At 38.4% G+C, this 141,671-nt stretch overlaps 9 protein-coding genes and 1 long non-coding RNA gene across 61 annotated transcripts in view; 5 read left to right on the top strand and 5 right to left on the bottom strand.

Annotated features, from left to right (window-relative positions):
* LOC103705901 (putative galacturonosyltransferase 7) overlaps positions 1-8,026 on the top strand; it is a 13,247-nt gene extending 5,221 nt beyond the window's left edge. For 2 of the 4 annotated variants that reach the window (XM_008789800.5, XM_008789801.5), the window contains exons 5-10: positions 1,962-2,079; positions 2,183-2,238; positions 2,730-3,025; positions 5,573-5,930; positions 6,018-6,563; positions 7,174-8,026. In XM_008789800.5, the coding sequence (XP_008788022.2) occupies positions 1,962-2,079; positions 2,183-2,238; positions 2,730-3,025; positions 5,573-5,930; positions 6,018-6,563; positions 7,174-7,455 (1,656 nt within the window). In that variant the 3' untranslated portion in view covers positions 7,456-8,026. Of the gene's footprint in view, positions 1-1,946; positions 2,080-2,182; positions 2,239-2,729; positions 3,026-5,572; positions 5,931-6,017; positions 6,564-7,173 lie in introns of all 4 variants that reach the window. The other 2 variants (XM_088710398.1, XM_088710399.1) reach the window with 1 other exon arrangement.
* Positions 8,027-9,354: 1,328 nt separating this feature from the next.
* Positions 9,355-12,169, top strand: LOC103705900 (protein SKU5 SIMILAR 14-like). Its single transcript, XM_088710400.1, has 3 exons — positions 9,355-9,672; positions 10,546-11,658; positions 11,753-12,169. The coding sequence occupies exons 1-3, from the start codon at positions 9,428-9,430 to the stop codon at positions 12,048-12,050; spliced, it is 1,656 nt and encodes a 551-aa protein (XP_088566526.1). The 5' UTR covers positions 9,355-9,427; the 3' UTR covers positions 12,051-12,169.
* A 1,771-nt stretch (positions 12,170-13,940) lies between these two features.
* Positions 13,941-22,857, top strand: LOC103705899 (methylenetetrahydrofolate reductase (NADH) 1-like). The gene is made up of 12 exons (XM_008789797.4): positions 13,941-14,436; positions 15,222-15,404; positions 15,744-15,804; positions 15,897-15,979; positions 17,178-17,351; positions 17,904-18,077; positions 18,150-18,250; positions 18,352-18,463; positions 19,766-19,846; positions 19,963-20,140; positions 21,973-22,307; positions 22,543-22,857. Exons 1-12 carry the CDS (start codon positions 14,215-14,217, stop codon positions 22,624-22,626), a joined length of 1,788 nt encoding a protein of 595 aa, XP_008788019.2. The 5' UTR covers positions 13,941-14,214; the 3' UTR covers positions 22,627-22,857.
* Positions 22,858-24,868: 2,011 nt separating this feature from the next.
* Positions 24,869-31,560, bottom strand: LOC103705898 (keratinocyte-associated-like protein). The gene is made up of 5 exons (XM_008789796.5): positions 31,423-31,560; positions 30,488-30,653; positions 27,850-27,901; positions 27,701-27,767; positions 24,869-25,240 (listed from the first exon to the last, which is right to left on the bottom strand). Exons 2-5 carry the CDS (start codon positions 30,641-30,643, stop codon positions 25,150-25,152), a joined length of 366 nt encoding a protein of 121 aa, XP_008788018.1. The 5' UTR covers positions 30,644-30,653; positions 31,423-31,560; the 3' UTR covers positions 24,869-25,149.
* A 1,963-nt stretch (positions 31,561-33,523) lies between these two features.
* Positions 33,524-41,652, bottom strand: LOC103705897 (uncharacterized). 9 transcript variants are annotated; one of them, XM_088710993.2, is made up of 12 exons: positions 41,371-41,615; positions 41,020-41,114; positions 38,690-38,815; positions 38,518-38,600; positions 37,651-37,784; positions 36,670-36,767; positions 36,427-36,476; positions 36,203-36,295; positions 36,007-36,101; positions 35,727-35,833; positions 35,505-35,636; positions 33,524-33,812 (listed from the first exon to the last, which is right to left on the bottom strand). In XM_088710993.2, the coding sequence occupies exons 1-8, from the start codon at positions 41,548-41,550 to the stop codon at positions 36,222-36,224; spliced, it is 840 nt and encodes a 279-aa protein (XP_088567119.1). In that variant the 5' UTR covers positions 41,551-41,615; the 3' UTR covers positions 33,524-33,812; positions 35,505-35,636; positions 35,727-35,833; positions 36,007-36,101; positions 36,203-36,221. The 9 variants fall into 9 exon arrangements, with proteins under 9 accessions (XP_088567119.1, XP_038988285.2, XP_088567120.1 ...); XM_039132357.3 differs by having other exon boundaries at positions 36,007-36,098; XM_088710994.1 differs by lacking the exon at positions 36,670-36,767 and having other exon boundaries at positions 38,690-38,801; positions 41,371-41,652.
* A 2,761-nt stretch (positions 41,653-44,413) lies between these two features.
* LOC103705896 (protein MOR1-like) lies at positions 44,414-83,371 on the top strand. 2 transcript variants are annotated; one of them, XM_008789785.5, is made up of 54 exons: positions 44,414-44,855; positions 45,081-45,186; positions 45,316-45,439; positions 48,920-48,999; positions 49,102-49,279; positions 49,358-49,422; positions 51,386-51,474; positions 51,584-51,669; positions 51,814-51,927; positions 52,316-52,435; positions 52,735-52,837; positions 54,977-55,113; positions 55,241-55,306; positions 55,413-55,530; positions 55,626-55,666; positions 56,672-56,743; positions 56,847-56,951; positions 57,154-57,259; positions 62,089-62,201; positions 62,414-62,501; positions 64,280-64,380; positions 64,575-64,682; positions 64,799-64,904; positions 64,982-65,061; positions 65,291-65,440; positions 65,546-65,621; positions 65,723-65,847; positions 65,941-66,051; positions 66,136-66,285; positions 66,379-66,453; positions 67,108-67,189; positions 67,297-67,418; positions 67,493-67,594; positions 67,670-67,744; positions 72,024-72,119; positions 72,215-72,316; positions 72,552-72,653; positions 72,924-73,106; positions 73,185-73,296; positions 73,556-73,632; positions 73,858-73,937; positions 74,480-74,545; positions 74,647-74,773; positions 80,308-80,430; positions 80,505-80,582; positions 80,674-80,832; positions 80,931-81,089; positions 81,165-81,262; positions 81,340-81,496; positions 81,589-81,705; positions 81,873-81,968; positions 82,097-82,168; positions 82,259-82,535; positions 82,662-83,371. In XM_008789785.5, the coding sequence occupies exons 1-54, from the start codon at positions 44,693-44,695 to the stop codon at positions 82,919-82,921; spliced, it is 6,078 nt and encodes a 2,025-aa protein (XP_008788007.2). In that variant the 5' UTR covers positions 44,414-44,692; the 3' UTR covers positions 82,922-83,371. The 2 variants fall into 2 exon arrangements, with proteins under 2 accessions (XP_008788007.2, XP_008788006.2); XM_008789784.5 differs by having other exon boundaries at positions 74,644-74,773.
* Positions 83,372-84,703: 1,332 nt separating this feature from the next.
* Positions 84,704-108,264, bottom strand: LTA3 (Dihydrolipoamide acetyltransferase, long form protein). 8 transcript variants are annotated; one of them, XM_008789782.5, is made up of 20 exons: positions 108,108-108,264; positions 107,574-107,734; positions 102,407-102,463; positions 100,937-100,991; positions 100,832-100,865; positions 96,378-96,427; positions 96,241-96,285; positions 96,028-96,101; positions 93,340-93,409; positions 92,715-93,125; positions 90,928-90,988; positions 90,809-90,853; positions 90,558-90,641; positions 88,424-88,500; positions 88,280-88,342; positions 87,708-87,778; positions 87,545-87,605; positions 85,440-85,500; positions 85,284-85,364; positions 84,704-85,196 (listed from the first exon to the last, which is right to left on the bottom strand). In XM_008789782.5, exons 2-20 carry the CDS (start codon positions 107,600-107,602, stop codon positions 85,138-85,140), a joined length of 1,488 nt encoding a protein of 495 aa, XP_008788004.1. In that variant the 5' UTR covers positions 107,603-107,734; positions 108,108-108,264; the 3' UTR covers positions 84,704-85,137. The 8 variants fall into 8 exon arrangements, with proteins under 8 accessions (XP_008788004.1, XP_008788001.1, XP_088567160.1 ...); XM_008789779.5 differs by having other exon boundaries at positions 85,284-85,373; positions 108,108-108,252; XM_088711034.1 differs by having other exon boundaries at positions 107,938-108,154.
* A 3,245-nt stretch (positions 108,265-111,509) lies between these two features.
* LOC103705894 (zinc finger CCCH domain-containing protein 53-like) lies at positions 111,510-116,391 on the bottom strand. 22 transcript variants are annotated; one of them, XM_088710570.1, is made up of 10 exons: positions 115,983-116,391; positions 114,274-115,428; positions 113,946-114,122; positions 113,666-113,845; positions 113,460-113,551; positions 113,097-113,372; positions 112,783-112,951; positions 112,376-112,594; positions 112,212-112,289; positions 111,510-112,106 (listed from the first exon to the last, which is right to left on the bottom strand). In XM_088710570.1, exons 2-9 carry the CDS (start codon positions 115,320-115,322, stop codon positions 112,256-112,258), a joined length of 2,196 nt encoding a protein of 731 aa, XP_088566696.1. In that variant the 5' UTR covers positions 115,323-115,428; positions 115,983-116,391; the 3' UTR covers positions 111,510-112,106; positions 112,212-112,255. The 22 variants fall into 22 exon arrangements, 18 of the variants coding, with proteins under 18 accessions (XP_088566696.1, XP_038988280.2, XP_088566690.1 ...); XM_039132352.2 differs by having other exon boundaries at positions 112,376-112,597; positions 113,660-113,845; positions 115,983-116,160; XM_088710564.1 differs by having other exon boundaries at positions 113,660-113,845; positions 115,983-116,160.
* Positions 116,392-120,377: 3,986 nt separating this feature from the next.
* On the top strand, positions 120,378-131,894 carry LOC103705891 (uncharacterized). 12 transcript variants are annotated; one of them, XR_015972977.2, is made up of 5 exons: positions 120,378-120,952; positions 121,823-122,802; positions 123,065-124,062; positions 124,177-124,394; positions 125,916-126,456. It is a non-coding gene; the product is annotated as an uncharacterized LOC103705891 (long non-coding RNA). The 12 variants fall into 12 exon arrangements; XR_003385434.4 differs by having other exon boundaries at positions 121,823-123,152; positions 123,955-124,062; XR_015972974.2 differs by lacking the exon at positions 121,823-122,802 and adding an exon at positions 130,990-131,885 and having other exon boundaries at positions 120,605-121,352; positions 125,916-126,733.
* LOC103705893 (NAC domain-containing protein 68-like) lies at positions 126,986-128,453 on the bottom strand. Its single transcript, XM_008789777.4, has 3 exons — positions 128,145-128,453; positions 127,758-128,038; positions 126,986-127,663 (listed from the first exon to the last, which is right to left on the bottom strand). The coding sequence occupies exons 1-3, from the start codon at positions 128,320-128,322 to the stop codon at positions 127,214-127,216; spliced, it is 909 nt and encodes a 302-aa protein (XP_008787999.1). The 5' UTR covers positions 128,323-128,453; the 3' UTR covers positions 126,986-127,213.
* Positions 131,895-141,671: the final 9,777 nt, after the last annotated feature.

The raw sequence follows: 141,671 nt of genomic DNA, 5'->3' as shown, positions 1-141,671 counted from the left end.
ATGCCCACCTCTAGTAATTTTATAAGGGGCTCAAACTTTTACGACTGAAAATATTTGGAAGTAGTTAAGTTGCTACAGTTGTGGTCAATTTCAACTAAAGTCGATGGTCCAATTTTGGCTGGTTTTGGCTGAAATTGATTAAATCTGACTTTGGGTGAGGGGTTTAAGTAACACCCACTTACATGCGTATGTGTATGCAATGTAGATTTGTATGTATTTTAATTAGCATCCGTGTATGTTAATTTGTCATTTTGGACAATGACCATAATTTTTTACATTACATTTGGGTAAATAGTGTCTCTTAGGGCCATTTCTGTTTTTCCTTAATTTAAGGGAGCGAAATCTTACTCCTTGGTGATAAAGCAAGACTTCAAGAAGCATTTTTGTCAAGATTGAAATGGAATTTTGCAAGTTTTGATAATATTGGAACCATGCAGGTGCTTGGTTCCAAAAAAAATGCACCGCCCCCCCCCTCTTCAAAACAAAAGGAAAGAAATTTTTTAGGGTCTGTGGGGGCTTTTTAGTGGATTTTTAAGGAAAGAAGTAATAGTTTATTGAGTAGATCATATCACATGGAGAGTGGATTTGAAATATTCGAGCTTGGCTTGTGAGATTTGAGCTCAAATTTCCTGTATAGGCTGTTGTGTTCAAAAACATAATCCTTTTCTATAGATTTTGTAGATATATAATCTCTGTTTCCAACTTCTGCAAATCTTGTAAATCTATCATTTTTTTTTGAATTTTAAGTAAATGTCTTCTTATTATTTCTTGAAAAAATGACGATATCTTGACTTTGTTCTTTTTATTAAAAAGGACTACAAAATTATTAAAAGCTCATAGGTTCGCATACATCTAGATTGTCGTCAAACTTAAAATAATATAGTTCTGTCAATTAAAACCATTTATGGATCAACTTTTCATCAATTAAAACTTAAAGCTTCCCATTAATTGCTGTTACAAGAAAATAGTTGAAAGTCTCAGGAGAACAGTTGCTACACACAAAAACTTAGCACTGCCCCAAGTTTGTCTTATCCATTAATTTTTTACTCGAGAAAATCTTCGTTAATATAGTTGTTGCCAAAATTTGTATAACCACATCAATGAGCACCTAAACTTACATGGTTCATCATTGTGGGGCTGAAGATAAGTACTCCAAAATCTCTGGATACCCCTTTTCAAGAGAGGTGTCATGTATTGCGACTTCTGGAAAATGTCACATCAAGGCCCATGAGAGAACCGAAAGTCTTCTTTTCTTCATGTGGAATAAAAAGGAAGCCTGATTTCAAGTTGGTAACCTTTTTCAAATATCTATGCACCCTATAAAGTTCAATTTATGGTCCCAACATCTGATAGAATTGCGGTGTACTCAATTAAGTTATAGGATTAAGCTTTTATGTTTCACAGATGTTTGAAAGCGCTTCTTATCTTTATATCTCATAGGTTCATGTACTATAGTCGATGTTCTCTATAAGCTGTTGGTTGGTAGCGCAACCTTTCCACTATTATCCACTATTACCGTATACTGAAAGTTGCTTTATGTGATGGCATTGTAATCTCATTTTGCTTGCATGATTTTCTCTGATAATTTTCTTTCATTTTCAGTATATTCTTTTAGTTTATTGAAATAGTATTGTCTCTGAAAATTTTCTGCCATCCTTCAATTGTTGGTCATTCCTCACCTGAATCAGTTTTTGTTCTTGTTTTCTTCTAGCAATTTAAATTTAATATCTAGCTCTATTGATTCTTCTGTTATTCTATTATGTGTTCTACACAATCTTTAGGCCATTGTGATTACCTATATTACTTTGTGAGATCAACTCTCCTTATCTTTGTAACATACCTATAGCTGGAAGCATCTTTAATATCATGTTGTTTTTGGAAGTGCGGCCGTTATGTTTGTTAGCTATGTTGGATCGGCAAGTTAGAATTTCTGAGAACATTTGCAGTTGTTTATATATCAGGATGTTACTGTAAACTTCATGAACAAGCCTACGACTGAATCTGTTGCTGGTGCGCAGTCCACTTCACGGCCAAAGGGTGTTATCTCCTACTCTAAACCAAAGAATATTACCTCTAGAGGTAAACAACGCAAGTTCAGCTATATGTTTATTGTCTTGATTTCTTCCCCCAGTTTGTACATCCAGAAGTTGATGCCAAACCCCACCCTTGATCATGTGTACAGGTCCGTCGACAGAGCAAGTAGTTGCACCAAAAGCACCATCATCTCTGACTACAAGAGTAAGACCTATTCCCATGTTTTAGGAAATATTCATCACTGGCATTTATATTAAACACATATAAAGTTGTTGAACTGATTCAGCCAACTGACTCCTTTGACCCTGTGGCAGTTATAGCTGAATTCTTTGAGAAGTAATTCCTTTTTTGTAACAAATATTTTTTTCTCTCCTTTTTATTCTTGAAAATAGTCAGATTTTATGTGTGCTGAATTTCATATTTGGTCTTGCTTTAGACCTTGTTGTGTATGATATCATAGTGAGTTTGGGTGTTTGATCTCCTTGGGTTCAACTTTTAGGGCTCCTGAAATTGACTTTTTTGTCATTTTGTCTTGAAAATAGACAGAATGTCAGATTTTTTATATACATTGGATTTCATATTTGACCCTGTTTTAGGCCTTGATGTGTATGATATTGTAGTGAGTTTGGGTGTTTGATCCCCTTGGGTTCAACTTTTAGGGCTTCCTAAATGACTTATTCTGTTAATTATCTCAGAATGATGGAAGAGATGGAAAGAAGAATCATTCCAATGATTCAGCTGGTGATGAGACAGAGAAATCCTGCCAGCATGAATTTGGAAGCTACTGCATTTGGTCCATGGAACACAAAGAAGTGATGAAAGATGCTCTAGTGAAAAGACTCAAAGATCAGTTATTTGTGGCTAGAGCTTACTACCCAAGCATTGCGAAGCTTCAGAGACAGGAGAAGCTGTCACTTGAACTGAAGCAGAATATTCAAGAACACGAGCGCATGCTTAGTGAAGCCATTTCAGATGCTGATCTTCCACCATTGTAAGTAATGTGTTTACATGTATTAACCTTCCTTTCTTCATGTATCAATTGATTTAAAGCCTTGCATTTTGCTAGTAAAAGGGGCTCATGCATGATGGAAGTGATATTAGGGAGAAGAATCATTGTAGACCACAAAGATGACATTATCTCAAACTTGTTTGGCCCAATGTCAAATATAATGAATATTACTGCTTTAGTAGTTGAATTAAAATAGTCGTGATATATATGTAATCATACGTCTCATCATGTGATTACTTCGTGGTTAGGTCTATAGGTCTAGGTTAGGCATTGGTCGTGGGTCTCTGTGTTGACCCCAATTTCAATTCATGCATAGCTTTGGATGGTCAATTCTTTATGTATAGATCCTATATAAGCAATATTATATTGAGTTCTCTACTAATTAATTCAACTTTTCCTACCCATGGTTCTGTATTTTGCACATTTTGGCCATGTTTAGGTTGGTCGGAAGATAGCTCTACCAAACAAAACTTGAACTTGATGTGGGATGTTGGCTCTGCCCTAAGTTTGATGTAAAGTATTTTAGGGGTTAGAATGACCTCAAAGATCTTGTACCTGCCTCATAGGTTTGGACTCTGAACAGCTACTAGGTCCAAATCAGTCCAGATATGGTTGTCTGTGTGTTTATTTGACCAACTTGTAACCTTTTTTTGGAACTTTTGTGCTATTAATTTAGATGTAAAACATTTAGAACTATGATTCACTGGCAAACTTCTTGGCTTCTTGCCAATGACGTTTACAACATCTCCATCTGGAAAAGAAGCTTCTGTGCTTGCTGGTCCCACTTGCAAAGGTCTATATATAAACTCACCAACATGGATCATTTAATCATATTGAATGACAGCCAATTTTGAACTTGTCTGGCACTTCCGAAAAAAAGAAAAGAAAGGAAATCTCGAAGAACTTTTCACTTCAATGATCATCTAATCATTTAGTGGACAAGGTGTCTTTGTGGATATGTAATTTATCTTTTCATAACAGTTCTGAACTTAGTGCCTGATCTATTTATAATCATTTCTAATGTTTCTTACTTTATGTAAACTGAGTAAAAAATGATGTGTTGGCATTTTGTTTTGCCAAATAGGCTTCTCATCATGTAATTTTTTTCCATATCCTCCACATTTCCATCTTCACAAATTCTTTGGGAGTGACATATATAAGCTAATTTAGTTTAAAATCCCATCCATGTTAGTTACATGCTTTGGAGCTTGTCACTGCCTACTTCCATAAAATCTCAAAAGAGTAGGATGGCGAGGGAATAGAGGGGATAGTACTTCTATTTTTGACTTAAGGTTGGATTTTTTCGGATGAAATAGTTCTGGATAAGATTTTATGGTGTTGGGAGCGAATATTGGTTTTCATCTTTTCATGGAGGCTTGGAATTTTGAATGATCCTTTCCACTATGGTGTCGTTTTGCCTTTTCGGTTCAAATGGGTGTGACCTGGGATAATTCAATACAAATGATATGGTATCTTAGGCACTTGTTGTCCAAGCTGCCTAATTGATTGAATAGGATTGAGCGTAATGCCAAATGAACTACTGTAGGGTGCAGAAAGAAAGGAGCACGAGGATCGTCCAAGGGCCTGGCCAAGTGTTTGATGCAGGGTGGTGCAATATGGTGTTTATTTGCTAATGTGGGGAGAGGAAGTATGACCTGTATATTTTGTGTGATCGAAGAATACTTCTTGAGATTTTCTGTAGCCTTTTTATAATTTAATTTTCTTGCCTTTGAAAAAAAGAACTTCTCGAAGCTATTTTTGCCAGCGATTGTCATCTTGATAATTGTTTACTTGTTTAACCACTAGATTTTGTACCTTCTCTTCATCGTGGCTTATTTTGATTGGGCCATTTTTCAAAGAACGTTTTAAGTACTATCTGTAGTAGTTTCATATAACAATTGTAGCTTAAATTTTTGGTGGAAACATTTCCTTTGGACTGAAATGATCTAGATTTTTGAGGAGTCAAAACAAAACTGACCCTGAACATTGGGTTATTTGAGGTTGTTTTTAGGCATTTCAAGTGAAGCATGTAATGAAACACCTAAACAAGTGCTTATTTGCCCAAGACTATTGTTCCATGTGACTTAAAATGATTGCTATGACTTTTACCAGTTGTGTTCTGTTTTATCTCTGACCAGAGCTGCCTGGAACATGGTGGTTGTGAGAAAAAATCATTTTAGTACACAGCTAGCTTAACCCAAAATTTGAACCAGCAAAAATCATTTTAGTACACAGCTAGCTTAACCCAAAATTTGAACCATACTTACCATAATTAATTAATTATGGAAGACCCTCAATTGAGGACTTGTAATTATGCCTGACTATTATATGACATGAAACTAATTGTTGTATTTTTCTCTTCTTAGTCTTGAAAGTCTGAGGTTACAGAGGCTGGCAGACACTTTTGTTTCACTGGATTTAACTTCAGCAATCTATTAAAATCATTTGAAGCCTTTCTTTTCTTTTCCTTTTTTTTTTATATATATGATGAATTGGTTCTGAAAGATCAACTCCACTTTTATCTTTCAGTGTTGGAAAGAAGATACAAAATATGGATCACACAATTGCTAAAGCCAGATCATGTACCATAGACTGCAATAATGTGGACAAGAAACTTAGACAGATACTTGATCTGACTGAGGATGAAGCCTATTTCCATATGAAGCAGAGTGCATTCCTATATCATCTTGTTGTTCAGACCATGCCCAAAAGTTTTAATTGCTTGTCAATGAGATTGACAGTAGAATATTTCAAGAATTCATTGGAGGATATAGAGCAGTTACATGCTTACAAGCTCAACAACCCAATCTTTCAGCACTATGTACTCATCTCGAGAAACATACTTGCAGCATCTGTTACTATCAATTCTACTGTGATGAATGCTGAGGTAAACTGTTTCACTTTGAATGATTGGGTATCGAAAAGAATGTCTTGTCTGACCAGTGTCATTGACTTTTGTCTTGTAATTTTACAGGAAACTGGACATATGGTTTTCCATTTGGTCACTGATGGGCAAAACTTTTATGCCATGAAACACTGGTTTGCGAGAAATTCTTACAAGGAGGCAACTGTTCATGTCTTGAATTTTGATGATCTTAACCTGTTCGACTCTTACAATTTGGGCCTGCGACAGCTAGCACCATCTGAGGAATTCCGTGTTTCCATCAGTGACATTGCTCAATCATCAACTCTGCAGATGAGAACTGAATATCTATCTGTTTTTGGCCACTCCCACTATCTTCTACCTGAAATATTCAAAAATCTAAAAAAGGTAGTGGTTTTGGATGATGATGTTGTGGTTCAACAGGACTTGTCATCCTTATGGAACCTTGACTTGGAAGGGAAAGTGAATGGTGCTGTCCGGTTCTGTGGAGTTAGATTGGGTCAGTTGAAAACTTATATGGGAGGATATAACTATAATGGTGATTCTTGTGCCTGGATGTCCGGAATGAACATTGTAGATTTGGAAAGTTGGAGGGAGCACAACATTACTGGAAATTACCTAGGCCTGCTACAAAAGGTAAGTGGCGTTAATCATCTCTAGTCTTGTCATCTTTATTGTTGTGGTATACACATATGGGGAAAAAAGAATATTTTTACTTATAATTGAGTCATTTTCAGAAAATAGCCCTTAAGTGTAAATTACAAACTTGATTTACAAACTCAAGGTGGTTCCATTACCAATTTAGTTATTAACGAAAAGACAAGCACATTCTCCTCCCACTGCTTGGGATTTAACTTAATAATTATAATTCAGCTCTAATTTGATTAGTTATCAGATTTGAGTAGTTCTAAACTTTCTTTGACCTGTGTTCGCTGTTTGGTAACTTGCCAAATACAATACCCGTTCCTGAAGTATCAGCTTGTTTGGATATAAGTTTTGGTTGGTGGCTTGTGCTTCCATAATTGAATACCTATAAATGACTTTGTATCACTTATCTATTATTGCTATACATTTTTAAATTGCTAGAGGCGTATGATATTTTTGAGGCTCAGGTCTCTGTTTTTTTTTAATGGATGAAATGTAAAGAGAAACTCTGTGATCTTCCAATTTGGCAGATAACCAATGATGAATTGCCTTGTTAGTTTTCGGACTTTCTGAATATTTTGTCATGCTTTGGCAATGACAGTTTCAAAACGGGACTGAGGAATCATGGAGAGCTTCAGCACTGCCCATAAGCTTACTCTTATTTCAAGATCTGATCTACGCTCTAGATGATACCTGGGTTCAGTCAAGGCTGGGCCATGATTATGGAGTTAGTGCAGATGCCTTACAGAATGCTGCAGCATTGCATTACAATGGCAACATGAAACCATGGCTAGAGCTTGGTATACCAAAATACAAGAGCTATTGGAAGAAATTTCTCACCCAAGATGAGCGGTTTATGGATGAGTGCAACGTAAATCCATAGCAGCACTTGTATGAGGTGTAGGGCTTCTGAATATGGAAATTCGAGACAAGGGGATGAATGGAAACTTATTTGCTTCAGAGCTGATGTGTTCCCCCTATTAGGTTTGAAGCAGATTCCTCTACAGGAAGAGCAGATTTTCAGGTACTGAGATGGTTTGAGATGTCAAAGCAATAAATGGGTGAAGCAGCATTATGGGTTGATCATGTCTGATAAGAGCCAAAGGCCCTTCAGCATAAAGATTTCGGATGTTACTTTTGTGACTCTTAACGGCAGCAGGAGAGATGTAAAACAAACGGGCTAGGATAGTTGAATATGTAAAATGGTGTTGCAGGTAAGTTCGGTTACTAGTTGATTGCGTCATTCATTTGTGATATAGTTGGACAATTATTGACAAGGCACATCAAATTGGATTGCTGCCATCGTACCTAGGATGTAGATTGATTTTTTTCCCTCTATTTTTTTGACCCTTGTTGTTCAGTTTTCTTTCACAATAAGGGTATAGCTGGGATCTCTTTATTGATGATTCTTTATTGTCAAGTACTGCATATGCAATGCAATATGTTTTTCACAAGATTTTCTGCTTAGTAGTTGAGAGACTGTCTGCATTATGTTAATATTGATTACAAATCTCACTTCTCTCTCTCTCCTTATAGTGCAGTAATTGTAATGTGTTGCTCTACACCCAAATATTAAAGTTTCATGGTAAAAGTGTTCTATTCAGGTGTCATGATTTTGGAAGCGGATGAATCATAAATTTGCCTGTTAAGTCCTAATATGCAGGAAGATGTTTAGGTAGTTGGTTACTGTGTAGCCAAGTTCAGGAATATCGGTTTCAACTTTCAAGTCGGAATTCGTGGCTGGAATTATGTTTTGATTGGATGGTAGATATTGTAATATAGCATCCTCACTTAGGATGGTGATTGTGCAAAGACCTGCAGTTAAATTGTTCTTGTTGGCTAGGTAGGAAGCGTCATACATCTCAACTTTCAAAACACTTAATAGCTGCAGTGGCTCTACCTGGAAGCCTCTATTGTTTTACCAGGAGGGTCTTTTCTGGGTAATGCATAATCATCAAGAATATGAGCTTTGGCTCCTCATTTGTATCTAAAAGTTTGGAAATGCTAGAACTCCCTAAAATGACTAAAATCTCTCTGTTAGTAAGGGTTAGCTCCTAATCTTCTTTTTTTTGGGTAAATTTCCGCACCATCCGGCTGATTCCGATCTGAAGGGTCATTGTGGATCATGGTACTTTTAGGAGCCACAGAGGGTGAATTTAGCATTTGAGCACCAAATTAATTCTAGACCCCCGTGTCGCACCAAAACACAATGTCCATCCCGATTCCGGAGGTCTTTGGGGAAACGTAGCAGCACAAGATTAGTAATTTTCAAACAAACATTTGGACCGTTGGTGCCTGAAAGCCGGTTGGGGAGCGGTCAAAATTCAAGCACCACAATCACAAAACCGAGATCCAAACCGTTCCTCCCGCACGGCATTGCAGTTATTCTTTCCTCTCCCGTTCGTTCATCCACGCCCACAGGGGAAAACAGGAGAACGAGCTTTAGCAAAAAAAAAAAAAAAAAAAAAAAAACAGAACGAGTGAAGGAGAGGCTTCGAACGGCCATCGACTTCCAAATCCGTCCATCCTCTCTGGAAGCAAAACATATCCTGGTTATAAAATGGGACTTGGGCCTCCTTGCCCAGGTCGAAGTCCCCCGGCCAACCCCCCGAAAAAAGGAAAAACTTCAGCCGGGATCTTCCCTTGGCCGCTCGTTAAATTTCATTACTGTAAGCTCCGCATCCTATCAATCCTCCATTCCTTCTAAGAACTCAAGCATTATACTGATTCCATTAGCAGGGATAGGTGCTAACTTTTCTTTCTTTCTTTCTTTCTTTTTTAAGTAGTTAGAATAGATAGAGAGCGCGTTAACCAGAGAAACAAAAGACAAGCAAGAGGAAGAAAGGGGAAGAGAGATGTCGCAGGTCACCGCCGTGTTCGTCCTCGTCTCGCTCTTGGGCCTCTCGGTCGTCCGGGCAGAGGACCCATACCTCTGGTTCCCATGGAACGTGACGTACGGCACCATCGCCCCTCTTGGCATTCCCCAGCAAGTCATCCTCATCAACAACCAGTTCCCGGGCCCCGAAATCAACTGCACTTCCAACAACAACATTATCATCAATGTCTTCAACAACCTCGATGAGCCCTTCCTCCTCACATGGTTCGTCACTCTACTCTCGCGCAGCATTTCATGCATGATTTGAACTTTCTTTACTTTTTTGCCACAAAGTGAAGCATGGAGGCAATTAAATCTCTTATCAGCTTGGAGATTCATAGAGAGAACCAGAATGGATTCTGTTTTCATCTATGAAAATCTTTTCAAGTTGGATGGAGGAGTTTCTTGCAACTTGGGTTTTAGAGGATCTGCTGACTCCAAAGAAACCCAGCAACTCAAGCAGCTAGTGTAGGTGAATATAATAATTCATTTGGCAGCACATAAATATTTGTTGCATTTCTATCCTGGACACATTGTTTAGGTCGAGAAAACTACCTAGCCAGCATTGTTATTTTTCCAAGCAATATATGAAATTATGCTTTTCTTAAACATTTACAACTTCACACATATATTTCATCTCTGCAATTATAATGCAAGTTATTTTAAGCTTTCATCCTTATCCTGGACCTCCCGCTCGCTGAAGCAATGCATTTTTTATCCTTGGGGCACCGCTCAAATGACACCTCAAATATTTTAGCTGTTGTGTGGTAAAGAAAAAATATTAGCTAAAAACAAAAGCATATTTATTACTCACAGATTTTAGTTCACATTGTTGAAAGAAGAAAAATTTTATAAACTAAAATAGCTTCGAACTTATGCTAAAAGTGCTTCTTCAAGGAAGCTCTATTTTAGAGCTTCTCTCAAGCTAAAACAGCTTATCTTTATTCCATCAAAAAAATAATAATATAAAGGGCAATGAATACTTTCTGACCTACCAAATACTCCGGCAAACCGAGCCTGAGTATTATTTGCATGAAGATAATTTATAATTATTGGCTTGAAGTTGTTTGCAAAACTCTCAAATTTACCACTCGGCAGGAACGGCGTTCAGCACAGGAAGAACTCATGGATGGACGGGACGCCGGGGACCAACTGCCCCATCCTGCCGGGCCAGAACTTCACCTTCCACTTCCAGCCCAAGGACCAGATCGGCAGCTTCTTCTACTTCCCCTCCCTCGGCATGCAGAAGGCGGCCGGCGGCGTCGGCATGCTCCGCGTCCACAGCCGCCTCCTCATCCCCGTCCCCTTCGCTCCCCCGGCCGAAGAATTCAACGTCCTCGCCGGCGACTGGTTCACCAAGAGCCACAAGGTCCTCGCCCGCCAGCTCGACGCCGGCCGCGGCCTCGGCCTCCCCGCCGGCGTCCTCATCAACGGTCGCCGCGGTAAGGACGCCGCCGGCCGCGACGAGCCCCCCATGTTCACCATGCAAGCCGGCAACGTCTACCGCTTCCGCTTCTGCAATGTTGGCCTCAAAACCTCCCTCAACTTCCGCATCCAAAAGCATTCGCTGAAGTTGGTTGAGATGGAGGGCTCCCACACCGTCCAGAATCTCTACGACTCCCTCGATGTCCACGTCGGCCAGTGCCTGTCGGTGCTCGTCACCGCCGACCAGGCCTCCGGCGACTACTACCTCGTCGCCTCCACCCGCTTCACCAAGAAGGTCCTCGCTGCTACCGCCGTCCTCCGCTACGCCGGCTCCAACGCCCCTCCGTCGCCGGTCATCCCCGACGGACCCTCCGGCTGGGCCTGGTCCTTCAACCAGTGGCGGACTTTCCGGTGGAACCTCACCGCCAGCGCCGCCCGCCCCAACCCCCAGGGCTCCTACCACTACGGCCAGATCAACATCACCCGCACCATTAAGCTCGTCAACGGCCACAGCGTCGTCGACGGCAAGCGCCGCCACTTCATCAACGGCATCTCCCACGTCGACCCCGACACGCCGCTCAAGCTCGCCGAGTACTTCAACCTCAGCAAGCCGGCGTTCGAGTACAATCTCATGGGCGACGTGCCACCTGCCCCTGATGCCCCGGTGACCCTTGCACCCAATGTCATCACTGCCGAGTTCAGAACTTTCATCGAGATCATCTTCGAGAACACGGAGAGAAGCATCCAGTCCTACCACTTGGATGGCTACGCCTTCTTCCCTGCAGGGTAATCAAGCATGCAGAATCCCACCATCTCTGATGTTCTCTCAACTTTGAAATTTATACTTGGTGACTGATACTTATACCGATATTGATGTCAGGATGGGGCCAGGGAAGTGGTCGCCGGAGAGCCGAAAACGCTACAATCATTTGGACACGGTGAGCCGGCACAGTATCCAAGTATTCCCGAGGTCATGGACGGCGATCATGCTGACCTTCGACAATGCTGGGATGTGGAATTTGAGATCCATGAATTGGGAGAATAAATACCTGGGGCAGCAGCTGTACGTGAGTGTGACCTCGCCGGCACGATCGTTGAGAGATGAGTACAATATGCCCGCTAACGCACTCCGCTGCGGGGCGGTGGTCGGGCTTCCCTTGCCACCGTCCTACACCTAAGCATGCGGCGGCTTGTGCCGCAGCCCACCGGCGAGCCTCGATCTTCTCCTGAGAGGAGGAGGGATCGAAGGAAGGGGTAATCATGATGGTTCTTCTCTTCCTTTTGTGGTTCTTTGTTCTTTGGGCTTCCTGGTCAATGGTCATGTACCATGGAAGCAACGCTCCCACACTCATAATCGATATTAATCTATGGTTAGTATGAATAATATGTACATTTCTCCAAAAAAAGGGTGATATATACTGGTGACTTCAATCCGTGTTCCCTTTCATGGTTTAGATCCATTTAAGCTGAATTGATGTATATATGTATGTATGTACATGCTTGTGCGGGGTTTAGTCTGCATTATTAGATGCCACTGGCAGGGACTTTGATATGATCAGAGTTCGCATGGTAATTGGGAGTTGGACTTGCATGGCAGCAATTAAAAATGGTGTGTACAAAGAAGCAAGCATAGAATACTGGGGCTAAAACCAAAATGGCAACCGAAGGGACTTATTTTCCAAAGTAAGTAACAATATTCCATGCAGTCTAGCTGCACAATATTTGTAAAATTTAGACTGATGGTAGGACTTGAACTGTTGGAAAACGCCCAAGAGGAAACCAAACTATAGCGATGAAAGACCAAACCCATCCTAATTTCATCCTGCTTCAGTTGTTGTTGCATCATTGTATTTCTACATCCATGAAGCAATCAAGATGCAATTTTTCTATCAAATGCTTTAGTTGCCAAGAATAACGCATTTTATAGTATAAAATGCTATTTCAAAGTGGAATTCTAGTATGATGTGGCTCTTACTTTTGAAAGGCTCAAATTCACTACTTCTACGTACAGTGACACCACCTAATGTGGGCTTGTTTGTTTGTGAGGTACGACGGTTCTAATGTTGGAGGCTAGTGCTGCCGATCTATCGGTCAAGCAAGTATTGTGAGCCAAAAAAAGATTTCCAGCTTGAAGTTTCTATCTTAGAATAAATAGCTGAATTACTCCATTTCTTCACTCATTTGGGAGCAAAAGAATGAAAGAGTGGTCCTCAATAACGTTCGCATCACTTACCAACGAAAATCAAAAAAAAAAAAAAGAGTGACGTTCGCATGACGGCTAAATCACAGCATTTTTCAGCCAAACGCATGACAAAGTCGCCCTGCGGTTGGTGAGCGAGAGGGGAGGACTACTGGTTTGGTAGCCCAAGAATTTTGGTAACAACATAATAATAAACCGTGCTGAGCTGACGGAACCTATCCCACTGCTCTTTTCCATCAGGACTGTCCATTGGAAGATAAAAAATTTATCTTAAAATCTGTATTTTTTATAAATATTTTGCCCACAGCATTTAGATAGAAAAATAATTTAGCTATATTTTTTTATGCATCCAAAAATGCCTCAACTATTTGTTTTCTTTTTATTGCTATTTTTTCAAATAAATTACTAAGATATATCTGTATTCCTCATAATATCTTTTATTATATAAAAATTATTAAATATAATAATCTTATATTATAATATTTTATATGATATTATATATTATACTATATTGTATTGCATTGTATTATTATTATAAGATTAAAGATATTTTAAGAATAAAATAAAAAAATTATTTTTATCGAATGATGGGAAAATAATTTAGGTTTTGTTTGGAATTGCTATTGGGATAGCATTTTTAAAAGTAGAATTTTTACTAAAAATTATTTTTTTAATAATAACTATATATATAATATATTATGAAACTTTAACGTGTGTTTGGTGGCAGGTACTTTTAATATAATTTAATACTATATTATAATACAATATATTATAGTATAGTATAATTATATTATATTATTAAATATTATTATATAAAATTATATTATTATAATATTACATATCAATGTATGGAATGGTACCTGCCCCCGGACCCGCCCCATTTCGTATATCCGGACTCCGGAGGGATGGTAAGTGGGTCGGTGTGTGATCGCGACGCGCGAAAGAGAGAGACCTTCCACCGCAGTAGTTGGGGGCGGATCCAAATTTCTCTTTTTTCTGTTTTATTTCTCGTCTCTCTTGCCTTGTAAATTTCGACTTTATAAACCCACTCGCTGGGCGGCGTTCGCGTGCGCGCCTCCTCGCTTCTCGGACGACGCCATCAACAGAGGTAGAGAGCGCTACGAAGAAGAGAGGAAGAAGAGATGAAGGTGATAGAGAAGATCCGGGCGGCGGGGGAGGGGGAGGGGCGGACGGTGTTCTCGTTCGAATACTTCCCCCCGAAGACGGAGGAAGGGGTGGAGAACCTCTTCGAGCGCATGGACCGCATGGTCGCCCACAACCCCACCTTCTGCGACATCACCTGGGGCGCCGGCGGCTCCACTGCCGACCTCACCCTCGACATCGCCAACCGCATGCAGAACATGGTATCAGATCCGTCCCTGCCATTGTTCGCCGTCTTTCTGTAGCTCTTGCTGCTCTTCCAGATATTCTGTTTGGATGCCTTGTTTTTCTAGCTTAAAGTTGATTCCTTTTATAGTTTGCTGTGTTTTTCTTCAAGATATGGTGGATAAGATATTCAGATCTGGACTTTTTTTTGTTACTCGGTGGTTTCTTGGATCTGAGTCTTTGGTTGTTCAAATCTTGCTACCACCTTTGCTTAAAAATTCATCTTTTGTTCTATTTTATTATTTGAATTGCAGATCTGACTTCTGAGCAGCATGAACTCCTAATTGGAGATATCTTGCTGCTTTCTTCTTTTTCTCCTGCTTTGTCCAATTGTGTTGATGCTTAGCATGGGTTGCTTGTATTAGCTGCATTGATTCAAAAGTTTGGCCTTTGGACTACTAAGCCATGTTACATATTCAAGAGCGTAAGGTAAAACTTAATATGACAAGGGGGGATTTGGTTACTTGCTGGGGATTGGCGCCGCTAAATATCTACTTAGAGGGTTACCATTATCCCTACTTTGCTGAGACAGTTAAGTAGAATACTTTCTGAATTAAGATCTGAACCCTATTTGTGGGGGGGGGGGGGGGGGGGGGGGGGTTAGAGAAAAACACCAAAAATCTACATAACCGGTTAAAATATTCAGTCAGCTTTTAACAATTGTTACAAGGATGGAGGAAATCCAATGTATATTACCAAACATAAGTTTTACAGCTGAGGATTAATGTTGTATCATTTACGAGTCTCCGATTCCTTTTTCCAGATCTGCGTGGAAACAATGATGCACTTGACTTGCACCAACATGCCAGTGGAGAAGATCAACCATGCCCTGGACACTATCAAGACCAATGGGATTCAAAATGTTCTGGCTCTTAGAGGGGATCCTCCTCATGGTCAGGACAAGTTTGTTCAGGTTGCTGGCGGTTTTGCCTGTGCCCTTGATCTGGTAACACTCCTCTATACTCTTCAGTGACTGTTTATAAAAGCTGCTCCATCTTGTTGAAGTGAGAGTTCAATTTTGAAAATTGTTGTATGCATTGAGTTGTATGTGGCTGCTGGACCGGACCTTAGCAGAGAAAAAAAGTTTTCCATGTTAACCATTAATCACTTTTTGCCTATCCTCTGAGACTCATAAAGTATTCTATTTGTTGTATATACTTTGTGGACTAAGGCTGAGCCTTGATACTTTTGCCTTAAGAATTTGTACTAGCTGTCTAGTTCTTCTAGATGCTTTGAAGAAAGAAAAATCTGGTACTAAAGCATGGTCACTGCAATTGACTTGCAGGTGCAGCACATTCGAGCTAAGTATGGTGACTACTTCGGCATAACTGTTGCTGGCTATCCAGGTCAATGTTTACGGATTCAATCGGTACAATCAGTACATGATGTTGCATTGCTAACTCAGAGCTGTTCTGAAAAAAAAATTCTTCCATCTCAGAGGCTCACCCTGACGTGATACAAGGTGAAGGAGGTGCTACATTAGAAGCCTACAGCAATGATCTTGCTTATTTGAAGAGAAAGGTATGTTATCTCCCTTTCTGGTTTGCTATTTGGTTCATGTTCTATCTTGTTTTGAACTGACCATTTAATGGTTTTGCTATTTTGAGGTGCACAACTATGTACAATCTGACAATTTGACATGATAACAAGATACTGTTGAGAAACTTAGTTATGATGTGGCACAATGATAGAGTTACAATGGAATATGAAAACAGATCAGCTATGGTTTTCCACATTGTAAAATATTATGTGGGTCTTACTTAAATTTGGCCATAGATTCATACTTGGGAAGTCATTGTTCTAGTTCTCGGTGCACAAGGTTAGAAAGTAGCCTCAGTATGTAGGCAACTGGAATACTGCATAGTGCCTAGGCAATATGTTGGTAACCAGGCAGGTTCTTAGGTGAAAGGCTTTATTTTTTATGGTGGTGGTGCTAGGTGGCTTCTGTGGTCCTGTAAATACTATTGTGGTAATTAGTGGTACTGTGACAAAGATTGGTAATGTTGGAGGCAAGTGAATTCTAGTGATCGTGCTGATAGTTTGGTTCAATTTTGGTGTGAATGGGGCTGTAAGAATAATGAGTGGCTCATTAAAATATTAAAGCAACGCCATTTATTTGTGGCAAAGGTGACTAGCAGTCTATTTTTTTGTGGTAACAATGGTGGGCCAATTTTTAATGCCTATGATTATCTCAGAGCTTGTAACTATCCATGGTTTGGTGGGAAGGAATCTATATATTGTTTACTGCAATGCCATTACGATGTTGGTTGGGTGTTGCAATGGCTAGTATGCCTGTGCAAGTCCACCATTGTAGTCATTTGTTGTACCACTGTAATTGCATAAAAGATCATGTTGATCCTGGTTCTAGCATTGCCTCCAACATAATCATGTCTGTGTTGTTTCTGTTATTCTATGAACATTCTTATTGCAAAAGAGTTTATAATTTGTCTAAATTTGTATGCACTTTTTAGATGGTTAAATCTTGTATGGAACTGAGAGGCTAAATAATCCTCGTGGAATCACAACCCTTTTATATCATGGTGCATCAAGAAATTTAACACACTCATATAATATATAGTCAGCGTCCAAATTTTTCAAGATAGTTATTAATCATGTCTCAAGTTTTGAGGAGTTAATTTATTTTTGTTCTGCTTCCTTTTTTATTCTTTCGTTGCACTGATTTGTTGCTCTTTCCTATCTCGTTTGCTCTCTCTGACAGGTGGATGCTGGTGCAGATCTTATTATCACTCAGCTGTTTTATGATACTGACATATTTCTGAAGTTTGTGAATGATTGCCGTCAAATTGGGATAACTTGTCCCATTGTTCCTGGTATAATGCCTATTAACAACTATAAGGGCTTCTTGCGTATGACTGGATTCTGTAAAACTAGGGTAAGTTCCCTTATTGCAGAATTTATTTTTTTCCTGTCTGAATTTAAGTTATTCTTGGACATACCAATTTCAAGTGACATGATATTAGTTGTCGAATCAGGTATATTGGTGTAATTTATGCTCGTCAATGTGATCTTATAGGTGTTGCTTTCATTTTAATAGGTGAACTTCTCCATTATTTGTTGCTTTCAGTTAAGTCCTTTTGCGAAGTATGACAAAAACGACATTTGCAAGGGCTTGCTGAGCTATTGACATGACTTCTTTACGCATGCACAGATAATCATAACCAAACCAACATTTTGCACAATAAACCACTTCACAAGGTCATGAGTTCTAGAAAATATTTGATTTTCCTTATTTTTAGGCCAAGCCAACAAGTTCACATTTTGCACCTCAACATGCTGTCTATATCTTTTATTGCATGATATCTCAATTTGTTGGTGTTGCTCTTCAGTTGTATGTCTTGTTCAACATGTATAAGTAATGCCTTTTAGGGTACATGTAAGTTTTGCTTTCATGTTGAATGATGATATGACTAAAGGTTGTCTGCAGATACCACCTGAGATTACAGCTGCCCTGGAGCCTATTAAAGACAATGAGGAGGCTGTCAAGGCATATGGAATCCACCTTGGAACTGAGATGTGCAAGAAGATTTTAGCTCATGGGATCAAAACGCTGCATCTTTACACACTAAACATGGAGAAGTCTGCTTTGGCCATATTAATGGTGACACTTGGTTTGAAATTATGCTTTCATGTTCTTTATTATTATTATTATTTAAAGAAAATATGTTTGCAGAACCTTGGATTAATCGAGGAATCTAAGATTTCAAGGTCCTTACCATGGAGGCGTCCAACAAATGTTTTTCGTGCCAAAGAAGATGTTCGACCTATCTTTTGGTATGCTTTTCTTTCTATTTTTTTGGGATTGTTGCAAATAGAATGTTATGATGATATGCTTCGATCATGATTGTCCTAATTTTGTTTGGACCATGAATCAGGGCTAATCGTCCCAAAAGCTACATTTCAAGGACTCTTCGTTGGGAGCAGTACCCACAAGGGAGGTGGGGGGATTCTCGTAACGCATCATATGGAGCCCTTACTGACCACCAGGTCATCAGATCATCTCTAAATTTCCAATCGAATATTTTTGCAATTTTAGAATATGCCTGTTCAGTATTTGTTGTCTTGACAAACTGATATCTGATAAATAGGAATTTTATGCAGCCAAGAGGTTGGGCCCTGGAAACTTCAATTATTGACCTCATACAGGGTCTACCATTATAGAGAAGGATTTTTGAGTCTTTAGAAAAAAAAGAAATTTTAAATAAACAAACTTATATTGACTTATTGGTTCCCTGTTTTCATAGAGTCCTAGACGGACTCAATTAGTTTAGCAAATGTAGTTGCCACGTCAAAGATGAGAGGAAGGCTAGAATATAGATAAGTTCAGTTAATTCAGATAAAAGTAAAAAGTGGTACTGAGCCCAATTATCTTGTCTTTCTTTTCTTTCTTATTCTTTCTTCTTTCACTTGTCTAACTTTTCTTCTGTCCCTAATTCTCTCCCTGTCTGTCTGCTGTTAGCAAATTGAACAGCAGACCTGTTTTTACTGGCTCTCCAAACCTTCTTAAATCCTCCAGAACCTCATAGAAGTCCATCAACAGTCTGACTTATCATGTCTAACCCCTAAATGCCCTTTTCTATTAATGCTTTCCTTTCTTTATTTTCATTGGACAGATCTTATGCACATCAATTATAGCCATGCTGAAACCACATCAGGCACTTAAAACTTCTGGCAGACACCAACCATTTATAACTCAACCCTTGATTATCTTCTCCACCATTTGACTTTTCTTTCATAGTTTGTCTGTAGAACCTTTTAACAGTCCTGATCAGAGCCTGTAAGTCTTCTAATTTAGGAAAACTCAAATGTTCTAGTATTTTATAAATCAAAATGTTCTGGGCATGCCACTCCCCAAATTATTATTCACTTGCCTGACTTACAGTACTATTGGAAATTTCTCTTATTTCCTTCAAATTTTCCCACTTCCTCATGCATTAAGAAACATGAGCTGGCATTTTGCCCTTTCTAGAGTAGTCCTTTGTTTTTCAAAATCTTTAAGCTGCTTCATTGCTTGTTTGGTCGGGGATTTGATAAAAACACTACGTCAGAGGTTAAGTGAAAGCTGCTGAATCATTGCTAAAGCTTGTTTCGAGATATTGTCACTTTATTTTTGCTCATGGTAGATGGTACTGCTCGTTTTAGCTTTTTAACCTATTGTTTTTTAAATTGTCACTTTGAGATATTTTTTCCTGAAGGTTATATAAATGGATAATGTTTTGCTGTCTGCTTATTCATACTGTATATCAATATGAAGGTAATTGTATCTAAAATTTATTATTTGTTTGACAGTTCATGCGCCCACGTGCACGTGACAAGAAGCTTCAAGAGGAATGGGCAGTCCCATTGAAATCTCTGAATGACATTAAAGAGGTATTTCTCTATACTTGATTGTTGTTCTTCTGGACGCTTACCTGTAAATTGTTTCAGATTGAAGAATATCGACATGACAGACTGATCTTACTCTTTTCCTGCAATACATTCGACAGAGGTTCATGAACTTCTGCATGGGAAAACTTAGAAGTAGCCCGTGGTCGGAGTTAGATGGGCTGCAGCTGGAGACAAAGATAATTGATGAACAACTGGGAGAGATCATCTTAAAGGGTTTTCTGACCATCAATAGTCAACCTGCAATTAATGGAGAGAAATCTGATTCTCCAGCAGTTGGTAAGTGAGGTTTATTCTAAAGGTTTCAAGGTCAGCTGTAGTTTGTTAAACCTTTTATTATCTCTGAGCTGGTCTCTGGAATGGAAAGCAAGGCTTTCTTTCTGAAAACAAAATCATGTTTCTGCATATAAAATTCAATTTATTTTATTTGATCAGACTTGTTTTCATCCATCTTAAGGACCTTGAGAAATGTTAGGTTTAATATGGTTTTGCTGGAATGCAGCCCTTGACCTCTTTTACCCAGAGAATATATGACAACTGTAGTCTTTTTTCAGTTATTTTTCCCACATAAAATTGTCAGAGGAAAGGCTTGAATTAATTGCATGAAAATATGCATCATTGCTTTCTTGGAATGATAAAATTTATGGTTTTTTATTACTTCAATTTAAATTGTTCAAAGCAGTTATTCATACTCAGTGAGATTGCATATGAATGGCTCTTTCTACAATTTGAGTTCTTAACGTAAACATTTGCACTTATTTGTTCCAAATTTTTCTTTAACATAAAAAAAGGTAAATACGGATAAGCCACAGCCATAAGTGTTTTTAGGGCATAGGCCATCTTCTCTTTGCACTTATCAGTTATCTTAGATGAACTAATCTGATATTCAGGATTACTCTTAAAGTTACAAAACTTAAAATGCAAGATATAGTGAAGTCAGTTATCAGGGAAAACAAATGAAATGATCTTCTGTTCATACTTAAGTATTCTGAGATGCACATAGTAAGAATAGGAACTAGAGAGGAACAATATTAGAATATATGGCCTAAAGAGGAATGATATTTGATGGAGGAAATAATTTTTTTGTGCAAAATTCAGAGTGCAACAGGAATCATGAGCAGAAGGGAGAGTGGGAGTCTTGTTCATGAGGACCAATATCAATTTTAGCCATCCTTGCTTCAAACTGTTGACGGATTATTTTTTTCCCCTTGGATCTGGTTTTATAAAGAATGAGAATATAAGTAAAAAACCATACTACAAATGCAGATTCGTATTGGTAGAAGCGGAGATGGGCTCATGTGCTTTGAAGGATAGCCACAAGATAATGGGAGCTAAGCAGAGCAATTCACCGGACATCAGTGGTATGCATAAGAAGATGGCAATGGATAGATTGCAAGATATTATTATTAACATAATAGAAATGAGAATATGAAGGCTACTGTCTGGTAAAACTTCAAAAGTTCTCATCAGGAAGAACTAGTTAGCAAAGTTGTGTTATGATTACTAGTAACTACTTTAACTTTACATATTCCTGTTAAATGCTTGTACTTTTGCTGTATTGACTCACCATCACTTCCCGTAAGATCAGAAGAGGCTCCACTTGCGGAAGGGGATTGGATTTGTCAAGTGTTGGAAAGGAGGGAAACTGTATATAGCTAAAGTTATCGAGCCCAGTGGGCATGAAAGTAGCTAGGCAAATTTGTATAGCTAACCACAATAAATGGGAGACTCTTGTTAGTTAAAGCATAAAGGGTCTCTGCATATCTTTAAACCTGTAGCTACATTTTAGGTGCCAGAATGAAGCATCAGAAGTGTCGCTCTGAATTTTGGCGTGTATAAATTATTTTTTCCGTAACATATATACCCTTAATTTTCAACCCAAGAGATTGTATCATCCACTCTCATATCACACTGGTGGTTTGACAGCAATCATTCATTTTTAAGCCCCCCATTTTTTGGGGTAAGAAGGTGAATTTTAGATCTTGTATGTTGCTTTCCAACAAGATTTTTGTTTCACTACAACGTCCTTGCTTTTTCAAGAACATTTTTCACAGAGATGTTAGTATTCCATGGGAGATGCTAATAGTGCCTTCCTATATTGTATTTGGCAGGGTGGGGTGGACCAGGGGGTTATGTCTATCAAAAGGCCTATCTTGAATTCTTCTGCTCAAAAGAGGAGTTAAATTTACTAACTGAAAACTGCAAGGGATTTCCATCTCTTACATATATTGCTGTAAACAAAGAAGGGGAATGTCTCTCCAATGTTGCCCCAAATGCAGTCAATGCAGTGACATGGGGTGTTTTCCCTGGCAAAGAGATAATCCAACCAACTGTTGTTGATCCTGCAAGCTTCATGGTTTGGAAGGATGAGGCTTTTGAGATCTGGACAAAGGGATGGGCATGCTTGTTTCCTGAGGGTGACCCATCAAGGAAGTTACTAGCACAGGTATGTTGGAGACATCTTTGTATAGGTGATATTATTTTTAAGGTTATGGAGCTTTTTGTCCTAAATACTTTCCATTTTCGCTTTCAAGTGGCAGTTCCAGATTTTCAGCAGCCACCGCACTCCCACCCCCCACCTTCTATCTATATAGACAGATAGATATATAATTGCACACTCCTATTATTATTTGTTCTTGAAAATTCATTCCAAGTGCTGAGTTGATTGTTCAAATTTGCAGGTGCAGAGAAATTACTTTTTGGTTTGTCTTGTTGACAATGATTATATTCATGGAGATGTATTTGCTGCTTTCAAGGATGTATGAACTAGGATTCTTTTTACTCAAGGCCTAGCATCTTTCTTCGGTTACCATGTTGTGTAACGGGAGTTACAGATTGAAAGCAGTTTGAGAGCCAGAAGTCACTCTTAGCATAAGGTCTTTGAATATCCAGTTTTCTTCTGCAGATCTAATGATATGAATTTTCTAGAACATACAAGTGCATGCCAGTTATGTTTAATTCATTAATAAATTCACTGATCAGGTTCATGTCCGAAATTTTGGCCTCTCTGTCGTTCCATCTGCTGTATACTGTGAATATTTATATTTTCTGAGACAGTTGTCTTTGTTCCTCTTGGACTTTATTGAAAAATACTTGGAAAAGCATGGAAAATATTCATGCAACCCAACTTCTTTGATCTCCACAATATCACCACTACCAGTGGCTTGACAGAGACACTGCCAATCCAACCTTGACATTCATGGATTAGTCCACCATTAGCCTTTCATTATTTTATGAGGGTGGGTTTTGGCACAAAGGATTGTAAGAGTGTCATGGGTCTGAAATATGGAAAGATGAATCAAGAATAAAATTATTAAGAGAACCTTATTTTTCCGGGACTGATTGCCAAAGATGCCAATCTAGTATTTGAAGAACTAGTTGAACTACTAAGATTGAAATAAAATGGATCTTACCACAAATTATCAATGATGTATTCCATGCATTCAAATGAATAATGTGCAGGAGTGGCATAAATAATTGCAAAAGAAGCTGGCCCCTTTTGGCTGTCTGACACTAGATTCAAGAGACCAAAATCTGCAACTTTTGCATTTAAATTTTCATCCAAAAGGATATTAGTAGACTTGACATCTCTGTGAACTATTGGCGGATTAGCAAATTCATGGAGATAAGGTAATCCTCTAGCTGAGTCTAGAGCAATCCTAAGTCTCCTTTTCCAGTCCAGTTGCATGCGACCTCTTCCTGCAGACATCTTGATGTAAAATAAGAGATAATCGGTAATGATGGCAGGAACATACATCTTAATGTAAAATAAGAGATAAAAGAAATCTTTTGAGATGAAGAATGAGTACTGACCAATCAAGTTTTCCCTTAATGTTCCATTTGGAATAAACTCATATACCAGCATCTGCTTCTCTTGTTCAAAGCAAAAACCGACAAATAAACTGTTCACATTAAAGTTGGAGGCTATCAAAAACTGTTTCCACTAAAGTACGATCTCTCTGGGGCAGATCAGCATTACTAATAAACAAAACAAGGGGGCTCAATCAGTAAAGAAGTACTTAGGAACATCATATCTTATTTTGTGACAGACTTCAACCCAATCCAATACGGTTATCTAAATTTTTATATGATTTAATTGTCTTTTTTATTTCTTGGGCTATCCCAGGTTCTCAGCTATCAAGCCTTAATACCGAGTCAGTCCTGAAATTATTACCTTGAACAACTAAACTCTATGTTATAGTTATCCCTTATCTGCAAAGGCATGTATTATATGTTCTCCTGGTTGAGTTATCCCTCTGGGATCTAGTTTAGGACCTACGAGTATGCATTCTTTTCAGAAAGGAAAACAGGGTCCCGAAATTCAGTGCCCTTACAGTATTCATTAAGCTATACCAAGATACTGGACAGGGATTCTGATGATGATTTGCAACTTGCTGACAGATACCACTAGAGAAAAATGGATATGTTCCATAGTTCTCATCGAACCTCAAGTCTTCCCTGATAATGCCTAAAATACAAGCATTAGCATCCAAATACCAAATATACAAAATATCATGAAACTGAGATGGCAGTGATTTGGTATAACTCCAAAATGCCCATCTCAAGTCTTTCCTGATGGTGCTTCGCTGAATTCTGCAGAAAAGAATGATGCATTTTCTAAATGACAAGTCTAGATTTGGGCATGGTACAGATGTACTGGAGATCATTAACTTTGACTCGTCTTCAAATTGACATTGCCACCAACCACCTTCAGCTACGCATACCCAAAATATTTGTCAGAAAATGACTGAGAAAGAGCCAAGGAGGTACCAAAAACCAACCCATGCAACTTCGCACGCACAGGCCCTGTCATTTGAATCACCCATGCACAACGATAGGCTCTAGCATGGGTCCACAATCCAGATATCAATTGTAACCTGCTATCTCTGAACACTCATAATTGATGTCCCAATCAATCAAACATGCTGCAAATTGAATGAGTATGACTTGAACACAACCTAGCTTTTCAACTCACAAGCTTGGCATTACTTAGTCAAACAAAAAAAAAGCATCAAGATTCATCTTCATAAAAGGAAAAAACCCGTGACTTTATGGTCTCTCCTCTATGAGGGCATCAACCCATAGAAACAATGTACGTAATCTCACCTATTCTAGACAATTTCACATTACTTAAATAAGGCAGAATAAACATCATTTCATGAAAGTCATCATCCTCAATAATCTCTTTATCCATGATGTAAAGCTTAAGAGTCTAATCTTAACAACACCCTGTATTTGCAGAATTACAGGCTCTCACTATACTGAAAAACAATCAACAAGCCACCTCTTCAATGTCGCCGCACTTTTGGTTCATTTTTAGAAAGCATCATCCCTGAAAGCTTGTTAACCTCGTATAGAAGTCCAGCTGAAAATAAGAAACTGCAAGCATCGGGAACAAAGGAAAGAGTGTTAAGCTTATCTTAAATCTCTCAACCCCAAGACACACCAAAACAAATAAGTAGAGTATGCTTTGAAAGACATGCATGCAAAATCTCTGTTCTTTTCACTTTTTTTTTTTTTGAGGGAGAAAGATAAACATGCAAAATCAACAAAACCCAAAGAAAATCAAATGCTAAGATTATTTGGTCGCTGTTGCAACTTGATATTTTTCTGTAACAACAGGCCTGAAAATGCAATTCATGTTATAGCTGAGAAAGTCATTTTTTTTCACAAGAAAAAAGAATAAGTGAGAGCACATGACGAATTATGATCTCTAACAAAGGTCAGAACTGGTGTTACTTTTGGTGAAGTTAGATGACAAGATAAAATAAATAGACAAGATATATACAAAACATAGCAGAACCTTACTGTGTGGCTTGTGGATCAGTCACCATCAATTTGCAAAAAGATGATGATTAAGGACTGGTGCTCCAAAAAGCAGTTATGCAACCTTGTATCTTTTCAAATGGTTGACTTACTTGCATTCAGACAGTAGGATATCAGTCTAAGGGACCTCACTACCAAGAAAACAATAAGATCCACTTACCGTATACTCATGAGCAAAGACAGCTTTTACTTTAGGAATTTAAGCCATGTCAGTTATATGACCATCAAATTATCCACACATAATAGAAATATAAGCATTTTACTGAAGAGGTCGACCCTTTGGTGCTTATTTGAGCACGACAACTTTCCTTACAATCAATCATTCCTGTGAAGCTTGTTTTAACCCATAGATGAATCATCTAAAGTCAGACACCATTTTCAGCAAAACTGGTATGCTCCACATAGATTTTATAAATTACGCCATTAGAAAAATGATGTTTCATCTCAGAAAACTAAAAAAGGGGCCACATAGAAATATACCCTGTGCAAGGTTGAACTCTGAAATTTCCCAAGGAGAACTGTAAGGTATCCTCACAATAAATCCCCTTTATTATTGTATCCCATCGACCCAAAAGAAGCATCAAACTTAGACCCGATCATGTAAGTCCATCTGCAGATGGCAATGCTCTATGTGATGAATGAGAACGACATTCTAACTTCTAAACCTTGATTTTAATGTAGTGCAAATGGTCCTTTTAGGTGGGTGTATGAAATTTGAAATTTGCTTTCATCTGCATCTTCATTTATATGAGTATCTCTATTAACAGGGTGAAATAAGGATGATGACACTATCATGATGGAAGTGATTATAATGTCTATTGCGAACCCTTCCAACAGAGGTAAAAGAATATTGGAGCTGCCATGCAGTCTGCATGGGGCTGATAGCCGAAGATGTTTAGGCCTTGTGAAGAGTTCCGCTATTAGGTAGATGACATGACAGTGTCTAAGCATTGTGCTTGGCTGACTCAGGATTCTATTAGTGCTATCCATTAGTAACAGTTTCAAATGAAGATGCGATAAAGACGATAATCTTCATCACATGTCACATGTTCTAAAATCAAACCTGAATAATGGAGCAGCAAAAAATCCTATGCAGCTTCACAGCATCCAAGAGAACATAGTAATCTTCTTTTCGATCATATTTGCTAAGAAGGATTTTATCACTATGAACATTCCATAAACAACTAAAAGCTCGAATACAGTAGATGGAAGCCCCTTCTAGAAACCTTATTAGGTGAACCACCACCAAGAATGGATACTGATAGCTAATCTATAACATGTAGAGCAGTAGGGTATACCTCAGTTCACTAACAGAAATGACATGGCATCATGGCAATGCTATCTTTTTGTGAAGTGCATAATGGTGAAGGATAAGAAATTGCTGTTTAAATGCAGATCTGTAGATAATACTTAAAATCAAGTGAAATCATATTGGTGCCACAATTACTGAAGCAAACTTCTTTTGGGTCCCAAAATACTCAACAATTTGGATATGGAAGTCTTAAAAATGATAAACGTTCAGAATTAGTCGATAAAAGTAGATTAATTAAATGGTAGAAGCAGTCAATCAAAGGAAAGTGCAAAAGAAGAAAAAAAATCTAAAAGCAATAATTGGGGAGATCCCAGGAATCAAAATCCAAATAGATATTCTTCTTCCTCTTTCTTCTTTAACATCACTAGAAAAATAAGGACATTACCATAATCGACTTCAGCATTATGGAATAGGACCCATCCTTCTCAGCCAGGAAAAAGTTAGAAATTTACAGCAATCATAAAATTCCCAGGGGAAATTCCTTTCATCGAAATGAAGCAGGTTCAACTCTAGTAATTCATTTTTTGTGTCTTGAGAACTAAAACTAAATGATTTGTCTGCATTTACTTTTTGTTATCCATGCAAATATCTAAAAGAACTGCCAGAGGTTTCTCTGCTCTATAATCTCATTGTCAACAAAATATTCAAAGAAAAGAATAAAAAACAATGTGTTGCAATGAGAGATAGGATAAATATAATACCATGTTGTGACACAAACACGATGAACAGTGCTAGCAGCAATGAGAGCAACAATTTCTGCAAGTACAACTGCCAAAAAAAATGCAATTTTTTAGAAAAAAGAAAAAGAGAGTGCCAATAAACAGTATTGCCTGTAAAATATTACACTTACCAGCACCCCACCCTGTTTTCATCCCACTTGATTCTTGATAATTCCCAATGAACTGCAGAATAAGTGATGTCAACATAACTTGGTAGGTCATCTTTGGATAAGGCTATGTTGCTTGACTAACGAAATCTTCATGATAATCTTATTATATGACAAACATTAAAACAAAAATTGGCCTCTAAAATTTCGTAAGTGATTAACAAAAGGTTATGTCAGAATTTTTTAATAAGAAATTAGCATTTTTGATAAATAATGTGTTAGAAATTAACTACTACTGTAATCAAGTCAGGCAGGTTGTATTTCACACGATAATTGACAGCAAAAAGATGCAACATTAGAGCTTTCTCTTGACATGTCGTACAAATTTTCTTTCATATTTGTTAATTATATAAAATTCAATTAAACAAAAAAGTATGGAGTAACATTAGACATTTAAGTTTGTTAGTTTGACCTGCATAAGTAAATCAATTATATGGATGTATTTGTTCCCCATTGGAAGCTCCATCTGATCCTATTTTGAAGCCTTAGACCGACATGTGAATATCTGTGCCATTTTGGCACCTGGTTTACAGGGCTAAATTACTACTTATACAAGGCTACTAATATATGAATGGATCAAAATCAACACATTTATTGGCTTATCTAACACCAAAGACGTTCATCAAATCGGTAAACTAACATGCTGCATGGAGGGTGCTATTAGCTCAGTCTTACTCTTCCCAACTCGCATAGCAGTCTGGACACCCCCTCATTTACCTTCCCTTCTTCTATTTCTTCCATTTCCCTCCAGCTTTATCTAAAGATTATAGTGGTCATGCTGACCCCACAGTAATAGAACTACACTTATAAGCAACAGCATATGAGGATGAAATGAAAGGTTTGGATAACAGACATTAATCTCTAGCACAATCTATCTGGTGCAGAAGGTTGACCATAAAAGCTTTAGTCTAGGTAATTGGCAGAAAGATTTAGAAGAACGAAAACACGGTTCGTATGAGATACTAAAGTTATTAGGGAATGGAGCACAGACGAACATTAATTCTAGCAAGAAAGCGAATCCTCAATTAAGGTTGATCTGCACCCAAGATCAGCCATAAGCCTCTATCCATATGACATTTGTCTTGTTTTCAGTTGAAAATCGTTCAACCTATGTTAGAGGCTCCTTCCAGCCACAGCTAGTATCTAGCCAATATAGCACATGCAGAAACTATCACAAGCATTTTCTCTTCATGTTATCCTCTATTGGTATTGCTTCTTTAGCTTCATCATAGGATACTTATCTCTAAATTAATATTCTTAGATTACATCCATTTCAACAACTTATAATCTTGTGAGGCAACCTTAGGCCTAAGTCCATTATTATAAAATAAAATTGTCACTTAGGTAGCTTTTAGAGTTTATGTAGGTTTCAATGAGGTGAATGCCAAAATATTGATCAACTTTGACACTTAGGCTATGTCCATGGATTTGGGAGCAAGAGTGGGGAAGTAGACTCTCAAAAATATTTCGAATAAAAAACACTTAGTAAGCTAGTGTATAAGATTCCAAAGAGATATTCCAAGGTGGGTGTGGTGCCCAAGGTAAGATATTCAAATTACTTGGCCTTATCTATGTCCCAGTAGTCATTTATCCATGTTTGATGTAATCAAAGGCATTCCTAACAAGGCATAAGGATAAAAAAAGTAATTTGTTGAAATAAGGTATCTTTCAAAGAATTTCCTGTTCTCAATGAGAATACAAATTTTGAGGGTTGTAGGGAGGCTAGAAATCACAGCACATGAGAATCTATGTTATTCGCTGAATTATTCACCTCTTGCTACATAAGTACTCCTAGTTATACCAGGAAGTCGGTGTGTTATCAGGATATATTCAACTCAAACAAAGTACCAAAAACATCCATATTTTACCTACAAGTTGCTGCTACTCTTTTCTATAGAAGATCTTTCTTATGCCTGGAAACAATATATTTCTATGTAATGGCTATTGCCTCTCCAAGTGCAAGGAGAGACAATAGGGCTCCCAGTCAAAGAGAATGGTATATACCTCATGCTGTCACAATATCTACAACATCAATAACATCTATGGAGTTCAAACAAATTGCCTCAACTCCAGTCCTTCCTAAACAAACTCCCACAGGCTCCATCCGTGCAGAACAAAAAAAAAAAGGGCCAGTACTCTCTAAAGAAAAAGGCATGCATGTTTGTATGCATGCAAACGTATCTACCAATTATGAGCTGCTTTTCCATCAAGACTATTATTTTTAATTTTCAAGGCTCGTACAAATTTATGGTCAAGAATTTAGATATACTTATCATTGGCCATTGTCCTCGCCTAATGACCTTATCAGTTATTCAGATAGATATACACCTGTGAGGTTTTCTTATGGCTTTATGGTAATGCTTTCAACTAATACTAAAATTTATTAAACAAATTTATTGATTCTTTGCAGCAATTGATCTATCACAGCTTACAAACATAAGAGAAGGGAATGGTAGATTCATATAAAAGAAGGGAAAGATAGCAATATTTAGAAAACTATAGTATTAAAACAACTAAAGAAGGAGATTGGCATGTTGTTTAACATCACATCAAAGAGTTCCATGAAGAGAATAAAAAAACAACTAAGGCACCTAGAACTTACTGTTAGCAGCACAAGAAATAACAGGGAGCTGATAAAACCACCAAAAATCGTCAGCAACTCAGAAGATGCCAATTTCCCTCTGTACATCTCAAGAAGTGAGAGAATAATGGCAAATAGAAGCAATGAGTACAGCATGGACCTGCCAGGACCCGTCATGACCACAAGCCTGATCAAGAAAGCAATGTCAGATTTAATATCCGCTGTAAAATGAAGAGACCATTCTCCAAAAATAGGGACACATTCTAACTGCATAGAATGAACTCTTTGGATATGAGAGAACGCATTCATCTCCAAAAGTCATGAACATACCATGGTTTAGAAAATTTGGAGGGCCTACAAAACTGTAGGCAACACGAAAAAAAAAATCAACTGGAAGCCAGTTTATAATTCAAGTCTATAAGTTGACAAAGCCACCGTTATATCTAAGGTCGTCGCATGCCCTTCAAGTTACAATTTGTTCCCCCGTGTCCACACGAATAGACATGGTGAAAGAAAGAAGTTCCTTTTCTTGTCGAAAGATCAGATTTTGATCGGAATATCACGATTAGAATGAAGGCCGTCGCTCGTTTCTAACTAAAAACCCCAGCCTCTCCTCGCGCTAGTCACGGTACCATAAAGCCTAACTAATCTACAGAAATGTGAGCGAACACCATCAAGCCTGAATGATCTACACCAACGTGCGTGAAATCGATCAATAAAGAGTCTTTTTTGAAGATATATGCACAGGCAATGCATCGCTCAACGGAAACCAAAACCATCCACGGATCTTAAGAGCTTAAAATTGCCAGATTCATGGCGATCCCCGTGTTCTACCAGAGAAAGAAACAATACTGAAACCCTAGTTCGCCCTCCTAAATCACAAAAAAATGTCCTCTTTTGCAATCGAATGGTGAGAAATCGAGAGAGAGCGTAAAGATTTGATCTCATGGGCATACCTTTTGCGGAGGAATTGCCGGGGCGCGGAGCGAAGCGTGGCGGAGAGCGTGAGAAAATGGGTTTAAGGAGCCCTAGCCGCGGCGGCTCTTCCACGCACCGAACGCGGAGCTACGGCGCGGAGTTATCGAGTTGTTTTTATGGGTCATTTTTTAATTACTAACAGGTTTTACTTATTCCGTTTTATTAACAAATAAGGGATGTTATCAAGTTAATATTTATATTTTCAGATAATCTCGATCTGGATAGAATTAAGCAAACAATGGTTGTTATAACACTTATGAACTATTACAATTAAAAAAATAAAATGGTCCTCTTTTTGCATATTAGGTGCGGATTTTAGATTCAAATCTTACATGGTGCATTCTTAAAATTTAGACTGATAACACTACACCATTTTTTTTTAATAATAATAATAATGATAATGATGGTGATGAATGATGATCTTATAAAAGTTCAATTTAAACTCCCATCAATAATTACAATCATACAATCCTACAGTGATGATCTTATAAAATTTTGATTCAAACTCCCATCAATACTACATTCTATTATACCATTCCACATATTCTTTCGATTCCAACCATGTGAATATCAATCAGACACTCATGAGCTAATGCGAAATATAAGCATACCATCATGGTCTCTTCGGGGATTTTAACAACAAAAATTCATAATTTTTTTTGAAAGAAATATTCTCAAAACACCTCGAGCAAAAGTCATTAAATGTGAAGGCTATGTAAAGATAGGAAATTAATACAACTTTTAGTCTCTCAAAAATTTCAGAATTTTGGCATCTATGGTCTGTATTCTTTTTATTGACTTCTGTAGTCATGAAAAGTGTTGGCTTACAAAGTTGTCAAAACATTTTATATATTATATACCCTATATCTCTTTTAAACTTAAAACTTCTCTCTGGTATATATGCATCCGCGGAAGGAAAGACAGCCAATTATTATATACTTAAAATCTCACACTAGCTGCTGCAAGATTTTTCTGCACGTCTCCTAAAGAAGACATCATATAATTTACAATATATATTTTTTTTGCCCATCTTCCTCCTGATTTTTTTTTTACTCTTAGCTAATGCATATGTATCTTAAAAACAACTTATCCCTCCCATTCAGAAAAAAAAAGAAAAAAATAAAAAACAACTCTCGACTTATTCGAGGCTTGCAAGTGACTTTTAAGGAAATTTAATGTCCAGCGAGGAAAAACATGGTAATTTGTCTATCCGCCTGATCTTTTAATACATGAGGGGTTTTCTATAGTAATTTACTTCAATACCCATAGCTTCTCCAACCATGGACAAGTTAAGACATTCTGATATATGTTTTGAATTAAGAACAAACTGAAACAGGTCCTCTCTAACAAGATGGTCAATGAAAGATGAAATAATCACTAGAAAAAAAGAAAAAAAAAAAGCAGCTAGCCAGCCTAACTTCATTCTTTGATATATATTTTGATGGAAGATTAAGAAGTAAACTAAAATAAGTCCTCTCCGACAAAGATAAACAATGAACGATGTAACAATCACCAAAAAAATCAAGCCGTCCAGCCTAACTTAATGAAAGAAGATTCTACAAAAATGCATTCCTCTCTCTATATGGCAAACTCTAGCAGCATGGAAGGAACCTTGGCAAAAACAATGGTGAAAGGAGAAATGAAATTGTTTGCAATATGTGTGAGCCCGCCTGTACTCAGAATCAAATGGGCACTGAGAATCGAGAGAGTTGAATTCAAACTCTTAGAAGTGCATGTCTCCAACAAAAGCAATTTGCTTTTGGAGTACAATCTTGTGCATAAGAAGGTGCAAGTGCTTGTGCACAATGGATATCCAATAGCTGAATCAGCTGCTAGCCTCAAATACATCAAAGACACTTGGAAGAACAATCCTATCTGACCTGAAGATCCTTATAGGAGGGCCATGGCCCGCTTCTGGTGTACATTTGGAGAGGACAAGGTACAAACTGTTTGCTATTGTAGATTGTTTGTGCTTGGTTATAGCACTCTCAAATGGACATCTTCTTCCTGCAATTCTTCCCTGATAAGTTGGTGGAGATGTCTTTTCGAGTTACTACCCAGTAGAAGAAGAAAATAACATTTGGAGAAATATTTTCAAAGTTTCCATAAATTTGTAATCTTGGATAGAATACCAAGATAGACATTGATTTAGTACTAATGGTGATGACAACAACAGCAAGAGACCAAAAACATATATATCATTTGGTTGGGTTGCATTTGTGATCGAATCTGAGGATAACACCAAGTTGAAAATGATCGATGCAGAGAGACTTGCATTACTTTCTGCATGGCGAAAGCTTTCTCAAATTCTCCAGTCATCAAAGACAGCCTGCTACCGGGGGACAAGTTGCTCCTCAGGTATGAAGTGCTGCACGAGAAGGGGAATGAATGAAGATAATTGCCATGGTCTCCATCTCAATTTGACTCCAGATTATATATCAGAGTGGAGACTTTAAGATCATAGCTGTTATACTGTGAATGAAATGCATGCAGTGATAAACCATAGTTTTGTCTGTCCAAATCCCAAGGGCATAACAATTAATAACAACTAAAAGGAATCTTTTAACAATTAACATAAACTATAAGGAATCTTTTCTCCAAGGGAGGAACTCAGAAGGTGAGATTTAGTATCAACTATCAAGGACATAGCATACAGCAAGTGAACCACAGAACTGCTGTTCATGAGGCCCATGGGGATGGCACTCTGGAGGAAGCCAGAAATTTCTCTGAAAGTTAGTGGACCACTGAAAGTGAGAAAGATCCTGCTCATCGCCTTTGCCTCATTCCCAGATTTGACGATCTACTCTAGGAGGAAAAGCTCATATTCTCCAATTTTAATTTCCCTATCTTTTATCTTGTTGCTCGAGCTCAGTATTTCTCTAAAAGCATCACCATAATACCACTTTGCCGACAGGAAATATTTAGTCCGACAACACAATTTACAAACAAGATATCATAATGGGATATACGACCAGAGAATATGAACAGATTTCACAGCATTAACCGTGCTTCATTCCATAGAGAGGGCTATTTCAAGATGATAAGTATTTGAATCCCCAAAGATTATTGTTCTAGTCTGAAAATGTATTATATATGCATCAACAACATAACATGACTTGTGCTAAAAGTGAAATTAAGCTGTGCTACAACCTATATACATGTAACATTACTTTCCAAATCACTATTCAGAAACTTTAAAAAACTTTAAAAGTGTATTCGCTCACTATGGAAACCGAGTGGCAGAAGCATCCCTTTTGTGAGGAGGATCAAAATACAATGTTTCATACTGGCCATCGCTTCCATATGCATTTGGAAAATCATTGTCGATTCTTACAAGTAAAATTAATACCAGATTCCAGTACAGTATTTCCAAAGTTTTATGCATGGATTTACAGGTTCTGACCCTCCCCCCACCCCCCACCCCCACCCCAAAAAAAAGAAACAAGAAAGAAAGAAAAATAAAAAAAAAGGTATCATATTAACCTGTCCTCTCACCCGTTTATATTACTCTGCCCTTACTCTCTTTTCCCTGCGAGTGTTTGCCCCTGCTACCTGAATCCCAGTTAATACTAACTGCAACTTCCTGGTATGAGTTGAGAATCAAAATATGAAGCTTAAATTTTGCATCCTAATTCTCATATTCCCCTAGAGAACCACCTGACAGTATAAGCAATTTGATACAACCCACATCAGTGGGGAGATGTGATGTGGTGCCTCAAGGACAATTTCTTCTAAAGAACTAAAGGGCTTTGAAACTGGATAGAAGTTCTTTGCAACAATAGGTGGCAATTATTTATCATGAAATTCATAGAACTGCACAAACAAATGAATAGTATGGGGAACGGTGATGATATATAGAAAGCTCATGTTGGCCGAACCAGAGTCTTTGTGAATAAGTCTATCATGACGCATGCCAAAAAAGGGATAAATCTACTCTTTTTTACCAAATCAACAATTAAAGTTGTATAATGAGTAGAATATATATATATATATATATATATATATATATATATATATATATATATATATATATATTGTAATTGTAAGCAAGCAAGCTTACCTTTGCTCCTATGGTGGTTGCAGTTTATTTGAGCACCAAGCCTTGTAGAAACGTGTCAATCCAATACTATTAAGCAGTGGTGCACTAGTAATCAAATCATAGAACATATTTCTGGATTTCATGTCCTTGTGACTGCAAAATAGTTTGAGTCATGTTTGCAAGCAGTAATGGTGAGTAAATAGATACAATTTTTAAACATATAATACAAGTGATGACAGGTACATGAAGATAAGTAAGGATGATAATGACACCAGCATTCCAACATGCATGCATTGTAATTGGAGCAAGAAGATTTCGTGTCTGAGCATACACCAGCCCTAGCAACAATCCTGTGACACCATCAGCATCAAGTAGTAAGTAAAGATGAAGCATGCGGTAAGATCAGGTAGATCTATGGGAACAATAGTACTTCAAACTAAATGATTGCATTCTGGATTAACTAATGATTTTTTAACCTATACCAGTAAAAAGTTGTCAAAAATACTGATTAGGATATTCTCACCAAAAATAAAAATTTCGATAGATTTTCCAGAAGAGTGGTGTGCAATAGTAAATAATGCAGAACTCAAAGCCACTGAGACAGGAAGAGGAAACCTGCTAAATATTCAAAAGATGCTAAAGGTTAGCTGCAGCTTGTGAAAACTGAAATCTATGTGCCTGCCCAGTTTAAGTGGGATACAAAAGGGAATGGGGATTACCATTTTGTTAAGGACGTCATCAGAAAGCCACGATACACTGTCTCTTCACAAACCGGGGCAAGGATACCCAGGGTGCCAAGTAGCCAAAAAGTACTGACCAGAATATATTGTCATCACTAACATTGTTTGTAATATAATACATGCTCCTACCTGATCTAAAAAAAAATACCACCACATATGTAAATAGTTTGACATCAGTGTTTAAGTTCAGGAAAAATCATAACCTGAGATTTGATGAATCAATGAATGGCAGCAACTGTACCAAAAATTCTGCCTGCAACAAAAGGAGAAAAGGAAAATACATCAGGCTATAAAAGTATAACCCATGAAGATAGAGCAAGCAACACGAAAAAATTCTTGAAAAACATTACTTTGAAAAGTTTCAAACTGCATGCCATTGAGGGAAAATTTGATGTATTGATGAGACCACTTTCTCTGAAACTAAACTGAATGAAATTATTGCATACTTTGACTTGGAGTTCAGTTGAAAAGTTTCTCTTGTCCTTATTCTAAGCTTGCATATGGTTTTGCAGTTAACAGAGTTTAAATGATGGCACCACAGCGCCTGCTTAAACAAATAAGCAATGTTTCAGAATACTACTGGCTGCAGTTTTATCAACTGCTAGATATATGCCATTAGAGAAAATTCCCTACTATTAAGTAGATAATTAGTTAGCAAATGAAGGGTAAAGAACACAAGAATCTCGATTAGAAAGTCCAAGAAAAATTATTTGGTCTAGTAGAACAATAATAGGGTTATCCAGTTAACTCTACAAGCCTGAGGATCCAGGATACGATACAACCTGGCAACAAATATTATTACTAACTAGAAAAAGGACTAGATCTGCACAATGTGTCAACTGAAAAATCAGTAATGCCTACTTGGGTTATCTTTGAGATAAAAAACAATAAGGACAGTCAATTTCCTTATAATTTACAAATTTTTACTGCTGTGAATGACATCTTTCTGTTTGCCCCTGTTCCCTAAGTAAAAAGATGTGAAGAGGAATATCATATCTGTATCTGCATCTTTGTAATGTAAACAGTGGACCTGTGGAAAAGATAACTTTCAATGTTGTATCAAAGCTTTCAAGAGATATAGAAAACTATTGTCGCATTCTTGTCACCTATGCATTATGACCATGTTTGGGCATCCATAATGGAAGCGTTGTTTTGATGTTGTGAAGATTCAGGAGCAGAAACCATCTCTGATATAGCCGAATGTAATGCAACAACAATCCAAAAAGCACACAACTTTAGAACACATCATGAGTTTCCAACATCTTAGTAGTTACAAACAAGGAGAGAATTAACTAGTGCAAATTTTTTTCTTATATAGCTTATCATATAGGCACACGCAGCAATTGCATTTGTGCTTCTTTTTTCTGTTTCCAATTCCAGATACTAATATATAATATATATCATGCAGGAGGGAAATCTGAATGAACCTGATTTGGTGTCTGGCCAGCACTGGAAGCAGATATTAAAGCTTTAACAAGAAAAACAGCAAAACTAGCAATTACTAAACCTCCACCTGCCCATAGAATCCAGCCATTCTGGAGATTGAATGGTCGCCCCCATCCTGTATACAAACAAACATGTGCAAAATCAATGTTCAACAAGGTATAGAAATCACCATAATATTAATATATTCTGATATGCACTGAATGGCTATATCAGAAATGTGTAGACTATGGATATCCAGGATCCTGGATTTCAAATTGCTTGGCAGGTATGAGCACTAGATCCATGAAATGATCATGTTACATTAACGTGGGTTTATAAGCTAAGACCATGCTTGGCCGTTCTAAGAACAAGAGACAAAAGGTGTCTGCAGATATACAAATCAACTTAGGGTAGATGCTTTTAGTAATAGGAGATTTATAGTTGCCAAAAGATAAGACTTTCAAACATTGTTAACGAATAAAATGTCTGCTAGCAGTTGTCCACTCATTTATCCTGGAACAAGTTCAGTTATCACCCGCCTCCAATTGATAAAAACATTATCTGAAATAAGCACACTCACCTACACAACCAGAGAAAATTCCTATAATGGATGGTAACTGACTTTGGCAAATTGGATGAGACTCACTAGTCGGTAGTCACTACCATCAGCACATACACAGAGAAAAAAGGGCTGTTTCCTTGCCTCAGGAAACAACCTAAAAAAGTGAGGAAATGAACTTTGACAGAAAAAAGGAAAAGAAAAGGATCGAGGTCCTTCTACATCATGTCTTAAAGGTTATAGGGAGCTCGACAGTTAAAAAAATTATCTAAAATACATCATGAAAAGTCAGTGCAACAATGAAACCTACTAAAAGAAAAGATGTCATCTGGAAATGGTTGATGCGGCCTGACAAACATGTACAAAACTGAAAGCTTGGCCACTGATTTTAACCTGCACGAGAACAGGAAATTTGTTAGAAGGGCTGTTTCTGAATGCATATATATATATAGACACACACACATCCAACTAAAGGAGCGTACAGCTGATCCATAAACAATTGCATTGCTATTTCATCAGTGCTATGCATCTGAGAGAGCATAGTCTCAGAGTAAGGCTTCAGTAATCCACCCGATCCTCCTGATTCCATGAATCCTGTGAAAATAGTGCTGAGAGAAAATCTTTAGCATTTTAAATGATGTGCAGCTGAAGTATAACTAGTCCAAGACTATGCATCAAGTAATTTGAAAACATTTAGAAGAAAATTTAATGTCATATTGAATGGTATAATTACTAGTGTCTTGGAATTATGTATTTGGTCTGCCTGGACGCATATAACTAGCATATCTATTCAACTAAAAATTGCCAGTACATGTGGGTGATGCAGTTAGCATTGTAAAATAAATATTTTTTCAATACATATGATGTTTGTTTCATAAGGTTTACTATGATTTTGTTCTTTTCTAGCCTCATTCTACTATAATATTTGTCCCAAATTAGTGGCGATGATTAAGAAAACCTTTTTTTAATAGATTAATCAGAATCTTGTTTTGGATTCTTGTTCCTTGTTTTTATTAGCATGCTGAGGACTTTGACCCATGATATGAAAGGGTGGAAGAAGAATATTATCAGGCCTTTAAGTAAATTGCTTTGAAGCTCTTAAATGTGAAAAGAGAAATTAGGAGAATACCAATGTAAGATATTTGAGAAAGACAGGACAGTTCACAATAGGATTATTTTATAGATTCTTCTTTCTCGGAGAATGATCTGAGCAAAGCCACAATCATCTTTGATGACTAATCAATGGTGCTACAGCAAGTCATTTTGAAGTAAGAAAGTGCAAAGACAAGGTGAACATTGTGTCATTGTGTGCAAACGTAGTAGTTACAAGTTCTTCAATGAGGAATCACAAATACCAATGAGATGAGAAGGTACAGATGATCCTGAATAGCTCAAACCAAAGCAACTATTCATGTTGCCCAATTACAATCAAATTATATGAACATTCATTAGATTAAAAAAAATGTGATGTGAGAATCCAACTTACATGATGTTGCTTTCTAGTGATGACAACATGGTGAAATATGTTGAGTAAATGGTTATAGATTCTTCAGATATTTTTCAAGAATATGGTGATTATTCACCACTCAGGTTTGAAACTGAGATCTCTCGCTTGGGGAGAAAGGTACCAACCAGCTGAGCTAACAGTTGTTGGTTCCGAGAACTGTTGTTAAGCAGCAAACAGAGGATTGTTCAACTAAGATCTTTACGGTCAAAGTTGAGTAGCTACGTTCTTGCTTGATCTTCAACTTCAAAGACGAACACATCAAGAAGCAACATAAATTGGTGCTATAACCTTCTTTTAGACTCTTGGCTGTGCAACATTGGTGCTTTTGACACCATTGAATTTTGACAGGAAATAAAGAGAAAGAGATTTTTAAGCTTTTGTAATAGTTTAAAGGGATTTGTGTTAGTTATGAGCAATTAAGAGACACTGGCAAAAGCATGACATGGGTAAATAAATTCTGATTGGAAGAAAGATAGAGGCAAAGTATGATGCTATATGCAATTCAACCATGCTTATATTTATAAAGAGTTCTGCTCAAGCTTAATTAGGTTATTACTGATTTTAACACTCCAACTTCTTCGGGCTGAAGGTTTTTCATATTTTCTAATGATTCAGGTTATTTTTTCATAAACTAGTTTTTTGTCCATTATTGAACCACTGACTGGGAAATAAAGATTGTTATGTCAAAGAAAAGAATCTTGACACTACTTAGCACCAAGACCCACATAGGCACCCACCTTTACATGTGACAATGTGAAGAATTCCCAAGAATCTCCAAAATAACAACATAGTAATTAACTTAAGCATATCAAGTTTCTGCCATTGAGTAAGAATTTGACTATAATTCAAAAAGGCATAGGAAAACAGCATTTCCATTGTGTTAACTAGGCAACAATAACCATGAACCAGCCAGCCTCATACCATTTACATGGTGCATGTTTCCAATCAAAATAACCTTATGGGATATATAATTATATACTAAAATAACCTTATGGGTTTGTTTCTACGTAATTTCAGAGGTCATCAAACCCATTTGCTCAAGCAATAACAAAAGTAGAACTGTTTCAACCTTAAACCTTTAACTGCGATGCAGGAATTTTTAATCAATAATATGGTTGTTCTTCAAAAAAATTTGATGAAACAGACCATCTTGAAACAGGTACTAGAGAAGTCTAAGTCTACCTTCTTTTCCCCTTTTTTTCACTAGATATGTTCGTATCATTTTCGGAGATATACCCCAGATATCAGCTAATCTTTATTACACTTTTCCTCAAAATAAAGGTCTACCATGAAATAGCAGCATACCTCATCAAGTATGGCATCATGACACACGACGTGACCTTCCAATCCCATGGAACGTGCCATGGCTGGCAAATTTCGAACTCTTTCCCTTCCAAATTCTGATAATAAATCCCCAACTTTTGTTAGCATCAAAGAACGGAAGATAAAAAATTACCAAAAGAAGAGCAACAAAATCCTCTCTGCCTATCCATATACATGGCTCCAGCAAACACAACAAGATGCAAACTAAACATATTAAAAATAATAAATGATAGTCTCGTGCTGTTATTATGCTCTCAAGTCTCAATAACCGGCTGTTCGAAATGAGAATTTTTCTTTCCCCTCGTTAGGATAAAAAGAAAACAAACAGAATACCTCCTTCGAGCAGAATTCTCCGGGTCCTTCTCTGGAACTGGAGCACCAAAATTTAGGAGCTTCTCGCATGGAACGATAAGTGGTGAATTTTTTAGAGCCCAAGGAAGAGAGCTTGGTCGTGGGATGCGAGTGTTGAAGGAGAGTAAATCGGAGCGGATATAGCCATGGAAGCAGAGACATCTTGGCTGCAAGAATGGGAGGATTTCAGCCTCGAGCGATTTTTTTCACGCTTTGCGCATGAATCTTTCTCATCCGTTGGGATTGGCGCTGATCGTGGGCCGGGCTTTGTCACAAACAAATCAAAGTTTAAATAGGCCAATAGATTAGGCCCGAGGCCCGGCCCACGATTAGCTATAGTTGGGAAGCGGATCGAACGTGGGATTTCGACGGAACTTGACGGATTTGACGGAAGAGAATAATAACGGAGCGTAAACGACGCTGCTGCCGTCGTCATGCGCCCGTGGCTCTGTGCTTTTGTTTTGTTTGCCGAATGATGGGATCGCAAGAGCATGCACTGGTAGGGAAGTATATGACATTATTTGCTCAAATTACTGTTCATCCAAAAAAAATATATCATTCTGACTGGGCCTGGATATTTAAATCTTAAATAAATTATCTCGTTAAAATGAACAATAAAAATGTTGAAATTAAATTTATATGCTAAATTGTGATGATTATTTAGAATTCTGATCATGTAGATATATGTCTATGCGATTTCATGCATGCAAGTATTTATGTATGCATGCGCGGCTCAAAATTATTATAATAACTATTATTTTTAACACCGACGTAGAGCAGGAGAGAGATGGTGCTTCGGAAGCTTGGATGATGGATGGTTTACAATTTTCTCTCTCTGTGGAAATGGACATCTTTGCAATTTATATTGAAGAGTGATGGGAGCCGAGTTTTCACAAGTTACATGCTAAATTTAATCATAATTTCAACATGAGTCCTCAGTCTATCATAGTAGGTACAGTTTCTACCAGGCATCTTTTCAAAGGCAAAGAAGAATTAATTTGACCTGACTTTGTTCCTTCCATAAAATAATATTGAACTATGTTCCTTCAGATAATTCTGGGATTTCATATTTATATGAAAAAAAATATGCTAAAGAGGAAAAATGAGGCTATGCTATCCACCACATGAACAAATTATGGTGCGGAACACAATATGAAGAGTTTCAAGTACAAAATGTCAATCTTAGATATCATTGTGACGAGATCTTCATTGATTTCCCTTCATTGGTTGTGGGGAGAAAACAAAATATGTAAAAAAAAGATAAATACAGGATTTTATCTTTGATATGACAAACATGGTGCATGGCTAGGGATCAAACAACCCCATGTAGTCTAATAACTTGAATAATAAGGGACTGATCTTTATTAATTTTCGATCAGTCATTGTATATTTGTATCATGCCCCCAATATTATTGAACCAAATATGGCTATAGCTACTTTGATGTAAATTGATTGATTGAACAACAAATACATGCATATAAAACGGTGAATTGTTGGAAATAGTACTTCAAGTAATCCATAATTTTTACAACAAATATAGCCAAAAAAATAAATAAAAGGTCAGACAAATAGAATTCCCTCATGAAAATGGTATTAAAGGTGCTTTCTTTAAAATAGAATTCATCACTGCCTAGCATACAATCTAATGGCATCTGCTGCTAAGATAGCCCGAACAATCAGAGTCTCCTGATGTTTATTTGACTATCATATATAAATTTTTGCCCAAATACAATACAATATCGGAAAACATAGGGAAAAATATTTTTAAGAAAAATGCTTCGTGGGATCTCTCTCTATGCCATGGAATTAAATATTAAGTCCATTAAGTACATACTCTTGATACACTCACGTTCTTGAGTCTTACTGTGATGGTAATCCACTCTTACTCTCTTTTGTATCTTCAATTGTTTGGGGATCTAATGACCCACAGAGAGTGTAAGTGAATAACCTAGATTCAACACACACGAGATGTGTTTCTTAAAGACACCCCTAAGAGAATTCCAAAATACGCATTATTTCAAAAACATAAGGCAATTAAATTTTGAATCACTGTTAAAAAAAAAACAAAAATTTTATTCACGAAATCTAATATAAGTAATATAATGTATAATCATATTTTGCTTGTTGTAATGCATATTTCAATTCTCTCTTTTCCTATCTCCCTCTTCGTAAAAAAAGAAAAAAAATTGAGGGATGGTGAAAGACTCAAAAAAAAAAAATTCATGCATGGATGACAAGGAGCAAGGAGACGAGAGAGGGAAGCGGTAAAGAGAAAGACCTCCAAAAAAAAAAAAAAAAATCTAAGACGTACATGCACAGAGGATTTGGCATCAATATTCTTCGTTCTAAGATGCCTCATGCAAGGGCTCGGAGCTCATTATCCTAACATGGGTGTAACATCCTTTTCCTCTCAAAACCCTGCCATTATTTGATATTTCGAATGGATCTAGTTGAACCGAGCTATCAGTCCATTCAGCACCTGGGATGTGAGATTGCGCATGATGATTAAATTTTATCTTATAAACAATCAGATGCCAGGCACATAACTGAAGACACGCCATCCATTCTTTTTTAAAGTCTAATTAATATTTTGTTCCTCTTTAGCTACTTTCCTTAAGAAAGGATCAAAGACAGGAGTACGAAAAGCAAGTGTACCACTAATAAATCATCATCATTGCGACATTACCTGAACAGCTCAATTAGGAGAAAAATCACTATTAATCTCACGTGCAACGCTCGTGCCGGGTACTAGTCACGATCAAAAGGGTAATCCGTAAAGTCGCGGCCGCTTCTCCCCTCGCTGTCGCGAGGCCGCTGCCCGACCAACCACACCTCGGCATCTGGCAACAGAAAACAAAACCAAACATCACCCATTTTGAATTCTTTCAAACGAATCGGACCCCCTTTTGGCCCCGTACCCGGGCCGACACTCCCCCTTGACGCTGTCCAGTCTCTCCCCTCTCTCGCACGCTCCCTTTCCCCCGTGCCACCCCCCTTAAAGCCGACCCCTAACCTACCGTCTCTCACGTGCCAACCCAAACAAATCTCCGGCTTCACCTCCCTCCCCTCCCTCTCTCTTTTCCTCAAATTCCCCCACCCCTCGCGTCCAAAGAGAAAAATCCGCTCCTAAATTTTCCCTCTCCCCACTCGCCGGCGGAGCGAGAGGGATCCCAAGACGACGACAAGGCCTCTCCCTTTCCGCTACCCGATCCACCGCCTGAAGTGCATTTCTAGTGTAGATTTTTGTTTATAGAGAGAGGGATAGAGAGAGAGCGGAAGAAGGGGAGGGAGGGCGGCGACGGCCATGGCGACGGAGGACGAGAAGTTGCTGAAGGAGGCCAAGAAACTGCCGTGGGAGGAGCGGCTCTTTCACAAGAACTGGAAGGTCCGGAATGACGCCAACATCGACCTCGCCGCCCTCTGCGAGTCCATCTCCGATCCCAAGGATCCCCGCCTCCGCGACTTTGGTACGTCCCCGATCCGATCCGCACCCGGTTCCTCAACCCTTTCCCTCGACGAATCACGCTTTGATCCTCGCGATCCGGGGATCTGTTCGATTGGACCCACGAACACCAATTTTCGGACAGGAATAGCTGTCTTAATTTAGATTTTTTTTGCGTTTTAGCTGTTGACTGGATCTGAGGCGGAATTTGCTAATTTTCTTGGTTTCTGTTTTTTGTTGTCGGGATTAGCGCCGTTGTTCAAGAAGACGGTGGCGGATTCGAATGCTCCTGTGCAGGACAAGGCTCTGGATGCCCTAATTGCGTTCTTACGGGCCGCGGATGCTGATGTTGGGAGGTATGTCGCTGCTGGTCGAGCGGCATTGGCTGTCTTAGCATTTGGGCTTTTGTTGCAAATGGTTACAACTGTTTGTTTTTTTCCTGGTACATGTTACAATTGTTTGTTGGCTGGATCTTGTCAATGTAGGTACGCGAAGGAAGTTTGCGATGCGATTGTTGCCAAATGCCTCACGGGTAGACCCAAGACTGTCGAGAAATCTCAGGCAGCGTTCCTCTTGTGGGTGGAGCTGGAGGCGGCAGATGCTTTCTTGGTAAGAAGATGATAGCATCCATAAACCCAGAACCCTCATATTTTTTTTCCCGTAAAAATAATTTATCTGTTTTTCCATTTTTCTTTCCCCATCAAGAAGCGTTACTCTCAATTCAACATATTTGATGCTTCCATCATGATTCATGATACAATGACAAACTTGCACCATGAATTGCCCTTGCAGCACTGAGTCGGTTGTTAGATTCTTCTGAAAAGGATCAGTTGATTTTGATTCTCTTTTTCCCCACATTCAGTTTCTGGTCATTAGCGAATCATCACACCTTTTCTGTTCCTTGTTGTAGGGTTTAAATTTTAAGAACGTAGCATAGTACAAATATAAAATGTGGAGGGGCGTTGCCTTGCTGAGAGCCCTGTTAGGAGACGTATGCCACCAAGAACTACCATCTGAGTTTGGGAGGAATGAGTCACTTACCTTGGGGGTTTGAATGTGTTGTCCATTATAAGTGACATTGATAAGTTGAAGTATGTGCAATCATGATTTAGCAGATGTTTGTGTTGTGTTGTAGTGCTTGACTTAGTGTATAAGGCATATATGTGTTGGTGGGGAAATACGACACATGCTTGACTATGCATGTCAACAGGAGTGTGATATATATATGTATGCATGTATGTATTTTAAATTAAAGAGTGGTTTCTATGTGGAGCCCAATATTGATAAGATTATTTTGTTAAGTCAGCTTGTTCAAATTTCCAGTGGAGAATAATGTTTTTTCTTTTAAAAATCTTCTGCTTTCATGGCTGCGATGCCTCATGTAATGACGGAAATATTTTCTAATTACCTACTGGACGATACTTAAACCTACAGAAAAAAATTCTTAATTCAGATTATCAACTCCTTATCTACAGTCCGCTCCTCTTTTACCAGTAGTATCCACTTTTCGATGATTTTCGACGCATTAGTGATACAGCCACCTACTATAACCAAATATAGAAATAATAACCTTGTATTGTAGGTCCATCGATGTGATCCTGGCGGTGATTACTTGTGAATAATGATTTCTCTCTTGAAGTCAGATCTGAATTTAGGTCTGAATTATATTCAATGTTCGGCCCTTTGCTTCATGAATATTGAAAATCAGCCTTGTATTGTAGGTCCATCGATGTAATCCGGGTGGCGATTAAATAAACAACTTCTCTCTTGAATTCGGATCTGAATTTAGGTCTGAACTATATTCAATTTTCGAACCTTTGCTTCATGAATATTGAAAATCAGCCTTGAACCTGTTATAAATGAAAATGATTACTTCTGTAGTTCAATTCTAAATTTGTTTATGATGTGGTTAAAGCAGTAAATAACTGTGAAAAGGATGTAATTTTACCAAAGCAAGAAGAAAATTTAAAGTGGAGGACACAGGAGAAGTAGACAAGAAAAATAGAAGGAAGAAAGAAAGTGGAGAAGGGGAAAAGGCCTGCTGCCCCCTTTTTTGGGGTCAATAATCATGCCACTGTCATTTTTTTAAAAGAAATAAATGAACCCAACCTAATCAGCTAGTTGATAAAGCCTGTAATGAGCTTAACCTGTTAAAAACCCCAGGTAGGACATTTCAATTAGAAAATAGGTCGGAGCTTAAGCAGTCAACCTTAACCTAGATAAAAGCCTTAGCCTACTACTCTTCAAGTCTGAAGGAGTCTTATGAGTAATAAAATGACTAGCTGATGGTCATAATAAGAGATCTGACTAACCTGTTTTCATACTCAAGATTGGGCACAAATGGGATGCTCCAATTAAGATGTAATTCTCAGCCAAATCATGTAATATAAGCATACAGTTGGCCATCCTGTTGGATTTTTGTGAGGACTCAAAAATAGGAAGCAAACCAGCTGACTAAATCGAACCCTTTTATTGCCTTCTTGTCCCTTTATCAGATTGCAATCAGGACACCTTAAAGGGACACTCTGCAGTCCAATTGCCTAAGCTAAAAGGACTGCTGGCCACTAAGTTCATCCTGTTTGAGCCAAAAATGACTATTAAAAAGGAAAGCAAGGTCAGACCGTTTTCCTGACTGTATTGTTGTTCAAAAACTCTTCTAGATACTCTAAAAACTTCTGAAAATGAAACTGAAAGAAAATTCTGACGATACTAAAGCCCAAGAAAAGGCTGATAAGGTCTTTATAGTTGGCTGCTTCCTTCATCAGTAATGATGGGCCATACTATTTTTCCTGGATGGTCCTTCACTTTCCTTTGTCCGCACTATTAAGGGAGTGTATTATCACAAAGCGACAGTGTATTATAAATTTCCTAACTTGCCCTTCTATTTTTTTCCCAATATGATGTGGATGAGGAAAATAAGGCTAAAGAACTTATAATTTTTGTAAACATATGTCTGTATAAGTGATTAAAGATTTAGGCTATATGCATTCCTGTTATCTGTGCATATAAATATCTGCCCCGTAAGTTTTTTTTCTCCCTTTGTGTTTGGCACTCATTTTCACGTCATCGTTTTTGGTACATGTCTACATGTCAAACATTTCATTGCCTTTGACTCAGATTTTAAGTGGGTTGAGCATGTTTTGGAGTTTGGGTCTGTATTTCGACCATGAGAGTGAAATTTATGAATTATGACAGACTGGTTGGTTGGGCTCATGTCTGGTTAGCTCTTTTATGGTTGTTCTTTTACTTTGTAATTGGTTGTTTTGTTCTCATTGCAATCATCTAATAAGAGTCGATAAAGGATCTTTAATCCAAGCAAAAATAGTTATTGAAGAGTGAAAAACCTGATGAGAGGTGCCTCAGCACACATCTTGTCCCTATGTCCTGTTCTTTCTTCACATTTTTGGCTTGAAACACCACCAGTTTTCTACTTTGTCTCAAGACATGCACATTACTTACTGTTGAGTTTATTATCATATGGGTTTTGTACTTACTTTCAGTTATGAGTGTGCTTCTTCTTCACATGTGTTATTGGAATTCATCATTAAACAGTGATGGTTCAGATCAAGTTGAGGTGGCTAGGAGAGGTTGCATCAGGATGGGATGGGTCATTTGGGTCATGTTGAGTATTCTAGAATAAGTTGGTCGTGCTGGGTCATTGGAATTGACTTGTCGGATGGTTTGGTGTCGTAGTTCACAGTAGTGTTTTCTATCCATTAATGGGGTTACATATTGCAAAATGAGAGTGCATATTGTTACATCCACCAGGGGACCTTGGTGACACTTCTCCATTTAGACATGTAGAAAGAGAATATTTTATTGAGTCTAATATTTATACTATCTAATTTATCTGATGTACACTGGTTACAATCGGAAAATGTGTGTGCGAGAGAAGTTCATCGCAGAATACAGCTATAAAATATATTCAGTCAATTGACTTAAATTATATAATTCATATGGTGAGTGATCATTTTTGAAGTGATATCTAGTGGGTGAGTAGTCTAATTGCTAGTAACCATATGTTATCAATGCAATTTTTGTCTATTTTTGTTGCAAGACAATCTTATTTGGACTACACTGTGATTTCAGGAAGCCATGGAGAAAGCTATAAAAAATAAAGTTGCAAAAGCGGTCGTACCAGCTATTGATGTTATGTTTCAAGCTCTTAGGTCCGCATTTATTTTCTCTTCAAATTGAGGTTTCATTTGCTGATTTCATCATTGACAATAATCTAATTCTGCCATTCCTGTGTCAACTATTCCTATGTGAAGTGAATTTGGGGCCAAGGTTGTTCCACCCAAGAAAATTTTGAAAATGCTTCCTGAACTTTTTGATCACCAAGACCAGAATGTTCGTGCATCTTCCAAAGGGCTGACACTTGAACTATGTCGTTGGATTGGGAAGGAACCAGTAAAATCAATTTTGTTTGAGAAAATGCGAGATACCATGGTGAGTTTTTTTTCATTCTAGTTTCATGAATTATGTTTTGTACTGTGCAGCTGAACTACTTTCTCTTTTTGTCTGAAGAAAAAAGAGCTGGAAGCAGAACTTGCCAATGTCACTGGGATTGCTAAGCCAACTCGCAAGATAAGGTCAATTTATCTCATCTTTGCTATTTAATATGTTTTGGTTCTATATCTTTTCTTCTGTGACCATCTATTTTCTGAGAACTGAATCACATGTTAATGGGTGGGTAGCATATTGTAACTGGTTCTAAGGAACAATTTGATTCATCAATAGAAGAGGGATAAGGGGTTTTATCCCTCTATTTCTACCGAACACATCAAGTGTATCTTATAATAGCAGAGGGATTTTAGTTCTCATAACTTGCTTATTTTAGAATAGTTGATGGATAGTGGTTCCATAAGACACGGTAGCTTGAACAACGCTTATCTTTGGTTTATTCTGCCTCCATCACTTTATTTACCTTTGGTCCATTTTAAAACAATGTTGCTCAAATCCAGCTGTCCACGTATTTGTAGGTTATCATTGCTTTGTCCAAAAAATTGCAACTAAACAAAATTTAAGTTAATTGCTGGAGCCTGGAAAAACAATGCCAAGTGGGTTAAATAAGTGCACCAATCCTGTGTCCATGAACCAATCTTAACCAAAAAGTTCAGACGTTCTTTATGGCGTAGTTGACAAGCATATATCAGCAGAATATGTGCAGTTCAAATTTACTCATTTCAGTCAAAGATGTTTTTAAAGTATTGTTTTATGTAAAAGTTCTTCATATGTTATGTAACCCAACCTATTCATGGAAGAAAATCAATGCAACATGCTACATCTTTTCACATTGAAATTATAAACTTGCAATTTGATTATTTTACATGGAAAAGATACTAATTCAGATGATTACTAATAGCATTTGAGATTGTGTGCGACCTGGTATATCATAGATTCTAGATGATTGACTTATCCTATTAAAATTGTTTAGTTTTGTGTTGTTGAATGTGAACTATAAATTAATGAAGGATAAGAAGCATCTAAATTCTATTTGTTTTGGACTGCTTAAAGAATTGATCCTCTTATGCATCTGCACTGATCCGCAGCAGCTAACAAATTTCTGTATGTTTTATAGGCTACAGAATGTGAAATATCTATAAAATAGCTATATAAGATGGGTTCACATTAAATACTTTTAGACCAAATACTGCTTAAATATCTTCATGGAGTCGACTACATTCTGGTGCCTTGATTGTTGTATTAAGATGGAGTTGATTAAATGCCTCTCACCACTCTAGTTTAATCATTCCAGATATTATGGAAAATCTTGAACTTTGTATAACACTAAACTTAAACAAATATTAGTATCTTCTAAAGAATATTTTACTGGGTTATACGGGCGTTAAACATGTATGATTTCGTAAAACTGGATCTTAAATCTCATATCTAGTTTGTTCATGGGCTGGGCCCAGTGACCGGAAGTCCTGACCCAATAAAAGGGGCCTGTGCTCTGGTTTTAGGCCTTAAAACCCATTGGTTTTGAAAGTTAGGAAACTCGAATTGTTTTGGCCCATGCCAGATCTTAAATTTGTGTTAAAAAAAGAATGGGGCTTGATTACTCCCAGCAGGGTCTGAAAAATTAACCAGCTGTAGGTTGGGCTTGGGCCTCACCTGCCTCAAGGCCGCGCTTAGGCCCTAGGCCCCTACCTTTCAATCCCTAGGCTAAATTCTGGCCCAGGCCCACCCTCCTGATATCCCCAAAAACTAGATTTGTCAGCAAGTTCATATGATCTATTGGTTACACGCACAAATTATAATGAGCTTATTAGATGAAAATTATTTTTAGTGATGAGACCTATGAAGTATCAAAATCTTGTTCTGCATGTTCTTGTTAGTTTCTGCATATGTGAAGCATGTCAAACATGCATGTTTGGTAGGACTACTTTGAAAATTTAACGTGTTCCTTGATTCTCTTTGGAGGTTTTCTTCTACTTTAATAGTCTTTTGAGTGCCCTTTTTACCTCAAGTTGTAAACTGAACTTTGAGAAGAAATGATATGAAGAAGTAGGATATTGATATGCGATTAGTATTCTGACAACTTTTTATCAGATCTGAGCAAGACAAGGAACCGGAGCAAGAAGTTGTTGCTGAAGCTGCGGGTGCTGGTGCTGGTGCTTCTGATGAGTCTTTGGCTAATGGTAGTAAAAAATTTCTATATAAATGCATATTCCAATTTGAGCAACCTGTTGAAACATGTAGTTCTTCAGATATATTATGAATAGGAGGCTGATGGAAATTTACCTTCAGCTCCCCAGGAAATAGATGAATATGAACTTGTTGATCCTGTTGATATCTTGACGCCTTTGGAAAAATCTGGATTTTGGGATGGAGTGGTCAGTGCCTTTTCACAATGTTTTAATGCCTTCTTTGTTTTTTAATTACTGTCCTTTTGTTGAATATCTGGTCTATGAGAATGCACCAGGGCTGCTTTATAATATGTCTCTTTAAGTAATAATTTGTGTACTGATTATTTTTAGAAAGCGGCTAAATGGTCTGAAAGGAGGGATGCTGTTGCAGAGCTTACCAAGCTTGCTTCAACAAAAAGAATCACTCCTGGTGATTTTACAGAGATCTGTCGTACACTCAAGAAGGTAGCTTTACTTTCACTTTATTGGAGGACAATTATCTGACACATGGACTGCCAATTAGAACAAAGACATCCCCTTTTTACTTTTTTTTTTTGATAAATATCTTACAGATTATCCAGAGCCTGTTTTAAATGTGTAAATATTGTCACATCATTTAAATAATTGTACTATTTTATAGATGATTCTTCCGCTGGTTGTTTAGGGCTAGTGTTCATGATTCCCTGTCATGTCTGGCAATACTAATGTTTTTAAATTATGATTCATATAGTTGGAATGAGGCCTGTGAAACTGATTATGGCTTTGTCTATGTAATGCAAGGATGATGTATGACTTCTTAATTGCAGTTGGTTACATATGAATAAAGTATTCTTATGGTGAAAATGGGTTGCAGCTTGTTACAGATGTGAATCTAGCTGTTTCGATAGAAGCTATTCAAGCAATAGGGAATCTGGCTAAAGGTTTAAGAAATCATTTTGCTGCAAGCTCACGCTATCTACTGCCTGTGTTACTTGTAAGTTAAAGTCTCATACTACTCTTTTTTGCTCTTGTATCATTGAATTCAAACATTTGCCGATTGTTCAACCGTATGCTGTATATTCTGCCAGCTACCAGTCATAAAGTATTGGATATCATAAGGTCTCTTCCTGCCCCTGATGGTGGAAATGCTAGTATTAGCTTTATTTTTGTTGAGTAGCATGAGGATTACACTTTTTTCTTCATGATGTGTTCTTGGTACATTTAAACTCTTTTTACTGTTGCATACTGTGTCATGTGATACGACTTCTGCTTATGCCCTTGCTCTCTGAACAGGAAAAGTTGAAGGAGAAAAAACCAGCTTTGATGGAGGCTCTTACTCATACCCTACAAGCATTGCATAAGTCAGGGTGCTTGACTCTTGGTGATGTTATAGAGGGTGAGTCTTATCCTAGGTAGCGGATACCATGTATCATCTGTTACTATCTACTGTGTGCATGCAAATTCTGTATTTTGGCTTAAAAAAATTCAACAATCGTTTATCTGCTGTATAGTACGTAGCATGGTCTATTGTGATGATACTTGACACTCATTGATTTAGATTGACACATTGACTACAAAATAAATGTTCAAATAGTTTGGAAAATGCTCTGTAGATTGAACACTTCATTATGCACAAGCTTGAAAATCAGTATACATGATTCTTATATAAATAACCACCCATTCTATACTGTTAGTTCTCCTATATATGCTTTGCTTTTACCAATAAACATCATTAGAAATACATGCTATACAGTATTAACAACCCCAACCGAAAAACTAACATTTAAGTGAATTTATGTTAGTAGTTAAACTAGTAAAAGAGGCTGGGGGTTAACAAGTGATGTTTTGACAATATGCAATGCAAGCTAGCTTCCTTGAAAGGATGTTTTCAACTGTTCTAGGTTCATTCTTTCATTATTTTCTGAAAAATTGTTGTAGGGTCATAGGAGTGGGGGAGACTGAAAGGATTTGGATATGAAAGGTGATCAAAGGACAATCTCTATGAGATTGGCCTTGGTTAGTAACTACATATCATTGGTACATTAAGATGAATATATATGATTACAAACAGAGGTCTTTTACTTATATTTATCTCTATCACAAATGTAATGCTTGGATTATAAATTTTATCCCAAAAACCTTTGATGAGAGGAATGATGGTTCTGGGAGGCCACAAAGGTGGGCATTGGAGGAGAATTGAAGGACGTATAGGAGAATGAGGTTATTCAAAAGTTAAGGTCACATGGCATTGTCTTTCAAGAGAATTATAAAGATGACATAATTTTTCTCTCTTTTTTTTGTTTATTTTCTGATACCTGTATTGATTGAGATGAGACAATAATCATCATCTGTTATAATAGGGAATGTAACAAGATTTCTTGGTCAATTCATGCATTTCTCTCCCATTTTTTAAGATGAAGATGTATTATGGTATGTATTCTTCAATGATTAGGGCAGAAGTGGATTATATGGGGAGATTTTGAAAAACAGAATTGCTAATTATGCTTTTGGTATGGAAGGTTACTTTTAGGGACTGATGACATTTGAAAGTAACGGTGCATATATGTGTTAGATCTAATTCATGTGAGAATTTACTTGCTGGCATACTTATATGTTGCTACATGGCCTCACCTTCTTGTAGGATTATGACTAGGGGGTGCAATTGAGCTGACTTGAAACTCGACTCGAGATCGATCGAGCCTTCATATCCAAAAGCTCAAACTCTACTTGATTAAAAAGAAAAGCAATACTTGAGATTGACTCAACTCGACTTGAATATCAATCGAAACATACTTGAGCTCGAGTTTAAGCTCGAATTTGAGCCTTGGTCATAATTAAAAAAATATAGTTAAAAGTTAGAAGTTAGGTCAGATTAAAAGTATATAAATATTATATTTTAAAATATTTAATTAATAATATATATTATAAATAAAATATAATATCATTAGAAATATATATACTCTTGACTAAGCTCGTGAGCCTTCAAGCCAAGTATTTTGATACTCGAGCTCAACTTAAAAAATTGTTCGAGCTACTGGAGCTCGGTAATAGTCGAGTCGAGTCGAGCTTGGACTTGAGTCGAGCTCGAGCAGCTTGCAAGCTGTTTGGTTCATTTGCACCCCCTAATTATGACTTGTCTAGATGTTTTCTTTTGTTGCTTGTCCAGTGAGTTGCCTAATGTTAGTCTAGGTCCATTCCCTTGCGAGTTTGTAGCGTGCTGGTTCTAATGACAATTATTAATATGTTATTCTAGACTCAAGTTTTAACATTCTTCGCCAGTCAAATTTCATACCACTATAGATACACAAAGAAGTATATTTTCCCCCTCATGATATAAACTTCTACTACCTGCATCTTTAATATTCTCTGATTAAAATATCTTAGGACGTTTTCTATCCTGAGATTTTGCTCTTTAACTTTTAAATTCTTTATTAAATTTTTTGGATTCATGTGGAACTCTGAATCTTAATTGGATCAATCCTTTGGAGACATTTTAGTACCTATTTAAATCTTAGTTGATTACTCATTGTTGCAGATGTTAGAGTGGCTGTGAAAAATAAGGTTCCAATTGTGCGCTCATTAACGTTAAACTGGGTCACATTTTGTCTCGAAACAAGTACTAAAGCTGTTGTTCTTAAGCTGCACAAGGATTATGTACCTATCTGCATGGAGGTAAGCAAATACCAACACCCCTACTCTGTGCTTGAAGTCTTAATAGTTTTATTGGAGATATGTAGTATGATCTGTTGGTGCGTGTGTATATATTGCATGTCTTTGATGTCTCTATTGATATCTGTAGTGCTTGAACGATGGCACCCCGGAAGTGAGAGATGCCTCTTTTGCTGCTTTGGCGGCTATAGCTAAGGTAGTTACAAATAAGAAATGCCTTTCATTTCATATGTACCAAGAAGATAGCTACTTTCTTTAGCAAGAATGAACATTCAGTGTTGTTTTAATTCTTTCTTTTGTAGATGGTTGGTATGAGACCTTTGGAAAAATCATTAGAAAAACTTGATGATGTGAGGAAAAAGAAGCTATCAGAAATGATTGGAAGTAGCGGTGGTGGTGCGGCTACTAGTTCAGAATCAGGTCTGAAATTTCAATGGCATACTTTTGTTGTTTATCTGTATCAACACTTCAGAAAATGTTTTGCTTTGTCGTGATGATGACTTGTTTGATGCCAGCTCTGGTCTCAACTAAAAGTGGAAATATTTCTGGTCATGAGGTGAGTTTATGTTTTTTTCCCCACTTGATACATTTTCTTTCCCCAACACCTTATGTTAATATTGGTAACTGTTCTTGTTTCTGGCTAATATATCTTAAAGAAACTTTTCTTATTCATTCCACACGTCAAGATTCTTTAAAGAAGTTTGTTCATTAGGTTAAAATTTTTCATTGTGGAAATCGGTTAGATTAGCAGAAAATCGGAACATTTGGGCCAAAAGAAAAGCACATTGCTTATTCTGTTGGAAATGCTCTGAAACTGAAAATAGCTTAATTTAATGATGAAATATTTCTCAAAGCAGAAAAAAACAACAATAAGAAAACTATTGCAATTGAAGAAAATGATAATAAGTTACGATATGGGGCCAAAGCAAATCATCTCTCATTTTACAAAATGAAATTAAACAATAATCGTGTAGATGGTTGGCAATGATACTTGAAACGACATTCTTTTGGGCTGACAATTAAAACTGCTTTAAGATTTTGTCAGCTGTAGTTGTTCGTTGGCATTATGCTTTCTCTGAGCTTTGCTCCACTGAAAAGATACATCCCATCTTGCTGGGCTTATTAATTGCATGCCTGTTCTTTCACTTCAAGTGAAGGTCACTTCTCTTTGTGCTATTCTTTTGTACTTCATGGGGATTTGTACTACATTTGATATAGATACTGTACCGGTTCATGTTAGTGTTGTGCCGAACTATATGGGAAGTTAGATGAGCTTTCTTGCTTTTGCTTTCTAAATTATCATTTTATACTTTAAATTGAAGATTTGTTTCTTTTAGATAACTAATACATCATATTGACTTGTTGAACCAATTTGTCAGCAATTCCTTATCCTTTTCTAGGCTTTCTGTTGTTATCGATGCTCATTGAGTTTTTCAATCCATTTCGTTATCATAAATGATCATTATTACAATGGGTGCTGGACAAATCTGTTTATTTTATTTATTTATTTCATATTTACTCCTATGGGAACTAAAATTGCTCTTTTCTCAATTATCTGAAGGCTGCTGACAACTCATTTGTGAGAAGATCTGCAGCAAGCATGCTTACAAGAAAGAAGCCTGCCCAAGCAGCTGTGAGTTGCAATTTTTACTTTATCACACCAATATGGGGAGAAAGTCACATCTGCTTAGTCTTAACTCTTATCTGATTGATTTATATTATAACTTCTTATTCAGTCAACTACCAAGAAAAATGGCTTGGTCAAATCAGGCACTGTGAAAAAGGCTGATGGAGTTGGACGGTCAAAGGCTTTAGGATCAGTTGAGACTGAAGATGTTGAGGTTATTTGCTGATTAGAAACTGAATCTTTGACTTGTTAAATTAATGAAAGATAATCTGTACTTGGTAGATTATAGTAATGCAATACCAATGAAAGTAAATAGTTTGAGAAAAAAGCAAAATACTTTCTTATTTTTATGTGGGTTGCTATTCTCTTTAGATGGTCCCTTGAATGGCATGTCATAATGTTTCTCTTGTTTGCAGCCAGGTGATATGAGTCTTGAAGAAATTGAAGGAAAATTGAGTTCTGTTATAAAGCCTGATGCGATTTCTCAATTAAAGAGTGGCGTTTGGAAAGAACGCCTTGAAGGTTTGTTTTTATGCCCCATGACACTTCTGGTTAACTTGTTATTGCTGGTTTGAATATTGTCTTGGATTGCATCATGAATTAACTCTGTAGTTTGATTTTGCCGTCTGCTTTTTTTTTTGCTTCTCTTAGTCAGTATTATTTTGTAGAATTACTGGATTATGTTGAAGTTAGCTTTAGTTGGTAACTTCTTTTATAATGCTTTTTCTTCGGAAAAGTGAAAGTCTCACACTTGTGCTTATTATTCTACTTATCCTTCATTTCTTGTGTGCACAATTAGTTGTCTATCAACTTCTCATTTGATGCAAAACCAGAACAGAAGATCTTGACTCTTTCTGTAGAGAGTTGATAAGGATCAGGTCGCTCATCCTTTTTTTATTTTATTTTATTATTTGACACTTTGATAGGCAGCATTGTTTGTTAGAACTTTAGATGCTTATCAAGAAAGCAATGCCTTTGGACTTTTGGTAGGTGCTGGATGTACACCATTATTGATGAGCAGATACTTATGGAGAAGATATAGACTACAAAACAATGCCATCTGTTGGATGCTGCAATCTTCAAAAAGCCAAAACTATAATGGTCATTTTCAACTAGACTAAAAGAAAGAGGTGTGACTCTTAGAGAATGGTTGATGCAATTATTTGTGAGACTCATAGAGTACGATTGATGCAACTACTTGAAAAACTCGACCTTGATCGTTGTTCCCATGGTAAGACTTGGAGTTCCATAATCATGATTTGTTTAGAAACTTTATTACAGGGAAACTCCTTATTCTCTGGTTATGTGAGATTTAAGACATAGAATGAGGCATAGACATTTGCTCTTTCTCTGGCTGCTAGGCTAGCACATCATTATAGAAGAATCCAAGTAAACTACCCTGTGGGCTTGTCAAAGGACATCTACTATTCTCTTCAATCTGCTTGTTCTGTACTACAAATCAAGGCGGCGTCTGCTTCTGCTAGAGTTTCAACTGCTGCTAGACATGTCTTTCAAAAGGAGATTCTGGAATATTATTAATGAGATTTTAGGCAGATTCGCATCGTAAAAATAAGGGAGTAAGAATTATTCTGCCAGTTGGGGGCGTCACATTGTAATATCTAACATAGCGCCAACAGGGCTGTGGTTTGGAATTTGTTCGTGGACCATTACATTGTACCTTCATCTTAGACTTCCATTCATTGTAGATTGTAGTTTTTTTTCTCCTTTTCTTGATTAATATTTTTTTTCTTTCGTTTGGCACATCGCAGTTTTCTTGCTACACCTGATTCCTAAAACTTACCAGATGGCATAGTATTGAAATATCGGATATTTCCCTATGGGGAAGGATATGGGCACTTTGAGTTGCCAGCAAATTCTTTAGGTCAGCCTTCTTTATTGAAGGGTTTTTTTAAAAAAATAAATGGTAGAAAGCTATGAGGGAGATGAATAAGTAGTGATTTGTTGTTCCAATGGAGTTGATAATCAAGTTATTGGAAAATAATTTGGAACAATATCTGATTTTTTCCTTGTAGATGTGATAAAGTGGTTGAATGTTGTGGAACTTTCTTATTTGGAGCACTGGAGACATTTACGAGGGACAGTAGACTATGCTGCTTCCTTTTTCTTTACTCATAATTAAGTTATAATGCTCGATTTGCCTATCTTCCCCTGTTCTGTGAATGATATTTATAGGTAATTAAGGTTGCCACAGAATTTAGGAGGGTGTAGATTTGATGAAATATTGATGTCGTCAATATATTAAAAGGGTGACACGATATTGGTGGCACTCGAGGGCTCTTCATATGTCTCAAATCTTTGGTTCCAATTTATGAAGATTGACTTCATTATTGAAATTATGCTTTGAATGTCAATCCTCAGTCCATTACAGAAGTAAGCTGATAAAATTTTTAACAAGAATTGCGATAAATTCTAGTGTACTGATCCAGCAAGAAAACAGAATAAAATTTTTGATGGATGACAAGGAGTATACAATTTCTATGATTGCATTCTATAAAGTGTCACAGTGACCGGGTATGATTGCCCTACTCTGCTTTGGCATTGGAACACAAGTGGTGATACAAGTTTGATATGCGAATTTGGTGTTAGCACTGGTGGAAGAAAGAATTTGTAGGTATAAATCAATCCATTTAGATGTTGCAGTCAAGGGTTCTTGACCCTATTTTTCAGCAATCTCATTTTTACTTCCATGATACAATGTGGGATAAGGTCTGCCGAACCGGTATCGGGACTTATAGCAGTTGGCGGACGGGTCGGTACAGTACTGGTTCGGTACCATACTGACACGGACGCTTGGGCAGGTCGGCACGTCCAATTTTTTTTGAGTTTTTCAAGTTCAATTAATTGGTAATAAATCTTTTTTAACATTTTCAATGATTTTAAGTCTTATTGATGTTTTTTTTGATATTTTTTGATATTTTTTGAGATTTCTATAATTTCGGTTTAACCTAAATAATGCATCTTGTTGTTTTAAAATGATACAAAATATAAAATGATTAGTAAAATATTGCATGCTACAAGAAGCAATATGAAATATCCTCAAATCAAGTAGTGAGATGAAAAATATAAAATAATACAATCAATTACATATATATTAAAGTACAATATACATACCGATATCTAAAATTTCATCGAGCGGTGATTTCTCTCGTAGATATCCGGATCATTAGCATCATTAGGAGGCTACATCAGCCTGCCCCTCTAATCAAACAACATTGTAGTTTTGTATGTTCATCCCTTAAGGAACACGTTTCAGATTATAAGCACTTTTGGATCTTTCGCTGAAGCTCTGGTTCTGAGAGGTATCCTCTGCTGATAAAATGACTGTGAAGGGGCCCATTCGAATAAGCCGATAGCAAAATTCTACTCGTAAGATGCTCCGGACTGCATAGTGTAGTAGTCACCGGATGATGCCTCAAACACACTATATCCATATTTGTATCCATATAGGTTATAAGCTGCATGTGGCTGCGGATAATAGGATTTAGTATACGATTTGGAACTTGAGACGCCTTTGGATCTTATTCCACGTGCAAGGTCATCTGCAGCTGCATCGTGTCCTGAATGTCCTTGAGGAGCTCGTCTCCTATATGCAATCGGATTCTCGCGAGCTCCAAATTATGCACCACGATCCCTATCCTATGTAGCATGCGGCTATCTCATAAACGGTGGTTTCATGTCCTTCACTTTCTCCTTGGCCAGCAGATCTATGACAACTAGAACTACTGCTCTTGATTTTTGAATTTGAGTGAACTGGCTTCTCTTCTATACTCTCCATTGGAGCTGCAGGTGCCTTTTATTTTTCTATTTTGGTGTGTTAGGCAGCTGCTTTCTTACTCTTCGTGCCACTCACTGCCTGCTTACTCTTCACGCCGCTCTTTGCCTGTTTACCTTTCGTGCCCCTCTCTGCTTGGCTATGTTGGGAGAATGTATGTTGCCTTTCTAACTGAGTCGACCGAGTAGCGTAATGGCCTCGTCTAAGCATCTCTTGATCATGTCTCTAAGAGGATATCTCGGATAAAGTGCCATGTGGTGACCGGCTTTCCTGTGGCTATGGCTGATCAGCTGAAAGGATGCATGAAATTTTGCTTTCTGCCCATTATTCTACATCGACCCTGGCCTCGTTGGATACAAAACTGACCCTTCGGCCTTTTCAACACCTCCTTTTAATAAAATAAGCAAAGGAGGGGCCCGGTTTCGAATCGGGTTGACTTGGTTTGCACTGACTTTGAACGGAACCAGCCGATTTCGAATGGTTCTGGCTAGTTCGGACTTTTTTTGACCAATTCGGTTCGGACTTTCTCGGGCCGGTTTGGGTCGGTTTAGAACCTGTTTTGGTTGGTTTGGAGCAGGAACCGATTTTAATGGGCGAATCGACCCAGTTCCCCACCGGGTCGGCTCGGTACGGGTCGAACCGGGCGGTTTGATCCGGTTCAGCCTACCTTGATGTGGGACCTTATTGATTGATGTGCACAATGCACGTATTTATGCTATTGATATATATATATATATATATATATATATATATATATGTGCATATTTGTGTATTTACGTATTCATGCTTGTCCTTTATGTGTGTATCTAATTATTATGGCTTAGAACTTAAGATCTACTTAACACATGCAACATATTTCGCTAACATTATATTAATTAAGTTACTGAAGCCTGAGCTTTTAGATAAGAGTAGTTCCATTTATCCTCCATTTTTGGAAAAATTGCATAGGCATGTGGATAATGTAGGTGACATTATATAGTTGAATTGTTGACGAAATGATCTTTTTCGCATCGTGCATTACCTATTACTGGTTATGTAGAACTTGTTTGGTAACTTGTGGGTTTCTAGAGCAATATGTAGGATTGGATCCCCTTTCGTCTTCCTCTGTGCTTCATTGTTTTTCTTCAGGCTCTTATTTTCTAGAATAAGGCCTATTTTCAAGAGAGAGGTTAAGAAATTGCTATAACTGATTAATTTTTCAGTCTGTCACTCTCTTTGTCTCTGTGCGCGCGTGCGCAAATACATTTCGTGCTTTTAACCCAACTCAAGCTTACTAACCGCTTTTGGTCCCAAATCTTTGGGGTGCATGTGCATGTGCACACATGCACATTTTCGATTTGAACTATTTATGCATAATTGGATGGTGTGGAGAAATTTGGAAATTTGTTTCATACGAAGGAGTAGCATTTCCTGTTTAATTTTCTATTTTGACTTTCCTATTAATATATACATGGTAATTGTAAACTTCTGGAAAAAAATAAATATACAATGCTTTTTTTTAGTTTACATTCCTAGCTCATGATTTTGAGAACACTAAAGTAGCTACTTTTTTTGACAGCTATTGGCTTGCTAAAGCAGGAAGTTGCAAATCTTGGAGATCTCGATCAGTCTGCTGAAATTTTGATTCGTTTATTGTGTGCTGTTCCTGGATGGGGCGAGAAGAATGTACAGGTATTGCACTTTGTTATTATTATTATTATTATTATAGAAGTAGGATTATTGGGAGCCTGCCCAAAAATCAGGGTGAGGGTGGGATCGAGCTGAAGTCTGTTATATCCATATTTTACCAACTCATTGTGCACCCTTTATTTGTACATGAATTTGGAATGAATATATATATCTTTCACATGACATGCCATTTGAATTTTTATTCATTGAAATAGGTTCAACAACAAGTCATCGAGGTTATCACATACATAGCTTCAGCTGTGAAACGCTTTCCAAAACGATGTGTTGTACTGTGTCTTCAAGGTATGCTTTTGCTGGTAAAATTTTCATAGTTATTCTTCACAAGTGTATGTGTTTATGTATAAATATTATTATATTTACATATGTACATATATATATATATAAAATTGTTAAGTAACTAGGCACCAGAAGTTTAAGTTGTTAGGAAAGGGGTCAATAATGTATATAAGGTCTTAACATCGCCCTCATGTGCCTCTTGAACCATGCATGTGAAGGCATAAACGACTCAAGAATGACTCGAGATAAGAACAAGTCAAGAATGACTAAACAAGGAATGAGTCAAGAGAAGAAAAGAAGGTAATTAATGAATTGTTTGAAGGAAAATTGGTTAGAAGGGGATGTGGACCCATGACCTTTTGCTCTCATACCATGTTATCCATCACTGTTCTTAATTTGTGCAACTCCATGAGCTCCTCTAATATACTCCTTTCTTAATCTATCCTTTCTAGTTTTACCATATATATTTATATTCATATATGTGTGTTTATATATAAACATAATTATTGTTTATATACGTGTGCACAATTAGGTTGAGATGGTTTGTGCATGTGCAAAAAAGATATTGGTAGCCCTAGTGAGAAGAAATAAATTAATTTTTGTCGGATGATGTAGGAGGGGAAGACCTAAGCTGACATGCATGACAGTTGTAAGAAAATATACAGAGAAACTTGAAATCACATAAGTGGTGGCCTAAATAAAAAATTGTGACGAATGAAGATCCATAAAGCCAGCCCAACGTAGTTGGGATAATGCTTAATGATTATGGTTATGTAAATATGTTGATGTAATGCCTTTGGGAGGCAGTGGGTCAAATCAGGTTGGGTCAACTTCTACTCTCAAGGCCCAGCCTGCCTGACATGAGCCCGACTAACCTGCCAATGGATCACTGTCATTTGAACCTGTTGTCACTCAGGTCAATGAGACTGATCAGGATCTGACTTGGGTAAGGAGGAACAGAGGATAGGGGAAGAAGATAAGAGGAAGAGAGGAAGAGAAAATGAGGGAAGCAAGCTAAGAAAAGAAGATAGCTAATGAATGGTGGTGAATTTTGATGGAAGACATGATAGGCTGCTGCAGGGAAGCAGTCTGTAGTGGGGTTATGAATGTTGGACTGCTGCAGGCTGCCAGTATGTGGCAGGATGGGTTGTTGAGTAGAGGAGAGTGAGGAAGGGTGGAGTGTAGGAAGAAAGGTGAGGGAAGATGAGGAGCATAGGGCCAAGGTGAAGGGAGAGGAAGAGAGGAGAGGGAGGGGAGTCAGGCAGTGGAGAGATTGGAGGAGGGTAGGGATTATACTTCAGGGTTTTGATTTTGTAGTATATGCTATACATGTATAAGTATATTATCAAGTTATGTATTATGACTGTAAGGATTGGATCATCGCAACCTGACTCTAACCTGCCAATTGATCAACATTTTCTGGACCCAAAGCCGACCCTTTGAACAAACATTTTGGGCACTGCCAGGGCAGGTTTATTGGGTTCTTGTCAAAATTGCCAACCCTATATACTAGGTGAAATATTTCGGTGGCTCTAATAGCTTATCATAAGATGGTTATCTTAACAAAGTTATTCTAAATGTCCCTGTACTTGTTAACATAGATACATGATCCTAAAAATTCTAAACAGAGTTCGCTTAGCATGTTATAGCAACTCTTCACAACTTGTTCTTGCCTTTTCTACGTGGTTCTTTGCTACTTTGGGTTCTGTTTATATCGTCTTTTGCTTTCAGTGAGTTGAAATTTATGAAGATTAATGTTTTTGAGACATATTTCATTTTGACAGGCATAGGTGAAAGGGTGGCTGATATCAAAACACGTGCCCATGCAATGAAGTGCCTCACTACTTTCTCCGAGGCAGTTGGTCCAGGATTTATTTTTGATAGAGTAAGCAGAGATGGGATTATGATTTGGTTTCCTTACCGCTTTTATGTTAAGTATGCTGTTTTATACATTTGGATTGCTTGCATAGAAAACACATCTGTATATATATTATCCATCCATCCATCCATCCATACATACATACTTGTTTTTAGTTTATTTGCTAACAACACTGAGAACTTTTGATTATTACACTATAGCTCTACAAAATCATGAAAGAGCACAAGAATCCCAAGGTTCTCAGTGAGGGTATACTGTGGATGGTGTCTGCAGTTGAAGATTTCGGGATTTCCCATTTAAAATTGAAGGTACTTATATGTTCTCTGCTTATTCTATGATGTGCTATTTCTACCGTAGGCTTTTGACGACAACAATTTTGTGCTTCTTGTTTAATTGACAAAAGTGCTGCTTTGCTTTGTTGTAGGATTTGATTGATTTTTGCAAGGATATTGGGTTACAATCTAGTACTGCTGCAACAAGAAACTCAACTATCAAATTGATTGGAATGTTGCATAAGTTTGTCGGTCCAGGTGATGATCCTTAATTTAGCTCAAAACAGGGGCTGCTGATGATTTCAGTTAAGTTTCTAAATTTTGGTTCTCTGCAGATATTAAAGGTTTCCTGACTGATGTCAAGCCTGCACTTCTTAGTGCTCTGGATGCAGAATATGAAAAAAATCCATTTGAGGTATATTTGTAATGCTGGAGCAGGAACTTACCGTCAGATCCTTTACTTCAACACTTGTAGTACTAGTTTTTTTTTTTTCCCCGAAAGGGGAGGGGGTTACCTTCCACCCAACCACCCAGGTGTAGGCAGGATTCAAACCCAGGTCGTTGGGTACCTCATTCCAATGATTTTACCAACTGCATTAGTCAGCACCCACCAAACTAGCAGTACTTACCATGTTAATTGACAGGGTGCTGCTGCAGCTCCAAAGAAAACAGTGAAAGTCTTGGATTCTACGTCATGTACATCTGCCGCTGGTTTTGATGGTCTACCACGGGAAGATGTCAGTGCAAAGATAACACCTAATTTATTAAAAAATCTTAGCAGTGCTGATTGGAAGGTATGATGGTAATTAGGATTTTCTTGAGCTTGAAAACTCTTGCCATCAATCATAGATTTCACCTTTCAGTACTATGCAAGGCTGAGCTATGTATGTACTCTTCAGGTTCGTTTGGAGTCTATTGACTCGGTCAATAAAATTCTGGAGGAAGCTCATAAACGCATACAACCTGCTGGAACTGGTATGCTGTCGAATAATGTACTCTTCATATGGTTATAAGATTCAGAAAAATTTTCCATGTTGACCTTGATCCTGATGCTTATCCTATTTTGCAACTGTTAGGGGAGTTATTTGCAGCTCTAAGAGGCCGTCTATGTGATAGCAATAAAAATTTAGTGATGGCAACCTTGTCTACTATTGGTGGACTTGCATCTGCCATGGGTCCTCCTGTGGAGAAGTCAAGCAAGGTTCGCTTAAGCAAAAACTTCTAGTGATTCTTAGTTTCTTTAAATTAATTTGAAGTCTTGATGACAGAATTACTGACACTGTATCTTATAAAGGGAATTCTGGCTGATGTACTAAAATGTCTTGGTGACAACAAAAAGCACATGAGGGAATGCACTTTGAATACTCTAGATGCATGGGTTGGAGCCGTTCAACTTGATAAAATGGTATTCGCTGATCCAAAGGAGATTTGAGAAAATTGTTTTCTGCTTTTGGCATATAGTGATCTGAGGATTTGTTGGTTTTTCCAGGTTCCGTACATTACAGTAGCATTGGCTGAGTCAAAGCTTGGTGTAGAGGGGCGAAAAGATCTCTTTGATTGGTTATCTAGGCATCTTGCAAAAATTAATGAGTCATCTGATGCTTTGCACCTACTAAAGCCCACTGCCTCCTCTCTCTCGGTAATAGTTAAATCTCTCATTTATCAATGTCACTGTTCTAGAAAAATGTAAGAACTATGTTTAATTTTGTTCACTTCTCTGGCCTTTCTCCAGGATAAATCAGCAGAAGTTCGAAAAGCTGCTGAATCTTGTTTAGGTGAAATTTTGAATGTTTGCGGCCAAGAAGCAGTATGTGGTCATCTTTTAAATTTCTTCTATACCAAGGTTTGCTGAATTGGTTCTGAAGGGGGTACCGGCCAACGATTGGTTTGGCACAGGATGGGTCCATTCCATGCCATTGGGGGTGTACCAACATAAAGAGAGCTGGAGAGGGAGGGAGAGATGAAGAGGGAGGGGGAGAGGGAGAAAAAGAGAGAGGAAGAGAGAGAGAAAGAGATAGGAAGGGGGAGGCAGAGGGAAACCTTAACCTTAACCCTAACCTGAGCATGAGAGAGAGAGAGAGGGGGGGGGGGGGGGCTCGCCGAAGTCAGGATTAGAGGGCTAACGAGGGCAGCGATGTGGGGCCTCATGGGGGCGGCTTCGGGCGCTTGCGAAGGAGATCGCTGCGAATAATCCGAATGCTAGAGCGAGGACGGAGAGAAGAAGAAGATGAAAAGGAGGAGGACAACCATGAGTAGGGGCGCTCTTGAGAGTTCTCTGAGCGCCGGTGTGGGGGGTGTGATGGGAGGAATCAAATCGTGAGGGAAACCGGCCTGTCTCGAATTAAATGCCTGAACCATGCTGGTCCCCGATGGGTCCGGTTCGGCGAACTTTGTTCTATACCTTCCCACTTTATTTATTGTCCTAGTCAGTCATAGAATGTTATATCTTGTGGTTGTTTAGGTGGCCAAGAATCTGAAGGATTTAAAGGGACCAGCCTTAGCTCTTATACTTGAGCGGCTGAAACTTTCTGGTCTACCTGAAGGTGTTCTTTTGTAATCTTAGTCTATCATTTTACTTCAAATGTATTTATCTTAGTTGCTGTCATTATTTTTTTTCTATAATACTCATGTTTTTTTTTGCCTCTTCCAGAAGCGTCAGATTCCACCAAAATGATTTCTACTGGTTTAAAATCCAGCACAAGAAATGCGAAGCCATGTTCAAATAATTTTGGTGATCGTGGGTCTAAACATGGAAACAAGGCCATATCTTTGGTCTGTTCTTGTCTCAACTTACAAACTTTTTTTTTACAAAAACTTGGCTGCTTATTTTCTTTATATATTGACAGAGAGGTGTTCCCACAAGGGCGTCAAAGCTTGACACTATTGTATCTGTTCAAGATCTTGCGGTCCAGTCACAGGCTTTGCTTAACATCAAGGACTCAAACAAGGTCTGTTTTCATGGAGACATAATATACATCAACACAGATTTTAAATATTTGATATTTGCATGATTGTCTATACAGGAAGACAGGGAGAGATATGTTGTACGCAGATTCAAGTTTGAGGAGCCACGTCCTGAGCAGATTCAAGATTTGGAGGTTTGTATTTCTAAATTTTTTCCCAATGTATGTAGCTTCGAGCTATTGAGACATTGTCATCATTTTTTACCCTGAATAGAGAGGTATCATTTGGGTCCGTAGGTGTTATTCATGTCTTGTACATTGCTTTTATTCCCTGGCCCCACCTTTACTCTTGTCTCCTCTTTCAGCAGGCACCTCCAAGTGCTACCATAATATCCTTGAGATCAATGGCATTTAACCAGCAAATCTTGGCCCATCAATTTGTTCATATAAGCTGTTCTTCAGGAGTCCCACCTATTTAGGTTTATCATAGTCAGGCCTTTCACAAATCTATCAACTATTTATACACTTTTTTAATAACCTCAAACTTATGCCTTATTAGTTACAGGTGCATAGGCCTCTAGAGGCACAACCAGCATAGTAGCTCTCACTTCATTTAAGGGGAACAAATTCTTTCAAAAAGCCCCACTAGAGGCATCATCGGAAATCAGAAATGATGAGCATACATGTAAATCGCCAAACATCTGCAAATATCACTTTCCGTGGGAAGTCCTTAGGCACCAGTAGTGAGTATAAGTGCATGAGCATATTTGGGTACGGTCACAGTGAAGCAGGTCTCTTAACAAGATTTAATAAGAAAAAAATTAGGAAGCAGGTTGAGGAATTAGTTTCCAGAGAGATTCTGAAGTGGGTATACTACTCTAATCAGAAGAGTCCTGCGATTTAGGAAAATTCCCTTTGAGCATAGCATACATGAATATTTATAGCCATTAATCACCTTTTTATGTAGGAGTACTAGTTAACTGAGGGGGGCCAAGTGCTTCTTCTCATGTTGCCTCAAGGAAACATGGATGGAGGCAGGGGGCAATGGAGGCCATGGCCCTCTCATGATCTCGTAATTGCTTACTATACAACCTACATACTCATGCAGCCTCTACCCCTGACCCTGCTGCCTCCTCATTTTCCGTGTCCTGTCAATACTTGATTCGAGCAGTAGAGAAACATAAAATACTTATCATAAGAATCTGAGAATTTTAGAGTTTTGTTCCTCAAAAACTCTTCGATGATACTTTCTCAACTAGGAATTCTGAATAAATTGATTCCAGATTCTAAAGATATTTTCTTCACGAGGACTTTTCCCAAATTTCTCACTCTGGACTCAGAGCTGGCCGCTCCTACAGGGATGCAGCAGGAATGAATGCTTATGCTGGTAGCTCCAGTGCAGCTGCAGCAGGGGTGCCTATTATCCCCTTTCCCCTTACCTCTTCCTATTGGCTGCTGAGGTGCTAGGCAGATCGATCCATGGAGAGGGCGCTGCTCGAAGAACAGCAAGCGCAGTAATCACTAGTGTTTCAAAGAAGTATGTGTCCTCCTTTTTTTTTCAGATGTCCACCCCAAACCGAAGGGTTTGTACTAAATTACTTAGTACGAACGCACATCTCGGCCGTCGGGTAGCTGCTCATAAAGCAGACCCCATTCTATTACGCTATTTGGAGGGAAGAGAGTAGGCTCCTACGAGCCCCTAATCTTGCCTTTCCCTTTCCCTAAAGCCACCAAAAAGAGCAGTTTCCGATCAGCAAGCTGTTTATCGAGTGAATAGGTGCCCTTCCGGAGGACCTTAGCCCAAGCCTTTCCAATGGAGCGAAGGGAGGCAAACTCCCGTATCAAGCAAGAAGCACACTGAAGGCTCGAGAGAGAGACCTGTTCGAATTGTAGAGAGTGTGGACCCTGTAGAGGCATAGGCCATTATTTTTAAGGTTTGGTATCTGCACCCGAACCATCGTTATTAGTTCCTATTCCCTCCTTGCACGAACCTCGGTCCAATCAAAGCTTTTGTTCGGAATTGGGGGCTAGGGCCGGTTAGAACTCCCATTACCCGATCGGAGGTTTGAGCTGCTATGGCAAGCTTTTTTTCCCTGGAGTCTATTTATCGCATATATACTTCAAAGGACATCATGGCATAACCATCGAGGTGCTGTCTCGGTAAACAAAATTTCTCCTTTTTTATGCTTCTTTGAATTCAACAACCCCACCGGGCCAGAAGCTTCTCAAGCTCAAGCATTTACTTTTCTAGTTAGAGACCAACGTCTTGGGGCTAACGTGGGATCTGCTCAAGGACCTGTAGGGTCCCATTATGGAAGCGAAAAAGCAATAGAAAAGTCTTTTAACAGAAGGGAAAAAACCTGTCCTGTGACTGAGCTCCGAAGTCTTTCATTCTACAGGAATCTTCAACCTTCTCCTTCAAGGACTTCCTTTCCACCCGCAGGAGAAGGTACAATCCATCAAATTGATTCATGCAAAGAGTCCTATGCCCTCTATTCTGATGATATGGATTCGACTTGTCGGGTGATTATGGAAAAGTGAGTTGTCCCTCTTCGGAGTCAAATTCTGGTTTGGATGCAGATGATACTGAGACATCGCCTGAATGAAAAAAAGGAACGAAACGAAATATAAGTTGATTGCAAAGAATAAACAGCTTTGTTGTACCTATATGGGTAAAACCTCAATAAGATAAAGATATTTTAGGAAAAATCTATAAAATCTTAACATTATTATTTGGTCTAGCCTGCACCAATTTGGATGCTCCATTAATTCTAATTGCAATATCTGTCTTCAACAAACACCCCACTTCAAAACTCTTTTGCACGTAGATAATGGAAATATTGTTAGTAAAGGGACCTCTCCCCTTTTTTTTTAAGAATTAAGTAATGATTGTTCTGATTGATCTTCTTAATCACTATAGCCCAAAATTGAAGACATGAAGAGAATTTGAATTTTAAATTTAATGGGAGTGTTTTCATTTAAGCGAAAATGTAATCGGAGTTGAAGTTAAATTAGTGGCGGTCATAATATTACTCCAGACATTATTTCAAGCCTTGAAAATATTCTCATAGATGAGCAAGACGATATTCTATCATGCCCTGAGGTTATCACCCAGAGATCAATTCTAGTTCCCTCCCTAAAAGGAAGCATGTCACACGAGAGTGCTGTGAGGAGTGCCTGCCCACTCAAAACTACTCATCAGGGGAATTGCTTTTGACATAGATATGATGTGGTGTGAACTTTGATAGATAACACATCTTCATTCTGCAATAAGCTGCAGCTTCAAAGATTTGAACTACAGAGGGCCTTAAGCATATTTGTTGTCTTGAACGGACAAGAAGTTGCTTAATAAGCCAGAAACTAGGTTTTCTAGCTTTTCCCAATTCCCATTTTTTGACATTTGCATATTTGAGAAGCCATTTTGATAGTGCATTGCTAGACATGTGATTTTTCTTTATAAAGTTCACTTCTTTGCAAGAGAGCGAGCTTTTTGAAGAAACAAAATCTGCTTTTTAAGTCATCCCAAAGAAGAAGAACAACACTTTCATAAAAAACTAGTAATGAATACAAAAACTGGCCATCTAAAATTTGTAAGTAGAATCCAGTTCCCTACCTTCATTTAGTCTCTTATCCTCATGTGCATATAAAAAAAGGATTTCTAGATAATTTTTGCCTATCTGTAACTCATAAATCTTAGGGATTTTGACAAATATTACTAGGAAGTCATAGAATAACCAGTCCTGGTATATTACCAATGTCAATCTGAAAATAAATGAATTTTTTCTTGGACCTCTACACTTTGAGTAGACTCCTCTCCAAGACCTTAAAAGGGGTATTTCTCTCTGGTGCCATTTTTATTTAACTTACCATTTTCAGATTAGTTCATTTTTAGAAGGGAAATCGTTGATGTTATCTACATTCTTCACCCAGTAGCTTATGATTGAATCCTGTAGATTTACAATGCCATCTAGTAATCCCTCTTTCCCCTGTTAAATACTGTGTACCGCGATTGTGGTTGCTTCATCTAGTGATGTTTAAACTGGCTGAGTACATAATAAGTGTCAACTTCAACATGCCTAAACAAATAGATACAGGGAGAGAATGTGCAAAATTCTATTCACACTGTAAAGCTCGTTACCAAGTTACTGCTTGTTGAATGGCCCAAATTAATGGACAACATTCCATTTGGCATCCTGGTGACTACTGTTTGGCTTTGTTACACTGCTTTCATATGCTCAAGAAGATATTCTAAAGAGCATAAAAAAATTTTGGTGGATGGTTTGATGGAAATGGAAGCTGCTTATGGAGTAGAAAAGCTTGAATTTGACGATGAAGTTTGATTGGTGTTTTATGTACCTATGTCCTTTTAACATGAATCTCGAATGAAAATGGATAATATTTAGTAATTGTAACAATTTTGTTTGATGTCAAGCATTTGCCCCTTTTTTTTCATGTCAAACACCATCTACTGCAGTGCGATTTTATGAAGCATTTCAGAGAAGACCTGCACAGGAGACTCCTGAGCATGGATTTTAAGAAGCAAGTTGACGGGCTTGAGTTGTTACAGAAGGTGGCTTCATACACACTCATTTTTCTTAGATGTGTGCACATATGCATGTATAATATATCTAAAATGAGTTTATTCCAATGCCTTCTGTTGTGTAGGCTTTGCCATCAAGTGTAAAGGAAATGATTGAACTTCTTGACATACTTTTAAGGTGGTTTGTTTTGCGGTTTTGTGAGTCCAACACAACATGCTTGTTGAAGGTAAAGATCTTTCCTGTCAATTGATTTGTTGTCTTGCAAGTGATTCTGCCATTTTGATGATCCATATGCACTGTCGCTGGACATATGCATATATAATATACTGATTGCTCTGTATATATATATATATATATATATATATATATATATATATGATACATTTGTTGTCAGTATATTATACATATGCATGTATAATACACTGATTGCTGAAGCATCTGTCACTGGACATGCTCTGCAGGTGCTGGAGTTTCTTCCTGAACTTTTTGATGGTCTGAAGATTGAGGGCTATTCTCTAACTGAGGCAGAAGCTGCAATTTTTCTTCCATGCCTTGTAGAGAAGGTAGGTTTTTTTTTTTATCTATGTATTTGGTTTTCAATGTATATTAAATAGATCTAATTCTTGCTCTTCAGTTAGGATATGATGATATTCTTCGTTCAATTTTCTGTATCCTTTCCAGTATTTATTATTTGATATTTCTACATTTTTGTAATTTTTTTTTTTTGTTTTATATTGTGCAACTTCTATTGCCATATTTTTGAATTTCTTACTGTGCACCCATGAGGTCATAAACATTACATAACAGCGGTGGTTTTTGGTGTTGTAATGTAGGCTGGTCATAACATTGAAAAGGTTAGGGAGAAAATGCGTGAACTGATGAAGCAAATTGTAACCATCTATTCTGCATCAAAGGTTCTTCCGTACATTTTAGAGGGCTTGCGTTCAAAAAATAACCGTACTCGGATAGAGTGTGTTGATCTTGTTGGATATTTAATTGATCGCTATGGAGCTGAGGTGCACTAATGAATTTTCTGATGTAATTGTAGTCCTATAATTCTCAACAAATCATGCTTATTTGTTTCTTTCATTCAGATAAGCGGACAATTGAAGTCTTTGCAACTTGTTGCTGGGTTGACATCGGAACGAGATGGTGAAATTAGGAAAGCTGCTCTAAATACAATGGCTACTGCTTATAAGAATCTTGGTATGTACATTTCATTCAATAGATCTGTAACATTTGGTAGGATTGAATGAATTATTGTATAAATATTTCTTGATTTACTGAGCTAATTAGTCATCATAATGATTATTATTTTAATAATCATTCCTCCTGATGACTTATATAAATCCATTCGCATTTGTTGGATCAATGTTCATGAAAGGCAGTTGAAGGTAAAATCAGAGTTCGTACTTTTAATACTTTTGGTTTATGCTTGTTTGATTTCAATGTCTTTCTTGAACAGGGGAGGATGTTTGGAGATATGTTGGGAAACTATCAGATGCTCAAAAAAGCATGCTAGATGATAGATTTAAGTGGAAGGTTAGTATACGAAGACCCAACGGCAGACTACTACTGTCACCATGCCGAGGAATGTTATTGTCTTTACATAGAATAGTGGGACAAAGGAGGAATGTTAGAAATTAATGGCTTCAATGCCTGTTAGTGGGTGATGGCAGAGCTATAACAGAAGTAGGAGACACTTCCAAATGTTAAGAATTAAATACCACGGATCATGTAATATCTTTTTGCCATTTCTTCATTCAGGCCCGTGAGATGGACAAGAGGAAGGAAGGAAAGCCTGGTGAGGCTAGAGCAGCTTTAAGGCGATCAGTTAGAGAAAATGGGTCTCTCTCTCTCTCTCTCTCTCGTCTGTCTTGCTGTCATTTCTCCCTCTGTTTCTTTGTGTATGTCTGTGCATGCACAAATTTGCTGACTTTTATCTTTCAAAATGCATGTCTCGTTTTCATGTCAAAATACGATCTCGGCTGAATTTACACTAAGATATTCTAAATTGTTCTTAATTTCATAATGGAAGTAGTGCTTTATCTCCATTTTAATATCTTTGTGAAGGAAATTATCATATTTGTTGCTGGTGTTATGTTGAAACATTATATATTTGAAAATTTATAAACTAATGTATATCTGAAGGTTTATTAACTACCTTACACTGTTTTGATGTCTGTTTTTCTTTTGCAACATAATCATCAATTATACATCTTTTTTGTTCTATTTTTTCTAGATATATCAAGTTCTGGATTTATTTTTAAAAAAAATGTTTCAAAATTCGTGTATAGGGTGGTTAGGTTATTACTTGCAGTCTTGAAACTTATATGTGTGATACATGCTTGAGTTTTATGTATTTTTTAAATATCATTTCCGATTTCAGGTCAGATGTTGCAGAACAGAGTGGAGAATTTCTCCCACGTTCCATGTCTGTTCCAATGGCGACAAGGTAACTGGAATATTTAAAAATAATACATAGCTGAAATTTTGGTGTTAAACATGATCTATTGTGTTCCTGGAATTTCATCATATATTTTGCTGTATCAGTAGGGAAAACATTGGCTATGCTGATTCCCATGTGGGGAGGCACATCTTAGCCAGACAGCTGGCTACTGTTAATGGTCCTGCTGACTGGCATGAAGCTCTTGATATCGTTGCATTGGGTTCACCTGAGCAGGTCAAATACTCCCTAGATATAGCATGTGAAGGTCTTTCTTATTGAAATTATAAATAAGTATTTTTTATCCTGCTATTTATAAAGCAAAATACTATCTTTTCACTGGTTGTACTTGCTGGATTTCTTCATAAGAGTATGGCTATTATTTAATGAATAGTAATTCTGTATTTTTTTTTGTTTGCTATATTTTTTCCCCTTTCCAAGACATCTCCGAAAAAGCTTGCTTGCATGAGGAAAGCAAAAAAAAAAATCATAGACGAGAAGTTAAGTCATTAACAGAAAAAAAGAACATGTGTTTTGTCCCATCTCCGTAAGTACGCTTTACCAAAAGAAGGAAAGAAAATACTAGGAGTATCACATTTCCTTCAGTGGTTGAGTCATCTCTTCCTTTTGGCCTTGGAAAAGTGAAGCAAGTTGAGACATTAAGAATTATCTAATGTAACATATGAGCAAATGTTGCATGTGAATCTTGGATCGAAATGCTGCACGCTTGGTACAATACGTACCGTAGTAGGGACTTATTGGCGAGTGACACTTGTATGGATCCTACTCCACATGTGAGGTCATCTGCAGCTGCATTCTGTTTTCTTGAACGACCTCAAGGAGCCCTTCTTCTATATGCAATGGTATCCTCGTGAACTCTATCAGATGGCCTACCGTGGTCCCTATCATATGTAGCATGCGTAAACTGGGACTCACCGGTGTATCGAAGACCAGTCTCCGGCTGTCTCATAAGTAGTACCATATTGTCCTCCATTCTTTCCATGGCTAGTAGATCCATCACCACCAGAACCTCTAACGCTGTTGCTCCAGATCTTCTCGATACTCCATTGAGGCCTTTTGTTTTTCTTTTTTTTGCTTGTTGGGCAGGTACCTTCTTACCCTTCGTGTCCTTCTCTGCCTGGCTACCACGCCCTCCTGACCGAGTTGACTGGGTATCTTAGCGTCCTTGTCTGAGCATCTCTCAATCATCTCTTTGAGAGGATGTGTCGTACCAGTGATGTGGTGATTGGCTCTCTGGTTGCAGTTGATCAGCTATGGGAGTGCGTGGAATATTGCGCTTAGCCCATTGCTGTGGATCGATCCTAGCCTTGCTGGCTATGAAGCCGGCCGGTCGTGGAGGCAATCCTGGCTCGTCAAACTCGGGCTCCTGCTGCTGGCCCACAAGCCAGCCGAGCATAGGATCATCATCATTTGTGAAAACCCTATAGATCGAATTTGCATACTTGAGGTCCACTTTCTCTTGAATGCATTTTAGCCTCAATCACAGATTGTAGTGTACATAAACAAGGTCATTGAGGCACTTTTGTGTCAAACGGTTCCTTTGTTTGCTGTGGATGAGGGCGAAGGTGGATCAGTTGCGCTCACAACCACTCTAGGAGACCGTCTGAGAGGATCTGGATAGCTATCCGCTTAAAATTTTTTGCGGACCTGCCAAAATGAATCCATCATTCAGCTACAAAAATATTGAAAAAAATTACATATATGATAGTGTGATATTCATGGTCTGCTGAACTGGTCGAAATCAACCGGTTCAGCCTGTACTGTACCGGTACCAGCCTCCATCGGTACGGTACCGCGGTGGAATTTGGTTCCGACTCCAAAGGGGTCGGAACTGAACGGTTCCTTGCTCGTACCGGTGCGAACCGGTGCGGTTCGCTTCGCATCGGTACAAGCCCGGTACCGGTGCGAACTGCACCAGTTCGCATCGGTACTTGTGGGGAAGAATGGGGGGGAAGAGAGGAGAAGAGAGGAGAGGGGAAGAAGACCTCTCTTGCACTACCGGGCCTCTTTCTTCCTCCCAAGCACCTTGCGGGGAAGACCTCCCTTGCTCACAGGAGAAGGGGGAAAGAGAGGAGAGAGGAGAGAGGGAAGAAGAGAAGGAAAAAAAAAGAGGCTACGGGGAGCACGCCCGCGCGCGGGCACAAGTGGGGAAATGCGTCCCCCAACTCATGCCCGTGCGGGGCAACGAGCCAACGCGCTGCCCTGTGTGGGCTTTTAATACGACAGAATGGCATTAACGCAGATGCGCGCATCTCCGCACATTCTCTTTTTTTTCAGAACTGGTTTGGTACCGCCTCCAACCGGTACCGATCTTCATCGGTACGTTGGTTCGGTCGGTTCCGCGTACCTTGGTCATATTAGTAACTATATAACGCTAGGTGAATGTCTTTTTGATGTGTAACATACCTGGATTCATAGCTGTCTTGCTCACGACAGCTACTCGCTGTCCAAAGCTGTTGCAGTCATTTCTAAATAATTTGGTCTGTGAAAAAAAGCATGCTGTACTATGTTAATAATAGAAGATGCCGATGTACTTACTACTAAATCATGTTACCTCTTTTAGACATAATGTTGCGACTTCTGGATCAGTATCCATCTTGTAAATGACATTACGCAAAGCTTCGAGAAGTTCGTCATCCATACCAATTCCAACTTCGTTGTACTGAAACCTGGGGTTTAGGTAGTATGCTGCACATAGACGAGACTGTCTTAATAAAATTATACAAGTACATCTATCAATATAATTATCAATGTTCTTGCTTATCTGCTAGATGCAATTTTCTACCTATTTGGGCTCCCCACTGCCGCTCGATGTACTCATGGGTACGGGCTTGGTCTCTCTCCATGATTTGAGCCTTTGCCATGTCCATCATGTGATACAGAAAACCTATATGGGGGTACTTCTCGGTATCCACGGCACACAACACTTTGTATAATGGTTTGATAGCCTTGACTATCGCAGTGACCCGCTGCCAGAATGACTGCTTTGTAACTAAGTCTTCCATCTTGCTCCCTTCGGTGCTGGCATGGGCATACCTATTTTGCCGCCACTCGGGACTGACAAACATCTGATGTAGGATTTCTTTCTTCTCGATAAGGCTATCCAGTGCAATGTAGTTCGTAGTAAACCGTGTGACTCCTTGTCTCAGAATCTCTCTGCAAACTTTCTCATCAGTGAAAAAACCCAGGTATGGCTATATACCTGGTGATGCGTTGGTCTATCTCCACTGTATGCTGCACCCTACGGATCTTTCCAATTTCCATCAGCATGAGGTCGATACAATGTATAGCACATGGGATCCCGAAAATATGTGGTCGCCGCTTCATCAAGATCTTCCCGACCAACTTATATTGCGGCCCATGATCAATCACCCGTCATGCACCTGATCCGAAGCATCAACCGATTTGTTCGATCCCTGTTCGATTTGCCTTTCCTTCCTCTGCTGAATGCTTCGATCTTTGCTTGAATTACTCGATTTTTATAGCCGAAAAGGAAGGGTGTGATGAGAACCCCAGCCCGCCAAGCCAAATTTTGGAAGAATTGGCCGAGGCCAACCTCAGCCAAGACCAAGTTGCGGGCCAAATCCACTGCTTGGAGGTTTGCCCAAGCACTAGCCAACCTCACCAACAACCGACTCAGCGTCGCGCAGACCTTTCCCAGCGCCTGCATGAGGTTCGGGGCCATCAACACCAGCGCGCGGCCACAGCCATGCAAGGATCCTCGTGCGCGCACCCAGCATGTCACGCATGGCGCGCCCGAACCTCGCCACGACCAAAAAAGGGCCGGTGCACTGCCGGACCGCCATCCCACACCTTGCCAGCACTCGGCACGCGCAACAACACGTTGCGCGCACGCCAAGAGTGGGCATGATCGTGGGCGACGACAAGAGGCACCAGCCCCTGCGCGTGCACCTGAGCGCGCGCGCACAGAGGAAAGATCGAGCACAAGGCTCGGGCAACACTGCGCCCAGCCGAGCACAATCAAGCCAATCAGTTTAGAAGCATGTGCACGGGCTGAGCCAAACCAAAGCAAGCAACATCAGGCCCGAGACCGAACACATTGAATCATGGCCAACCGAGCGCAATCCAAGGGGCCACACATCAGCCATCATGAGCGCGCCCGCAAGCCAAGCAATGGACTTGGTCAACAACCGGCCAAGACAAGTGGCAAGCATTCGCGCACGGGCAAGGGAGCAAACATGAAAAGATCCCCAAAGGCAGCGCTCGGCCAGCAGGTCAAGACAAGTGTCATGCATCCGCGTGCAAGAGCAAAAAAGAAAAGAACCCCAAAGGCAGCGCTCGGCCAAGGACAGCAAGCCGAGCCACATGGCATGCATCCGAGCGCAAGGAGCCAAAGAAGGAAGGAACGCGTGCAGAATCCATGGAGGAGTCCGCAGACTCTTCCATAGAGGCCAGGCGAGCAGAAGCATAGGCGGCCAAGATGCAACAGGCCGCAGGATCAAAGAAGCACAAGAAGATATGCCATCAATCCGCGAGAGAAGAGGCAGCTGGATCCGCATCCCGGTCAGCCAAGACCCTTGTCCCGGCCGACCAGGACCTGCGTCCGAGCCATCTCGGGAGCATAACACAGCCAGCCATTCAAGGATACCAAATCAAGACTCTGCGGACAAATGGCAGCACCCGCATGGGACGCGCCCCGGCCAACTAGGCAACGCATCCCCGGCGTCAGGAGCCCAGCAATTTCAGCACATGGCCGCAAGGGATCTGACTTAGTTTGGATCCCCTTGCGGTAGATTAGGAATAGCATTTGAATTTCAAATTTGCTTCCGCCCATAAACCTATTTGGCACATGGGCATTAGGCCTATATAAAGGAGCCATTAGGGCCCTTCTAAGGCATCCATTGGATATCATTTTTCTGCATTGTAAAGGGTTATCCCTTCGGTCCCTTAGGTGGGTTTTCGGCCGCAAGGCTTGGGCTAGAGGTGGGTAAATCAGCTCCCCTTGGATTGTATTAGGCTAGCATGGTCCCTTCCCGATCTTGCTAGATTACCTTTCTTCGTTGTCATTTGGAATAGAATCATCATCTTTTCATCCTCATATTTGATTCTTCTCCTTGGCCGAGCACCATCATTGGAGTAGCATAGGTAAGGTTCTAAAGGCAGCAAGAGATAGCGCATTACCCGCCCTAAAGACGGTCCCGCAATCAACAACAACTCCCTCGACTGAACCTTGGCGTGGGGTTTGGGACTGCAATGCCCTGCGGGCCAACAAGGTGACATCATGCGCTTTCTCTGATAGGAGAGTGCACGTGCTCTCGGCTATTTTTGAAAAAGGCCACAGTGCGCGGCCTTTAAAAAAAAAACGATACCAAAACAGGTTCTAATATCCAGGTACGTACGGGGTTCTCGTAGATGTAACTTTGGACCTCCAGTAAGGGATTGAGAAAATATATCTTTTCATATTATTATACTACTATTCATACTTCACAATTTCTGGTGAGGTAGGAGGGGGATTTAGATGTAGTAACTTTTGGGTCCTTCTAGAATCCTGCTATGTTCTTGTTTTATATATTATTTAATTGTTTCATTTCTTTGATGATTTTGTTAGACGGTATGAGTCAAAATTGACTGATGGAGCATGAAGTGAGTCAGCTTTCCATCATTGGCATTACATAACATGCAGATGACCTGATTTTAAATCTGAAGAACATTTCTGCTTGAGATTCTGTTGTCACTGAAAGCTGTTGTGTTACAACATCTTAGCTTACCCAGGCTTTGCTTTGGTGCAGTCAGTTGAGGGCATGAAAATTATCTGCCATGAGCTGACGCAGGCTACAAGTGATCCTGAAAGCAGTATAATTGAAGATATTGTTAAGGAGGCAGACAGACTAGTTTCAAACCTAGCATCTATGGTAATGGGTTCTGTTTTTCTCATTGATATAGCTTGGCTTTCTGTTCATTTCTGTAATCTCAATTATTTTTGCAGGTTCCAAAGACCTTCAATTTTAGCCTTTCTGGAGCTTCTTCAAGGTCGTGTAAATATGTTTTGAACACGCTTATGCAGGTGTGTATATCTCTTAGTCACTTTTTGAGAATGTGTATATATTATTTCTGTAAAATTATACAGAATTATATGATAAATGTTGTTGCTGCAGACCTTCCAAATCAAGAAACTTGCTCATGCTGTGAAGGAGAGTACTCTAGACAATCTCATTACTGAGCTACTACTTTGGCTTTTAGATGAAAGAGTTCCTATGATGGATGATGGCAGCCAACTATTGAAAGCACTTAATGTTTTGATGCTTAAAATTCTGGTTTGCAATTTTTTTCTGTTTTAATTTTCTTTCCTTGGTGCATTCACTTGTTTGCATCTTGTTTACTTAGGATATTTTACTTGCTCCTGTTTGAGCAGGACAATGCAGATCGGACATCATCTTTTGTTGTGCTAATCAATTTATTGAGGCCCTTGGACCCCTCAAGGTGGCCTTCCCCGGCACCGAGTGAGGCCTTTGTTACCAGGAATCAAAAGTTTTCAGATCTAGTTGTCAAGTGTCTAATTAAGCTGACAAAGGTAACTCGTAGATTTTTTCCAAATTGTTGTATATTTCTTCCCAATTTTGTGCTAACATGGTCAGTAATTTGCTAGGTACTACAAAGTACAATATATGATGTTGATCTTGACCGTATACTTCAAAGCATTCACGTGTATTTGCAAGAACTAGGGATGGAAGAGATACGAAGAAGGTATTTATATACTTGCTTGTAAATTATGCAACTATTTTCTCATTTTATGGTATAATTTGTTGGCCGACTGTGCATAGGGCTGGGGCTGATGACAAGCCACTACGAATGGTTAAAACTGTTCTGCATGAACTAGTCAAGCTTCGTGGGACAGCAATTAAAGGTCACCTCTCCATGGTTCCTATAGACATGGAACCTCAACCTATCATTCTTGCATACATTGATCTTAACCTTCAGGTAAATTTGTTGGAAATAGAAATGCTTGCTTGAATTGATATGGTCATGAGATATTGCTTTTATAGTGACAATTACTATATATGTTTCTTCAGACTCTCGCAGCTGCTAGAATGTTGACTCCATCTGGTCCCATGGGACAAACACATTGGGGTGATACTGCTTCAAACAGCCCAAATCCTACAACACATTCTGCAGATGCTCAACTGAAGGTGCTGGTTCACTTTAGTAATTACAATTTTTTATCTTTTCATGTTTGATCGTTATTAGATTAGCTCATTTTAATTCCATCAATTTTTTTTATTTTTCCTCTGCATGTGACTTCTTGTTCTTATTGGCCTTTTTTGTGCTATTTATTTTCTTTCTTGACATGAAACAGCAAGAGCTTGCTGCAGTATTCAAGAAAATTGGTGACAAACAAACCTGCACCATTGGTCTATTTGAACTCTACCGTATCACCCAACTGTATCCCAAGGTATGACAACTTGTCTCTCAGAGAAGCTCGATTTTTTTTGTGAACTATATGAGTTAACTTATTTAATTATTTTATGTAACTGGATAGTTCTTGTATTCTGTTCCTAACATCTTTTGAACTATCTCTAGGTTGATATATTTGCTCAGCTTCAAAATGCAAGCGAGGCTTTTAGAACATATATCAGAGATGGGCTTGCCCAGGTTAGCAGGGTCTTTTTGCTTGCAGGCTTTTTGGGATTACCACATGAAACTAGTGTTTGCTACAACTAGTCCTGCTATTGGTGCATGCAGATGGAAAAGAATGCAGCAGCTGGAAGGATACCTTCAAGTCTTCCAATGTCCACCCCTCCTCCCTTAGCAACTGCTCCATCGCCAAAATTCGCACCTCTTTCCCCGGTACAAACGAAGTCGCTTCATGTAAAAACTGAAAGCATAAACTCCAATGTGGCTGTATCATATAGTGAAGATGATGCTGTTGGTACAACAACCTCTTTGAGAGGCCAAAGTGACTCATCAGACTTCAGGTCACAGTTGGGGGGTGATCGAAATGATAGATACCCATCTGGAGGTCTCTCCGTACTCCTTTCCCTCCCTCTCTCACATGCACATATTCATATCCTTGTTTATGTGCATCCATGCATTTCTTTCTTGTCACTGCAATTGTTCTGATATGATGACGACTGAATTTAATCAGCTCCTGCAATTACAACGGGGACTTTAGATGCCATCAGGGAACGGATGAAAAGCATCCAAGCTGCTGCAGCTGCAGGCAATGTGGATTGTGGGGCCCGGCCATTGGCATATGTTAATGGTAATGCCCTCCACAGAACAGACCGCATGGATGGAGAGCCACCAAGTCAGACCGGTGTTCTTCCTATGGATGAGAAGGCATTATCTGGACTTCAAGCCCGGATGGAGAGGCTAAAAAGCGGATCCCTTGAACATCTGTCCTAGATGATTAGAGTTTATTCATACTTCTATAGATTCTTGTAAATGGAAAAGAAGAAAAAAAGAGGGCGAGGTGTTTTGTCATTCTCTGCAATTTGTAGATGGTCAGATGCATATCGTGGAGGACGAATGCATCTGTTGCTGATCCCACCATAGTTTCAAAGTCCAGTTGAAGCATATGGAAATTCGGTGAGCAAGCCCCAGATGCTTGTTTGTAATATTCCATTATTGATATAGCGTGACAGATAATCTTTTAACATTTTTGTCCATATTTTCTTACCTTGTAACCATGTACATGCACACAGTTGAGTTTTTCAAAGTGTACTCGATAGGGGTGTCAGCCATGAGTATTGTATTGATGAATTCTTTTAAATGGCCTTAAAACACACTGATCTTGACTGAGCATGTCAGGGCTTAGTAATATATTTGAATCACCTTATAAGTTTTCTTTGGTAATAAGGATTCCATATCATGTATGATGCCCATAATGTGATCGCAATCATCAGCTGTCCAATTCTGCTTTCAACTTTTTTGATTATTCATCTTTTCCTCAATCGGGTCTGCTTCACCGAGTTACCACCAGTACTCCGACCATGTTGCATCCTATTAGCCATAACATAAACAACTAGAGTTCGGTGATCGGGAATGAATTAAGTGAAAGCAGCTTAGGGGCAGCATGCTATCTTCCCTGATTGTTTGCTCAATACTTGTTTACACCGTGGTTTTGATGTGCCATACGTGTCTTGCATTTAAGGGTAGCCATACTGTAGCTAGCTACTAAGACTTGTATAAACACCAAGGCTGATGTACCCCCAGGCAGCTTCCGAGTAAGGCCGCCACCTTTCTTTTTCTTTCTTTTTTTTTTTTTAATCTTCTAGGTTTGACTTGGGATTTGGAGCTTGTAAAGAAGGATTTACTTTTCTTTGCAGGAAACTACTATTGAATCATGCAGTGATCACCTCAAATTTTGTGCAAGTGGATGAATAAGTTTAGAGCGCTTGGAGATCTATGCAAGGCATGATCCAATGATGGATGTTGTGAAAGAAGATCTATCGTTCTTTCACATGAAAGATGCAACCAAAACCTCTTGGAGAGGTGGGATGAGGTAAGAGATGGAGATTGAAAGTTGAGGACAGACAAAAAGGAAAGACATCAGGTTCTTTGCCTTCTTTTTATTCTTTCCTTATTTACTAATATTTTTTGTGCTTTCGATTTGCCAGAAAAACCATTTGGTGCTTTCAAATTGTACTCATTGCCACATGTCATCCCCCTTTGTGATCTACTGAAGAACCTTATGTAGGATAGCTTTGCCCCACCATCTTGCTTTGATCCACAAGAGAGGAGAGAAATTCTATCCTACACCATGGGCACCATGTGATGGTGCACCACTCCAATCATAGGTGCTTATTTTTGTGGGCTCCATTCATCATGTGATTGCAGCGATCTTGAAGGAAAAAATATTACCTACACTGCATGCACCCATATGGCCATGCAAGCAACCAATCAAAACTGCTGATTTCTATGGTGGTGCACTAAGATGTATGCTCGATGAATAGAACCTACAAAAACCTGCAGCCATGATTGGTTGTATGCACGGCCACGTAGTGCATGCAGTATTGGCAATAGTTTCTCTCTCTCATATGCATCTTCTATTCTGTCAACCCACCACCTTTTCTGAATTTAGGCTAGTTGTAGACCCATGGCTGATCAAGCACAACATCCCTCATGGGCTCATGGCTTACCAGGCTTTTTGATGCATGTTGTCCACTCGGAAGCTTAACAAATCAATTGATGCAACTCAGACAGTTTTTATTGTTATCACTGCAAAATGCATACAACTCAGACAGAGTATTTATTATCAGGTACAAGAAAATGCCCAGCTCAATTGGGCTAATTGACGTTTCAGTTTATCACCAGCAAGCCCCAAAATGAATAAATAAAATTTGCCAGATCAGGAGAAACGTGGGTCTCGAGTAACTGAGCTTTGTAAAATGTATACAAAAATGAGAGCCTGAAATAGTATAAATGAAGACCAAGCAATTCAGTGTCCCTCTCCAGGAATGCCAGGTAGTGATTTGATGTTTTCATTTCTGTACTTGATTATTTTTGGATTTGTACTGATAAACACTAGGTGAGCTTTAAATCACATATTTAAAACCTTGGTATCTGCTAGTCTCTTAGAGAATGTTCTCACTGGCTTTGTAGAGTTCTTTTCCTAAGCCTCACAAGAGTAGTCTTCTAATGTCACTGAAGTTTGACGCCAAAGAGGAAAGGAACTTACCTGCAAAGAGAATTCAACGAGAAAAAACCGTCCTTAGTGAAGGGTTCCCAGTTACAGGTTATAGACGAAGAGCAGTTAAGCAATTACCTCCCAGTTGGCCATCAAAAACACGATGATCAGCAGACAATTTTAAGCTCATCCTTGTAACAACTCCAGGCTTCTCAATTCCTGAAGATTCTAATAGATATAATTACTTGCAGATTTATAAACATGGGTGATGTATTTGAGAGTGCAGAAACATACCATCGCTGCCGACCACAGGTTCAACAACCTTGTTACCTCGGCCAACAGCAAGAATACAAGCCTGCAGAAAATTCAAGCAGACAATTAAACTCAAGAGGTCTAGACATTTGTAGCAGTTCTAAGAAATATTGGTCTCGTGTCCAATCCTTGCTTGGTAACTATTTAAAAATGAAATTGTGCAAATATGTTCCATCAAGGCAAGCACTAGCTCAATAGGAATATTTACAAATCTGGACCCAAAGAAAAAACAATGCAATAGCTAGTATTTAGGCACAAACAACACAAAATGGGCCTATACAGCATTGTATCAGATGTACAACCCATGGACCATTGAGATTTAAGACGAGCTCCAGCTGGAACCAACAGAAGAGTCTTGGAAGGTTTAATGAAGTGAAGAGCAAGAGCCAGTACTTAATAATGTTTAATAAGATAGCTGTCGATATCAAAAGTACTAGAATGATTAAGAAAATCCGAATGAAGAAATTAAGAGTCTGGCATAGCGGTTAGCTGAATCAATATATCATTGTATATGTTTATGCTGATATGTGCAAAAGCTGACAGCAAATCTACCCAGAGCATAATGTTCTCATATTAATATATTCATAGATGTTTACGCTCATAATGAGGGGTAGGCTCAATAAATGCCAACTCCAAAGCCCTAAAAAAATTTGGAATTTTTTAAGTGAAGTCGGCAAATCGCTTGCCAACTTCACTTAAAAATTTTCAAATTAAAAAAATTTCGAATTTTTAAGTAAAGTTGGGAAGAGGTTTGCCAAATTCACATAAAAAATTTCAATTTTTTTAGCCACGGCCGCAACCTTGGCCTCTGCCGCTCCCCCACTGTCCTCTGTTGGCGTCTGCCGCCGCTTCTTCTCTTTCCCTCCCCCGCTCGCTTTCTCTTCTCCTTCTCCGGCTCCGGCGGTTTCTCTCTCGGTACGAGCTTGGCACGACCTCTACCGACTCGTTCCGCCGGAAAATCAGTACGGTGCCCGGTACCGGTTCCTCCGACCCTGGTGACCCTAAAATGAGATGACGGATTGGATCGATATTTAAAACAAGACCTGCTCAAATTTGTTAGCCTTTATTTCTGCATTATGTGTGAGGACTCGTGCGGGTGTGTGTTTAGTCCCATGTCGGTTATTTGCCGAGAAGATCTTGGGTACTTATACAGGACTAAGGAGCCCAAAAAAATACCTTCCGACTAGCCTTCTTGGGCAAAGTCCTGGATTGTGACAAATGGTATCAGAGCGAACTCGGTCCATAGCCTATATGGACTAGGGAGCACTGCAGGACGGGTTCATGGAGGCTGACCATGGGCCGATCATAGTGCTTGTGATTAGATTTGAATGGATTTGAGCTCCTAGCCTGATGAGGACATCAGGAATTAATGGAGTATGTGAGGACCTGTGCGTGTGTATGTTTAGTCCCACATCGGTTATTCGCCGAGAAGATCTTGGGTACTTATACAGGACTAAGGAGCCAAAAAAAATATCTTCCGGATAGCTTTTTTGGGTGAGATCCTGGATTGTGATAAATGATATCAGAGCGAACTCGGCCCATAGCCTATGTAGACTAGGAGACACTGCAACATGGGTTCATGGAGGCCGACCATAGGCCGATTGTGGTGCTTGTGATTAGATTTAAATGGATTTGAACCCTTAGCTTGACGAGCATGTCAGGGCTTGAACAGAAAAAATATGTGAGGACCCGTGCGGGCGTGTATTTAGTCCTACATCAGTTATTCGCCAAGAAGATTTTGGATACTTATACAGGACTAAGGAGCCAAAAAAATACCTTCTGGCTAGCTTTTTTGGGTGAGGTCCTGGGTTGTTACAATGTGTGCGCATTATGAGAAATCATTTAAATATCAACTTCATTATCTAGAAGAAAAGCATGTAAAGCAACACTCTTGAACATATTTTCAATCAATAGGATGTAATTTGACAGGTACCATGGCAAAGGAGCCTATGATGATGACATGAACACACATGTTCAGGCAGGAATGGCAGATTCTTTGAGAAAACAACACACACGTTTGCATTGACACGTACACACATGGACATGCACATGCACACGCACAGAGAGAGAGAGAGAGAGGAGAGGACCTGTGGAGGGTTAATAATTGCACAGAAATGGTCCACAGGAAACATTCCAAGATTTGAGATGCTGCATAAGATATAAAAATATGAGTATATATAGTGTCTATTGCAAAAGATGATCAAAGCATAAGATACTTCCCATGGTAACCTTGAACTGTTAAAAACTCACCTGAAAGTCCCACCTTGAAACTCATTAGGTTTAAGCTTCCCAGCTCGTGCATTCTCAGCCAATTCTTTGACCTGGAGATTGCTCAAGAAGAAGAAGATGGAGCCAATTATAACAGTTCATGTTTCTTTGCTCATATAGAAATCAGAAAACAAATCAGCTTCTACAACAAGAATGCATTTAGATATCTATAATAGAAAAGGATATTTCAAATCTAGACTCTAACAACTCTAGAGTGGTTTAAAAGAGCATTTAATGCATTTCAATTAATGTTGCACAACTCTTGATGATTTGCAAATGCATAATAATAATTAAAGAGTAATCAAATCGAGTAAATATCCAGCAGTATCTAAACAACTGCACAGCGAACATAGCATCTTCGCCAGTTCATACAGAAATTTACATAACTAACAGATTTTGCTTGCACATATTGAAGCCGCCACCTAATTCAAGAACAATGAAATTTAAGACACAGAATTTCAACAGTAAGTTCAGCAAAATTTATAACTATTAGATTTTGCTTGCACATTTAAAGATTAAAATGCTGTAATCTAGATCAAAAGAACTTTGCTTACTTCCAAAGATATTGCTGATAATGTTTTCTGATCTGCATTCCTTATGATTGGAGTCATTAAGCCCTGTACAACATATATTACCAGTCAAATTAGCTATACTAGTATAAACTAATATCATTTTTAGGGGCAATCTGGGGGAATTACCTTATCAGTAGCAACTGCTATCGATATGTCAACCGAATCACACAAAGAGGGTTCCCCTTTCTCATTGTTCCAGTAAGCTGCTTGAGCATGCATGGATTAGTAGTCTATACCATTAGAATGAAGCAATAACAGATGTGGAACATGCATTCTATACATGGGCTGGATTCTATTGTTATCCTCTGAGTCAGCATTTGGTTATTCTATAAGATAGTCTTAAACCTAATTATGACACTGAATTGGCTTGGCAAAGAATAGAGTTACAAATACTAAAAATATTTGCCGGTTATGTTTGCAAAATATCCACATGCAACAAAAAGTAGTGAGCATTTACTTAGTCAAAAAATTCTGTCAAGCCGAAATGTTGAATGCAGGACAATCAAGAATAGATATCAAAAAGTGAAAAGGGAGCGAGGCACACAGAATCTGATGAAACTTGAGCACCATTATGTGTGAAAAGATATTTTTTACAATGTTAGACACTGACAGGATAAGATTAAAAAGGTAAAGACATTCTAAATGCCTTCTACAAATCTGAACCTATATAATTAAGAAGAATTATGGGCTGGTTTTAACAATTTATTTTTCTCATGGTTACTGAGCAGCAATATAAACATAGAGGATCCTCAAGGGTTGCAGCATCAAAGTGCATACTAAGATAGGCATGACTGAGCACCATAGAAGCTCAAATTGGTACCTAATGATTGGGTTTACATTTTCAGCAAGAATTCGGTATAAAATGGCTTTTCAGTTAATAGCCCATGCCTCAAAGATGCATCTCCATATTGAACCCAACCTAATTTTCTGATCATTCAGAAACATTCCATTCTAGGAAACCAAGGGGGGTATCTTCCAGTTTCCTAAACTCAAACCACATAGTAAGGCAAGTGTCCCAATCAAGGATTGCCGAACCGGGCTGTACCGCCCGGTTCGGGCCAAATCGAGCCGACCCCGTCTCTGACCGAGTTAGTTCGTGCATGGAAAACGGTTCCGGCTCTATAGAGGCCAAAATCACAGTAATTCCGGCTGGAACCGGCCGGTTCCGTCCATCCGGTTCGGTCAGAACTCGGTGCGAACCGGTCAGTTCGCACTGAGTCTGATTAATTTTGCCACTGAAGCATCAGAAAATATCAAAAAAAATCAAGAAAACAATAAAAAATCAAATTAGACTTAAATTCATAGAAAAAGTTTGAAAAGAAAAAAACTCTAAAAAAATTAAAAATACGGTGTGTGGATGCATGAACCAAGCCAAAGATTGCCGAATGGGAGCCGACCGGTTCGGCCCCTAGTACTGGTTCGGCAATCCTAAGTCCCAACCCACCACCTGTCTAGGTATTATGAAAGATACACTCTCTAGCCCCAAGTTCGGTTGACTAGGTATTTAGACTCAACTGATATAAGGTCGATCTGAAGTGCAGAGAGTCATAAGGATTTTAATTTTCCAGTGTTTTTTTTTGTAGTTTGCAGTGGTCTTATAATGGTACTCCAAATCATTAATCATATATCTTTGACGTGATGCCTCTCTTTTCCCTTCTCTCTAATCGTCCAACATTATTATTATCACAGAATGAAGTGCATTAAAACATGCAGATCTTGTTTTTTAAATTTTAAATATGTATACTGAATAATCCTTGCATAAAAGGTAAAAGTAAGTTGTATCCATTATTTATATATTACTATACATATTTCTGAGAAAGAAAAATACAATGAGTCAATTAAAATCATCTGCCATTCTAGGTCTATTTGGTCTAGCTCGATATTGCAGCTTCTCACCAGTAAGTTATATAACTTAAATTCTAACAAAATTGGACAAGGTTTAATTGTTCATCAATTACTGATATATGACAGCAGCTAGAAGCTCCACATCTCTGACCATTGGTGAACAAACAGAGACTTTTACCCTATCATATCAAAAATTAGGCAACACAGGAAATTACTAGTTGATGTGTTGAGGTAGGTTGACTAAGCCTGCCTCAATTGGTTTTGGTCATGATCAGATAATGAAATCTGCAGTTTCCCGTTGTAACTCAGAAGTTTAAAAAAAAATAACATGTATTTCTCAATGGATTGATTTTTGTCCTGATATGAAATGACTCATTTCAGCATAGAGTGTCCTACACTGTATTTGAAGCCTTACCATTTGCCTCAGGTACATTTCTCAATGCAAGTGCAACGGCTTTTATGACAATATCATTAACTGAAACTTTCAGATTGTGCTGCTCTGCAGGTTCAGATCACAAAAAGGGAGCAATAACATCATCCAAAGTCAGTAGATGCCCGAAATACAAAAAAAGTAGAACTGTAAATTGAATATAGAGTTCTCTCTCTCAAAAAAAAAAAGAACATAGAGAACTAAATTGGTGAAAGATAGAACTGCACACTGCTTACCTTTAAGTTCATTTCTGAAAGCAAGTAGAGGATCCAGAATGACATCTGGTAACAAATCGAAAATAATTCAACAAGCTGAAAAGTTGATAGAACAAAATGGTCAAGCAATGAGGACGAACCTGTAGACAAATATAGATGTGGAGTGCTTTGTTTTGATTCCAGCAACCGCTTTGCAATCACCTAACAAAAAAACACACTCAGCAACATCATCAAACATAGATTTTGGCGAAAAGAAAGAAAAGAAATACAATCAATCTTCGAATTTTAGTAAAACCGTATTATGGTCTCCTGTGAATCACAGTCATTTTAATTTTATTATGTCAAAGTTACAGTTTTCCATCATGAGTTGCAATTGGTGGAAAAATAAAACAACACTTGCTCAGGAATATGCAAACATAAACATACAAGAAGGTATATAACATCTTGAATCTGTAAAATGAACTGGATGTGCACAGAAACCTTGTTTAATATGACTTTACTGTAGGCCTGCTTTCTGATTGAACTTCACCTATTTCTATAACAAGACAAAGACACCAACTATCACACTCACAAACTGGAAGTTTATACACATGGAGTATGACTCTGGACCCTACAAGCAGGATAGTGTATGGAAGCACTCCTCTGTGTTATCATGGTAGCTGGCTCTAGAAATGCTAAAAAGATTTAGTTGTTTCCAGAAATTACAAGAGGGTGCATTTTCATATCATGAAACTCACAGAATTTTCCAATTTTTGTAGTATAAGTAGCTGGTACAGTTGGTTCCCCAAAACATGTTCCTCAAATCTAAAAGCTTTGTCACAGAACATTAGTTTTTAATGAGATTTCACATTCAAATCATGATTTATGAAATTAGTAAAATATTGGTTGGTGTTTCTCTTCTCCAATGCTAGCCTGTCTCCAAGAGAGATACGTGAGACAGTAGCATCACAAGAGGATTCAGGTGACAACGAAATACAAGCCGCCAAAGATTTTTAGCAGAAGTTTCAGAGATGAGCAAGTAGGGTTTGCAGGGCAATCCACAACTCAGCTATATAAGTGCACATGAATAATAGTTTATCGTAGAGATGAAAATGTTTGTGACATCATTTCATATGTCTTGTGCCCTTATCAAGTAAGAGAAGTGCAAAATAGGGAATTAGAAAGTTGTAAAAGCTCTGCGGCAGGTGGTGATATCTAATTTACTAAAGAGAAAAACTGCTTTCTTCAATGATTAAAAACTAAATCTGCAAATACCATTTGAAGTTTGAACAAGTCAATCCAAGTGGATCCACCATGGAAAAAGGCCACAGTGTTCAACTAATGTGGTCAATCATTCTGCTACCCAAGCTCTAGTAGTGGGATTCTAAGAAATACTTAGGGGTTGAATAAACAAGCCAATATCTGAGCCTATAAGAATTAAAAGCATAATGAAAGCATGAACAATATCATTACATTTTCTTTATTTTTTTTTCCACAGGTTCCCGATATTACTTCAGAGGTTAGATGATGGCTCAACTAATGCTACTATTTCAAAGTTGATGCTTATCTGATTGGCAAGGGGAACCTTGTTAGAAAGAAGAGGAAATGTTAATTTTGCACAAATCAACTAATGTCTTCATTGACCAACCAATTAGTAGCAGGTAGGATGGCTCATCTTCAAGATAAATGTACATAGATTTCTTTGTAATTCCCACTTAGATGTACATATTCCCTTCCAATGAATGGGAATGCACATCTAATAGACCTTTAACAAAAAAACAAAAAATCTACCTTAAGAAAGAGACAGCTAGAAGTCACGGTTATTATTACCACGTTAAAAAGATTACTAATTCTGGAGACCAAAATTTTGAAGAATCATGAATTTTCTTATTCTACTTAAAAAAGCTGTCATGCTCAAAAGCATATTTTGTAAATTAATAAAATCTACCTTGCGTATCTGAGTATTTGGTAAATCTTCATGAGTATCCTTGTCAAGTAAAGGGGTGGCAGACTGGGGTGGTGTATGAGAAGTTGGCTGAGAGGTATGTGTCGACCCAGATATCTTTTCTTGAGAAGACTCCGAAATTCCTGGAGGTCCTCCTCCAGACATAATTGCTGCTAACACATCCCCTTTCAAAAGAGTACCACGGGGGCCTGATGCCTTCAATGAAGACGGTTCTAGTCCATATTCTGAAATAAGCAACCTTGCTGATGGGCTGATTCTGCTGAAATTTGGTTTTTCAGATCTCCCTTCATGTTTCACATCATGAGTTAAATCCTGAATTGATTTGTCCTGTTTGGCCTCGACTCCTTTGGGTATATCAGCTGGTAAATTTTTAATTTCATCTAGATCTTCAACCTTGCAAATCAGCAGAAAACCAATATCAATAAAATAAATATTTCTATTAAAGTAACAGATGTAGATAGCATAGAAATGGCACCATTTATGTAAAACAATAACACTGTGATATATCTAATTATCTATAGTTTAGATTCTAATCTTCCTGGATCAATAAGACCAAATATGGAAAATTTTACTTGAGTAGATAACTAGAATTTCATGAAGCATATACCGTAATTGCAATAGGTTGTCCTACAAGCACATCCTTTGAACCTTCAGGTGCTAATATCTTAGCCAAAAACCTGTTGAGATTTTTATCAGACAAATTGGATAGAGTTAAAAGTTGGGCAAGGAAATGGATCAACTGTTATGAATGCCACTGCCATTACTATTTTCAAAAGAAAAAAGGTGGACACTAAATTAGAAGCGGATTACAATAAAACTAAATTTAATGCTATACACGATCTCCATTATTTCATCATTTCATGACTACATTATCTGCAATGACAGAGACTAAGAAAGCTATTTAAACAAGTGTATCAACATGGTCAAAACATGAAAAGGCATTTAACCAAAAAAGTCACCAAGGAAGAAGAGATACAAACATGATAACATTTAATGGAAAATACATACATATATGGGAGGCAAAGCATCATTTTTTCCTCGGGCAAGTACAATAAACTCTCAGTTACAACCATGGTTGCAGGCTTGCAGACTACAATATTTAGCGAAGGTTGCCATCATAACTTTCATCTAAAAGGATCTGTTCAATTCCTAATATCTAAATCCTTTACCATCACAATTCATTTTTTTTTAAAAAAAAAAACTCTCATAACTTTAGTCCACTATTACGAAGAAATTTAAATAGTTACAAGTGCCCATGTTCAAACTTAGTTGAGCAAGAAAGCTCCCCAATATACCTTATTGCTACCTAATGGTTCATGTTCTATCACTGAGATTACAAGATCTACATGCATCTCCGGACAATAATTACTATAAAGCAGATGGATTATACCTTAAGAAACCATAGAGAGGTAGAAGAAGGATATCATACCAAGGTTTTAAATATTGAGGATCAGGACCATAATGATCCCTAGCCAGTAAGGTATGTGCCATACTGCAAATCATACTGGAACAATATACCAGCCATTGTTGGGCCAGCTAAAATGAGCTTAAAAAATAAAAAGAGAGCGTATCCAACAGTAGGGTCAGTGCAGGTTAGGGTGACTCGGGGCAATATGGGTTGATAGAAATTCAGTGTGAGGATGGGAGATTGTTTGGGGATATTATCCAGGTTACCCTATACGAGTCCCTAGATGGTACTGTACAAACAGGACAGTATAGGACCAGTATTGGAGTACTCCATAGTACAATCAATGCTGTAAACAGGGCTAGCTGAAAAAATATGTATTTCCACTTCCTGATTAGCAAGCCATGCAATTGACCTAGTCACTTCTTAATAGTATCTAATGGATGCATGAGAGCAAGATCCGAATTTGCTCCACAATACTCCTAACATAAAATGGGTCATGAGCCAAGTCAGAGGATCCTTACCCAAGTCTAAGAGTTAGTGTTTATTCTATGCAAATGGAACTGAAGGTGCATGACTACTTCAAGAATTAAAGTGTGGAAATCATGTTGCTTATACAAATTCAAAGAATTCTAGGAAATTGTTCTAGAATTTGGTAAAAGCAGCCAATAACTCATAATCTTATTCCTTTTGAGTTTCATTGGTTCGCTAACCCCAACTATCTTATTTTTAGCACCCTTTCTTTCCCTTTGTCTAGGATATCTAAGCAAAGATCAAACTTCAATTGCCTAGGGTTCAAATGATTCCCCAGTCACCATGCAGATGTATACAGTATATTGTGCAACCAACTTATAATGCACCCCTCTCAAGAGTAGCTGATGGCAGGATATTTGCGTCTTTGAGAAACTCACTGCTGTCACTACAGGTTATTTTACAGCAGGAAGAACCACTAAACCAGCCAGCTAAGTTAAAGAATCACTATCCAAGCAGTCACTGCACACTGAACCTCTATCAATTTGCAGACATACTCCACAAATTCCCCTTGCTCATGCCAATCATCAGAAGTGGGAGAATAAAGTAAAAACTGAGGTTATACAGCATCATAGAATTGATCAAAAGCAACTAAATTAGTCATTTTCCAGCAAGTGCAAAGACTGAAGAAAACATAAAATTTACTAATGGCTATAAAATGTTCGAAAGGAAAAAAAGGTAGTTAAATCAAAACATTAAGGTCCCTAAAGATCTGGAAGAAGGAGATCTCAAAGCCTTCGAGTATTCTCAACATCAAATGGCGAGGGCCAAGGCTCGCCACAAAAATAGACAAGGTCTTAGCAGAAATAATAGGCTGGAACTTAAACCATGTCAATTCTCTTAAAATTATCACCTCTCAGGAAACCTTGATTGATATTGAAAAATATAACGGAATAAAAGTTAGATTTGATAGATGATTCCTTTTGATTTCAACTCAGAGGAAACATTTATATAAAAATGCCACCTTTGAGAACGTATGTGAAATTAATGGGCCTTAAAGGATATTAAAGGGTAAAGGGAAAGTTAATAACTTTTAGAAGTTGGGTTATTTGGAAAGAGCAGCATCATCAAGTTCATGAGCATATATATTGGTACCACCTACATATGACATAAATCTTTTAGTGAAATTGTCATGTCACTTTCTAACCTCAAATAAGGTCTTCTATTCTCTTTCAAAGAACCTTCTAGCAATAAAAGAAATTTCAAATTAATGCAAGCTCTCAAAATGAGAGGTCTAAAATATGTATAGCTTAAATGTTACTTGCACCACATACATTGTGATAAAATATAATTTTATATTTATAGAAATTTCTCAAATGGCAATATAATTTGATCAAAGATCAAGCTAAGTATTATTACCCCTCTTCAAGAGTTTCAAATTCAAGAGTTGCTTTATCTGTCTCTATCTCGCATAACACATCACCCACATCAATCTGCCAATATAAATAAACAGACAGCAAGAAATGGCTTTAGAGTTGCAATAAGAGGAGAGGATAGGTTTCCAAGTTCCCTACCAAAAGGGTCATAATATGAATGTTTCGAATTATAAGATATTGAACTAAAACAACTGACCTTATCTCCTTCTTTCTTCCTCCACTTTGCAATGTTGCCTTGATTCTGAGAGCATCACATCAAAGGTCAGCTTTTAGTTTTAGGCTTTTGAGAAACTGAAACAGCTGATGGTGATTCACTTTTCCTGTTTTACTCACCATTGTTGGGGATAATGCGGGCATTTCAAGAACCATATGGGAAGCAACTCCTGCATTGACAAATTGAAAAGTAACAAAAATTTGAGATAAGTCCCATGATGTCAAATTAAGTGATAGTTTTGTGTCAAGATAGCCTTCTCAAGGCAGTAATGTCAATTGTACATCCTTGCCGAGTCCCTTGTTGTCAAGTGAAACTTAATACAATATACAATATCGCCTATCCGTTATATCACCCAATAAAATAATGGGTAGGAGCTCAAATCAAAATCAAAGGCGAAAGCACTTCCACAAGATTAGAGTTGAAGACAGAGTGATGCTTGTGAAGATTAGGCAGAGGGCACAAACAAGTAGGATTAGATATATGTTGCAGTGGAGGCTATGCATGAAGGTAGAACAGGTGGTTATAGATACAAACTGAAAAAATAGCAACGACTTCTCTCAAACAGGAAATCAGAGATGGAGTTTCTCTGCATATGGACCATACAAGCTTAATAATAGATGATGGAAATTTGCAATATTAGCACCCAAAGGTTTCAGTAGAGTTTCATTTCGCTATATAGGTCATGGATAACAAGGAAGACCATATATGCTGTAAAAATATTGGGTCTTGCATGTAATGTCGAGATCTAGTGGCTATGTGGTGCCTTAGGCACTGGCATGGTGGTCCTCATGGGAATCGAGGATGATTGTTAAGATAACTTGTTCTCTTGATAGGTCATTTACAAAGCTCATGAAGAAAATTGGATGTAAAAAGGGAAAGTAGAACCAATACTGATTTAGCGAATGCCAAGGTGTTAATTGATATTAAAAAAACAAAAGTTTAGTCTATTTGGTTCATGAATTTTGATAAGTTGGATAAACTTTCAACAAAGTATTCTAGTAGCTTTTTCTTTAACTCAAAAGGTCAATCTCGCAATCGTCCCAAGCAAGATTCGCCGTCTCGGTACCGGACTCCCTACCGTTGCCACACTAGCACGGTGTTGGTACGGTACACTATGATTTTTTTTGGCGTACCGAGTATCGGTATATCACCTATACCGGATACCGGTACGGTATGGTACGTCTGGTACCGAACCGATACAGTATGGTACATTCTGTACCATCCGGTTCAGGCCGGTATGGCATACCATTGTTCCAAGATGTCCACAATATCAATGCTCAGTGTTAAGTTGATGAGGACAATGTGAGTAAATGACAGGTTAACTAACAGAGTACTAGTTAAAAAACAAATGATGAAGGTGAGGATACTATCTGTCCTAATGAGCTTTCAAGGGTTCAGATGCGATTAGCCTCAATATGCTCACTGTGCAGAACTAATTGGCATTACCTGCCTTAAGTTATCAATGGAAGGATAGTATAAAAAATGGGCTTCCTTTCCTTTATGTGTCAGTCTTAGGAAGGGCATGGATGCAATGAGGTAGATTAGGGTTGCAATGTGCATGGAAAGACTTTTAGTGGTCCAATTGTATCCTTCTCCAAGACATCTAAGAAATAAGAATGGACTTATACCCTTGAAGAGATAATTCTGTGTTCTTCGAACTGTAGAGTGATCTAATAACGGTGCTTATATAGATTAAAAGATATAATTATGCTTTTCAGAATAAGATTCATTCCACTGTTATGAGGTTACAGGGATAGCATAATTTCCAAGAGGGCATTATTTGCTTCTCTGTTAAAACTTACTATTCTGATAAGGGCTCTTCAAGCTATTGGCATGCTAGAACCTTTGAGGAATAACTTCAATCCCAATCCCGACCTCTTCTCCGCTAACCCCCCCAAACCCCACTGATTTAAATTATTTTATTTCTCATCATCTATATATAGTTGGTGATAATATAATAAAATGATTCCTCTTACATGTGATTGAGGAGATATTTGAATGTGGGAGACCCAATGAGAAGGCAATAATCAGCTAAAGCTAAAAGGTATCCCGTTAACAAAGGACTAAGCTTGAAAAATCCAGAATTGCTTGATGAGAAAATGCTGATAGCATAGTAGACTTTATGCATAGTTACAGGATCCCAGAACAGATTCAAGAATGTTATAAACTGGGGCTTTGTCTAAGAACAGTCTTTAAGCAACTGTTTAGTTCTTGGTTTCATGAGAACAATTTTCAATTGGATAAAAACAAGTTTTAAGAATGGCGTAGAGAAAACATCCTTTTTTGTTGTTGGTGGTGTTCGGTTACTTTGGTAAGAAAAGGATTTAGGAGGGTTGAAAAATGAATTAACAATCAAACAGGTGGTAGAGGAAGAATAAGAATGACTATATGGTGGACGTGTGTGGAGTGGTGGAGAGAAATACAAGCAGTCACGGGGGAGGGGGATGAAGGGTGAAGGGAGGATAATGGAAGAAGGGGAGAGTGGAAGGAAAGAAGAAAGGGCAGGTGGGAAAGGAAGGTTTGAAGAGAGAATGAGGAATGGTGGTGGGGAAAGTGGTTGGGAGAGAGGAACATGAGCAGCAGGGCAGGGATGGGGCTGATGAGGATGAGGTGGAGGACATGGAGGAAGAGGAAGATGGCGAAGAAGATGAGACCGAAGGTAGGAGAGGAAGGTGAAAAGAGAGAGAGGAAGAGGAAGGAGATTTGGTTACTAAGAGGGTGGTTACTAAGGATGTGATGAGGGAGATAGGGTTTCTAAGAGGTTTCAGAAAAGTACTGACAAGAACAAAAAATGGGTCCCTTGGTATCTCATAAATTCATCCTTTGGGTTATATGAGATACTTAGATTACCTAAAACCTGATTAATAATTAATAAGTTGCCAAAACATATGAATTAACAAAATCTAACAATTATACAAATCATGTTTTCCTGCAACCCAGTGACCGTACAGCCCCTAAGTCTAGGAGACTATTTTTATAAAAAAAAAAATGTTTAAAATGGCCATTAAGTTACTTCTACTTCATACTTTGAAAGGCTGACAATAAATATGAGTTTCAAACACGTTTAACCAATTGGACAACAATTTAATCATATGTTTCTTTCCTTTTTCAAATAAAGAATCCTCCCAATCAAGAGATAAGAGCAGATTTCTAACTTCTCATATATCTAGTTGGTTAATCCATTCAAAGTGTGTAAAGGTGAACTCAAATTTTGCTTAGAAGTATAATACAGCATTAAACATAGTTGTTCGCTATTAGTTTGCCATGTGACATATGTGACATGATAACCAATTTACATTATCCACAAATGCCACAAGCATAAACATAATGTACCCTACAGCTTGACTAAACCAATATAGTCATAAATATCTGCAAAAGGTAAGTAGAGATAATACCTTATGTAAATTTTTCCATGAACTTTTCACATAAAGGACAGTTAGATAAGCATCCTTTTAACTTTTCCTAAACATGTAAATGTTGCCTCCCTCCCTCCCCAACACCCCTAAGAAAAAATGGTAATATCTTACCAATTACTTAGAGAACTCCATGAGCACAAACATTAAACATGGTACCATGGTCTGCCGTACCGCCCCGTACTATTCAGTATGGGGCATATTGTACCGTATCGGAAGAAAACCGGTACAAACTTAACTTCAAGTCAGTACAAACCCCATATCGCCCGTACTGAGGTGTACCGCCTCGTGTCGAGGCGCATACCGGCGTGTACCGAGGTGCACCGACCTATCTCGAGACGTATTGAGATAAAAATTGAGAAAAATAGTTAGAGTTCTATTTCGGTACAGGGATGTACCGTACCGTACCGATAAGGTACTGATTTGGTACTTGATACCAAAATTGCGGACCCTTGCATGGTACCAACGAAAAAAATAGTATGGTAAAACAGTGTATATATATGTGCCATGTGTGGGTAGAGCTACACTCGAGTGAATCTCCATTTAGATCCGATCAAGTCTAGATCGGACAATGAGGGTCTCACATGATAATCCTAGCCATTAAATGTGATATACTACCTCTAAATTGCATACATATCCAAAATTATGTGATTTGAAGATCTCAAGCTTATGTATCAAATAGTTAAAAAAAAGGATCATTTTGTGTTATTTAAACTAAGATACGTTATATCGTACCAAACCAGATAGTATAAAACGTACCGTACCATACCAATTCGGTATCGGTATATAGTACGAGGGAGTAATGACACTCGATACACTAAACCAGTCTCCGTACTAGATGTACTGACACAGTAACAAGATGGCATCGATAGGGAGCCTAATCCGAGATGGCGTATCTTGATTTAAACTGTCTAATTTTTTGATCATTTGATGCATAGGCTAGGGATCTTTAAATCACATGAATTTTTGTGTGTAAACAGTTTAAAGGTAGTACATCACATCCAACAACTCAGATCATTGATGTGGAATATCTATCGTCTGCTCTAGATCTGATCGGATTTGAGTGGAGATCTACTCAAGTGTAGCCAAGACTATCTCATACATACATACATATATATATATATATATCATAATTGAGGACATCAGCAAAGAAATGATACCTGTAGATGAGATACAACGAACTCGAACAAGTAACTGCATTGAATAATAAATATTAGTACATGGCCGCATAATGAAAGGATAATGAAAACAATTTGCTGACCAACCTCATCACATAAATGGCTTCTTGACAAGATACTGGTCAATGCTAATGAGGAAGACCTATGAGAAAAAGATCGGGAAAGGTACAAAGGATCACATTTTTGTTGGTTTAGACACCAAAAATATTTAAGTGCATATTTGCATGTATTCTTATAACACTTTTCATCTACAATCTTTAATATTTGAAGGTATTAAAAAAATCAAATGGTTGAACAGCATGCATTTTACAAAGAAAAGTTCACAATAATAAATCATACATGGTGTGGGCATGTCCAACCTGTAAAGGAGAGAAGATCATACATGAGTTGATGAGAAAGGGAAGATTCAAAAAATTGTGGATGGAAGTTGGAGAAAAGACTCAAAAATCTTGTGATGGAAGTGATTTTAGACACCTCATACCCCTAAGTAGGAATGACCTTGGTACTGAAGGATTAACAAGTCGACCCTAAATATTTGGACAAAGTCTTGAATCTCTTGATATTAATGTCATGATTAAAAATATATTTCTTTTGCACTAGGATGGCCTAAATTATTGTGGGCACCATCATCATTCAGCATAGGCATGTGACTCCACTTCCTTGGTTGATCCATGTTCAAGCTACTAAAGTCCAAGGCAATATGCCTGACCCACCCTTTTTCTTGGATGCAAATTCAAGCTACTAAAGTCCTTGCCAATATGCACCATCCACCACCTTAATTATCCTGAAAGATGTTATACTCAGTGTTTCCAAAAAAAATCCAGCACTTTGATATATTGGCATGAAAAATATTTGAGAGATCACAAATCAGCATACACTGCATTGAAAAATGATACATGAGCATCATATTGATTTAGCGATCCCCAATAACATAAATTTTAGATGTGAATGGGGCAGGCTAGCACATTTATCTACAGATAATTGAGCCACTATCGTCCATATCAGCATGCATTCCTGCCTTACAATGCCAAAGTATCTATTGGAAAAGTTTAGACTAAAAGGTTTCGTAGGATTTTCCACACTCCCATATTACATATTAATTAAGGTCACATTTGTTATGTTCTTATAACTAATATGCTCTCCTGCTTAAATGTGCAAAAGTAGTTTTGTGCTTCAAACAAGTTCATAATAAACATATTGAAGTACATGAATATCATGTTTCAACTAAACTTCTGTAGATGATATATCCTGTTTAAGTCCAGAAAATGTTAGAACAGTCTCACATATACGTTTACCCACATGGTGATAGCAAAAAAAGCAAGTAACACCTGATCTCTTTTTTGAACTAAACTAATAACAAGTAAAATACTTCAACATAAAAATATAATAATACGTGACATATCTGATATCATGCAACTAAAGAAAAATCATCTTAGGCAAAAATCCACTTCAAAGCCATGATGATAAACTGGTTCATTTGGTAGACAACAAAGTAAATGAATAAATGTGATAATAAAGTATGTGACGTACCAAGAAGGTAAATTTAAATTTGCATACCTTAGATGAGTACCATTACCAATGCCAAACAGAGAGGGACCCCGTGCACGGGCCAAACTACACAAAAAATTCAGAAAGCAATAGAGAAAGATAAATGACACATAATGGTAATAGGCTCGGAGACTCATTTAAGAAAGAAAATAGAAGAATAATTATAATATATAGTTGCCGCTCATTATTGCTTGGTAAAAGGAAAATAACTTTTACCCTGCCTAAACATATACAAAGGAAAATCACCCCAACCACAAGCATATCTAGGAAGATCATATTTACTTAGACATACTTTGACAAACTATTGTGTTTTACGAACTAAAACAAATGATGATGATGATGATGATGTATGAACTAAAACTAATTGAACAAAAGGACATACTCAACAGGTTTGAAACTAATTGAACAAAAGAAAAGAAGTCAGAACACAATTTTCTTCTCCCCTTTTGACGAGCTTCTAAAGAACTCCTAAATTCATATAACTTTTAGCAATATTGCATAATCTAAAAACCGTCAACACAGTCAACCATGAGAGTTCAATTTGATGCCCTGCACTAGCAGAGTTAGAAAACAGTTAAACAAATCAACATCCAAAACTTTAGAGCAACTTAACCTGAGAAAACAGCTACTTCTAGGAGATTTGACAAATTAGCTACACTAGCTTTAGAATTTCGGTATGCTTGTTCACATTGATATTTTATACTTATGTATAATAGATTTCATACTTATTTATAGAGTTATTTTTGTATCAGTTCTGCATGTGTAATTCATTGGATTAGTTTGACACGAGTCATCTTATAACTTGGTTCAATTTATTTTAGAAAGATTTCCTCTTTTTGCAACTTACTTCAAAAAAGTTGCTAGTGCTGTTGGAAACTACACCAAGAATGAAAAGAATACAACTACTATAACCCCCCCACCCACGTGATACACTCTAAAATATCCATGCTTTACCATTGGCAACAACACCAAGAGAGGAAAGAATACAACTTACTATAAAAATCCACCTGATACACTCTAATATATTGATGCTTCATTCAACATGATATTTGTCCGAACATTATTAATGTAGACAATCCAATAAAAACCAGGTACAGATCAGGTAATTATGGCCACCTCATCCCATTAGAGACAGGAAGGATAGACCGAGTTTGATCTAAAACATAAGATTTTGGTCAAATGGATTTAGAGTCCATCTAAAACGAATTATCTTGTAAGAACAACATAGATTTCATCCAAAATAAATAAATCTCATTGTACATGCTCATACTAGGTCAACCACTTCCTATATCCTCAATGATGCATCCCTCCATGTCCTTGCTAGTTTTACACTTTTACCACGAACTCAGCATAAAATTCTAATTTCTACCTTGTTAATCTTCTTTTCTTGGTCTTTATTACCCAACATTGTGAATTCTAAACCATACAAAATTGGAAGCACAGCTTGAAATATACCAAATATCCCTAAATGACAGACCAAACCCTTTCAAAACCATCACTTACCATTCTAATTGAAATAAGACCCATTAAAAAATTAAAAAAAAACAGGTCTTTGACTATATACTTTGCAATATAGTTATGGTTGTTGTAACAATTGTTGTCAGCTGTCATAGCAAGAAATAACAGACAACATCAGTGAACTAATAGCATTATTTGATTATGTCATTGTTCATAGAATGAAAACATTGGCTTTAAAGTGGAACAGAGATTTGATGTATATGGATAGGGTTATCATGCTCCCATCGCTAGGATTGTCAAAAGAACAATTTGTTCATGAGCACTTTATGTTCGGCTCAAATTTTGGCTTGAGCTCAGCTTGCTTGTTTAGTAGATGAGACGAGGTAGAGCTAGGCTTGACTTGCTTCAACTCAGTCGACAAAACTAGAAATAGAAAGAAATAATTCATATACTTTTTAGTTATTATTTATATAGTTATTATTTATAGATAAAAATTTGATTTAATATTAATTGTTGAAAAATAATATAATTTACATAAAAAAGAATGCACTTTAGCAATAAAATTGAGATATAATGGTGGAAATTAGTTCAATATATATTATATGATATAAATATATGTGACAGCCTTGACGGGGACCTTGGTTTCTCACTAGATCTCTTAAATGAGATCTTTGCAAGCAGCTCAAGTTCACTTGAAATTAAATGAGCTTCAAGGTCAGCTCGACTACAAAAATGGGCAAAGCTTGAGCTAGGCCTAGCTCTTTCAAGCTTGACTCATTTAGACCTACCCATTATATCAACTTTCTGAATTTGTCCTACCAACAAATGACAAGTTTGCCTCCCATGTAGGTACTAGATAGTTTTACATGTACGTGAGCATTTTGTCATTTGGCCCATGCCATCAATGCCAAGGTCAGCGAAACTGTTCCGAACCATGCAGTTTCGGTCGTACCGAGCCGTCCCGGCAGCAAACCGGGACGGTTCTAGCAACGAAAACGAAATCTATTGCCAGAGGGGGAGAAGAAGAAGAAAAGAGAGAAAAAGAGAGAGTGAGTGGGGAAGGAGGGGTAGGGAGAGGGAGAGGAAGGAAGAAAGAGGGAGGTGGAGGCTGGCTGGCGAGCCATGCAGAGGACGCTCCTCCGAGCTCTGCAGACGGAAAACAAGCTGGATCCCCTGTTTCGTTCAGAACAAGGGTCCGACCCCTTTTTTTTATTTCACGATTTTTAAGTAAAGTCGGCAATCGCTGCCGACTTCAATTAAAAATTGCGAAATTAAAAAAGGGCTTGACTTGCCGACTTCACTTAAAAATTGCGAAATTAAAAAGGCCCAAGCCCCTATTTCGAACGAAACAGGAGACCCGGTCTGTTTTCTGCCCGTCTGTTCGCCCTCCACTGGCCTTCGCTGGCCCTCCGTCGGCCTCCGCCACCCCCTCTCCCCCCCTTCTCTCTGTCTTTTCCTCTCTCTCGTTCGCTCTCTCCTCCGCCTCCTCTACCATGTCAGGTCTGTACCGACTCGTGCCGCCAAGCAACCGGTCCGGAGTCCGGTACCAGCACAACAAACCATGTTCAATGCACAAACTAGTAGAGCAATTATTGCAGAAAAAATTGCACCAATAAGGTCAACTGACAATGCCTTCATTTGTGTAAAATTATCTAGTGCAATATATGTGGGAGGTAAAGTTGTCATTTGCTGGTAGGACAAACTTACAAAGTCATTTCATAGGTATGTACTTGTATATGCATGTATATTACTACAATTAGAAGAATAGTAAAAAGTTTCAATAATGGTTGCTATTCTCATAAAACATCTATTATAATGGGATAAAAACCAAAATCAGGCGTTATCTGAAGTCCTTTTATGTATACACTATGCAGTAGGAGGCCCCTTAAACTGTCACGATAACCATTATCACGTCATAAGGGTAGCAATTGTTGCTGGCCATATTATTAGCATACAAAAGTTTTCCTTGAGTCATCTAGCATAGGTCTATATGACCTAAAAGCAACCCTCCATTTTATCCTCCCAACATTAATTTTTCTTCTTTAGATGTCTTTTCATCTACCTCCTCATTCGATTATACAATATATCCAAGATAACAATCAGAGCACATTGTGGTATCACTTGGCAGTTAAATCTTATTGGGGTCCCAATCCCATTAAGTTTCCCACTTAAGATTTACAATTGTGTACTAAATTGTTGCTCTACTAGTTTTTAGGCCCTTATTCTCTAAGTATTTCCTCCATAAATTGAAATTAACATTTTTGTAACCTTATTGTGTTCTCTTAAATCAACACCATATTATGTGCAATTGGAAAATAAAATAACATCTTCCTAACTATTAGCAAAAGTCCAACTAGATGACTAGTGTAGTCAAATGTGGGATTAGTGTTGATCCTTTGCGTAAGCCAATTTGATTAGCAATTCATATATCTCAATACAACTGCTACCAACAGTTGTAATAGCCCCAACATCATGTACCCCTCCACTCCAACATACAACTAGTGCATATCTTTTCCATTAATAGCCACTAAATGACTTCTCCTGGAACACTTCATATGCTTTTTTAGCATATTTCAAGATTGAGTCTAGATTACATCTTCTTTCCCCCCTTCTTTTTGGAAAACAAAAAAAACTTACCATCAATTGCCTAAGGAAGAAGGTAGCCTCCATTTTTAGTCTTCCGACTAAAAACAAAGCGGTTCTCTCTAATTGTTGCCATTTTCCAAGTCTTTGCTCCATTGCTTTTTTCCAAAAAATCATGGTGTTACTTATAGGTTTATTTCCCTAATAAATGATATAATTATATGATACCTTCAAAGTCATAGATGAGTACTCTAGTACTTCTTGTTCGTTTGTCAATTTTTGGCTTTTAAGCTAGTTAACCAAGTTAATGCAATTCCTCTGTTGATTTTCTATGTAATTTCATCCATTGTATCCTCTCTAAAGGTACCTTACGTCTCTTGATCAACAAAGAAATACCTAACAACTCCCCAATTGAACCAACTGAAAAACAAATTCCACTCACAGATCCTTAATTTAAGATTTAAAGTAACCTTTATATCTTTCTTTAATCTCTCCATCTTTCAGTGAAAACCTATCATCCTCACTCCTAAAGCATCTCACTTGATCTGTATCAATAGTATTCCTCTCTCTCACACACACACTCTCTCCCTTCCTAACTGATTTAGAGGATCCCTACTAGCATTCTTCTGAAATCAACCCATTATGCAACTTACAGTAAGCAACATATTTAACCTTACTAGCTATTTTTCTAACTCTGTCAATCTTTATACATCTTTTCCAAGACCCACTCATGTGTAACAATTCCTCCAAATTTTTTTTTTGATCAAGAATTTATTTCTATTTGTGATTCATTATGCTTATAAGTCCCTGCTGGATATATTAAAAATTCCTCACTATGTCTATGTATTTCTGAATTCTTTTCTTTGTCTGAGTTCTGATATTTGAGAAACACACCCTCATCCACTTCACCACATTGATTCTACCATAGACCTACAGATTATATTTAATTCAATTTCCACTGAAATAAAGTAAATCTTTATATTACTCTAACAAACAAAGAATCAGAGACATACATACGATCAGCGGACTGTGCACGCATAACATTGCGTTAGGATGTTGAAAAATTAGACTAATGCTATAAGATTAGAACACATGAACAACAAATGGAAAATTTGCAAGAGCTTGGGCGATCTACCCCAAGAGAAGCGAGCGAACGTTCGCCATGACTTTGCCCGGGGCTCCGATTGCTCGATGCAAACCTCTTCCCTCTATTGGGCCATACTTCTGACGGTACTTGAAGGAAACTTTGAGGTGCTCCAATTACCAAAAAAAACTTTCTGGTATGAAAGATTTAATCTGCCATACATCCAAGAAAAGGTAAACGAGATAAAGCCTCAATACGTGATCGCTCAAGAAACACCCACGAATTTTTTTCAAAACTTCAATTGAGAGTTCAATTATTTCAAACTAAATCCAATAGAAAAACAACAAAGTATAAAAGAAACATCAATGATTCGATCTGAAGCAAAATATAGAATTGAATGAATCTGAGACCATACGTTGATCTGATCTCCTTCTTACTCTCTGGTTTCAAGAAGTCCGGGAAGATCCCAAACAAACGCAAGAAAAGTAAATTTCCGCAGAAAAAAGAAACCAAATTCTTGAAGAAAAATGGAGGGGAGAGAGAGGGGCAGAAGGAGAGAGGAGAGAAGACGATGCGAAGGTGTACCAGCTCTTCGGGAGACGTCTTTGAATGGCCGATCAAGACAGCGTGCCGCCGCGTGGTTGGGGGCGGAGAGAAGGGTTATGGGAGTTGCGATGAGCGATGTACGGAGAAGTACTCGAGTCCGGTCCGGGCCGCCTCCGGTCCACGTGTTTTCGAGTTCGGGCGGAGGATGTAGATAGCCGCATGATTAAGTTCTAACGGTTGTATGCACCGGATTTCGTAGGTTTGATGTCCAGCGGCTCACCCTGTCATAGCCGAAACGCACGATCACGTTGCAAGCCGTGAATGCGCGGAATACGCCGGGCTTCTTTATTTATTTATTTATTTATTTTTATACTAGTGGCTGCGGTTAACAAAATCAAAAAAAAAATATTAAATAAAAATTCCGGCACTCGGCCACGATCCATTCATGTAAAATTTTTAGAGTGGTGAGCCATATAGAAAGCAACCCAAATGTTCGTATAGTCATATGATGCCCTACACCCACTTTTATTAATATTAGAGAATAGATTCGGGGCGCGGCGGCGGGCGGCTACTTTCATTTTCAAGTCCAAGAGCGTGCAACCTAAATATAAATTAATGACAGTGGTATTTAGTATTGTAAGTTGTCATTGTATTGTCCTATTTGATGTATTTATAAATTATCGAAAATTTTATTATTTTTGATTTTTTCTATTTTTACGATGATTTGAAATTTTAATTATAATATATTGGAGAAGAATCTTTTGGTTATTGATAGTTATTTTACCAATTGGCACATAATTTCCTTTTGAGGCAGCTCTTGGTGTAAGGGCGTCTCTTTATTAAAAAGATTGCTTGATGAGATACTTAAACATAACCTTTCTTGGCTTGCACCATCTTGCAACCTATAAGTAGGGGTCATAGGATAGCATCAGAGCGACCAATTAGAGATAAGAAGATTTGTTGTTTTTTGTTTCCCAATTTTAGTATCTGGGGTGAGGATGCTAGTAAAACTAACAACACTTTGAACATACATGACATTATATCTTGCTTTCATAGACACTACATGCTGCATTTGTTTTTTTTTTTTTTTTTCTAAACACTTCTAGAGGGGTACCATATACTGTTCCGATATGAATTGAATGTTGCTATATTCATATAGGTATTCCTATTTTGTCAAAAGATGTGAATATGGATGTAGATATTAAACGGATACTAAAATTAGTATTTATATATACATATTAATATCTATTATTATTTTAAATGAATATGGATACAAATCAGATATTGGTTATATTCATATTTTTTCTATCCGAACAGATATAAGATGGATGTCATTTGGATGTAAATTAATTTTTCAGGAAAATTTTAAAATGAAAACTAACAAAAATAACTAGGTAAATTAAATGTTTACTAAATCATCACAAAGATTGACCTGGCTAAATGTCCTAGTCATTCATCTAACTAGGTTTGTATTTAAAATATTAAAATAATTCTTTAAAAAATAAAAATTACAATAAAAAAATATTGAAGAAAGAAGAAGGATGACGTTAAATTAAAAGAAAGAACAAACTATACACCTTAAGTTTTAATATTAAATATTACTATTGCTCTATAGCTGCAGTATAAACAACAAATAATCATAAATAGTTTATTTTCTAAGAGCTTGGGAGAAAGTTTCATACATAAATATAGGGATATAAAAATTTTATCGATATCATATGAATACTTTCAAAAATAAAGTTTTAGAAATTCCACAAAGAATGAAATTGAGTAATTTGTTTTTAATTTTTCTTTATCGCAGCCAATACTAAATGTTGTTGGTTGAGTGATTCTCTCTAGCTGGAAGATCAGAAGTTGCCCATTTTTCAGCCTTAATTCTTGTCATGTGGAGGAAGACACTTCCTTATTGAATTGCTTTCCCTAGTTTACAGGAAAGAAAGATGAGGTGAGAGAGAGGACCCCCATGGCTCTGCATTTGACATCATAGCATCTCATATTTAGACCACAAGATCCGTAGATGTCGAGTCATAGATGGATATTTGAATTTGGCTAGAACTTTCGAAAACAGAGCTTTTATTAATAAAGCTTTTAACAAAAAGCTATTTACTATTTATTAATTATATTTTTGAACTATTATAGGGCTTTAACACCTATTCGGTAACCAAACAAAAAAAAAAATCTTTAAGTATAAAAAAATAACAATTATAAAAACACTGCATAATATTTTTAATTTTTTAGCTCTTCGTATACAAAATATGCTTAATTTATAAAATATTTATTTTGAATAGTATAATATTAAAATATAATAACACTATACTAGTAAAATATGATTATTATGATATAATAATAATATCAACATAGAAAAAAAACATAGTATTGCGATAATATTAATATAATATTATATTATATCATAAATATAATATGTCTACTGAGTTTAGAATTACATAGTTATTTAGGAGAGAAACTCTAAATTAGAGTTTTTTTTCAGTAAAGATTTTTTTAGCTTGGATGATATATTTTCCTCTTCGGATGCGGAGGTTAGATATAACCTTTACTGTTCCTATTTTCTGGAAAAAGTGAAGGAATTGTAGCCGTATAAAATCAAGTGACCCAGATAAAAGAAATAAAAGACGAGAACATGTGCCTTAGGGTAGAGATGCGGGGAAGCTTCAAGTCATTGCACCTCTTTTTTTCTTTTTTTTTTTCTTCTTTTTTTTGGTATAATTACCACTGACATACGATGGATATAAATGCATGACATACGATGGATATAGAAAATAAAAGACTACATAAAGCTCTAGCACATACCTACAGTTCATCTAGGTAAAATTACTACTTTGTCTAAAAGCTTAAGCTGATAGGATGAAATAGATTTATTTATATATTCTATATTTTCTTACACTCTTCCTCACATATGGGCCGGACTTTCTTTTTAATGGGCGAGCCTAATATGTGAATTTTTTTTAATAATGGGGTTAAAGAGTGCGGAGACAGAATTCGAACTCAGGACCTCTGCTTTGATACCATTTGGACCTTTGACTGAGTTTAGAGATTGCTGAGAGTGTGATGAGTTGGAGTTGGTCATATGGTTAATAAAACCTCATGATAATGTTCGATTTACGAATGTAGCATTGGGGGGATTAATGCGGAGGGCCAAAGTGTGATTAAACCAATCAACAAGGCACATAGGAACGGGTAAACTAGGCATGACATGACAAACGAGCTTCAGCACTTTTCTTATAATACCACAAGGATCGATCATCTTAAACGAAGAGCATCGGCGAAAATACATGCAATTGATGGCACCGACCAATCCAACGTCCCGAAATTGTGCATGCAGCACGAATGGAGGACCGTAACTTACGAAGCGTACATATAGGCCACCTTGATTACGTGCAGGTGCACATACAAAAGGAGCATCCAAAATGAAAAATATAAAGATGTAAAACGAGCAGTAATCATTTATCGGGTTCCTTTCTCTTTTTTTTTTTGGTTTTCCTGTCACCTCCTACAGTAAAGTAATAGTAAAAAAGAAAAAAATAAATGAGAGGAAGGGAAAGGTGGTACATGATACAGTGGCGACGCGACGGTCCTCTCGATTCTCTATTCTCCACGAAGGATGTGATCCTTCATCCTTTCCCGTTACATTTGCTATTCTTTTCTGAAATCAGTTTGGCTTTTGCCTGTTCTCTCTCTCCCCTTCTGTTTCGGTGTCTGTACTCCGTACGTATGCAACTATTAAAACGTATTTGGTGGGTGGACACGTAGGTATATAGAAGTAGCGGTAGCATCAGCAGTAGAATACTGTACGCTGTACTGATTGATTGGGAAATATGATAGCTATGGTCTTCACACAGCTTCCTTCCTCCCTTTCGTCTTCCTCCACCACCACCACCAGCAGCAGTCTTTATGGTTTAGAGGTAGGTGATGGAGCGTCCCAACCTTTTCTTGTCTGTAACTAGACTAATAAAAAAAGGGAAAAAAGGTGACATGCGAACCTAATTTGTTGTCCTTTTTTCCTTGTTTCCTGCTTCTATCCTGGCACATAAAATAATGAACAATCAAAGGTTAGAAACACTACTTGAACATGAATCATTATTGCCTGCTAATGGTAGGCTAGTGATGAAAAGGCTGTCAACTTACTCCAACTGGGAGGAAAGGCTCCCTCGAGCTAACCTTTCGCCTCTTCACATCCTCACTGCTCCATGGCCAGAAGAGAACCTAATAGCATCACAGCAGCAGCGGTTTGAGCGTTGTTTCTTAGTACATAAATCATAACAACTTAAATAGAGTTGATAGTTGTGTACCTGGGCAGCTGGAAGAAGCATGAGCTGAAGGAAGCCATGTCATGCGTAGAAGAGTCGGGGAAAAACGCCGAGGTTATGAGATGGTTATTCTTGTTATTCTGAGAGAGGGAAGCGGAGGCTAAGTCCGCTTCGGCGGATGATGAATTAGAGAACGAGTTGCCGGCGAAGGAAGCTTTGGTTGGCGAGGCGAAGGGGCTATCCGGGAGGTTGTGCTCCACGCTGCTGATGCCATGGTCACAAAGAGTACGAAAAAAAATTAGAAAACACCAAACTAATGGTGAAAGCAATAAAACACAACCAGACAAAAACTATGGCCTCCTGACCTTGGAAATTAATGCATGGCAGAAGAGAGTAAATAGGGGTGGTTTTCTTTCGATAGTTTCTATGTAAACTTCAGATGATATTACCTTCCTTGGAGACGGCCATCTTCATTGGGGGTCGCCTCCTCGGCTGATTCCTCCTTGTCGGCAGCGGCGTTAGTATCGAGTGCTGGCTGGCGAGCAACACCGTGGGGGCTGTTGCCCTGCTGCTGCTCTGCCACTGCAGCTGCTGCCCCTGGGGAGATGCCTGTTGCCACTGCAGCAGTACTATTCAGGCTTCTATCAATAAACGGAAAGTGATGCATATAATGTACATCCCTCATTAACTCACCAACAATGTTACTTGTACTCTCTAAAACTAAAGATGATAGACACAGTGAAAGGGTTGCTAGTTAATTAACCTTGGGATGTTGCTTCTTCTTGGTTACTGAAGATCATTCCATCGGTTGAAGCAGTGACAATGGCGGATGTTGAGATGGTGGTGGTAGTGGCGGCGGTGGCGGTGGCGGTTATCTGGTTTCGGGTCTTGAGGTCGAGGAGCTGGAGGCCCATGAATCGCCGGCCTTGGAGCTCAATTGCCTGCTGGAGCTCCGCCACCTGCTGCTGCTCTTCTAGCTTCCTTCTCAGAATTGCCTCATGGCTGCTGCTGCTGCTGCTGTATAACATCCTTGGTCCTCCTGGAGAAAAGTTGGCAAGACTAATACGAATGAAGCTAAAATAGACTAAAAGGAGGTTGGAATGGCATCAATATGAAAAATGCTCACCAAGTTTAGACAGTTCAAAGGGGTCTCTGGAGTCTAGGCTAGTGGGAGTAGAACACCCGGAGAGATCCCCCCTCTCAGCCTGCTGCTGCTTTCTGAATCAGAGGGCACGAAGTAGAATTTGCAGTTTGTAGTCAAAAGATGAAACAAAGTGGTGGTTGATTTAGAAAGGAATGGGATTTGGAAGAGGAAAGGTGGAGTGCCTGTACTTGTCGGGGACTCTGCCCTTCTCCTTGTAGGGCTTGACGAGGACCCGGGCGTCGCAGACGAAGTGGGGGTTGCCCTTGGCGAGGATCAGCTTCACCGTCTCTGGGTAGACGAAGGTAACAAACCCAAACATCCTCTTCTCCTGGTGCGGTATCCTTACGTCCTGTACTGGCCCATAGATGCTTCAATCCCGCCCGGAAAACGTTAGAACCGAGTTAGTAAAGACTGCGAGCCTAAAAAAGATCATCTTTTTTACTTTTGGGACTTTAGCTGAACGCCAACCTGAAGTAGTTGAAGACGTCTTCCTCCCGGAAGGTGCTGTCGGCCGGGAAAGTGAGGTAGATCTGCCGCGACCCACGGTTCGACATTGCCGCAAGGTCGGTCCTTTCCATCCGAGACCACCTCGTGAACCTCTGCGTCTCGTCGCCGCCGAGCATAAGCGCCGCCGCTGCTGCCACCCTGTGAGAATTTTGATCACCCCATGAGATCGATTCGAGAAATGAACCGTGGGTCACCCCATGAGAAAGGAATGGGATTTTGATCACCCCATGAGATCGATTCGAGATGATGGAAATTGCGGAACTTTGTTTTTTTCGTGTAAAGGAGCTACCTTTGGCTTTCGATCTGCTGCTGGAGGAGAGAGTTGATGCATTTGATGGAGGACGAAGGCGAGGCCGGCACTGATCCAGTTGGGGAATAAGGGAAGGCGGAGGCCATGAGCCGGGAGGCGCCGCCCAAACTCTGGGATTTGTACCTAAGGAGAAGCTCTTGGCACTGTTGCTCGATGACGGGGTCCATCTTGCCGCCGGCAGCCGCCATGGTGGCGACGGCGGTGTCGTCGGGAACCCCGTGGAGGAACCGGCAGCTGGCGCCGTTCTTGCAGTACCCCTTGGCATAGTAGAGGCAAGGTCGCCACCCGAACCCCGCCCCGGCCGCGTCCGACCCGAGATAGGCGTCGGCGAGGGAGAAGCTCCGGCGATGGTGACCGCCGTTCTTCCCCCAGCCGCCGCCACCGACTATGGAGCAAGGTAAAAGCATGCCCTCCCCGCCGCTGCTCGGGCTCCGGCACTCCGCGGCGTCGTCCGGGTAGAAAAAGTCGCCGCCTTTTGGGCAGATCTGGAGGCCAAGAGCAGGGTTGGTGGCAGAGACCTGGACGGAGGATGCAGCGGGGTCGTTGAGGAAGGAGAGCTGCTCCTGGAGCTGGGACTCCTCGATGAGCTCCCCGCCACCGTAGAACGGCGACGCCACCGCTGGGTTGCTGGGGCTCACGAGCTCGGCCGATCCCTGGATATCGTCGCCTGGCGTGACGTTGTTCACATCTCTACTACTAGGGAAGACAGGAGGCGGAGCCCATGAGGTGGTGGAGCTGACGGCGAGGCCACCGAGGTGTCTAGGGGAGGAGTTCTGGCGGCCGAGGAGGAAGGAAGAGGGAGGGCCGCCTGTAGCGGCGGCGGAAGGGGTGGCGGGGACGAGGCCGAGCTCCTTGTGGGCCTTGAGGACGACTGAGTGGACGAGGGCCTCGGGGCCGAAGGCGAGGCGTATCATCTCCTTCTCGCTGTGGTCCTGGATCAAGAGGAGCCCCATGATCTTGGAGGCGTTCTTCGGGTCCAGGCTCTGGATCCGGGAAAAGACGATCCTCGTCGCCTCATAGGCGTCCATAGGATCGAAGAACAGCACAAAGACGAGACCTTGGAGATTCCCCCCTCTTCTCCTCTTTGTTCTCCTGCCCCGTTTCCTCGCTTTTTCAGCACAACCAACCACTGGACTGGAAAGAAAAAAGAAAACAAGGAAATAAAAAAGGAAAAGAAGCTCTTTTGAGTATTGGCATCAAAAGAAGGAAGGAAGAGAGAGAGAGAGAGAGCGCGAGAGAGAAGCAAGGAACTCTATTTATCACGCGGGTGGAAGGGAGGAGAGGAGCGAGTTCTCTTTCTTTCTTTCTTAAAAGACAAAAAAAAAAAAAATTCGCCGCTTTCCGGTTGTTTTTTTAGCTGCGAGGCTCTTTCCCCTTGCTTCTACACCGCTTTCTTTCTGACACCATTTCCCGAGGTGGTAGCGGTGGCGGTGGGGGAGGCGGAGGTCACGACAGCCGCCGACCGCCCTTCGCCGCCCTCTTCTTCGGCCGCATCACCGCCTCCATAGCTGTGAGAGAGAGAAAGAGAGAGAGAGAGCTAATTCTCCACTAGCTTATACTTCTGGTCTCTGTTTCTCTCTCTCTCTGTTGTCTTTATCTCTTCTCTAGTGATTTTTAGGCGGGAGGGATCTGAATGTACTCAAATAACTCTAAAGCTTGGAGCTTTGGGATAAAGTTTGAGACCTTACCTTGTTGTCTCTCTGTCCTCCGTCTCTCCCACGACCCCACGAACCCACCCTTCTCCTCCAGTGCTCAATTCCCTTTCTCCTGAACTATCGGTTTCGTGGTTTTGGGCCTCTCTCGCCCCTTTCCTTACGTGTTCCTGACTTGTTGCCGTCGTTGGTTATAATGCAGCTTTTTGTTTATAAACAAACACATAGCAAAACTTATATTTATAAAAATTAGATTACAACTGAATAGGTAACAGAGCAATCATATATTACGTTGATAATATAATGAGTCTAGAAAAAGTAGTGCCGACATGATATAAAAACTTAGGAGAGCGCCGCATTCTAAATTCAAACACAAAACCTGGTTCCAGTGTGAGCAGAGAGGGACGCTAGCTAATTGCTTGAAGTCATGCTGCTGTTGCTCTTCGATCATTTGTGTCAGACGCTATTTGAAATAAAAACACGATATTTACGTGTCCAAATGCACAACATGTTCCATTTGAGAAGGACACAATAAGATAGTTACACATAATTAGCTGTATGATTTTTTTTTTTATTGATGAAAATTTTACACGTTTTTAAAGCATTTATTGATAGTGCAATGTTATGTCCTGTCAATTAACCCATGAAGCTTGGCACTCGAAAGTGGGGGAGCGATGGTTTTCCCTTTTCTTTTTTTTTTGTCCTTTGGGGAATAGGATGAGTGCTGGGGTTTTCAGTGTCTACTCAATCACAACTTTTCCATATCGCCATAATGGATGCATGCAATCTATGTAGCTTTTTCAAGTCATATAGGTAAATGGTTTCCCTCTGCTCTTTCTGTGTCTCTCCATTTACCTCCCCGTCTCAATCTCTACTCTCTACGCCCCAGCTTTTACTATTACAAAAATATCATACATAATGATTATGAATACAACCAACAAAATTACATGTGCGCTTAGCTTTCAGAGTGGGGAATAGAGTTGGGCATTGGGCCGTGCCGGGCCGGCCCGGCCCAGGCCCACCGGGCTCGAGGTCTAAATGGGCCGTGCCTGGCCCGACCCGTTCAGCACAGAACAGTAGCCCGGCCCGGCCTCAGGCTCGTCTATTGGCGGGCCGTGCCTGGCACGGCCCGTCTGAAGAGGGGGGAGAAAAATAGCCGTTTCCAACGGCTATTTTGGAAAAATTCCAATTTTGCCCCTCCCAACAGTCCATTAAGGTGGCTTTATATTAATAAATCCTTAGTTTTCAATATGTATTAATTTATTAAAAAAATTTATGAAGCATTAATTTTTATGGGGCCAGGCCGGGCCTGGGCCGGCACGGCCCGTGGGCTAGAAACCCGTGACCCAGCACGGCCCGGCACGGCCCGCGGCCCGGCCCAGTGCCCAACTCTAGTGGGGATCAGCCCGTCGAAGGGTAGGATGGATATCCAATTGCTTCGATAAACCATGCTCCGCATGAGTTGTCGCATTGCAATTCAAGATATTTGGTACATATAATTCATGGACTACATGGTACGCATTGCACGATATTTTCTCTTTTAGAAATCTATAAGGATATTCGCTTTCACCTCGTAATAATCAACCGGCATTGCTTATTATCATATGCCGTCGCTTAATATTGATGAGCATTCTTATCGTTTCCCCAAATAAAATCGGTTGGGCCGAATTCTAAATGATTCAAATTAGAATTTTTGATTTCTTATTATTGAACTGGTTTGTCTGGAAAAGTCCATCCTCTGGACTTTTAAGGGGAAAAGGAGAAAAAGTGGCCAATTTAAGCATTAGGTAGGGGCCAAATGACCTAACCATCTTGGTAAGTCACTTTTGAGGCTAACATTAATCTGGCATATGGGTCAGATCTAACCAACCCAGCCTTCTTAAAGCTTGGCCAAAAACTTAAAAGGAAGACCAAGGTTTTGATCTCGGATGAGATCTTGATTTGTATTTTATATGCGCACCAAGCACCTACCAATAATATGCAAAATCTTAGCCTTTACCATCTTGGACAACATTAATTGACATATTCCGAGATATTGATCAATATGGTATTAATATATCGGTCAATATATTGCTTAGAAGAGCAATATCACGAAGCGAAGAGTACTAGATTTACTAATGTCTCTACCTTAGTTATCTCCTTTCTCTTTTATTTTTGTTGCTGCAGATCTTCGGATCGCTGATACAGGCTACTTCCATCGATATGTAAGACAACAAATAAGATTAGAGAACTCGTCGGAACTTTGCTCCGTCTGTGCCCTCCGATGTTTAAATTAGAAAGAATATTTCAGCAGGATAGAGTCCCATTTAGCTATGGATCTACCAGTTAAAGAGTCCTTGGGCCTATTTATAGTTAAGGATATAGAATCCCTCGAAATCGCATCTAACAGTCTGGGTCGTGTTGTGACCATCAAAGATTCCACTGTAACCGCATGAGATCCAACCACAATCATTTGTGTAGTAATGATAGCGGAACATACTGTAACCATGCGGATGCCAACCATAATTCGTGCCTCTAGTTGTGGTCTGAGGTGAGAGGGCTCGAATTAACTCCATACCTGAGGTGATTGGTTATTTGGGCGAACTGGAGTACTCACCCTTGGAAGTCAGCTGTTTCTACTCTGCTCGATTTTGTAATAGCTATCAGCTACCTCAGACCTGTCGACCAAACAAGTGTGAGTGCATTCGTTAGTATCCTGAAACCTGCACAAGCCGATTACTGAGCAGATTAAGCCGAAATATGATCTGAACTTTTGGTGTCAAACTGAAAACTTTCTCGCTTGTCAAAAGTTTTGGCAGAACTGTAAGATGCTGCTGAAGCCCAAAATCCGGCAACGGCCATGTCCAAATGGCGGTGTTAGTCCAAAATCTAGCAAATGGATTCCTAAGTACAGATTCATAATTGAGTTAAGTCCAAAATCCTTTGTCAGAAATTTAGCAATGATGTATCCAACACTCAAATCTGTCTATATTTGATTCAAAGGAACTTCAATACAGTTATTAGTTCAAGAAATAAATAAGGATACACGTTCCTTTGTGTTAGATCTATGGTGTGCATGGCTGATGGAGTGTGGAATATTTGAAATGGATGCAAGAGCAGGAACATGTATTCTTCTTTCATGCAAAGGATACAACTGGGATCCTACTGCTTATGTCTCAACTAAAGTGGTAGAATAATCTCTTTTATTTTTTTTTGGAAAATTGAAATGGTAGATTTGTCCTGCCTCGCTATCTAGCCTCTGATTTCCCTGAATATCCTTCAAATTGAGCTGAATACTGAAAACATCTCAATTGTGTCTAATGCCTTTTTAAACTGAAAATAATCTTAATTTCCTTAGAGCAGCAAACTAGCTTGAGCCAGGAATAAAGGGTAATGGGCTGAGCTATGAGGGGATAGTACTCAATAAATAAGGCTATTGGAAGATAGTTGAGTTGTCGAAGCCCCACCACGAAGCAAAACGGGAGTAGTTATTTTTTTTTTGAAATAACTCATATATATATATATATATATATATATATATATATATATATATATATATATATATATATATATATATATATATATATAATCTACCCTCTCACTCTATCCAAAATTCCGTATCCTCTAACAGTAGACTATGATGGAAACATTGCCCAATCAATATTTTAGCTGGTTTTCATGAGGTTGAAATTGGGTTTTACAATATATGTAGTTCAAGGACAAAAGTAGTGGCCTTTATAACATCATAATGGTTGTAGGCTCGTTTTGCTATGTTAAGTTATTTAGCATCATAATAGCCCTTTCTACAGTGAATAATTGCTGTTATTTGCACTTGTACTATTTATCTAAATAATACGGCATTTCTTTCCAGCTTTCGAATTTTTATACCTATTTTCCTCCAGAAAAGAGATCATACAATCTAAAGCATAATATTTTTTTTAATCAAGTGAATAATAATTTGGAAAATAATATTGTTATTCTTCCATTGTCACTTGTTATATTCTATTACAATGTTATATTGTTATTATGATATCCAGTAGTTTAATACTAACAGATTTTAAAAGCACACGTTTTTTGGTAAATAACAATTGTTTTCACAAACTTGGTTGGGCAAATAATAGTGCATTTCATCCTAATGGTAACTAAAGGATAGAGAAGGAATATTAGCCTTAAAAAAACTCTGATTTATGATCACAAAAATTGCAATTTAAAAGTTAACTTCTTTTAAGAAAATTGTGAATAGTGGCATAATCAAATAAGATCATATATTTTAAACCTTGTATTGCAATCTCATTTATTCAAATAATATATCTATGTTACTTTACATGACTTTTACTGATATAAACAAATCATATAAAGATAAAAAAACACAGGAGCTTAAATTGCACACTTGCACGTGCAATGCACGTGTCCCTTACTAAATATACCGTAAAACCCTTCTCTCCTGATCACCGTCTCTCTTTGCCTCACATAACCTTCTCCCCGGATTGGGGTTGTATCTTTTGCACAAAAGAAGGATTCGCCTTCCTTCGTGCAAATCACCGTCAGATCACCCATCGCACAGCTTTCAAAGCGATCCGAACTGGTCATTCATCAGCCCGCACAGCTCTCAAAGTGACCAGTGGATGGTCCAACGGTGGATTCGCCCGAAGGAGGGCGAATCCTTCTTTCGCGCGAAAGAAGCAACCCCGACTCTCCTTCCGATCCCTCCTCCTTTCCCTCGCTTCGCTTTATCCCCTTCCTCCGCGTTCCCTTCCACCCTCCGTATCCAGGTTGGATCCGGGTCGATTTAACCAAATCCGGCAGCGGATCCGTACTCTAGCCTCTAGGACTGTTAACCTGCCGGAGATTCGGGTCGGGCTACCCAAACCCGACTTGACCCCTCTTCCTTCTTTCTAACTGCTCTCTGCTCTCTGCTCTCTGCTCTCTGCTCTCCTTTGCCTTCCAGTTTTATCGCTGAAGCATCTCTGCGGGCTCTGCTTTGCGGAAACCCACGGTTTTCTTTTCAATCTTCCTCTTTCCCAAAGGTGAGCTTTCCCAAGCTATAATTACTTCATCATCCATTAATCCATTGGAAGTTTTTGTTATCTGTTATCATGTAGTGGAAGAGCCTTTGGTCGTCGACGACTCTCCTTACAGCCTTCCACTTCCTTCAATCCCATCTTCTCCCTCCACCTAATACTTTATCTACACCTCCCAATTCTCCAAACCCTCTATGCTCCTCCTCAAGGCTCAAGCAATACCTTCCCATCAAGAACAACTCCTGGCACAATCCGTTCCAAGTTTTTCTCCTCAAATTCCCCAAAGAGCACTCAAATCACTTATTCTGCGAATGATTTTTTGTAACCGAAGCACGAAACAGGCCCAAAATCTGGAGGCAATTTGATTGGCATGGATAACTTAACTGCGTGAAGTATTCTTCTACAGGTCGTTGAGAAATATCATCATATGATTCTTTGCTGGATAGTAGTTACTTGAATGAAAGTTCCACTTGAAATCAATGGTCTTCATCTTTACTTTGCATCAATAGCGCTGTTTTGTGTCTGTTCTTAGTTCTGTGTATTGTGCACTTTTCTCTTGGATTAGCTTATTTCTATTATCTCTTGATCATTATTCTCCAACATCTAAGCACCATAAAACTTCTATGTAAAACATCACATCCACTTCCTAGAATATACGGTTATGAAATAGAGATTGGAAAAGGTGGAAAATAAACCGGACAAAATCAAGTATTAAATTTGTTAATAATAATTGAGGGACTGTCTTAAAATTGATAATTAGCAAATTTATTTATTTGCGATACAGAGGTGCTTCTTTGTATGTCAAGTTATTAAATCATAATAATTGAGGGAATGTCTTAAATTGATAATAAACAAATTTATCTATTTGCATTACAGAGGTGCTTCTTTGGATGTTTGGAAAAGAAGGATGGTAGAATCTTTAAGAGTCAAGGATTTGCTTTTCCAGCTGAGGATTCAAACCAAAGATTCTGAGCCCTCTTAATGCTATAAAATTCAGAAAGATGAATTATAACTTCTGTAATTTAGGTATTTAGAAGTACTTTTCACTCGAAACCTTATATATCCTTCCATCCTAGGCCCTAACTCCACCTAATTAGCTCCTTTTTTAAAATTCATAGAATCCAAATTTTTCACTCTCTCTGCTTCCCATTTAATTATGATGGATTTGGATAGCAAACATGTTTCTGTGGGCTCCAATATCATGATGCATTTTTGGATTTATCACGTCGCTTATGTAACAATAGAATCGCAATTACATAAAATATCTCTGCGATGTTGTCATCTCAAGGTCGTGGCCAGACTTTAGTGCGATGTAATGTTGTTATGAAAGTTATAGATTGTTTTCACTAGATAGGACCATAGCATCTTTTGAAAAGTATCCGTCATGTTGCTTATGCCAAAATTTCTGTTCTCATTGGGAAAGAGGTCACTTCAAAGTCTATGAAAGATGCTTCACAGCTTAAGAAAGCAGAGGTAGGGAAAACATCCACTTTTCTTATTGAATCTTTCCTTTTGCAAGAAGTAAGGTAAAGGCTATGATCTCTGTTCAAGCAACTCTTGGCAAAAGTATCCAATGAAGTTGGTGAAGACCAATGAATAGTTACATATGCTTGTTGTACACTTGTACTTTGAGTTTGGTCTTGTACTTGGCGTGAGCTACCTCACTTGTCAGCTATCTTATAAATTTTACCAAATATGAGTTCAAAAGACTGGTATAAGATCTTCAAAAATACCTTTATTTACAAATGCTACATCCTTTTTAGTTCCAACTCAATTGAATCTTAAGGAAGGAGGTTTCTTTCTGTGTGTGAGAAACCAAGCAATCTTATGGGGACTATGGAGGACCTTTTTGGAAGGTTATGAGAGCCCTGTACCAAGAGAAACTTTCCCTAAATTTCAGCAATACTCTACATGTCCATATGCCGATTGTGTTGTCTTATCTGTGATATAAATATGTTTCTTGGCCTATACACATTCATGAATGCTGGTTTCTTCTAGAATTTTATATATTCATTGAAACATTTGTTCATTGAAAAACTTGGTCCATTTACTTTGAAAAAGGAACCAGCCATGGTTTTTAAATATGCAAGTCATAGATGATCTTGAAATGTCTTTCAGCAACCACACTATGCAAGGTTGTATGAAGCAGCATGAATCCCCATCTCAGAATTCGAGCTATTTTTACATCTAGATGGACATGTAAAAGGTAATTTATAATTTTTTTTAAAGTTTATGTTGCGGTTTAAAGATATTGGAGGTTCTCGTTATCTTTTGCATAACGGACATCTATTTTAAGTCACCAATGGTTAAGAATTGAGTGCCATACATTTGAAGCTTGTCGGTACACATTCTATGGTTGTGAATGGTTTTCATGAGAATACTCATGAGTGCACTTATGGTAAAATATTTGATGAGTTTATACATCCATCATTGAAGATAAATAAAGTTTCAAATGTTTGTCATCTCCACTATGATTTCCATATTGAGTAAAAGGTTATGTACATCAAGGACTTCATGAGAGATTAAATGTATATAGGCAATTCATGCCATAGTCTTAGGTGGAAACAGCAGTAGATATGCGAGCCTTGGTCTTCTTAACACAGTATTCTATTCTTTGTCTAAGAGGGGATTTATTGAAGACTATTAATTAGATTTACATCACGCTTGGAAAAGATAAAGGAATAGTGTGGGCTTATGATTTCCATTATCTATTTTCAAGCACTCATCATGGGGCTTAAGCATGAATTTGTGTTAAGCTTATTAAAAGCACGTTGATTGTTAATTCTATACTTTATTTGGAAGTTAGGTTTCTGCAAATGGCACAATTTAATCTCATATGTGGATTTGACTTTCAAGAATGTATTAATATCATGAAGTTCCATAATGAATATTTTTGACCCTGACATGAAGTTTATTGGTTACTCTGTAAATATTGGTAATGATGGGAAGTCGGTTGCAATAGTGCGGTGGATTTCATCTTCTAACTAGTGGGCAGACAAAACTTTCAGGGTGAAGCCTGGAACATTCATTTGGGTGCTTTATGATTGTGGCACTAAGTATGATTCTTTTCTACCTGAAACAGAGGGTGCCTAATCGCTCTACAAGATGCTTGCCAGGTTTGTCTTTTTTGACATGGTTAGAGAATTTCACCTGAAATAAAGCTGGAAACTGGCCATAACTATGCAGAGGCATCTCATTTTTCCTAACATCTTTTTAAACTGGATTTGTAGCTGGAATGGAAATTGATGGCCAATTTGCTACTTTCAGAATGGATGAACTTACCTTTTTCTGGGTGCCCTGGAGTTGCTAGAATTCGAACTGAGGTTCTTGGTGTTAGTTAATGGAAGCCAATCGGTATCCTCAGTCCAAGTTTTGGTAAAGGATAGGGAGATCCACTCACTGCTTATTAATCATTCAGTTCTCATCAGCTGTTTGCTAGACAGAAATGGTGAGTCACATTACAAGTTTCAGATGTTTGTAATTCATAAATCTGCAACATGAAGAGAGATGATATTCTAGTTATGTACACTGATGATTCTCTATAAAATCTGAACCTGGAAGGTATTCATTACTGTTTTAAGTCCCTTGTTGGTAGGAGTATCAATATAGCAAATAAAGGTGAGTACATGCATAGTCATATTCATGACTGCTTTTGTTGACGGATGTGGATACACTAATTTATATCAAAAAAACATTGGAGCCAAAAATACACATTTGGTAGAGAAGAATATGGCACACAGATGAGATATGAGTAATATGTTTGTGTGCGTGTGTGCGATGTAAACATACGTGAATATGAGCAGGATAGTGGTTCAGGGAAAAGAATGATGAAAATTGATGAGTTCTATCCCACAGGTATACAATATGTGTGATTGTGCCTTTTAGATGGTCGTCAGAGTCTCAATATCAACTCACTTTGGATGGTGAAGTAGATAAGACCGAGGGCGGATTAAATATGGTGGAGTGAAGTGTCTCAAAGTCCTTGTTAAAACAGTGCGTTCATTTATTGTGGATATATATACTGTGTGTATACATATGTAATATGCTTGTGTGCATAAATTGATGTTGAGACCTGATTGTGGATTTTCTTGACCAGGATCTGGATTCAAATATGGTTGGAACCTTATATATCCCTTATGTGTCTACATTTGTACAAAACAGTTAAAATGTCTAACGTCTTCATTGTTGATTTTGGAATATACAAACAGATTGAACATATCCCATTCCATTTGAGTGCCTAGTAATGTATTATGATTCACAGAGTGCTAAAACTTCTCAATCAGGCTGCAGGGCAGATATTTCTCTCCCACATCTGGGCCTTTTCTCACTTACAAGATCTCAAAATGACAGTAACCATCTGATAGGTATGTCCTAATTAAAAGCCGTGACAGGACCCAGGATAGTTTATTTCTGAGCTAGCATTTTGGGAGCTTTTTATTGGGAGGGATATCGTTTCTTACTTAGAGAGCATTTTAAAGTCCTAAGGTTTATTATTTCCAAGTTTTCAGGACCCTTATGGATTCATGATAATCTACAGAAGTTATGAGCATTCTTAATTGAAACAGAAGAAACCTCTAGGCAAGTGTTTTAAGCTGTTCTCAATTGACAGTATCTGTTTATAAAAGCTGTAATTTTATTGTTTATGGAATTATCCTTGAGAAATGTTGATTGCAACATTTCTTTTGAAGGTGCCAGAGTTCAAATGACTCGTTATAGGACCATATCAGAACCTGTTAGGAAAATAGAGATTATGTACCCTATATAGCTAATCTGGTCCTGGTTGTAAATAATGTCTGTTCACTCTACCAATGCTTGGTTGACTTTTCTAGATTATGGATAGGCGTCCAATGACCCATGGAGTAGGTATGACTTACATATTGGTAAATCAATCAACTTTATACTCCATATAGATTTCTCTGAAATTATACGAGGATGGTTTATACATTTATTTCTATATTATATAATGCAGTTATTGGTAGCGTATCAATTGTCATATGATGAAATTTGGGAGAACAAGGCCCAAGCGCAGCCTGTTTAGAAGCTTCATTGATTTTTGAAGTTCAAGAAACTTGACATCACTGCCTTATTGTCCAACACACATAATGTTCTCCACATTCAGGTCAAAACAGGTAACCATCAACCATGATTCTGATTTACATTTTTCTTGCTTCTCCATCAAGCATCATGATCTTATCGGTACTAAGGTGACTTGAAATAATGAAATTTCCTCACCCTGCACTCTTTTCTCTTCTTTTTTTTTGAAAGAAAATGGAGGAAGCGAACTGCTTCCCCTAACTTTAATGAACAGAAAGTATTTACAGCTGAAAAATTACAGAGGAGGAGGAAAGAAACACAGAGTTACAGATATATGTTTGGACTGACAATTAAAGGGCAACTACATCTTTGTGCTGTCCACAGATATGCTTTGTCTATTATCTTCATTTTCGCTTGTTCATACTTCAAGTTCTCAAGTTCTCATTCAAATTTAATCGATCTTATACTTATGTTTATCTGTTGCTTCTGTATCTGATACCACAAGTTTCATATGGTGGCACTTAACTGCTTTAGATTCTACCAATTTCTATACTTTACCATTATACAACACCACTAAAGATCTCTTAGCATACGTTTTTGCTGCTTTTTCTTTTTCCTGGTGGTATAATTGCTCATGCACTAATGCCTTCACTTCTTTGCCCTCATCCTGAAAACTTAGCATGGAGAGGTTCGCTCGTGAAATCAGCATTGCTCATCTTCTTGACGCTATCGTGGATTTTTGGATATCCACAGGTATAACTTGTTCCTACTGTAGGATGTGCATCACTGAACAAAGATCCAAGTCCTATCCATGTCATGCAGCAGATGCTGTAAAGTGTTTTTCTCTGAAAGAATAGCTCCGGGCATAAGCCACGGCTGATTCCCCGTTGAGTTCTCATGATCCATCTGCAGTGCTTTGTTGAGTTTATCCAACTATATCTTGCTAAAGTTCGTTTAGCAAGTTTCTACAATTGAAACCAAGATAGTTCTACCACTAGAAAATGATCGAAATTTGTGAAACTAAATCAAACAAAAGTTCTACTAGAAAATTACATTATCATATGTACAAATTAAAGCCACCATCCCATTGCTCATGAATGGATTTATCTATATAGAGTTGAAGAAATCAAACAAAAGAATCCTACAGAGTTCATTTGAAACTTTGTCCTACCACTAGATTGTATTCTCCTCCTCCTGCCCATTCACCCTTATATACAGCCGTTATTTCCAGCTTTAAAAGGGTGGCAGGTCATTCTGGTTCGACCTCAGTTGTGGAAGGTTTGAGGTGTAGTAATCCTGGCTCAACATATCGGGAGCAGATGCGGATCCAAAAGCCATGTACGAACTCTGCAAGTCATCCAGCTTCAAGTCCATGAACCACTCGTTCTCTTCTTTCTGACGCTGCTCCATTGCTGGCAGCTGAGACCCAGCTGTGCTGCTGGCTCTTGCTGCTTGAATTCCTTTGGAAGCTTGGGATGGGTAAGCTCCAAGCCGACCCATATCATCGAAGTCCGGGAGCACGACATCGTTATCTATGTCCGATTCGGGTGTCCTGAAGCTGTCCGATCCGGTGTCATCCAAGGAATCCATCGTCTCTCCAAATGATGCCTCCTCCTTTTGTTGTTGCATCTTCTCCCAGGTGTTCTTCTTGTTGTACAGCCGGCATAGAACCCATTCATCAAGCTGCATGAATTCAGGAATCTTTTCATTAGACCTTATATCCATAGAGAAGTACCCAAAAAGTTTATTGCGTCTCTGATTGGCACCACATACGTACCTTCAGGCTTCCCTTGTTTGTGGCTCGGTTTGTACCGGCAAGCCTGTACTCATGCATGATCCAATCAGTCTTGAGTCCTCTTGGCGCCTTTCCAGAGTAGAACACCAACGCTTTCTTGATCCCCAGAGGCCTGGCGCTCCCCCTCGGCACCACGGGCTTATCGGCCCCCGTCGCCTTCCAGTACCCCTTCCCGGCGGCCCTGTTAGGCCTCGAGCCATTCGGGTACTTGCGATCGCGAGGGGTGAAGAAATACCACTCCCTCCGTCCGAACAACGCCTTGTCTGTTCGCATCACGAGCACAACTCATGCATCAAGCTTTCCAAACAGTAGCCATGAATCATGAGCATAAGAAATGAATATGGTGTCATGCATGCATGGGTGCAGTACCTGGAAGCTCCCAAGGGTCGTACTTATAGAGATCGACCTCGGCGATGATCGGCACGGGCAGGGGCTGGTAGGCCACCTTCTTGCAGAGGTAATGGAGGACGAGCTCCTCGTCGGTCGGGTGGAACCGAAATCCGGGTGGCAGGTTGAGCTCGGCCTCAGCATCTCTCCTCCTTCCCATCGTTATCTTCTTCTTCTTTTTTTTTCTTTGCAACTATCAAAGAAATAATTGGCTCTGGAGGCTGCAAAAGTTTTTGTTCTCTCTCTTTTTTCTTTCCTCCCTTGGGTGACAATGCAAGGTTTTCCAGGAGGGAGAGGGATTTATAAATATGGGAGGAGGAGTCGTCACGCGGGCTCGCGGAAGCATCCCTCCGGTGGGAGTCAAAGGAGGTGACGGCCGAAACTCGAACAGTCAACAAAGCGGCATCTCAAGGACACCGCTATCCTACGTACGCACGCATAATAATTCCCATGCGCGATACACATCTGTCGTCTTCCCTCTGGATCCGACGGATGGCGCTCAAGTTTCGGAGTTCTCGTACGGGAATTCTTGTGCGAGTGGATCTCAAGGAGAGCATCGTTTCGGTGCTTTACAGCGCATAAATATTTTAACCATGGTGGTTATATTGGGATCGGAGGACGACAAAAGTTGGTGCGCCTCCCCTAATCTCTCTTGGGCACGTGATAAAGATGGGGGCTTGGAACGTAGGATCCATTGAACCGGGAACATAGGGAGGGACAGGTCACGGGGGCCAGCGGTGGATTCTGGGGGAGGGGACGGTGGGGATGATGTCAGTGCCAACGTTGATGCGCCGGTATGAGGTTTCCAGCTCTTTCCTCGTTTAAAAAGTTTTTTTGTCTCCACCTCAGCCTCTTGCTTGGGTGGAAAGCAACCGCTGCTGTCGGCTAAGGGAGTCCGGTTAACCCGATTTTTGAGTTGGCTCGGTGTCGACGGGTCTTCGATTTGGGTTAACTCGGTTTCGAGTTGATTCTTGTGGTTTCGAGTTGCCTTTTTGGCCGGAGGAGAATTCTTGTTGGACTATAGTGGAATTCCTGACTTACTGGAACCAGAACGATATTGCAAACTAATTGAGGCATCCAACATCTTCAGGAGAATTGTTTGAATGGAGTCGGTTTTTTGAGCTGTGCAACATTAGTCTTGTTCAAACAAACATGTTCTTCTTGAATGATGAACGATCTGCCAAACTATTTGTCTGGAATGTTTTTGTTTGTGGGGTCACGATGAATGCAAGAAAGGGAATTATGTAATGCTGGTTAATATCTGATTAGAAAACTATCTATTCTCTATTGTTTCGTAAGAGTTTTTTATTTTTGTTTTTTCTCATATTTTATTATCTCATTGCCGAATGGATCTTCTTTTTCAAGAAAACAACATCTGTTCGTGCGCATTAAGAGATGTTAAATATCAACTAATTACCTTTTAGATTCAAGAATTGTAACTAAAACTTGACATGATCCCTCCTATTTCACATTGAAATCATCTTTTCGCTATCTTTGGATCTCTTTCTCCTGAAGTGATTGTCACTTAGTATCCTTATTTGAGAAATACAATGAGGTAGATCCATGAAAACAGTAACTGTGTTATTTTGTTGAGATAAGGCTAGTTGGCATGGATTTAAATCTTAAACACAAAATCCTGATGAAAGAAGATTTATAGACTTGATCATTATGGATGGCCGAGGCATGACAAACGTCGTGATTCTAATATCTATTTTACATTTTAAGAACATACTCTCCAATGCTTCATAAGATTCCACTTGGGAAGTCCTTCGTCTCCATATATGCCACCTGCATGACACTGATAATATTCTAGTGTAAGTTATTGCAAGTTTTAAAATGACTCGGCTGTAATCCTACGTCTGGATTCTGGAGCCGACTCTCTACTGTTCCGAGTCAAAACAGCAGGCGCCGGCGGCATTAATGCTTGGTGTTAGAAAAATAAAAAGTCAAGATCAGAGTATAATCTTGGCGGCTCGGAAGAGAGAAGAGGGATTGGATGATGGCAGACGAACGAACAAACAAACAAATCTGGGTCTTTTTCCATCAACTCTAATTTGGTCTCATGTTACTTCGTCGGAGGAAGAAAAAAAAACCAGAAAAAGGGTTTGCAGGCCACAGTTGGTCCTTGGTCTAATCTGTAACAAACCAGGGTCCAACTTGGGCCGGACCCTCGACTCCGGCATGACACGTGGGTGGCCAGCGAGTCACCATCACTACAGCCGACGCTGACCTGTCACCTACCAATTCGTGACTTATTTGTTAAATGATTTGGATTGCTTAGAAAATTTTTGATATTTTGGTGGTACAAATGAGCCAAGGCGAATACTTCTAGAATGTTTGATCATATGAGGATGGTGCTCGAGCTTGAGCTGGCCACAGTTACGAGTATTTTATTTATAAAAAAACAGACGCTTCATAGAGTTCGAATATGGATACATCGATTCAATAAAATCAAAGAACAACAAGTATCGAAGTGCTCTGGGCAACTCTTTCTCTTTGGCCCATGGGATACCTCTAGAGTGACAGGCTATATAAGAGGCCATTAAGTCCGCGACTCCGTTAGCTTCTCTAAATGCATGCCTAGTCCGAAAGACCACTTCATCACTCATCATAACTTAAATATCTCGAAGTAGGAGGTACACGTGTTCAGTCTTAGCCAACTTCTCAACAGCATGCGCAGAAACAAAAAAAAAAAAGGTTTTGGTAGAATGATATTTCTTTGTATATCTTACAAAAGTTTAAAAAAGAACAATCTCTAGATGTTTTTGAGGGCCAACCATTGTCGGGCTTGGCTGAGCCTTGTCTGAGGTATGTGCTCTCCATGCAGGTGATTTCAGGTTGGAGTGGATCAGAATTGGAAGCCATGTGCAAAAAAAAAAAAAAAAAAGAAAGCATTGAAGGTGACGGATGCGTCTTCAGTGCTGCTTTTATGGTCTCAGTTTGTCGCTTGAGGTTGGAATTATGTGGATTGGATCGGTGTTGGAAGGCAGGTGAATAAATGCAAGCGTTGAAGGCGAGAAAAATGCTTCTCGAGTGCTGTCTTTTAAGGTCGATCTCAGTGCGTCAATGGGCGGTACGTTGGAGTTTATCACCTTGTCTCCTCCCGCATGGTGGTCACTCTTTCAAGAATTACCAAGGATCCAAAGGGATCAAGAATCGAGTTACCGGCCAAGGATTGGTAAGGTAAGATGGATGCTTTCTTAGTACTGTTACAGTGTTCATCAATCCTTATCCCAGCTTGGTTGAGGCTTTCTTTGACGTGTCATGACAATTCCATTCTAGGACTGATGCAAGCCTTCTACATGGTGCATGCTTGTGTAATTTTTGCATTAAAAATGTGAAGAATTCTGCTTTTCTTTTCTAGAAAATGGAGTCGGAATGCTACCGTCTGAATCCTAACCCCATGTCTTCTTTCAGCCATTAAAGGGTGCTAACCGACTGATTTAGTGCATTCAATTTTTCCAAAACATTTAATCTTCAAAAACAAAAGAATTCCAAACATTTCATATTCAGGCACATCAAACATTCATCCTTGCAGATGGCAGATGATATGAACTCACACTTTCCTCTTCCCCTGTTTTAATGACCAAAATTAACATCTCATGAAATTCAGAACATTAAACCCAATAGGGATTGTCAATAACTCTAACCTGTTGCTAGATAGACAGGTTTTACATAAGAAAAAATCAAAGTCGTCCTTTTTAAATTTTCCTCTAGCATTTTACTCCTCTCCTCTGTTGAACAAAATTATCGTATGATCAAGATATTCAAGGCCTATTTGGTACTTTTTTCCTATTTTTTATAAACAGAAATAAGGAATTCAATGTAGAAAATATGTTTTGTTATCATATTTTTATTTTTTTAATAACTTTCATTATTTCTAAGAAAAAGTGAAGGTGAAAAAATTCACTTCTAATTTTTTTAAAAGTAAGTTTTTACCTTTCTCTTTGCAACCTCTCTCCTTCCACCCAATCTTGTTTCTAGCCTTATTATTCCTGCCCTACCACATTGGCTCCCTAGATTTTATTGATTATTTCTCTGCTCGATGCCGAGCTATCCCTCATCTCTTATCGTGTCGCTGGCTCCATCCCTACTTTTTTTCCCCGCCGCTCTCTCGATTGCCTCTCCATCTGATGTCAAGATTTTCTTTGTTCTTTTTCAAACATATTTTCTATTGTCAAAAATATGAAAAATATAGAATTTCAGTTTCTATATTTTTTAAAGAAGAAAAATGACAATGACACCAAATGCAGCCTCAATCTTCTTTTTTTTCACCTTTTTTTGTTCTTTTTGATACAATCTCTTCGATTAATCTTCGATTATATTATAATAATTGGCGGTTCATAGCCACACTTTTCCTTTACATTTCATATATATTGTTCGTCCTAATGAGATGGCTACTATTTATTGGATGAAGGGGGATTATCAGACATGAGAAGGTTAGTTCAATCTTCTTCTAAAAATATTCCAGCTAGCTATGTATCTGGGCTAGCTGGGCAAGCACAACAGTTAACAGGGCCATTTGTTATTAACCCATCTGTAAACAATTCCATCATCTTTAAATATTCTAATAAGAACTTACGAATATGATTGGTGCCGTTTAGCTTTTGTTGCAGACGGATTTTATATGAAGTACATAGTAAAATTGAATGAGGCTCTCTACTATAAGAAAAAGTAAAAATCAAATGAGATAGTAAAAAGGGGTGGAAATGGGGCTCGTGGGGCCTAGATGGGGCAAATTATCTTTGTATTTGATCTTCACTGGAATTTTTCAGCCTGTTAAATAATGGACTTTTAATAGGCCTTGTTACCAAGCCTAACCAGCACAATGATATCAAGCATTAAATTTTTCTAAGGATTATTACTCTGAATGAAGGAAAAAAATAATTTGTCAATTATGATATTATCAAGAACAATCAACTTTTGGCTGATAAAACAAAAAAAATATTTGCTTCAATTAACAAGGTGCAACAAGCCTTATGTTGAACTAGAATTTCCATAGATCATTAGGATGAGGTAGACCTGGGCCAGGCTATGCTTACCTGCTAAATCGTTTCATGGGCTTAGAGAAATGGAAAAAGTGGCACCAGCGAGCTGGATTCGTTTGGCTATTCCTTTCTATTGAAAAGGGGTTACTAGCTCTCATTTCTTTTTACTTTCTAAGCAAGGGTTGGAAGCTATTCTTGTGCACCCGCTTTCCTCTCACAGTAGGATGCCAATTCCGCCTATTAATTAATCTTTTTTTCTTGTTTTGTTTGTTACAGGAATCCATCAACAAAGAGTTAATCTTGCTTATTGTATCTCTATCGATTGAATAAATGCAAGAATTTTTCTTTACTTTACCTCTTTCGTTTTTTTTTTTTCATCCAAATTTCCAACCCAAGCTCTTTTTACTTAAATTTGTTTTATTAACATTGAATTCATATCGGCAATGGTGCAGGGAAGAAATATAATTTGATCGTGGATAAATTGATCTTACCGGTAGTAAATCTGAAACTCTCGGCTGATGGCTAGGGACGCAAGGAAAGAAAAAATCGGGCACCTATTTTCATATGCTCTCCTCTAAAATGGAATGAATCTACTCATATGCCCAATATACCCGCTGCAATATTCATTGGACTGATGCTACTTTGGCACCGATTGACCTACCTCGGTCCTTGGTAAAAAGAGGTGGGCTCTTTAAACACTTTAAAAAGAGACTGGTTTTGTGTCGCCTGGGAAACCATGGGCTAACATCAGTTTTATCTGAAAAGCTTGGGGCTGGGCCTCAAATCCCAGCCAGTCCATTAACTGCCGCTCTCATGAATTGCCGAAGTTTTTGTTGGGTACTCCATTAATGCCCTGTTAAATGTACACTAGTTCTCTTGCTTTCAGAGACATGTATCGTTGCATTAGATCTCGTCTCTTTGGTAGTCGGGTTGATTGACCAAATGAAAAGATTAGTAGAATATGTTCTTAGAAGGGACAACCCTACGAAGCTCACAACTAGTTCATCAGAGCAAGTTACTTGACACACCACCCTTCACCTTTCGGTCACCTTTTGAGCTGCGGTCAGAATACTGACTAATGTCATGGTTGATTAATGCCACTGGCCACAATCCTTCACTCCATTCACCACTAGAAAGCTATCAAATCTTTACAGTCCTATCTCCTTCAGTTGCAAAGGTCATGCACGCTTGAAATGAGAGAGGGCCACGTTCCAATCTTTTTGAGGAGTAAGGTCCTTCCAAGGGACTCAAAATGGAGATCAGAGAATATTAGTGGTCTCGCATCTCAATTGGAGCCACAGAGCAAATCAAAATCTCAGTGGGACAAGGAAGAGCAAAGATATTTCAAACTTATGTTGCTCTAAACTTTCACCTAGATAAAAATGAATCCGATCCTTCCACCCATAACCATTTCCAGTTGCAAGAGCTTGAAATTTTTAAGACTGGACTTGTGAGCCACCCAACCGTGTAATCTGCGTTACTTCTACGTCATGATCCTGAAATTGTCTCAAAAGTCATGGACTGGCATTGCTAAGGAATCTATCTACCAAATAGCTGAAACATGAATCCAAGATTTAGACTTGGGAAGCAAAAAATCTAGTAGAAGTCAGTGCGGTCGCACGTGGAAAACTACTGCTGAAGATGCCGCAAACCACGCTGCAACTACATACCTGTCAATAGAATTTAGAATGTTTAGCTGCACTAGAAGCATCATAAGTCCTAGATTCTAGTCAATATTACTGTAAGTTTCATAGAAAACAAGTAGGCTTCCTTGCTTTGAATTCAAGGAGGATAAGGATGACTTGTTATCATTGATTGTGAGAAGATGTTTATTAAGATTATTCTTTGGTTTGGAGTACAAGTTGATGCAAGAAGGTGGTCCACTTTCTTCTAATCATAAGTTAGGTTTGAAAGCATATCTACCATCATCCGTTTTCAAAGTCAATTAGTTTGTTCATTCTCCTTGCACAAGCAAAGGTTTTGACATCTTTCCTCCCTATGCTTTCTTTCCCCTAAAAATCCGTTTGCCTAAAACCCGCTTTACGGGCCTAACTATAGTACACGGGTCGGGCGAGAGCCCAACGCCATGGCCCACTTAGAGTTACCCATAACCATTTATGTACTATGCTATTTTTACATGAGAAATTAAATAAGATGCATTTGTTGAAAAGTGTATATTATTATTTCAAAGGATATTTGTTTTACTTTGTGTTTTCATTTTTTTATTTTTTATATGAGCAGTAGGTATTCCTCCCATCAAATTAGATAATGATAAATATGACAACATCTCATCATCTTGCACAGCATTATATTGTACAATACTCAAAGCAAACACTATAATCTAATATACTAACACTATAGAAAGTATATGTCGCCAGCAAACATATGCTTATTAGATAAAATAAGAATAAAGCATACGACTATAAGGAATATGCATATTGCAATATTTGTAATAAAAAAACCAAAGAAAAAAGAGAAAAGAACAAAATTATAATATATTTTTGTAGTTCAGTCTGTCGATCTTTGTCCACGAGCAGACATGCCGTAAAACTTTCTTATGTAAAAAATTAGAGATTAATAGAGTATAAGATTTTTTTATAAATCCTAGCTTTCAATATAACATTTAACTACTTGTTTATTTTAGGATTACAAAAAATATATATATAAGAGTACATTAATTTGTATTTAAATGGTATCCTACAATAATTAAGTTAGTTTGGCCGCGGAGACTCTGCCTTTATACCCTGGCTAGCCCAAATAAAACGTGCATGGTGAATTGGAGGATCTTTTTCTGGGGTGGAGGAAAAGGATCTCCATTTTAGCTTTCTATGGCCTATAAACTCCACACATAATGATACGGAAACAAATTCATGTGGAACTGCAGCAGCCACCTTTTTTGTGAAGAATATTTTAAGCAATCTAAAGGAAGAGAGAAGTGACCGATAACAGAAAGACTTGGATCAAGATTGTGAGACATGCCTTTGTGATACTTTTTCCGAGGTGTGAGGAGGGTTAAAAGTCCCACGCATTCATTAAAATAAGCTAAAAAATACAAGAAAAAGTTGAACTTACAAAAGCATGCTTTAGCGATACTTTTGGACTTGAAAAGATGAGCATTTCTACCGGTGAATTAGATCTTGAGGCAGACCAATACGAAAGACAAGGTTTATAATGTGCATGTAACAATCCAACATCTAATCCAAAATAGTTAGCTAAAAATCTATATAAGTATCCAAAATTTATCCAGTAAATAACTGATGCGAGATTAAATACACAATCGCACGGATCCTTACATACTCTCTTTGTTTAAGTCACAACGTTCTCATTAGACTAAGGATTCAAAACTATTCAAATCTAATCATAAGCACCATAATCGGTCCATGGTCTGTTCCAATAGTTTTATGATGCAGTGTCCTCTAGTATACATAGGCTATGGGTTGGGTTCGCTCTGATACTATTTGTAACAGCCCAAGACCTCATTCTAAATAGCTAGCTGGGAGGTATTATTTAAGTTTCTTAATTCTATATAAATACCCAAAATCTTTTCAGCGAATAACTGATATAAGGCTAAACATACGCCCGCACTGGTCCTCACAGTATGCTTATGAATATATTTTTCTAACTAGTTAAGGTGTAAACGAGGCCTTGCTAAAGGTATGTCTCACCAAATGAGCCTAAAAAAGGGGCATTCCATTGCTAAAAATTAGGACATGAATCTGTTGCCATGACATTTGTTTGCATATTTTTCTCAAAAGACATACATTCTTTACATATCAGATATTTGTAGGGTCCATGAGTTATCTAAAGGAAGGAGAAAGAACAGGCTCCAAGAAATGAAATCGGTTTCCGACATCACATGTGACATAAAGTCGCCTAAGTACGAAAAGCTACATCAATCTCCCCAGATGAATCTAGGAATCATATATAATAATACAGAAGAATAGCACTCTTGCTTTCGCTTCCCTTTCTGACCTTATTCTATATATCTCAGGAAGGAAATCTTCAAGTAGGATGGATGCACATGAAAACAGTGGAAAGAAAAGGGCATTATGTCATTTTTAATATTTGCTCATGTTTAATATTTTGCCATTTGGAAAGGGATATGCTGCTCTCTTAGAGTTCTAGATCTTCACCCTCAGACCTCCTTTCAGAACTTTTATATAAAGTGGAGACTTGGAAATTTTTCAAAACAATTTCAGCCTATTATTCTCATGTTGTTCGTGGCGACGATCTGGGCTGTTTGGCAAGAGATAAATGCTCAAATTTTTCTTAACAAGCAATCCTCCATCACTTCTTCTATTGCTTATGCTGGTCTTCAAAATTTCAATGAGTTGTCTATTCTATGCAATCAAAAAAAGCTATCGACTTTCAAGAGAATTTGGAGCAAAACCAAAAGTATTCTCTACTTTCTTACTATGGTTTGATTTTGATTGGAGTTCTTATTATTCATCTCTTTGTCTCTCTAACTAAGCACGTTCTCTCTTCTTAAATATAAATTCTTTTATCTTTAATAATAAAAGCTGGGTGGCTCCTTCTAGCCTCTATATATGATCAAAAAAAAAAAGGAAAAATGTTCATGTTTCCATCCCCAAAGAAAGACATATACTTATTATCTCTTAGTATATACTATGAGAACCTGACCATGCTGAGAGCCTTAAATTATTGGTCTCCACTCTCAAGTTGAGCCTAACTCCGATGCCCATTTCCCAATCTTAGGAAATTTATCTATACCTAATCATCAGTTCTTTTAGAACAATCTATAAGATAGTCAAACTTAGGCTAGCGATCATGCTTGATGCCGTAATCACACAGCTTTGTATAGAAAGAGAAAACAAATGCATGGGAGTAGCTCAAGAGTGAAAGGTAGCCATCATAAGCCCCTAGAAAAGAAAGTAAACCAGTCAAAACTGGTTAGTCAATATTTTACAAGTATTGATTCTAGCAAGTCTACATCATTAACAAAGTTGCTGGTGTAGGATTCACATTTGCAGTTTCTCTACTAAAAACATGTAGATTCTTCCAAGTTAGAAAATGCACCTTACAATAAATTATTGATCAAACCCTTCTGTAGTGTTTCTCCAGAGAACAGAACCCTAATATAGCTTCATGAATGGACTAGTCAAAGATGCAGGCAACCATAGTGGTCATGTTTTATATTACAGAGAATTAGCTTAGGAACGAAAATTTGATATTAAAATCACTAATTGAAAAGGGAATGAAACAGTCGTTTGCAAAACTCAATATTTTATGTGCATTACTTTTTAATCATATGCTAATAGTAATATCTCTAGATTGTTATAAATGGCTACCTGTAATTCGAAACATCGAATTCCAACTTCCATATGAAACATCGAAGCAGCTGGAGTAGTCCATATAGAAAATTCACGTGTACTCTTGCATTGCTTTGGTTGGCTACAAAACATGGCCATAGTATGACTATTTAGAGTTTTTTTTGATTGCCTATACTTGGACATCCGAACTAAGTTTTGGTTGGCCACTTCAAGTGTTCGGTTGGGTTGAAGTGAAGCTGAACTGAGTTCCCATTTGGCCGCATTTAAAAGAGGAAAAAAAACAAAGTCAGAAATAGGGAAACCCATTCAGTGAACTGGCCTCCTGCTTCGCCCATTTATATCTAACTAAACAGGCTCTATATACGAGTGAGATGGGATCCGTTGCATTAGTTCTGATATGTGTATCTCGACCACCTAAGTTCTAGGTAGCAACCAGCAGGTATGTAGGCTGGTTGAATGCTTCTGAACTAACAAGCAGACGTCTGAGAGCTAAAGAGCTGCAATCTTTAATGAGAATTTGTGTAGGATCAGCCTCACCAACCAGAGATTACCTTGAGGATTCATTTGGTTCGTGGAAAGAGGAGAGGAGAAAGTGTGGTCAAACAGAAAAATGAGAAGATGCTTTATATTTGGTTAGAATGTTCATTTCATAGAAATAACATTTCTATATTTCATAAAAAAACAAAACCTATATAGAATATAGGAAAAATCTAATTTTCACCACCTGAATATTAGAATTTTTTTAAAAAAATATCTTTGAGCTTTTGATATAATGCAACAAGATTTTTTTCTTTATTAAGAATATAATAAGTATTTTATATAATTTTTTAAAAAAAGTAGATAATTAATTACATATAAGTCTCTCTCGAATATGTTACTTTTTTATAATTAACTAAATATGTAAAAATTATTTTTTCATACATCATATATACAGATATCAGCATCACAGGACAAATATCTCAGAGAAAATTCTTTCCAACCTAATTGAGTCCTGAATTTTTGGGAAGCTGCCCTTGTGGAACGAGGGTCGAAGGGTTGCATCATGAAGACTTGGATTTTAGAGACTCGCCCAATAATAGCCTATTGGACCCACCTATAATAGCTAGTTGATAATTATCGGAAAGCAAACCGGATAGCTGATATGTAGGGTCGAGGGATTTGGATGGGCCTTCTGTAGTTGCATCCAATCCAATAAAGCTGGTTTTTATTTTCCAAAAAAAACCGATGAAGGATTATCAAGAAGAAGATTAGGTCTGGACTTCTTGTTATTCATAAGAGACACTGTAGTGTGAATGAAAGCACAAGGACAAGGAATAACAGCTTCAATTATATTTATAAATTGAAAAAAAAATTCCCATCATTGAGCAAGCTCTCCTCAAATTTCTTCCTCCCCTTAATTTTTACAAGATTACGAGAGGAGCGTGCGTGTCTCATGTGCAATGAGAGTAATACTTTTATGATGAATTATTTGCCCATTAAGAATTTTTCATTTAGTCTGATATAAACATATCATGCAGAACAATCAAATGGTCCAATTAATGTTGAAACTTGTAGAGTAAAAAGAAAACTAGAGATGTATTAGAGATTTATTGAGGCCATGATTATTTTTATTTCATAAAATTTATTTTTTTTTCTCGAATCTCTTACATACTATGGTCAAGGATGACGGTTACATGACAAACGATAGCGTGCATGCATTTGTCAATCTTTTTGGCACAACCTTCTTCTTATTTAACTGTAGAAGTCTTTCGAGGAATCATGATCACCCTAATCGTCAGCACTCATGCGAAGTCTTCTTCTTCTTTTTTTTTCTTTCTTTTTTTCATTATCACTCATCATGCCCAAGCTGCCTCCAAATCCATTTCCTCCCCCAATCACCACCATGGATCTACACCCACTTATATCTCCCCATATGCCATGGTAAGTACTGGACACCAATCAATGGACGACAGCCCTTTGCTTTCTTTACTTAGAATGTGTAAATTTGTATGTGGGGATGATGCATGAATCTCATCACCTGATCACACCTCCTTTCATATCCCCATACATTGTTTTGGTTGCTGATAGATCCTCTTCCTTTTACTTCTAATTAGAATTAGCAAGCTGGCCTCGAACTTTCCACGTCCTCGCCCTCCTTTTTAGGATCCAAAGTAATGACAAGTACTAATCCAACTTTTAGCTGGAAGATTAATTGCACCCTAATCCATGATGGAGCCCACCCGCGAGAATAGAGGCAGCAACCTAACTGGGTTCGGCTTTCGGCGGTTCTAGTAGAACCACATGGATTACCACCAAATATGTGGATTAGTGAAAGAAGCCAAACAATTGGATCAGGAAGAGAATTTCGTTCGGTAGGAGAATGAAACTTTAGTCCAAGTTGCTCTTGCCCGCAAGTGAGATGATCAATTAAGTACTCCAAACATTGGAAGACCTACCAATGACAAATCAGTAACAAACGTGTCTCTAATGTCTTGGAAATTGCTATCTTTTCTTCATAGAGTAATGCTTATCCGTTAGGTGGGAGTATGCATATTAGCTACGCTTGAAAGTGATGCATGGTGAAACCATAGTTACCACTTTGCAGTACTACACTGGAAATTTTTGTTTGACAAGTAATCAAGTTTTGCCACCTATCTTATTTAACCTTAAGCAAACTAATTATTCACATCAAAAACAAATTACATCCTTTCTATCCTTGCAGCCTTCTCTACCTAGCCAACCAGCTAGCTTCTTCTAAGGTAATTAGCTTCATGAACCATGGTTTCTCCATTTACATCTCTCTCCGATGAATTAATCTAATTACCTAAAAACAACACTATATACTAAACATTATTTCTAATTAGTCGGGGCATGTTTAATTTGAATGTGCCACTTGTGTGGCGTGGGAAAATGCCACCTCTTGCTTCGGAACATTCGAGCTATGATCAATGGTGGCATGACTTTTTAGGTCAAGTACGTGTTTAGAGAATCCAAGAAAATTGTGGATTAGGTGGAGAGAGGGAGTTGTCTAGAATACTTCGAGACTTGTTATTTTCTAACATTCTTATATGTATCCGTGTTAGAATGGTATAAATCATCTATTTTAGAAAAAAAAAATCTCACTAGCGTGCATGACCGTTCTATATGATCCGGCTTATCCCCTCCCACACTTTCCAACTTTTTTGGCCTTCCACGTGTCGATCTTGACCCAGGCAAAACGCTGTTATCCCCCCTAATCCCAACTAACCAAT

This window comes from Phoenix dactylifera, chromosome 14 (assembly GCF_051530095.1).
Source record: "Phoenix dactylifera cultivar Ajwa chromosome 14, Ajwa_hap1_PhDact_Kaust_v1.1, whole genome shotgun sequence".
Taxonomy (NCBI): domain Eukaryota; kingdom Viridiplantae; phylum Streptophyta; class Magnoliopsida; order Arecales; family Arecaceae; genus Phoenix; species Phoenix dactylifera.
This window is presented reverse-complemented; position numbering and strand designations above follow the sequence as displayed.

What these genes read in the sequence shown, in the direction of transcription:
- LOC103705900 (XM_088710400.1), top strand. Translation starts at nt 9,428, where the DNA reads ATGTCGCAGGTCACCGCCGTGTTCGTCCTCGTCTCGCTCTTGGGCCTC. An exon ending in GAGCCCTTCCTCCTCACATG is followed by an intron (nt 9,673 to 10,545) that starts GTTCGTCACTCT and finishes ACCACTCGGCAG; the next exon opens with GAACGGCGTTCAGCACAGGA. An exon ending in TACGCCTTCTTCCCTGCAGG is followed by an intron (nt 11,659 to 11,752) that starts GTAATCAAGCAT and finishes TATTGATGTCAG; the next exon opens with GATGGGGCCAGGGAAGTGGT.
- LOC103705899 (XM_008789797.4), top strand. Translation starts at nt 14,215, where the DNA reads ATGAAGGTGATAGAGAAGATCCGGGCGGCGGGGGAGGGGGAGGGGCGG. An exon ending in TTGCTTATTTGAAGAGAAAG is followed by an intron (nt 15,980 to 17,177) that starts GTATGTTATCTC and finishes TCTCTCTGACAG; the next exon opens with GTGGATGCTGGTGCAGATCT. An exon ending in CTCTGAATGACATTAAAGAG is followed by an intron (nt 19,847 to 19,962) that starts GTATTTCTCTAT and finishes TACATTCGACAG; the next exon opens with AGGTTCATGAACTTCTGCAT.
- LOC103705898 (XM_008789796.5), bottom strand. Translation starts at nt 30,643, where the DNA reads ATGACGGGTCCTGGCAGGTCCATGCTGTACTCATTGCTTCTATTTGCC. An exon ending in TATTTCTTGTGCTGCTAACA is followed by an intron (nt 27,902 to 30,487) that starts GTAAGTTCTAGG and finishes CTTATTCTGCAG; the next exon opens with TTCATTGGGAATTATCAAGA. An exon ending in CGTGTTTGTGTCACAACATG is followed by an intron (nt 25,241 to 27,700) that starts GTATTATATTTA and finishes CGATGCTTGCAG; the next exon opens with TTTCTTATTTTCAGCTGGAC.
- LOC103705897 (XM_008789786.6), bottom strand. Translation starts at nt 41,550, where the DNA reads ATGTCTCTGCTTCCATGGCTATATCCGCTCCGATTTACTCTCCTTCAA. An exon ending in ATTGATTCATCAAATCTCAG is followed by an intron (nt 36,296 to 36,426) that starts GTTATGATTTTT and finishes TATTCTGGTCAG; the next exon opens with TACTTTTTGGCTACTTGGCA. An exon ending in TATCGAAATTTTTATTTTTG is followed by an intron (nt 35,834 to 36,006) that starts GTGAGAATATCC and finishes ATGGTGTCACAG; the next exon opens with GATTGTTGCTAGGGCTGGTG.
- LOC103705896 (XM_008789784.5), top strand. Translation starts at nt 44,693, where the DNA reads ATGGCGACGGAGGACGAGAAGTTGCTGAAGGAGGCCAAGAAACTGCCG. An exon ending in GGCTACTAGTTCAGAATCAG is followed by an intron (nt 55,531 to 55,625) that starts GTCTGAAATTTC and finishes GTTTGATGCCAG; the next exon opens with CTCTGGTCTCAACTAAAAGT. An exon ending in CATACAACCTGCTGGAACTG is followed by an intron (nt 65,622 to 65,722) that starts GTATGCTGTCGA and finishes TGCAACTGTTAG; the next exon opens with GGGAGTTATTTGCAGCTCTA.
- LTA3 (XM_008789779.5), bottom strand. Translation starts at nt 107,602, where the DNA reads ATGGCGAACGTTCGCTCGCTTCTCTTGGG. An exon ending in TATCAGCAATATCTTTGGAA is followed by an intron (nt 87,779 to 88,279) that starts GTAAGCAAAGTT and finishes AGCAATCTCCAG; the next exon opens with GTCAAAGAATTGGCTGAGAA. An exon ending in CAATTATTAACCCTCCACAG is followed by an intron (nt 85,501 to 87,544) that starts GTCCTCTCCTCT and finishes AATTTTCTGCAG; the next exon opens with GCTTGTATTCTTGCTGTTGG.
- LOC103705894 (XM_039132352.2), bottom strand. Translation starts at nt 115,322, where the DNA reads ATGGACGCCTATGAGGCGACGAGGATCGTCTTTTCCCGGATCCAGAGC. An exon ending in CAGCAGATCGAAAGCCAAAG is followed by an intron (nt 114,123 to 114,273) that starts GTAGCTCCTTTA and finishes AAATTCTCACAG; the next exon opens with GGTGGCAGCAGCGGCGGCGC. An exon ending in GATGGCCGTCTCCAAGGAAG is followed by an intron (nt 112,598 to 112,782) that starts GTAATATCATCT and finishes CCATGGCATCAG; the next exon opens with CAGCGTGGAGCACAACCTCC.
- LOC103705893 (XM_008789777.4), bottom strand. Translation starts at nt 128,322, where the DNA reads ATGGGAAGGAGGAGAGATGCTGAGGCCGAGCTCAACCTGCCACCCGGA. An exon ending in CGACCCTTGGGAGCTTCCAG is followed by an intron (nt 128,039 to 128,144) that starts GTACTGCACCCA and finishes TGATGCGAACAG; the next exon opens with ACAAGGCGTTGTTCGGACGG. An exon ending in CAAACAAGGGAAGCCTGAAG is followed by an intron (nt 127,664 to 127,757) that starts GTACGTATGTGG and finishes GAATTCATGCAG; the next exon opens with CTTGATGAATGGGTTCTATG.